The 110540-nt window shown below is 40.2% G+C and overlaps 2 protein-coding genes across 10 annotated transcripts in view; both read right to left on the bottom strand.

Moving 5' to 3' along the window:
• Window positions 1-16134: 16134 nt before the first annotated feature.
• On the bottom strand, window positions 16135-94289 carry HEG1 (heart development protein with EGF like domains 1). 5 transcript variants are annotated; one of them, XM_042445003.1, is made up of 23 exons: window positions 93959-94289; window positions 65074-65436; window positions 64101-64412; window positions 57752-58027; window positions 56147-56500; window positions 54276-54590; window positions 52166-52489; window positions 50422-50745; window positions 47771-48112; window positions 46010-46378; window positions 44643-44969; window positions 41425-42801; window positions 39268-39384; window positions 38004-38123; window positions 36013-36107; window positions 33843-33901; window positions 32381-32541; window positions 30522-30656; window positions 23474-23516; window positions 23065-23102; window positions 20543-20630; window positions 19760-19934; window positions 16135-18562 (listed from the first exon to the last, which is right to left on the bottom strand). In XM_042445003.1, the coding sequence occupies exons 1-23, from the start codon at window positions 94137-94139 to the stop codon at window positions 18413-18415; spliced, it is 6045 nt and encodes a 2014-aa protein (XP_042300937.1). In that variant the 5' UTR covers window positions 94140-94289; the 3' UTR covers window positions 16135-18412. The 5 variants fall into 5 exon arrangements, with proteins under 5 accessions (XP_042300937.1, XP_042300939.1, XP_042300938.1 ...); XM_042445005.1 differs by having other exon boundaries at window positions 50422-50511; XM_042445004.1 differs by lacking the exon at window positions 93959-94289 and adding an exon at window positions 93134-93940.
• Window positions 94290-101842: 7553 nt separating this feature from the next.
• Window positions 101843-110540, bottom strand: part of SLC12A8 (solute carrier family 12 member 8) — a 98531-nt gene continuing 89833 nt past the window's right edge. For 4 of the 5 annotated variants that reach the window (XM_042447113.1, XM_042447116.1, XM_042447115.1 and 1 more), the window contains 3 exons: window positions 107794-107911; window positions 105337-105397; window positions 101843-103032 (listed from right to left, as the gene is read on the bottom strand). In XM_042447113.1, the coding sequence (XP_042303047.1) occupies window positions 102867-103032; window positions 105337-105397; window positions 107794-107911 (345 nt within the window). In that variant the 3' untranslated portion in view covers window positions 101843-102866. The remainder of the gene's footprint in view (window positions 103033-105336; window positions 105398-107793; window positions 107912-110540) is intronic. The other variant, XM_042447117.1, reaches the window with a different exon arrangement.

The following is a 110540-nucleotide window of genomic DNA, read 5'->3' as shown; positions in this document are numbered from 1 at the left end:
AATGTATTAGTAAGATTATTTGGATGGTCATGCTAAAAAAAAAAATCAATGTCTGAACAGGGCCTTGGACATGGAGCAATGGATTCAAATGACAGGAAAAGTGAATCCATCTAACATTAGGAAGAATTTCCTGACTAGGAGTTGTTCAATAGTGGAATAGTGGAATACTCACTTTGGAGTGTGGTGGAGTCTCCTTCTTTGCTGGTTTTTAAACAGAGTCTGGATGAGTATGCTTTGATTGTGAATTCCTGCTTGGTAGAGGGTTTGGGGCTGGATCACCCTTGAGGTCTTTTCCAGCTCTATGGTTCTATGATTAAAGTACAAGTAATCCATATGTCCAGTAGAGTAGGTACAGGACTCAGGATTAGAGTATGTATCTGGAAATAATTTCATGATTACGTGATAAACTGGACTCACAAAAACTACAATACCTAGTTCAAATGTCACCCATAATGACTATCTTACTACAGTGGACCCTTGTTATATGCTGGGGTTTGGTTCCAAGATCCCCCGTGTATAACAAAATCTGTGTATGCTGAAGTCCCATTAAATATAATGACATAGCAAAATGGTGTCCCTTATAAAAAAAATGAAAAATCAAGGTTTGATATTTGAAATTTATACTTTTTTTGAACATTTTCAAACCATATATACTTGAATCCATGTATAAAAAATCTGTGTATAAGAAAGGCCGACTGTATATAAAAGAAGAATATAGATTCTTCTGAGGGAAGACAGTTTTCACATCAGTGCAGCTATGATGGACTGTACCCCCAAATTATCCTGTTTCTGCACAACCATTAATGATTCAGGAGCTGTGTCCAGTTTTTATTCTGGTAACTCTATTTTCAAGTCACCCTCCTTTTCAAGTCATGACTGTTGTTTTAAAATGTTCGATCATGCTTTTCTCAAGTTAATATTTTAGCTATTGATGTTACTTTATAATGTTTTATAATGTTTACTTTGTAATGTTGTATGCCACCCTGAGAAAATATTTTGGAAGGCAGCGTATCTTAAATACAAGAGGATGCCGAGAAGTTCTCAGTCCAACACACTTCCCAAAATCTGAGTGTAATTTTGTCTTTGTAGCTTGAAAGAGTGTTCGTTTGTATTGTAAACTGCCAATTTGCAGAATCATATATCTAATTTCTATTTTTTTTCAGATCATTGAGAGAACCATGTCCACAAAATGTATGGAATTTTCAAGTGTTGCACTCTGGCCCATCATTAAGTTGTCGTGGGCTGTTCCTGCAAAACAGAACTCCAAAGGAAATCCATGACTGTATGACGCAAACATTGAGTGACAAGTGCCCATCATATTCGGCTGTGGAGAAGCAGTGTGACAACTTTCAATATGGATCTTTTGATACCAAAGATGCAACAAGGTCTGGGAGGCCTTCAACAGTGTCAATTCCTAAAACTTTTGCATGTGTTCATGACCTGATTTTGACAGATTGGCAAATCTCAGCTAAAACAATTGCTGAGAAACTAAAGAAAGCCTGGGAACTCTTTGACTTTATAATTCATGTGCAGAAGCTGTCAGCCAAGTGTGTACCAAGATGTTTGATCAGAAATGAAATCCAGTGGGTAACTTCAAGTTGATTTTGTAGCCTTTTGAGCCATCTAGTGACATTTTTTTGGAACGACTCATGATTGTTGATGAAACATGGTAACATCACTAGGATCCTGAGACCAAACAACAGTCCTTGCAGTGGCAGAACTTGAGTTCTCCATAGCGGAAGAAATTCAAGACTCAAAAGTCAGCAGGAAAGGTCATGGCCACAGTTTTTTGGGATAAGGAAAGTATTTTGATGATTGACTGTCTTCAGAAGGGCCAAACAGTTAATGCGGAATACTACTCTAATTTATTGTGCAGATTAAAGGAGGGATTCAAGGAGAAACATTTTTGGAGGTTAGAAGAATGTGGGGTTTGAGTGCATAGACCATCCACCCTACTCACCAGATCTTGCTAAATATTACTATTTCGTGTTCCCAAACCTTAAAAAGAGTTTGAAAGGAAAAACATTTTTGAATGATTCAAAGGCTGAGCAGGCAGACCAGGATAGCATAGGCTGAGTCCATGCTATTTTGGCCCGGTTGCTCACCCAGGTCAGTCCCCTGGTTGTTGCAGGGACACACCCATCCCTGCACCAACCTGGGACATGCTACCATTGTGTACTCCTTACCTTGCTACACTGTTGCTTGTACTCAGAAACCCCCAGTCACCACATCTAATGTAGAATTGGGTGCCTTGCTGAACCCATGTGTCCAGGTATCCCATTTCTATGTCAGATGTGGCAACAGAAGGCTTCTGGGTACAAGCAATGGTACAAAAAGGCTGGAAGCATGGGGGGTGTCAAAAAGACAGGGGCCAAATTACTCCAGGGTAAAGGCTGTGCACCTCAGGATAGTGCCAGATCCACCAGATCCACATCTGGATGATACAAGGCCAGGGGAAACACAGGACAACCCCTCAGAGGTGATAGCAACAGCAGAGCAGTATTTCTGTGACCAGACATCAAAAATGTTGTTGAAAGGGTTAAAAGAACTTGAGAAATGATGTGTCAATGAATGATGAACTTTGGGGTGAATCTGTGGAATAGCAGGTAAGTTCAATGGCTCCAGATCAGTTTTTTCTTGGTTGGTCCTAGAACCTTTCAGAACCCTGTTGTAACTCAAGGAAATAAATAAACAGTATTGCTGCAGTGAGTTTCACAGTCAAGTGAGCATGCTAGAAATGTTAACTTGGAGCAATACATGCAAATTATTTCCTGGTATTGAAGTCCAATGTATTTATTACCAGGATAAGATTTTATGGGTTGGGACAATTATTTTATTACTATGAAACAAAGTGCTGCTATTCTTAGAAAATATCAAACACAGAATTAATCATGAATTACCACTTCATGATTTAGAACTTTGAATGTGGGCAAAATGAACTGGGAACAGATGATTCAGTTACTGGTAAACTAATGGTGCTACTGTCATAAATTGATCATTATGGCGGGATACAAACCGCCATATAGTACGTCTTCTATACGTACTAGGGTTAGGAAGGGGCGGTGCTTCCGCACCCCCCTAACCCTAGTACGTATAGAATACGTACAACATGGCGGCGCCCCTTCCACATGGGGGCCGCCATGTTTACATACTGGACGCATAGCATCCAGATGTGTCGCGGCGCCTATGACATCACGAATGCGCCAGCGGCGCCTCGTGACGTCATAAAGGCACCGCAAAAAGAAGCTCCGAAATGGAGCTTCTTTTTTGCTCTGCGTGGGAGCCACGTGGTTTGGCTGCTGTGGCTCCCGCGCGGAGCAAATGGCGCCAGCGGGAGACCGCTGCAAAGCGGCAGTCTGTATCCCGCCTATGTCTGCCATTACTTCTTCCAAGGCTACCTGACATACCTGTGTTTGTAACAGGAATATGCCTCAGGAACTTCTGTTGGGTGACAGAGTGATTAGTGAGGATGGAAGTGATAGTCATGGGAAGGGTTTAATTCTATTGCCTACCTGCTTTTCCTCCACTGGGAATGACACTCAACATTTTGCCTTGGAGATGTGGTAGTTAAGTTTTGCATTCAAAGACACATTCATTGGAGGTGGAAAGTGTAATTCCACCATAAACTCAGTTGAATGCAAACATCACAAGTGTCCTGTTGAAACTAATGGAGGCAATGGCTTGAACTGAAAGCTATTGGGTTTGTTTAAAAGTCTAATACTTTAAAATTATCAATAAATATGAGTCTTAAAATACAGTCATCCCTCCATATTAGCGGCTTTGATATTTGCGGATTTGATTATTCACGGATTTCATTAATATGTTCTCTCTTGGACTGTTTAGGTCATCCAGTGCAACGCTTTGGTCAACTTTAACTAAAAGTTGTACTGAAAGACCATTTATTATTATTATTATTATTATTATTATTATTATTATTATTATTAACATTTATTTATGAAGCGCTGTAAATTTACACATTTGTAGCTACTCCAGTGCCATTCTATGGTCAATGTATGTTCGACATTGACCACAGAGCTGCACTGGAGGACTTAGAGATTCCTAGAGATGTGTCCTCTCAGGTAAAAACAGTGTTTTTGTTATTTACGGTTTTTCCATATTCATGGGGGTCTTGTTCCCCTAACCTTAGCGAATATGGAGGGACAACTGTAGTTGAGATTCTAATTTGTTTAGCTACTTTTAATGGTGTTTATTTGATTGGATTTGGGGATCATCAATTTTATTTATTTGTTGTCCCACTTTTCTCCCAACACAGGAACAAAGGCAGCTCACAAAAAATTATTCCAGATTGTGTCTTCCTTATTCAAAATGCTTGGGGGCAGAATTGTTTTGAATTCTGGAGTTTTTTTGAACATTGGAATATTTGCACATATATAATGAGATATCTTGGCAATGGCACCAAAGTCTAAACGTGAAATTAATTTATGTTTTATATACACTTCATACACATGGTCTGGAGCTAATTTTATGCACAATATTTTAATAATTTTATGCATGCAACAAAATTTGTGTACACTGAACCATCAGAAAGCAAAAGTGTCACTATCTTAGCCACCCATCTGGATAATTTTAGGTTCTGGAATATTTTGGATTCTGGAATTCTGGATAAAAGGACTCAGCCTGTATTACTTTCTAATCCTTAGACTATACCACAGCTGTTAATGGCAAACAGTATATGCTCTAGTAATAGTACTGAAGGTAGTATGATAGAACTAGATTCTCCAGTTTAATAATTATCCTCCCGTTTAAGATGGAGGGGAGAGAGTTGTCACTATGTTGCTTTTGCCACTCAAGGCAGAAAATGTTGGTTGTTACCTTGAAAGACTTATGTGATTTGTGTTCAGGATATGGCATTGCCTTCTTCCATATAATCCACCCATACATTCAGGTCTTTTGGGGGACATTTATTTCAATCAACCCAAACTAGGCTGATAGAATCATAGAATCATAGAGTTGGAAGAGACCGCATGCAGGAAAACCAAATTAAAGCATCTGCGACAGATGGCCATCTAGTCTCTGCATAGAGGATAACTCTTATCCAGAGGACATTTTTTCAGCCACCCCCAGATTGTGGAGTGACCTACTAGAGGAGATTCATCATCTGAATATGCTGCCTGAATTCAGATGTTCAGACTTACAAGAGGGCCACATGGAGAACCCAGGAGGATGGGATTCAGGCCTAGTGTCTGAGATTCTCTACCCTTATTGGCTATAGAATTAGTAGGATCATGAAGATTGGTGCTGATCAGAGCTTTCTTTATGTTGGCCAGCAAACAATTTGCAATAGTTTGTACCTATATGCCCTGGGTCTAGGCTATTTGAAGGACAGTATACAAGGTCATCGAGAAAGGCCTTTCTCTATGTCTCCCTACCCTCTCAGGTGCATTTGGTGGGAACAAGAGAAAGGGCCTTTTCAGTGGCTGCTCCCAAGGTCTGGAACTCCCTCCCTAGGGAGACCAAGATGGCTCCATCCCTGCTGTTCTTCCAGCAGCTTCCGCATGACAGAGATGCTGTTTTGTTTTGTTTTTTGTTTTAAAGAGTTTTAAACTTTAAATTTTAATAATGTAATGTTTTTACTTGTTTGTATTGTTTAATGTTTTTTAAACTTGTAGTTTGCATATTTATAAGGTTTTAACACGGACTGTTTTATATTTGTAAGCCGCCTTGAGTCCCTGTACTGGGAGGAAGGCGGGGTATTAATAATAATAATAATAATAATAATAATAATAATGCCTGGCATGCACAATCCTGCAATTTCTCAGGAAGTTTAAATCTTTTCATCATGAAAAGCACTTGTCTGCATCTTCTGAAGTGATATTTTGTAATAGTGCATTTTAAGATACTCCTGTAAAAGTACCTCAGCATAGTTAATGAGGGTGAACAGACAGAATACATTTTCAGCGAAGATGAAAGTGCTGTGTTTTTTGTTTGTTTGTTTGTTTGTTTTTGGCTCTTTCTCCAATTCTCTTTCTCTGAATAACTTATAAAACTTAGATATTTTCTTATCCTCCTCTTTCATTATTATTTCATCCAGTTCTGATGTATTTAAATCAATTCCTCTTACTTTTATAGCCTCCTTAAATCTGCCACACATTTGATAATAACTATACCAGTTGAGTTCCTTCTTTTCTTTAGCTAATTCCTCTCTTGATTTCATAATTATCTCTTGTTTTTCATTTATTTTTACTATGTCTTTATATTTCAACCAATTTTCATTTAAATCCCATCTATTTGCAAATGCTTCTTGGATTGATACCCATCCTGTTAATTTATAATAAAACTTTGTTTTTATAGCATTCCATGTTTCTATTAATGCTCTTCTTATTGAATTATTATAAAAATCTTTGTTCACTTCGGCTTTGTTGTACCAAAGGTACGCATGCCACCCATATCGAAGATCCGCTCCTTCCAAATTTAATATACCTTTATCCTCCAGTTTAATCCAATCCTGTATCCAAAGCATATTGCATGCCCATCTATATATTTTAATATCTGGCATGCCACATCCACCATTCTCTTTCTTTTCCTTTATATTGTTCCATCTTATTCTCGCCTTGCCTCCTTTCCAGATAAATTTCCTAAATTCCTGGTTCCATTGATCCAAAATTTTATATTTAATACTAATTGGCAAATTAATATAAAGAAATAAGATTTTTGGTATTATGTTCATTTTTATGGCATATATTTTACCTAGGATAGATAAGTTTAAATTAGACCATGCATTTCCCTTTTAATATTTTCCCAGGTGGCTTTATAATTGTTATCAAAAAGGTTCATGTTGTTATTTGAAATCCATATTCCTAAATACTTTACTTTGTTCGTCACTTCACATCCTGTTTTTTGCTTCAATATTTCTTTTTCTTTTCTATTTAATTTTTTTGTTATTATCATAGATTTTCCCTTATTAATTTTAAATCCTGATTGATTTCCATACCACTTTAATTCATGCATCACATGTTCAATATTATTTATAGGGTTTTCTAAGATTACTAACAAATCGTCAGCGTATGCTTGCACCTTGATTTCCTTTCCCTTTATTGTAATTCCTCTTATCTTTTGATTACTTCTAACCTTGTTTAACAAAACTTCTAGGATAAGCAGCAATGGGGATAACGGGCAACCTTGCCTTGTCCCTCTTCCCACTTCAAATTCTTCTGTTAATTCTCTGTTAACTTTCAAGCGCGCGGTTTGATTTTTATATATTTCCTTTACATTAGCAACAAAGTTTCCCCCCATATCCATTGCTTCTATGATATTAAACAGGAAATTCCAGCTGATACTGTCAAACGCTTTTTCAGTGTCGACAAACATCAATGCCGCTTTTTTTCCATTATGTGTGTTATAATAATCCAATGTGTTTATAATGGTCCTGATATTATTTTTGATTTGTCTTCCTGGTAAGAAACCATTTTGATCCCTTTTTATTTTCTCCTTTAATATGTTTTTTAGTCTATTTGCCATTACACAAGCAAAAATTTTATAATCATTATTCATTAGGGCTATTGGTCTATAATTATTTACTAATTGCTCATCCTTGCCTTCCTTTGGTATTAAAGAAGTTATAGTTTTCCCCCAAGAGTCTGGTTTCCCTTCTTTTTGAATTAAGTTGTATGTTTGTCTCATAGGGTCAAGCAATTCTGTCTCAAAGGTCTTGTAGTACTTTGATGTGAGTCCATCCTCTCCTGGTGATTTTCCATTTTTCAGGCTCTTTATTGCCATCTTTAGTTCATCTGCTGTTACTCTCATGTTTAATACCTCTTTTTGTTCCATACACAACTTTATTTCGTTATGTCTATTTATTATTTCTTTTAATTGTTCTTCCGGCATTTGTTGTCCACTTTTTTCCTCAAACAATTTCTTTAAAAATGCAACAAATGTTTTTTTTCCTTGTTCTGTTATTATATCATTATTTTGTTTAATCTTTATAATCATATTTTTCTCTCTTTCCTTCTTTAATCTATTAGCCATCCATCCGCTTATTTTATTTGCATTTTCAAATTGATTTGCTTTAATTCTTTTAATTTCTTAGCTATTTCTTCTGTTGTTTTTCTTACCATTTGTTCTTTTAGGAGTCTTATTTCATTAATTATTTTCTTATTTCCCTTTGATCTTTGCAGTTCTAGTTCTTTAATTCTCAGCTCATTTCTAGTTTTTTCCTCTAACTGTCTCTCTTTTCTTTTTATTTCCGTTGTTCTTTGTATAAATAGTCCTCTTACAAAAGCTTTACTGGTATCCCAGACCGTTTTCATCTTAGTCTCTTTCCCACTATTTTCTTTAAAGAACATAATTAGTTCTTTTTTAACTTTATTAACAAAGTTTTCATCATCTAATATATCTTCATTCAGTCTCCATCCTGTATTTCTTTTTCTACTCACATTCTAATTCTATCATATTATGATCTGACATTATTTTTGGCCAAATTTCCATTTTTTTAACTTTTGTAGATATTTGTTTAGATACTAAGAACATATCTAGTCTTGAGAAGTATTTATAAACATCGGAGAAAAAGGTATAACCTTCTTTATCTCCATAACATTGAGTCCAAACATCTACTAGATTGTATTCCTCTTTTAGGTCAAAAAAACATTTTGGTAATTTTCCTTTATATTTTTAATCATTTTTTTTTTTTTTGGTGATTTCCTGTCTCTCTTGGTTTTATAACACCATTAAAATCCCCAGTCAAGATTATGTTGTCGTTATTCAGTTCCCTAATAATTTCTGCTAGTTCTTTATAAAAGATTTCTTTCTTTTCTAGTGGACCATATACATTTACTATTGCATATTTAACATTATCCATCAAGATTTCTATGCAGATGAATCTGCCATTTTTATCCTTTTTTAGCAACTTTGCTTCATATTTCTTATGTACAAATATTGCAACACCTCTTTTTCTTTTGTTTACTGTTGCACAAAATAAAGTTCCCAATTTATTGTTTCTCAGATATTTTACATCTCCATTCTTCATCTTAATTTCCTGCAAACAAAGTAAGTCAAAATTATTTTTCTCCAGATAATGCATTATATGTTTTCTTTTTCTTTCCTGGCTTATACCCTTTACATTCCATGAAATGACTTTAAATCCCATTTTCTTTTCCTTGCTTTCTTAGACGTCCTTGTTTTCTTACAGGCCTTTCAACCAGCTACTCTAACCCTTCTGGTGTGTCTCCTTCTGCTTTATTATTCCCTTGATTGCCTGTGATTATCTCCCTAGTTTCTTGTTTACTTTTCTCTCCCTGGCCTTTTCTTTGTGTCTTTTCCTCTCTTTGTCTGTGTGCACTTTCCTGTTCTTTTCTATCCCTTTCACTCTTACCCTCTCTTGCTCTCTATTGTCTCTGATTAACTTATCGTAAAAGGCTTTTGCTTGTTCTATTGTGTTTATTTTGTATCTTTTCTGATGGTAACTAAATATCACTCCTTCAGTCTTATCCCATCTGTAAAATGTTTCATTTTTTTGCAACAACACAGTTAAAAACTTATATTCCTGCCTTTTCCTTATTATTTGTAATGTCAAATCCTTATATATCTCAATAGTTCTATCATCTACAATAAGCTTTTTCTCATAATTTCTTTGCAATACTAATTCTCTCATCCGTGAACTTGTGAAACATACCGTAATATCTCTATCCAATTTTCTTTCCCTTGCGATCTTGGAGCTAACTCTAAATATTTTATCAATCTGTGCTTCCATCAGATCATCCTCAATTTCTATACAGTTTGCCAACATTGGTATAATTTTTTCATATAATTTTTCATCCTGTTCTTCTTTAAGTCCTCTAATCTTAATAGCCCGTTCCCTATATCGCACCTCCTGTAGAAGACTGATCTGCTGTTCTCTTAATTGAATCCTTTCTAATTCTTCAGTTTTTTCTCCAAATTTTCAGTCCTTTCTAGTACCTCCTCTATTTCCACTTTAATTCCTGATATTTCTTTTGTTAGATTGTCTATTTTCTTCCCCAATCCCTCTATTTCTTTCTGCATGTCTTCCCTTATCTCATTTCTCGTATCTTTCAGTTCATCCCTTATCTCTTTCTTAAAAGATTTCTTAAATTCCCTTAGCTCCTGCAGAATTATGGCACTAATATCTGCTTGCCCTATTGATCCTCTTCTCGCGGCCATGCTTCTGGTTTGCATTCACTTACACTTAATTAAGCTTTATATAACTCTTTTCCTTTTTATCCCACCTTGTAGAATTACAGTGTCTACAGTGTCTACCATTTATATCATTTCAACAATTTCAACAATTCAATTCCTGATATTAACCATCCACCAAAAAGAAAAGTTCTCCAAATATATCAATTAGTTATCAGTCCATAGTATAAAGCTCTTCTGTTATTACTCTTAATGATCTTAGTTTTCCCCCAGTGTCTCTCCACTATTTTTCCTGTCCCAGATGTTAACTTTACTTTTGAGCTCAGTTCGCTTCTTTCAAGATATCACAACTGTCTCCTTTTTCCTGATTTTGTTCTTCTGTTTTACTTTAGGCTTTTAATCTCTCAATCCTTTTACTTTCCCAGCTGACCACAATATATCTGCTATCACCGATTACAGGTTACAGCTGGTTTTAATTGGTTCCGTCCCTTCTCTGTAAACACCAATCTTTAGAGTCCTTCTAAATATCCAAATTATATCAGGTCCTATAGAGTATATTGTCACTATCCGATTTTAATCCACTTTCAAATCTTGGTTATCAACTTAGATTTCTTCCAAACTAGTTCCAGTCTTTTTCTTCTGGTCAAAGATATATCCAGACTGTAAAAGTATCCAGCATACCAAGCTTTCTTTCAGAGAGGGAGGAAATCCACAATTATCCACAAAATAAATTTAATCCAAAAAGAAAAAGGTCCTCCACTATCCTCCAAATGGATTTAAAGGTTAAAGTTTAAATTTTCCTTTGCTTCACAAACTAACTGTAGCAACAAAATATTTTATATAGAGAGTCTTTGAAAGCTTATTCCTCCGATATTCCACAATGATTCCTTTCAGTTGTCCTCTGGTGTTCTGATTCAATCAACAAAAATAAAGTCTCTCAGCTTTTCTCCCTTCAAGGCTATCTTTTTCCGTAAATCTCCTTGGTATGGAGATAATGTTAAGAATTTAATTTGAGACCCGACAAACAAATAAGTAAGCTTCTTCCTTCTTCAAGCACAATTTAAGTTTGCCGCGTTGGCTGGTACCTTTCGGAAACACTTGATGCATCAGACGCCCTTCGACTCCCATCACTCCTTCTTCAGTTTTCCCTCTTAAGGGGTTCACCTCTGCCAGGGATGACGCGGGGTCTCCAACGGGCCCTTGTACCTCAAATCTCCCCGACTGGAGGTATCCTTAGTTAATAGGCTTACAGCAGATGAGAAGTCGCGGCGCAGAACTTCGCCTCGCACCGCTACTCACCTCCGTGGCGAAACCGGAAGTCTTCCTAAAGTGCTGTGTTTTTTAACAGTGTTTTTTCCACCTTCTTGTTCAGCAAGTTCTAGATGGGGGGGGGGTTTACACTTCTCCTGAAAGCTCAGCTGTCCAGTCTAGGAGTGCTTATCAGTCAGTCATAGATCTTTAAGCTGCAAATGATCTTTATATATACATTTTAGCAGCTCCAGCTGATATGCCAGCTCTGACCTTACCTGAGTGAAGAGAGCCTGGCTCTGGTAACCTCTTTTTTTGGATATTGCAATTCCACCTATATGGGAACTCTGGAATTTCATCTGGTTCAGGATAAGGTCACAAGATTATTAACTAGGCCTTACCATAATATTAGGCCGATGCTTTGTCAGCTCCACTGACTTTCAAACCATTTTTGCACCCAAAGTTCAAATGCTTTCTTTCCCTTTGAAGTGCTTAGATGGCTTGGGACCATCTTAGTGAATTGAAAGATCAACTTCTCCCCAATGTGCATTCATATCATAACACTTAGTATTGCCTTCAGAGGCCCCACCAAATGAGGTAAGGAGTGAAATCTCTATGGAAAGGGCCTTTTCAATAAAGTGATCGTGGAACAGGCTTATCAGAAAGGCTCACTTAGTGCTATCTTTATATTTTCAGTGTAAGCTGAAGAACATAGACAACAGAAACTGATCTATATCATTTTGGATTGTTTTTCCTGTTAAAATTAAGCAACATAAGCAGCAAGATTAATAAGTCTTTAGAAATACCAGAAGCTGACAGATAATGCTCTTGGAATGAACATCAGATGGCTCTCCAAAATGAAATCTGGACAAGACTGAAACCTGGGATTTTGTTTTTAAAATCTATCTGGAAGTCACATTAGCTAGCCACTCGGTTCTTTTAAATAACATAGGTTTTATAAACACTAAGCCTCTCAGTGTTTTGACTGTGTTTCAAATTATTTTCTGCTACATTATAATGTTGTATTTGTTTATGAGCTATCCAGAGACTTGTTATAAGATGGCAATAAATCACAATTTTCCTGTTTACACATCGGTATACATCATATTTCCAGTGTCCCTAGATTCATGTAATTTTATCGATACAAAAGATGTTCTGTTTGAATCAGAAAATCCAGTGCCATAATTACCTGAAAATCGTCTGTGTCAAGACCATTCATGTATCCTTCGTGATTTCTTTCACAAATACTAGGTTTGGTTGATGTCTTGTTTAGTCTAATAAGGACCCAGGTTCTGAATATTAATACTTTTATTGTATCCTTTTATTATACTGACTAGAACGCCAGAGTTCAAATATGTTGGATGCTGATATAAAAATAACCCAATCCATAAAAATTATACTTTAGAACTACAGTACTGTATAATTAGTGGAGACTGCAAATAAGATACAACTTTAAATAACACTGTGTCAGAAAATTAAAACAAAACAACTCAAAAGTTTTGTCCACAGATATGCAAAGCTGAAGTCAAGAACAATGTACAATAATCACAGGTCAACTGACAAGTACATTCAGAGTCATCATGAAGACAATGCTTGTTTGAAAGACATGCTTTATCTTCCTTGTTTGAAAGACATGGTATACCTCATATGCTGTTTGGCAGGCTGCATCAAGAGTGGTAGAGATGATAACAGCTTGCTTTTTGAAGTCCTAACAAATTTCTTCTTTTTTCTTTTTGGTAGAAGGAAGCCAAAGGTTTTATTCAAAAAAGCAACATTGTTGAGAAATGTATATTGGGTTATATAGGATAATTTTCCTTCAAAGTGTTTGCAAAGGATTTAAGGATGCAACTCTCCAATAAGCTTTGCAAAATTCCATGGTTTTTTCCCATGATAATTTCACAGCGCCTTCTGCAAAAGAACAATCTGAACAGTACTCAGTATATGTTTGCAAAGAATTTCTAACAACAATACAGGCAAAATAAGGTTGTCACATACATCACCATTTAAATCACATGTGAAACCTGGAAAAGTGCCATGGGCTCTTTGTATAAGTACATAGGTTTATAACCTTGATTATGTATGTCAAACAATTTCAAGATTTTCTCCTTTGTAAAAGATATCCAATATAGGGTTCATCAAACTATCAGCCAAGCACATGATGAAAGGAGGGAGGGAAGGCCCAATGAAGCTTCTAATGAAACATAACAACTGATAATTTCAAACAAATAACCCTGAGCCTGACAGAACAATTCATTTTGGTCAATGTGCAGTTGGAGTACCCTGAAATTTTCTAAACCCCACGGGGCTCAATCTTTTTCTTGGGAGTCAAGGGCTGGTCTAAACTCTGTGCTGGGGACAAAGTGGAGAGCTGGGATAGGGGTTTCGCATTCAGCATATTCTGGGCCTTCTCAATTCACTTACATTGTGCACCAGCAATATCCTATTCTCCTTCCCTCAATGCTGGAGAGGAAAAAGCTATGGAAAGATCTGTAGGGTGTTTGCTTGAAGTTGGATTTTTAAATTTTTTATTTATTTATTTGTTCTGAAGGCAGACTGACACTGATTTTGGAAGGAGATTTCTGATCTATCCTACATCCTTTTTTGGTTGTCTTGAAAGAGTCTGGATAGCTACTTGCTAGGGATAATTTCACTGGAGATCTTGCATTGAGCAAGGGGTTGGACCCAGTGGCCTGTAGGGCATCTTTTAACTCTATAATTGCAAGGAATGCCATCACAGATCATAGCACTGCAGCATAAAAAAATTAATACAAAGTTTTGTTGATTTTTCTCTGTAAGCACAAAGGAACACTGAAGAGCTTCCAATAAGGGCACAGCACTAATCATTTTTAAGGGTGCAGTGGTTTCAGCATTAGTTTAGGATTCTGGAAATTAAGATTCAAATCCATGCTGAGTTATGGAAACCCACTGGGCAAGTCACACTCTCTCAGCTTCAGAGGAAGCAAAGACAAACCTCCTCTGAGCAAATCTTGTAAAGAAAACCCCGTGACAGGTTCACCTTAGTATTACTGTACGTCAGAAATGACTTGAAGGCACACAGTAACAATGATTTAAAATGATCATAAGCCACAATGATGTCTGGTTGCATGATGCCCAGCTCCTTCAGGTATACAGGTATTCTGATTCAAATGTTAGGATTGGATTTGGATCACTTGGGAGGTTGTTTATTTTTTTATTTTGCTTTGTTTTGTATATGGAAGTTTTTAGTCATCCCTAGCCTGTGGGGCAGAGGTATGATGTATAAAAACTAACAAAAGCTAACATTATCAAGTCCACATAGTAGTACCAACCCATCCTTTTCATAAGGAATACTGAAATCCAAACACGTTGCTGTTTTTCATATAATAATTCATTTAGAAACACTGCTGACAAGTCCCTTTAATAACAGACTTTGTAACTGAATTTTTAGCCTTAGGGTCACCATAAGTTGGAAATAACTTGAATACACACAGCATCAAATTCTATAGAAATATGTATCACCGGTGGTCAGTATTCATGTCATGATGACTTCCCCTTTGAATCTTGGGAACTTAAATTTGTTGAGGCTACTGATAATTCACTGATAAATCTCTGCTTCTGTGGACAAATCTATGACCCCCTCCGCTGAGGAAGTATCTAGTAAGCTATTTGAATTGCACACTGCAGATATGATTAAAAATCCAAAGTTGTTTAGTAGTGTTTGGCCACATTTTGTCAGATGAACTGGGAAAATAGAACCTTTTTGTATAGACATGAGCATACAATGTTTTTTCCCCCACTGAAAACAAAAGTCTTGGTTCTAAGGGCTTTTACAAGAAGAGATGGGTTGGGAACATAGGAAGATACCTTACCCTAAGTCAGACCAGTGCTATCAGCTCTGCTGGCAACAATGGGTTACCAGGGCTTACCTGGAGAGCCAGTGCTCCAACTGCCCTGGTATCCCTTGGGGGCTTCTACCTGAGTTCTAACCAGGCCCAAGCCTCCTTGGCTGCCAAAATCAAAAGATGCATTCAGAGTAATACAATGTATGCTTGAATGAATACTTCTGCAAGTGGATTTTCTATGTGGGCACATAGCCACACTGAACAGGTGGTTGGCAGTTAGCTCTGTTCCAGATGACTGCACTAACCATCTGACAGGGGATATGTTTGTAGATGTCATGCAACTGGTTATCAGCCTATACACAGCATGCTAGTTATGTACTGCAGGAAGGGGTTACCACAAATACATAGGCCTTTAGAACATGTGAATCAATCGTTTTGGGAGATTAAGGCAAATAAACCCAATCCACACATATTTTTCCTGAAAAATACACAACTGAAAATACAGTCAGTCATTTCATAATGGAAAACTTTTACAGTATTAAGTACATCCTAAAGCAAATCATAATACAGTAGGCAGAAAAACTGAACTGAAAATCTCCTAAAACCAAATTGGAAATCCTGCTTTTGACCTGTCTTCTTATGCTCATGGAGAAATATGTAGTTTAGAATATGTGAATGCTTTTCAGATTGTCATTTTACAGTATAAAGGAGTTTGAATGGAATCCAACTCCTTAAAAACATCACAAGATATAGTTACAGTTGGATTTATTTGAAGTTAAGCCATAGACTCCTTTTACAGTCTGCCCTTGCTTTACACAGGGGATCCGTTCCGGACTCCCCCGCGTAAAGCAAATACCATGCATGCTCAAGCCCCATTTAACTGAATGGGGCTTGTGCATGCAGCAGTGTGCATGTGCCACGGGTGCATGCCCCATTAATCACAATGGGATGTGCTGCCCCTTGCACCCCGCATGCTCCCATGCAGCTTTCAGCGTATGCTGAAAACCACGTATAGCACACCCACGTATGACGCAGGCGCACTGTATAAGAAAATTAAGGTGCTTTTGTGGTAAGAAAAAGATGGAAGAAAGAGTGGGAAAGTACTGGAGAACTACAAATTCAAGACATCATCAGTTGGATGATCTGTAAAATTGTTTGTATGAAATAGGGTGACTGCATCATTAAAGCTCCTTGTGGAAGCACTCTCCAAATCATGTTCACAGAGATCAGTGGCCATGAGGAAGTGGAGTCTTTGTGAACAAGAGGTATGGAAGACAAATTGGGAATAGTTTAATCCATCCATTTCATGCTTCCTCCTGCACTCCCAGATTCTTTCCTTCTTTCCATGCTTCCTTCTTAGGTGCAGCTATCTCTTTTGTGTGTTGGGAGGGGAGGAGATGGAGCAATGGCCAAGACAAACCCCAGCTCTTCTTTTTCTTAGTCATCCAATATGACACTGTCACATATGGCCCTGCACAACCTGCATAGGATGTCACACTTCTACACCTGCAGACTTGGTCTCTCACTTAACACTCATGCCTTGAAATCATTCAAAAATAAGTTGGAAGCTGCAAGCTTTCAGTGTCTTGTACAAAATCCTCTTCTCAGAACTTAAAACATTCTTCTGAACAGGAATGGGCAAGCTAACGGGATCTATGTGGTTTTTCACTAGAGCCCTAAGATCCACCAAAAGGAGCCTCTCTCTAAATACATACACTTGGAATTAAATAATGCTGTGACAAAGAACTTACAGAGAGTTCCAGGACTGAGCTCACAGTCCTTCCACACATCCTGGTTACCTATAGCTTTCTCTATTAAATCAATAAATTCATTTGGGTGAGAAGGGTCATTCTGTTGCAGCTATTACCAATACAGCAAAATAGTTAGAAATACTTTCCAGTCTATGTCAAATCACTCGAGAGATCTGCAAATAGATCCCAATCTATTTTTTGCTCACAGCCACTTTAGAACATTCAGGTATCAAACACTGACTGGAAATCCCACTTTCTCATCCTGACTCCCAAACCAGGAATGGCAAGTGGATAGGATGAGACTTAACAGTGTGTGATTTCAAGTCCTCTTCGACTACTTCCTGCTTGACTTCTCCCATGGCTATCCTTACTTGATGAAGCTATATTTGTCATTATCTTTATCTCCTCATCATGAAATGTGAGGATGGGATAGCTAGTCTTGTAAATGGACTTGGCCCAACTTTGAAAGTAGAAACCATTAAGGGAATGTCAGGGGTGGGCAACTGTAGGTCTCTGGGTCATGTAAGAAGACAACATTTTGGCTGACACAGCAGCCATTGGGCCTACACAGCATAGCTAATGGTGACAAATTGTGGGAGCTATAGTTAAAAAAATCTGGAGGGCCAGTGAACTCCCATCCTGTGGTTTATAGCATGAGAATGAGATCTCCCATAATAGCCTGAAAGATCACAGAAAAGGAAAATGTCAAGGTTTGTAGGAGGCAAGCAGAAGGGGCAATGATTACTGTTTTTAACAGATGTTGAAATTCATGGTCAAGAATAGATGAAGGAAATCAGAGGAAAGAAACAAGCGACATTACTACTGACTCAAAACATAGCTGAGAAACAAGACAAGTTATGAAGAAAGAATAGGACATCTTCTCTTGTGGTAAAACATGACCCTGCACTCAGCACATTCCACAGTATGCTCCACCTCTAGGCCACATTCTAGAATGCATACCTGCCATTTGGTGAGCATCTCCCTAGTATCCCTTAATAGATATCTGGTGGTAGGGAAAGGGGGCTTCCCACAAAATTCATTCAAGGCAGCTTTGCATAAAAGATGGGCAACAGAAACACAGCACTGGATATTATCTGTAAACACAACACACCCTAGTGGCATCAGATTTATAGTGGCATCCACAGTGTTTGTTAGTTTTCCTTTAGTGAACTAATTATCCAATTCACATTATGTGACACAATTAGTGGTGAAGAAAACACTCAGAACACACACTAAGTTCCTCATTCATATCTCCAACAGATCTGTAACCTGGATGGATTGTTCTTCACCATTTCCTTGTTATCTGCTGTTCAACAGCAGCTAGAAATGATTTCTTTCGGGAAACTCTGCTCAGTGTTTTCCCAGAGTTCAAAGTCCCCTTTCAGTATGCCACTGTGGCAGCATCTCAGCTGTCTAATGACAGTGTGCCCAGGAAACAAATAGCATGTTAATGCCCGCTTTCCCAATTGACTTCCTGAAATGTCATTAAAAGTAGTCTCTTCTTCTGCTGTCATCACTAATGAAGGAAGGGTTGTATTGCCCAGGGTAGATGCAGGAGTGTCGGGACCCTGGAAGACCCGTGTAGGGTGGATAGGCTCCATTTCTTTCTAGCTCAGGGTTCCTTAGATTGGTGGGCTAGAAGGATGGGACATACAAAGAGAAAGAGGGAAAATGATGATTCAGTAATTATCACTTCTTCCTTGTATAAACAGTCATGTAAGAAGACAACATTGTTATGAAATGAAAACACAGAAAGCAAGGCAAAGAAGCAAAGAATAAAGTTGTTTCTATTCACCATCAGTTTACATGGCACTTTGGTTATACCAGAATCCATGTGTGCATATGCCTTCAAGTCACCTGTCAATTTATGGTGATCCCATAAATTTCATAGGGTTTTCTTAGGCAAGGAATACACAGAGGTGGTTTCATCAGTTTCTTCCTGTGAAATATAACCTACAGCACCTGGTATTCACTGGTGTTCTCCTATCCAAGTACTAACCAGGGCTGACCCTTCTTTACATCCAAGTTCATACAGGATTTGGTGTCTTTAGCATATTTAGGCTTACCCAGAATCCATACAACCCTGTTAAATGTGAATACCTACAAAGAAAGGGAAACTGGGGGAAGAACCTCCTTACTTCTCCCTGCTTCACAAAAGCCATTTTTGTGGATGGGAAATACCCTTCAGGGTTTTTTTTTTTTTTTTTTGTTCTGTTTTGTTTTTGGATCCCCATCTTTTGTAGTAAACCCCACAGATGCTTGTAGATGGTAAAATCATAAAAAGGCACTGATTTTGTCTAATGTAAATTTATGCTAAAAATGAACTAGATATGTGTGATCAGGGGACCCAAGGTCATCACTATTAGGTCTCATACAGCTATTTATCTATATAAGAGAACCTCATCCTTTTCTTTGGAAGACCAGAGGTTGTAAGAGTGGACAAGACAGTAATATACCTTTTGATTCCCACTGCCAAGAGAATCTTGAACATCTGTAACCTTACGAGAGACAAGCTGGAGTGGACTAGGGGAATGTCACCCTACCTGAACATATACTATTATATTGCTACTAGAGTTGTATAAATGACTAAGTCTCTTCTGCCTTTTGAGTCTGGCAACTTATCAATTTATTTCAAATACTTCTAGGCTACCTTTTAGGCCCAATCCCTTGCAAAGTGGCTTCTATTTAAAAAAAAAAAAAAAAGGATAAAATGCAGCAAAACAAATTGTTGAAATATGGGAACTAGCATGGGTTGGCAGTACCTGCATGTGAACCTTTCAGGAAAGTGATGTAGACTGAAAGTATATCTCAAAGCAACTCAGAGGTAGTTACCATATAATAAACATCTGTCATTTGCAGTAGGTTTTTAGTGCTCCCATTCTCCTGCATTTCAATGGTTTCTCTGCCCCATTCCTGAACTCGAGGGTTTTTCGGATATTCAGCATAAGGTGACATCTGAAAGTCTCCACTTTTGAAGATGAGTTTACTTATGTCGTTTTTATTCTTCCTGAAACAAGAAGACATTTATAGGCAGACCATATCACAAGGGCTTGGGGCAGCCATTAAAAAAACAGCAACCATGCATTGTTTTCATAACCATAGAGTTCCTATGGTTTAACAGTTAGAGTGCTGAACTAAGACCAGGGAGATCTGAGTTCAAATCCCTAGACACTCATGGTGCATGAGCTAGTCATTCTTTCCAAGCCAAAACCATTTCTTAGGGATATTTTCAGGATTCAGTGCTAGGGAGAGTCCTATGTTCCTTAGAGGAATGGCAGGACAACAGCTGTAAGAATAACCCTTTCTTCTAAAAAACAAAATATAGTATCTCCAGACCCCCCCCCCCCAGCATTTGTAAAAGCTATCTGTTATTGCACACATTCCTCCTGAGGTGCTGATGAGTTTTGGTTATTCCTTATCTTTGCAGAAACAACAATATATCAAAAAAGGAGAGAGAAAGGTCCATATAAGTGTCTCTTAACTTACCTTAAATGCTCAGGCCAATGCAAATTATTCAACAAAAATATAGACAATTTCCCCACCCCAAACTTGCAACCTATTGTATTTCCCATTATTTCTATTTAAACTAAATGAAAACATTAATATAATACATACTGGCAGCATGTGACTATGAGTGCTATCCCCATCACGAGCAAAAGTCCCCCTCCTGCAGCTGCAATCACAATGGTGATTAACTGGTATGCTAAAATAAACAACAAAAACAGGAGTGTATCAGTTGCAGATCGTTTATCTTGTAGGTGTAACAAAGAAGGCAAATACTATCCGTCAGCTTCCTGTTGCCTATCAAAAGTCCCTTAATTTTTTTTACAGTAGCCTCTAAAACAGCTGTGAAGTCATGAACATTCATGATGCTATGATGTCATGGCATGCTTAAGAGTAGGAAAGAAAGGCTTGACAAAGAAATGCTGATGAAGTCAATTTCTCTGAGAAAACTGAAAAACCAGTTTGAAAATAATGGCTGCATTTGCACTGCAGAAATAATCCAGTTTGACATCACTTTAATTGCCATGGCTCAGTGCTATGGAATTCTGGCACCAGAGCTCTCTGGCTGAAAAAGCAAAATGTCTCATAAAACTACAATTCCCAGAATTCCACAGTATTGAGCCATGGCAATTAAAGTAGCGTCAAACTGGATTATTTCTGCAGTGCAGATTCAGCCAATCTTAATCTAGATTATATTATTGCATAAAGGAAGCCCATGAAGATAATCCAAAAGATTCAAATCATTCAAAATGCTAATACTTAACCATTAACGAATACAAACTTGTGAAATGTTGAGACCTCTGTGCTGACTGCCTATCTGTTTCCAGGCTTAATGCAATTTTTGTTTAGACACATAAGAGGCTTGGGGTCGCATTAGAGCTATAGGCCAGAATTCTGCATCAGATGCATAGCCACAATGTCCTAGCTATGCTTTAACTTTTCATCTGACCCCTGAAACCCACCTTAAAAGTCAGTCTGCTTCCAGTGATGGAGGCAGGGTGCAGCAGGATGACATGAACAGTCCCCTCCTGCAAGTGATTGACACTGGAATAAAACAAGGTTCCCTGCTTCTGCTTCTCACTGCATCATTCACAGACTGGAGGGGGCTGATCATGTCATCCTGCAGTGCTCTGCTCATGATCAGCACACACCTCTGTTGCTTGGGATGAGTAACTGGTTTTCAAGATGGTTTTCGGGATCACTTGGAGCCACAGCAATAGTGCCACAATTGCAAATGAGAATGCAAAGCAGTTATGATGTCATAAGTCTAACTGACCAACAGGATGCCACCCATATTTACATAAATTTGAAAACCATGGAATATTTTCCCATTTTCCAGAAAAAATGAAAGAAAAAAAGGCCTTCAGAAATTGGGGTAAATGCCCCCTTCCCTTTTTTAATGGCTATTTTCCAGCCTTTGGTTTCTTTACATCTGATTTGCTCTCACATAATCTCTTTCTGTATGAATCCTCTCACCATGGCATTTAAAACAGATAAATAAAAGCCAGCTAAGAGTACTACAATACTTTATTTTGACACCTGGTTAGTTTCTATTAGATGCAGGGTCTTTTCAACTGCAACCCCAATGCTTTTGAATACTGTCTGACAGAAATCCTGTGTGGCTTCCTTCTTCTGCTGGACTTGTCTCCTTCCCTACTGTCATTCCCTTCTCCTTTTGTGTTTTGTCTTTTTTAGATTGTAAGCCTGAAGGCAGGGAAATGTCTAATTATCAAACTGTAAGCTGCTCTGATAGCCTTGGCTGAAGAGTGGGGTATGTATGTATGTATGTATGAATAAATAAATAAATAAATATTATTATACCCTTACCATTACAGAGTCAAGCAGAGACATTTCTTTTTGTCCTTACAGAAAATAAATTTCTTTTTTTAAAAACTGTTCTGTTGCCTCTGTTTGTTATACTGTTAGTTTTTAAACTCACTCTTTTTAAAGATTGTTATGATTTTCAGTGTGTTATCATTAATTGTTTTACCTTTCTAGTCATACCAGTATTAGAAACATTTAAATAAAGACCAGCATCCTGTTTCACAGGTGAAAGTTATCCATGTGTCTATCTTTTGTTGTTGTTGCACGAAGGAAGAAGAGAATTCTGACTTCTTCAACAACCCAAAAAGATCTATGCATGGGCAAGGTGGACTTATACCTGTGAATGCTGTTAACAATATGGCTACTGTGGAAGTCAGAATTGTCTTCCTTCCTCTCGCAACAACCAAACCCACTTGACAACACACCTCCTTTGATGGAACTCTCCCTCCATAGCCATGTAATGGGCGGGGGACAACTGGGGAGAACTGAGAAGCAGCTGGCTATGCAACTATGTTCAGATGCACAATGATGAAGGCATTTTCTGGGATCATCTAGAGGTTCTGGAAGATGGTCATTATGCATCTGTCTATAGACACATAGCTAGGTGCTTCTTAGCCATCTCCCATTCTCCACTATAGAGCTGTGGAGAGTGGAGATTGTGAAGAAAAGTGACTCCTGCAAGAAGAGTGAGGAGAGATATTTGTAATTCTACCATGGTGGAACTTTCTGCTGCTAAGTCTTCTAATGCAGGATCTCAGCCATTAATAAATTCAAAAAAGCAGGGTTGGGATACTGGACAGGATACTTACGATTCCCACAGTTGAATCCTCCTAATCCAAAGGGACAACTGTAACAGAAGAGAGTTGTTACATGTTTTACACCTCTAAGCATTACTTAGATCAAAAGGAGAAGATCAGAGGAAAATGATTCCCAATCAGGTCTGCTGTGAGATCCCATCATCCAAAACCAACTACTATGGCCACTTGACCCCTAGGGAGAGCTCTGGGGCATTGCATCACTGGACATCCCCCAGCTTAGCACACTGCTAGGATAAAAAGGAATAACACTTTGCTCTGTCCCTTCATGTGATGATGCATGAAGACTGACTGACTGAGCTGGTACCCAGAATTTATACCAATAACAAAGGATCAACATGCATCTACCAGAGGCGGGGGCATGTAGGAAAGAGGGGGGAAATAGTCCTATAGTCTACTGTACCTCACACAGGTGTTGTTTTCACGTTTATACCCATCTTCACAAGCTATTGAGACAGAAAAAAGAACATCCATGAGACAAACCCATGTGCATACCCAACTGTCTTCTTTCCCTCCTTTATAAAGCAAATCTGAGTGGAAACTTGCTTCTGAAAGTCCTTTCAGTTTCAAAATTGATTTGTTATAGAGGAGAAGAAGTTGCACTTTTTAAAAAGCACTCAGCCAACATGTTCAATCATGATCCTCACAAAACATAGCAGCAGCAGCTGAGGAAAGGGGGTGTGGCTTTGGGTGAGACACTTATACCCTCCCCAAACACTCCCTCCAGGAAGACCACTCCAGCCCTGAAGCCAGAAGCCAGAGCCAGCAGCTAGCTTCCCCTCACCATTGGGACTCGAGGCAGAGGCAGCAGCAGCAGCTGAGGAAAGGGGGTGTGGCTTTGGGAACAAACACCCCCGCGGGACTCCTCTGGGACCTTGCGGCCCACTGGCCTTGGCGTTTGGCGGCCAGTTTGGGCGTGCGGAGCACTTTAAGGACCATCTGGGGGGAAGTTTGGGAGGAGCCCCGCCAGGTGAGAGCGGCGGGGGAAAAAGCCGGGGAACCGGACCCTCCCGACACGCCCCCTTCCGCCCTCCACGCCAGACCACCGCCGTCGCCGCCGCTGCCAGGGACTGCTTCTTGCCGGGCGGCCTCCTCCCGGTGGTATCGGAGGTGCGCATCTGCGCACCGCCCCGGGAGTGCCGCCCACGGACTAGGAGCACCCCCCGCGGCTGCGTACCTGCGCAGTTGCGCAGCGTTTGTGGTGTGGGAGGCTTGGGTTGGCCCTGGGAGCAGAGGATGCCTGTAGTGGCTAACCTCTGCTCCTTCAGTGGCCATAGAGGGGTGGGGGGAGGATAGGGATGCGGGGGATGCCTGGGCCGGGGATAACACCTCGGCGGGCGGAGCCCCGATCGAGGTTGTGTGGGGCAGGGGGAGGTATGGCGGTGGGAGAAGGGACTTGCGTTCCAGGGGAAGGCGTGATCGATGCATCATATCTATCTCGCCTTCCTGTCCCCCTCCCAGCCTGAAGGACCTGAGGGTCACTCCAACCGTGCCACAAACCCTGTCGCTGCTCCTGTGCAATGCCAGGTCGGTTAACAATAAGACCCACATCCTCCAGGATCTACTGGAGGACTCGAAGTGCGACCTGGCTTGCATTACCGAGACCTGGCTGGGGCCTGAAGGGGATGCTGTGTGGGCTCAGGCCCTGCCTGCTGGGTTCTCGGTGAAGGACCAGCGCAGGTTAGGTGGGCGGGGGGTGTGTGGCCTTGGTACATAGGAACACTGTGTCCCTCACCAGGAACCACATTCGACAGACCTCCTATATCGAGTGTATTTACCTGACCCTAAAGGCTAGGGACAGTCTAGGGATTCTGTTAGTGTATCGGCCACCCCGTGCATTAGCGGACTCCCTTAACGAGCTGACACAGCTGGTCGCTGAGCTGATGTTGGAGACGCCCAGGCTTCTTGTCCTGGGTGACTTCAACATCTCCCTCACGGCCAGCCATGTTCCATCCGGTGCGGCTCGGGAATTCATGGAGACCATGGCGGCCATGGGCCTGTCCCAGCTGATACAGGGTCCCACGCATTGTGCGGGTAATACTCTCGATTTGGTCTTCTGTTCGGATGTGGAGAATCCGTGGGTGGAAATAGTTAATGTTTCCCCCCTGTCATGGACGGATCATTTCCTGGTAGAGGTGAAAATCAAGGCCTCGACCCAGATCCCCCCCGGGGGTGGTGGACCAGTTAGGATGGTCCACCCTCGAAGGCTGATGGAACCTGAGAGGTTCCGAGAAGCCTTAGAGGGGCTCATGGTTGGAAATGACGGCGACTCTGTTGATGCCCTCACCGGTATCTGGAATACCGGCCTTTCCAGGGCTATACACAGGATCGCTCCCAAGCGCCCTCTCAGGCCTGCTTCCAAACGTAAGCCCTGGTATACGGAAGATCTCCGGGCGAGGAAGCGGGTTCTGCGACAGCTAGAGTACCGTTGGCGGAAACACCTTTGCTTAGACGACAAGGCTCTCCTAGACCAACTGTTAGAGGACTACGGAGAGGCAATACGAGCAACAAAGAATTCGTTCTATGGTGCTCGTATTGCGTCCTCTGAGTCGCGTCCGGCAGAGTTGTTCAGGGTGGTCAGGGAGCTAACTCAGCTCCCTCCCGCCTTGAACCAGATCCTTGAACCTTCTAAGGCCTGCTGTGACTTGTTTAACGACTTTTTTGCGGATAAAACCTCTCGTATAAGCGAAGGTCTGAACGCCGACACTTTAGCAGAACCTAGGGTAGAAGTGTCCAGAGCCTCCGTGGACTATGTTAAACTGGATCAGTTTGAGTTGGTGAGTACCGAGGATGTGGACAAGATCCTCGGAAGTGTTCGGAAAACGACCTGCTCTCTTGATCCCTGTCCCTCGTGGTTAGCGGCCCAGGGGGGGGCCGGCGGTAACATCTTTGTTACGCCGGATAATCAATACATCTTTAAGGGATGGGCTATTTCCATCGGATCTTAAATTGGCCATAGTAAGACCGATCCTAAAAAAGCCCTCCCTTGACCCCCTGGTACATAATAATTATCGGCCTGTTTCGCTGCTACCATTTTTGGGAAAGGTGATCGAGAGGGCGGTTGCGATCCAGCTTCAGGCGGTCTTGGATGAAATGGATTATCTGGACCCATTTCAAACTGGCTTCCGGGCGGGTTACGGGGTTGAGACGGCCATGGTCGCCTTGGTCGATGATCTCCGTCTGAGCATCGACAGGGGAAGCGTGTCCCTGTTGGTGCTCTTGGACATCTCAGTGGCTTTCGATACCATAGACCATGGTATCCTTCTGGGGCGCCTCGCAGAGGTGGGAATCGGGGGCACTGCGCTCCAGTGGTTCCGTTCCTACCTCTCGGGGAGGTCCCAGATGGTGCAGCTGGGAGACGTGTGCTCCGATGAGAGGCCCCTTAAAACTGGGGTCCCTCAAGGGGCCATTCTGTCTCCCATGCTATTTAACATTTACATGAAACCGCTGGGAGAGATCATCCGGAGACATGGGGCGCGGGGTTATCAGTACGCTGATGACACCCAAATTATTTTCTCTATGTCTCCGACTGATGCAGTGACTGGGGATGGCGTCTCTCCTCTCGTGGCCTGTCTGGAGTCAGTAATGGGCTGGATGAGGGAAAACCGACTCAAATTGAATCCAGAGAAAACGGAGGTACTAGTGATAGGTTCCCCTGGTCCAGGAATGGCGGTGGTTCCACCTGTCCTGAACGGGGTCACGCTCCCTGTGAAGGACTCCGTGCGCAGTCTGGGGGTGCTTCTTGATTCGTCGCTTCACCTGACTGCTCAGGTGAATGCGACGGTCAAGAGCACTTGTTATCAGCTTCGGCTGATTCGCCAGCTGCGCCCATACCTGGCCCAGAGGGACCTAGAAACTGTTGTACATGCTCTGGTAACTTCGAGACTGGATTTCTGCAACGTACTCTACATGGGGCAACCCTTATACCAAACTCGGAAGCTGCAAATGGTGCAAAACATGGCAGCCCGGCTGGTCACTGGTGCGTCCAGGACCAGCCATATAACACCAGTTTTAAAAGATCTTCATTGGCTGCCCATTCGCTTCCGAGCTCAATATAAGGTGTTGGTAATTACCTATAAAGCCCTAAATGGCTTGGGCCCAGGATACCTGAAGGACCTCCTCTCCCCGTACATTCCGCCTCGCACTCTCAGAACGTCTGGGCAGCAGCTACTGAAGGTGCCTGGGGCTAGGTTGGCCTCTACCACTCGGAGGTCGTTCTCCATAGCTGCCCCAGCCCTTTGGAATGCGCTGCCCACAGAGCTCCGCTCGTCCACCACCCTGGCCCAATTTAGGAAGGACCTCAAAACCTTCCTATTCCAACAGGCATTCCCCGAGTAAATATCCTGTGGGCCTCCCTCCTCTCTTTCGTGGCCAAGAGGTTGGGCTTTGGGGCTTTACTGTTGGGTTGTTTTAAATATGTTTTTTATTGGAATTGTTTGTATTTTAATTATGTTGTGAGCCGCCCTGATCGGAGGAAGGGCGGCATATAAATAAAAATTTTATTATTATTTATTATTATAACACCAGTGACACTCCAAATGTTTACCATCATTGTTTAGAAGAATAGGGCCCATCCTCAGTCTGGTGTTGTTTAAATTCTGCAGACAATGAACTGGTGAATTTCTTTACAAATTCAAAGCAACTTGATGACCTATCCACCAATATTTTGGGAGTCATGTCACATATTGAGTGTGCATGCAATAAACAAATAAATGGCTTATTGCGCTTGCACTGATCTGATCCTAGAGCAACAACATCTTATGCTAATCATGATCAAATATTACACATGGCATGAGGAATATCAAGATGACATTTCTTGTTTTTCAAGTAATAGTTTTGAAACTGTTCTATATTGGTTAAATTGGTTAATCTGAAGTTATGGCATAACATTTGAGATCCTCTGATTTAGTGTTGGATATATAGCGTTCAAGGGGGAAAGTGCCAAGGTAGACTTGATGTTGAACATTAAGAAAAGAAGACCATGGAAGAAAATTAAGAATTCATCCTGTAAAGAGAAAAATGAAATAGGCAAGGATTTTCCATGCCTTGGAACAAACACTGGCAGAATGGAGATTGCAGTGAAGAAATTAGAAGAAGGCTAGGATTGGGAAGGGCAGCTACTGAAAGAATTGGACAAGATCCTAAAATGTGAAAGATATACTGTAACTCTGAATACTGAAGCCATTGTATTCCTCATTACCATGCATGGATGCGAGAGCTGGACAGTGGGTCAATTGAAGTTTCTGAACACTCTCCAAAGTCAGCCCCACACAGAATGCATTACACTAATCCAATTTGGATGTATCATTGTAAACTATAAACAAACAAACAAATGCAAATGTAAAAAGAGTTATGGGAAGTCTACATGAGAGACTGTACACAATAAAATAAAATTAAATGCCTAGACAAATAACTAACTGCATTTCAACCTATTATCCACTGGGCGTCACTGTTAATCCACACCAATCCCAGACATTAGGCCCCAGTAGTGCCTGTTTGTTTCTTCAAATAATAATTTCATTAGGCATCTCCTCTGGAGCTATAGCATTAGCAATAGCATTTACATTTGTATACTGCTTATCTGTGAACTCAGCACTATCTGAACGGTTTGCTATCTGTAAGACAATGGAGGCTGCTGAGATGAGTGGAAGGGTTGACTTCTTAACTCTTCCCTCTACCTCCAACTACTTTTCTCTTCAATACCATCCTCTAACTAACCACTGTTTTTGTTTGCAGAGTAAGATAAGATACTCTTACATTTTCCTCTGTACTAGGGCAAAAAAGTAGCCTAGGCTGATTTTGACTCAAAAGTTGGAAAGTGAAGTGTTAAGTAGTCCTCATCCCAGATTCTCCATACTCCACAGACATATTGCCTGGAGGAAGTACCAACAGTGGGGAAGAGGCTTACAACCCACTCCAGCACAAGTCAGGGCTGGAAGAACTCAATAGTGTCTAAGGCAGACCAAAGTGCCTCAGCTCAGAACCATGCTATGGGCACAGAATTTATTATGGTACTGTATATTGGTTCTTTCTGGCTTACACAGCATGCTGTGTAAAAAGATAATGGTATTTATGCACAGGGAGTAAACAGGAGACAATACCCCTTATTTGTACTGTAGAAAAATCAGCACTAAGAGGAGGAAACCTAATAAGCTTTTAGTGCCTCAGACTACATGCACAGTTAACAGATATATCTGTGCCAGGACAGTATCTTAGAGATACTGATGAAATATCCTTTCTTACTTAATAGAACATCAATTGATTAGAGTCTGAGAGTATCATTATCTGAGGAAGACTTGAGGCAAAGAGTATGCCAGGGAGGGAAAGAAGAAGGAAAGTTTTAACTTTATGTCATCACAAATAAGCTTCATGTACTCTGGCCATAAAGGGTTTTTTTTAAAAAAGCTTATTCACACTTTTAATAATTCTGAAATATTTCTGGTTTGGTTTGGTTTTTCACTCTTGAAGTACAGTGGTGCCTCGGGTTACGAAATTAATTCGTAACGCAGCCGCTTTCGTAACCCGAAAAGCCTTCGTAAGCCGAATTGCCATAGGCGCTAATGAGGAAAAGCCGCGTTTCGTGCGAAAAAGCCGAAAAAAGCACCAAAAATTTTCTTCGTATCCCGAAAAAACATTCGTAACCCGGAACAATGATTTCCTATGGGATTTTTTCGTATCCCGAAAATTTCGTAACCTGGGTATTTCGTATCCCGAGGTACCACTGTACATATTAGTAGAAGATTGCACTGGCTATTTCCATTAAAGGGAGAAAAGGGAGAGGTGAAATACTGCTGAACTCTAGAGAGGATCTAGGACAAATCCATATGGTTTAGTCAACAGGGCATCTCTGAATGTACATCAAAGACAATATTCTGTTTTGAACTGAACTGCAATTAATCTAAAAGCCTTTCAATATAATTAATAAAGTGGCACGGGCTCATGTGTCTCAATATGCTGTCCCCTTTGGGAGACTCAAAACAATTCACACTTTTGTGTCAGTTCATTTGGAACAATGTGAAGGATTCACCCAAAAAGACTGTGAATAAAAAGCAATGCTTGTTTTACTTCCCTTGGAGATCAAATAAAACGGAGACAGAAATAACTACACTATGTCATCTCTAAAAACTGAAATGTTATCACAGGCATATCAGACCCCTCCCTGTCCAGCCCCCCTTTTTATCACTGGATCTTTCTGGCTTACACAGCATGCTGTGTAAAAAGATAATATTATTTCTGCACAGGGAGTAAGCAAGAGACAATACTCCCAATTTCTACTGTAGAAAAATGAGCACTGTGATGAGAAAACCTAATAAGCTCTTAGTACTTAGAATGCTGAGTTCTTTGGCATGCACAGAAATAAAAAGAATCACATTGATCTCTTGAAAATTTTATGAACTGGAACCAAAGATTAAAGACTAATCCCAGCAATCCAGCTGTGTAAGATACAATACCTCGGCATGAATGATCCAGTTTGTTGTATTTGAAGTACCCAGGCCTGCACCGGCAAGCAGCAATGCCATCCAAATCCACACAAACAGAAGTTTCTTTGTCACATTCCGGATCTTTGTGTTTACACAGACCTCCAGCTATTACAAAAAGAACATTGGGAGTGTCAGAATTTTGTTGGAAAAAAGCACAACTTGACTAGAATCTTTCCCTGCAAATAGTAGAATGTGATTAGATGGTAACTGCTCTCACCAATTATCAATAGCCTGACTACAGTGTTCCTATTTGAGATGTTATCTGAGGGCTCCTAATTCTTGATCAGAAAACAAGCAGACTTGGTTTAGTTTCACACAATGCTAACAGAGCTAAAACTGGAAGCATGGATTCTTTGGATTCAAATGTACCATATTATCTTTATCCAAACCATATGCTTCTGAAAGCTCTCACCTGGGAATAGACAGAATTTACCTTCTTTCTTTACACCACACACAGAATCACACGATCCACATGAGTGCCATCCTCACCCAGTAGTTGTTGGCTTTACATGCAGCATCATTTGCATTTGACTTGGGGTGCATCTACACTGCAGAAATAATACAGGTTGATACAGCTCCATACTGTGGGATCCTGGGATTTGTAGCTTTACAAGGTCTTTAGCCTTCTCTACCAAAGAATGCTAGTGCCTCACAAAACTACAAATCCAGGATTCTGTAGAATGGAGCCATGGCAGTTTCTACAGTGTAGATGCAGTTAACAAAAACAATCAGTCAAATTATGTGGAGAAAGAGAAAATGTCGTGTCTCCCTGCATTTTTTTAAAATCCTGTAAACCAAAACAAAAAACCCCAAAACCATGCCTCGAGGGATGGGATTCCACTCACACTGGAAAATTTCTTGCATCAGTAGCTTATTTGTGGCTTTGTATTGTTCTTTGTTTGCATATCTTCAGAGGTTATTATTTATTTATTTATTTATTTATTTATATAGCACTGTAAATTTGCACAGCGCTGTACATAAAAACAACAAATATAAAAGAGTAAACCTGCCTATGGCGTACAATCTAAGAAATGATAGGATAATACAAATAAAACACATAGCAATACAGGAAATGGTTCAATAAAACAGGCAACAAAAAGAACATCAGATAGGTTAAAGACTGAGATGCCACTTAGTGTGCAATCCTGTAAATTTCTACTCAGAAGTAAATTCAACTGAGTTCATTGAGGTTTACTCTCAGGTAACTTCATCTAGGACAGAACGTTAAGCTTAATTCTACAGTAATTGGGAGTAGTTTTTCTTAACTCCCTTCCTTTCCTGGCAGAGAAACATTACTGTATTCTGACCCATTTTTAGAGTTTTATAGATCTGCTACTCATTTTCCTTTGGAAAGTAATGTGGCCATTTCATCCTTCCATTTTGACTCCAAGAACTATACATAGATTATTTTATAACTTCAAACCATGTGGTCAGAAATCAGTGCCACAACTCTTGAGACAAAAGCCCTGTTCACAGTGACTTTACTGTCACAAGACAGAGTCACATTTCTTTCAGAGAAATGCTTTTGTATAGAGGCAAGCTTCACATGTGTGTTAGAATAGGACTGGAGCCTTTCACTAGATCTGGATTTTATTCGGTAGTACAGGGTTGGTGTCTTTGCTTTCAGACTGTGGTGTACATCTCTACATACCATAAACCCTACTGGCTACAATTGAGTGACATCTGGAGGGCCACAAGTTGCCCACTCTGGTACAGAGCCTTCTGCTTGAGTAAACGGGACCTTTTTCAAAGAAACCTTGAAGGAAGAAAATGTGATGTTCTCTGAAACACTTTTTAAAAAGTCACAATCTTTAATCATGTAATTTTACCTCTGTGAAGCAGTGTAAGGTTGGAGATAAACTGGCAGGTTTCTGTGGGAGCTTTGCAGGCTTGAATATGGCTTCGTATAGTGGTAACAATATCATAAAGGGTGACATTGGAGAGTAAGGAAAAGGTGCTCAAGACAGATACTTGGATGGTACGTGCCTGCCTGAAGAGAGAATGAAAAATTAAAATTCTGCATCACCTTCTATAGTTGCACAACCATAACATTTATTTGTGAATGGCACAGTATCTGTGCACTCTTTTCCTACTCTTGGTTGGTGGTGCATAACTGCAGTTAAAAGCCATCAGGTAAAGCTCCTTCACCACACCCACTGATCACATGCAGAATGATATGCTCCAGGTCTGGGAGGCCAAAGGAGTCTCCTTTCCTAGCTGAACAATATAGTCTGGAAAGTGCCTAGGTACTCCCTGGCTGAGGAAATGCACCCGAAACCCATCCACTGTACTGTGCAACTGAGGAAAGATGCAGCCTTCATTCCCCAGGGTTTATCAACTGCAAAATTTGTATGTTAATGGAATCCTGGCTAGAATTCTCTAAGTCCCAGAGCTGCAAGATTAATGGAGATTCTGAGAGCTATAATCCAAAATGGAATGTTTCTGAACTCTATTCTGGATCCAGCCATCACTGGGATGCAGCCACTCATCAGATTAACTGTGAAGAAATACAGCTCTTACTGTGTGCGTGCGTGTGTGAAATGGAATCCCATTCCCTCTCCTGCCACAGAGATTGGGAAAATCCTCTGAAGCATAAATCAGAATGCATCAAATAGCAGCAACATCCAACCCCCCACCACCATGCAGGAATACACAATCAAAAAATCCCTGACAGATGGTCAAAGCTCCCAAAAAGGCGACTCAGCAACACCCTGAGACAGCATATTCCACTGTTGAACCATCAGGATGTTCTTCCTAATGTTTAGGTAGAATCTCTTTTCCTATAGTTTGAACCCACTGTTCCATGGTCTATTCTCTGAAGTAACAGAAAACAAGCTTGCTCCATCCTCAATATGTCATCCCTTCAAATATTTAATATTTAAACATGGTTGTCATGTCATCTTTTAACTTTCTCTTTTCAGGCTATACATACGCAGCTCCCTAAACTGTTCCTAATAGGCATGGTATGGTTTCCAGAACTTTCACCATTTTGGTCACCCTCCTCTGGACACACTCCAACTTCTCAAAATCCTTTTTGGACTGTGATGCCCAGAACTGGACACAGTATTCCAGGTAAGGCCTGACCAAAGCAGAATACATGGTACTATTACTTCCCTCAGTCTAGACAATATACTTCTAATGATGAAGCTTAGAACTGTATTGTCTTTTTTAGTTGCCGCATCACATTGTTGATTCATGTTCAACTTGTGGTCAACCTCACTGTACCAAAACAAAGCTGGAGGAAGAGTTAAAATCAACACCCAGACAGCTTCATGGCTTCGGGCTCCTTACCTTGATGCCTTAACACTTGAAGTGTAATAGCCAGGCAGTGTTGAAAGAGAGGCATTCAACTGAAAAGAAAAGAAAATTCAAATAGTGTGGAGAAGAGAGAGAATATGTCTGAGCTTTGAAGCTACATTTTGTGCTCAGCTCCAGCAGCACCAGGAGCCACAGTCAGGCAGCTGCAGAAGGCTCAGCCCTCCCCTCTGCCCCCTAAAACTGCTAGTGCCTCTCCTCCTTTCTGTTTGCTGTGTGTAGGGAGCTTTCTCCTACTCACCAAGAATAGCAGGCATTTACAGGATGAAAGAGGGAGTTGGGGGAATGAGGAAAGGAGTTGGGTTCACACATTTGCCCTTGGTGTATTGTGATGTGGGTACAGGAGCCATGCCATGTGCCAAGACCATAAATGCTTGCACATTAAGTCATAAGTGCCTTCTACTAACAGTGAAAAGTCACCTGTAATGAGACCCTGTGTAGTTCTAAATGAAAGCTAAGGAATGATGATGGGGATAATGAGGATGATAATGATAATAATAGCTCAAATCCTTTTGGGCAGTTAAGAATGTGTAACCTAAAAGTATACACTTGTGGCTGTTTCATATTCACAGTCCCTATGTATTCCCCAGTTTAGGGGCTTTGTAGGGGTGTGAAAGTCCCTCAATCCTCAGCCATTGTAGGAGTCTATTCTCCTGTCGCTAAGGAAGCAGCTATTTGACATTCCTCCCCCTCGCACAAGTGATTTCCAGTATGAGGAGGAATTGTGACAGGGCCCCTGCTTCTCCCTGTTTTAGTGGAAATCACTCATGGGAAAGTCAGGGGAACAGATCACAGTCAATCACAGTGACTGCTGCCTGATATATGGGGATTGGGGGGGATCAGGATATGATTCACTATGTAGCTGAATGACTATGATATTTACACATAGGTAAATACCCAACAGGATTCTGGCTAAGATGAGAATAAAAATAACAACAAGATAACAAGCAACATGATGGAAAAATAGCTCTGCGTGTATTTAATGGAGAAGAATTTTCCAGGATCATGTATACCATTAAATTCTACACACCCCTCCATCTATCCTGAGGAAAGTCAAAGGTTGCCATACTTTATTTCTATTACATGCTTTTGTCTGGATCCTAGGAAGGTGCCATACATCTGCCAGGAGTGTTTACACATTCAGCCCAGTACTAATTTTTCACATTATCTGCCACTAAGGCAGAGCTTCCTTTAATCATGAAAGGGAGAGTCACTGCTCATTTATTTATCTACTTTTAAAGAGGATCAATGCTGGGACACTGCACCAGTGTTAGATAAAAATGACACATGCCAAGGAGTTTTTGCTACTGATTCCTTGGCATGTGTCATTTTTATCTAACACTGGTGCAGTGTTCCAGCACTGATCCTATTTTAAAAGTAAATAAATAAACGAGCAGTGACTCTCCCTTTCATGATTAAAGGAAGCTCTGCCTTGCAAATGTCAATTTTCAACACAGTGTATATTATGAAAGTGTTTATTCATAAGTGGAAGTGCCAAAAACTTTAACTCCTGTTTTCATGAGAATCCAGCATAGTTATTCTTTTGCTGCTTTTCTTGTCTGCTCCCCATTGGCTCAAAAGATTACCCTTCCAGGCTGCACTGTGCAGAAGTTCAGGCGTATGCAGTTTACACATGACAAAACTTAACTGAGAAGCCATTTAGCAAATGCGCACCTATGCATTCCTTTGCATTCCTTAGCAGCCACCATGCCTCTGTCTTTTGATGCACTCCTGTAAAGATGCTGAGCTCCTCTCCTCTCCTCTCCTCCAAACCTACCATGCAGTCACAGAAACTCTCTTTGGTTTCAGCAAAGTGTCTCACATGCAAGAGTGTAAGTAATGCAGGGGGGATTCAAAATGAGGACACTGCTCCCTCCAAATCAGAATTCAGCACTGCATTAATGTAAAACTTCAACTATACATTTAGAAATAAAGTTTAGACTTCCAAATAAAAGGGGTAGGCAGAGTGACCAAGGGAATGCAAGTACGGGAAACATAAATTTTCTAAGTGTGAACAATTTGGACACTGAAGAAAAATTTCAGGGGGTACTCAATTCTCATTTGCAGGGCAGGACCTTCATTTTGCATCCCCCCCTCACATATCACCATGGTTACTGCTGTTCTTAACTCATCTTTTGACACTCACCATGTTTATGATATCTTCTTCAACCTGATGAAGCTCTGAGTACTTCCCTCCAGTTGTGTTAAATGTTAATGGAAACTGGCCAACAAATGTTCTCACTAAAAATAAGAAGATAGCTTTTTATCTGTTACTAGGACTAGATCCCTCCGTCTTCCCCAAGAGAGGCAGCTATCTTGAGTAGAAGAAAGATGAGGAAGAAGGCAGTGCTTAACCTTATCTCATCTAATTAGTTTTCCTCTGAAAATTATATCCACGTGTTTTAACAGCTATAGTGGAAAAAGTAGCTGGTGTGGTGGTTTGATTAGGAAAAATAAGATCAAGGGGAAAGGATTAATCATCCTTCCCACCATCTTGCAGCTTAAAACCAGCAGCCCTCCGCCATTGCTTTTCATACACTAGAAAGCAGACCCTGCCAAAACTGGAAGACTTGACTTTAACAGAGCCCAGTTTCTCTGCCCAATTCCTTGTGGAATGGCTATACACATGGAGACACATCCTGAATTTGTTAGAAACAGTTTATGTTCATCAGGCACAGCTAAATATAATTCTTCTTAGTTGAAGTATTGGCTTATTTGGAACAGAAATATTAATATCCCCATAACAAGAACTCTTTGTACATACGTTATTTTAAATGGAACTTTATTAAAAATAATGTGCTTGAAGATTATCATTGCTTTTTAAATGAAAAGCAAATGTTGTATTGATGTTTATGTTCCCAGAAAAGTTAATCTATGGCAATTCTATACACAAATGTGGTACATAAAATATGATGGTTACTAACTTCATCTCTGACAAAGTAAGCTACTGTTGTGATGCAGAATACCTAATTATGACAATATTTTCTTGGGCAGAGAATTCTATTATACTTTTTGGAAATGTGGATAATATGCATTTATAAGCCTACATGATCAATAACAGAGTCAGAGTGGCCTGATGGTTTGACCATTGGACTATGACTCTGAAGATCAGGATTTCAATCCCTGCTTGGTCATGGAAATCCACTGAGTGACTTAAATTCTGGAAGCCATTGAAAGCATCTGGGTAATAATAATAATAATAATAAAATTATTTATACCCTACCTCTCCAATGAGATCAACAACACATTCAGAAAGGAGAGATACAGTGGTAATGGAGCATTCTAACTATCCTGATATTTGCTGGAAGTCAAACTCTGCTAAAAAAAATTAAGGTCCAACAAATTCCACACTAGTCACTTTCGTTGACCAAAGGAAGGAAGAGGCAATATGAGGTTCAGCTTCTGAGCCTAATCAACAGCAATAGCCTGGTTAAAGCGTCGGAAGTGGGGGTGATCCCATTTTGGAGGGCTTTTATCCCTCCTTCCCAATGCTGCTGATTTGCAGCCATTTACTCTGGCCCATGAAATGTAAAATGGGAGCCACTGAGACCTGAGTTGTGTTGCATCTTAACAAGAAGGTATTCCATGTGTATGTTTGTTCTCATAGGAGTGGGTGTACAGAGTTTGGAAACATGCCAGAACCTCCAGCTAGCTGGGAACTACAGTCTTCAAAAGCAACTTTTCCAACCTCTGGATTTTACCATGGCAATTCAATCAGACACTAGGGATTGTCCTCGCATGAAATCACTATGATCCATAATGGCGTTGCTTCATACAAATGGTTTGGATCTCACATCATTCAGTAGCTGGAAAGGAATTTATACTAAAAAGCAGTTATACTATCAGGTCTAAGTTCCATGAGATATCTAGATAAAAGTGAATCTATCATACTGTCAAGAATGTTGACAGTTACATGATAAAACTGACAAGCTTTTGAAGTGTGTAATTACATAAATTCCAAGGTGGTATAAAGTGGCAGCTGTCAAAATAGGGCCAAGAATCAAAAAAATAATGCTTATGGGTATTTCTGGTTAACAAGTGCAATCCTTTTAAAATTAAAAATTTAATCTCTCCATAGATTTCTATCTTACTAAGAAGCTTATTTTCTTTACTTATCCTCTTCCTTGGTTCTCTTACCTAAATTGCACTTTCCTTTTTCCATCCAGTAACCCAGGGAACACGTACATTTGAATGAACCTGGTGTATTAGTGCATGTGGCTGAGGCTGGGCATGGGCTAGATAGACACTCATCTACATCTGAAAAAGCAAAGAATAACCACAACCTTTAGCAGGAGCTCTTTCATGCCATACAGTTGTTGTTGTTGATGATGTTGTTTTCTTATACAGTATCCTGCCTTTCTCCCAATACAGGTATTCAAGGCAAACAACAAGTATAAAACAATATAATTTAAAAACAGTATAACAGTATTAAAATATAAAAATATAAACATTAAAAAACAATTAAACAATTTTAAGAATTAAATTAGAATATAATAAATTAAAATACAAACCATTAAAATGTGTATAGTCCAGCATTAAAAACCCAGTCCTTCTCAGCTTAATAGGCCTGACTGCACAGGAACATCTTTACCTGGCACTGGAAGGATAGAAAGGATGGCGCAAACCTGGCCTCTCTAGGGAGTGTAACCCCATCTAACACAAGCTGAATTCCTATTCCCAGATCTGTCTTGTGCTCTTTGTATCAGCTGAAGTTTCTGAGTACTTTTGGTCGACCAGGAGCACCTCTGTCTTGTCTGGATTAAGCTTCAATTTGTTTGCCCTCATCCAGTACATTACAGTGGTCAGAACAGTGGTTTAGAACAGAAACAGCTTCCTTGGAATTAAGGAGAAAGGAGTGATACAGCTGGGTATCATCAGTGTACAGGTGACACCTTACTCCAAAACTCTGGACGACTTCTCCCAAAGGCTTTATGTAGATGTTTAAAAGCATAGGGGACAGGACTGAGCCCTGAGGGGCCCCAAAGACCAAGAGCCAATGAGTTGAGCAGGAATCCCCCAGCACCACCTTCTGAGAACGCCCTTCCAAGAAAGAACAGAGCCACTGTTTGCCTCCATTAATCTCACATCCTCTTGCACCATAGAGAGACCAGTTGCTGCTGAATTTTGGTAGAAATTGTAGATACAGTACAGTGAGAATTTCAGTGACAGGAAAGGTGCTGCTTTTGATACAATTGTGTTGCTGTTTTTTGTTGCTAAAATTATTTATTAAACATTTAAATTAATTAATGCAACATATCTATAGCATGTACATATTCACACCATCCCAGAGCAGGTTCCCAAAGCCCTAGAGAAAGAGGATACCACAATCCAAGCTACTTTCGCTTCAAAGATTTCTCACAACCATCAAGTATTGGTATGTCTGCCAGTAGGTACTGCTTACCTATTCTGCAGTCTTCTCCTTGCCAACCAGGTAAACACTGGCATTGGAATTTGCCTGTCAAAGTGTCCATCATACACTTCCCATTATTTAGACAGGTATCTGCAGTACATACATTGGCTGTGAAACAAAACATTTGGAGAATTAAATTGGCGATCACCACACTTCTGCACTCCCAAATCTGATTATTATGGCAATACATATGTTGTACTTGTGTGTCTTCAAGTTAGTTCTGATTTATGACAATCCTAGTTGCCATATAAAGTTATGAAGGAACTAGATCCTGACATATATTATTGACTATTAGTTAGGATTGTCCATGCCATTATATTTCCCATTTCTAAATATGGTTGTGAAAGCTGGACAGTGAAGAAAGCTGATAGGAAAAAAATCATTTGAGATATGTGCTGGAGAGGAGTTCTGAGAATTCCATGGACTATTAAAAAGACCAGTGAATGGTTCTTAGAGCAGACCAGGCCTGAAATATTCCTGGAAGGAAAGATGACTAAACTGAGGTTGCCATATCATGAGAAGAAAAGACTCACTAGGAAAGAGTATAATGCTTGGGAAAGTGGAGGACAATAGGAAAAGAGGAAGACATTCCAGTCAGATAGGCTCAATCAGAGAAGCCATGGCCATGAGTCTACAAGAGCTGAGCAGGGTGATTGAGGATAGGGTGACTTGGAGGTCTTTCTTACATAGGGACACCATGGGCCGAGGTTCACTCAAAGGCAGTTAACAACAATGGCAACCCTAAGGCAGGGTTATCTTGGCGAGATTTGTTCAGTGGGGGCTTGCCTTGGCTTTCTCTGAGGCTGAGAGAATATGACTTGCCCAAGATCACCTAGTGAGTTTCTATAGCCAAGCCAGGATTCAAATTCTGGTTTCCCAGAAACCTATCTCAACAATGAAGCTGTTACAGCATGCTGGATGTCAGCAATGTATCTATGGCCCTCTCCAGATGGGCCCTTTGCAGCGCGTCCACGATGTGCACACGCCCCGCAGTTACACAGCGCCTTACACCCAGCGCACGTAAACGTTATGTCACAACTGCGCAGCTTCCATATGGAGCTGCGCAGCTGCAATGTATATACGCCGTCTTTGGTGCTTTGCGGCGCAGCAAAAAGGAGCCACTTTTTTGAGCTCCTTTTCTGCTGCGCAGTCTGTACCCCACCTTACTTTCCTAAAATTGTGCTTAGATATATTACAATCACACTACCTATAAAGTATGTTACAACTCCAGTGGTTAGTGTCTAAAGCCCCTTTACTCAAAACCATTGTATGGATGACTGTTGTTGGATAGTATGAACTTTCACTCATTCTGCTGGCCTCAATTTCAGTTTCACTCATGGCATCCAGCAGGTGAAGTGCTTCTGGAGTGTTATCAGCACACCTTCAAGACATTTTTTCTACAGTAGAAACAAACTGCCATTCAGCCTCTATTCCCTAAATGATATCTTGTATGACAGGCATAGTGGGATGGTGTAGGTCTTTGCCTTATTTAACACCTGGAGACTATTGCTGCAAATTCTGATTTTAGTTAAAGGAGCAAATTCACTGATTAACTATGAAATGTCCTAACTGCATGGATGATGCCATAACAGTAAACAAAACTGTGCAAGTGGGTCCTGAAATAAAATGTTGCAGTATTACATTCAGAATCTAACTAGCCAAACATGCCCTTATCAATGTTCCTCTCCACTCCTTTTTGTAAAAGTTATTTTTTTGGAGAACAGCTGCCAAAATCCCCCACCCAGCATGACCACAGAGGTTTTCCAGCTATGCCCCAAACCCACCCTTGCTGGTTTCCTGCCCTACCGCCAAAATATATGATACTCAGCATTTTGTGGCCGCTGAGCATGCTCAGTTGTAATTTAGCTGTTTGAATAACCCAGCACCTAAATTTGCTATTGGTATATACAATAATTTTTTCTGTTAAGAAACATTATCAAGCAGTTAGTTATTTAACATTTATGTGATATGAGTCATTTGCACCCTCCCCCAGGGACTAGTTCTGTCTGCTTATAAAATCTACTTACAACATTCACAGACAGTTTCATTAATATTTAAAGAATCTCTCAAATGTGTAATTTTCCAATATATGTTAAATTCATTTTGCATGATATAGGAGTGCTTCTATTGTTTTGAAAGGTGGTTTACCTTTTCCATGGGAAGTTGGAAATGTCTTTGAGCTTCCTGACCATGCATTTGTAGTTGCTTTTGTGGAAACTGGAGAAACAGAAAAAGTCTCTGTTGTGGTTGTGCTAGAAGAAATCATGATGGGTGGAGGTCGGATGGTGGTGATCATGTGCTCTTTAGCACTAGTTACACTGCTCTTTTCTATCCCTTTTGTTGTCATTTCAGTGGTGTGAGACATCTTGGTAGTAGAAAATGGCAGAACTTTGTGAGCCTTTGTAGTGATCATAGCATCTGTGCTTGATGCCAAAGTAGGCATTCTCAGTGTTGTGTAGGTTACGTCTGTACGCTTTTTTCCTGTTGTTACCTCCCCCTTTGGAGTAGTTGCTCTTGGTAATGTAGAAGCTGTTGCTTTTGCAACCTTGTAACCTGTGGTACTTTCTAGCAAGTATGGGGAAGAGGTAGTTAATGTAGGAAGAGTTTTTTCAACACTGGTCCCTGGGAGAGAAGTGTTTTCTCTTTTTGAGTCTTTGGTTTCCTCTAGGGAGACTGTCACAGGTGAAGAATGGTTTGTAAGTTGTTCAGTAGTTTCAGTCAGAAGAGGAAAAAGTCCCGTTGATGGTAGTACTCTGCTATCTTTTGAGGGATCTGTCCTAGTTTGATTGTTGTACTCACTGAGGGAACTTCCAGGTGTTTGGGAATCTACTCCAGTTGTTTCTTCAGATGTAGTCATAGGAACAGTTGTTTCAAGATCTTCACTAGAGTGTACCAATGAAGATGAAGAAGAAACTGAAGGCAGTAAAGATGGCAATGGGGGCAGTGCAGTTGATGACAGTCTATGTGAAAATGTTATTAAAGGTGTTTTAGAGGTCAATGAAAATGGTGAAGGGAAAGGAGAGGAAAATGGTGGGAGAGAAGTCTCTGATGAGGCAAACAACCTTGGTGGCTGAGTAGGTGGGAGGGAATCTTGTTTTAGTGATGTTGGTGGGGAAGATGTAAATGACAAGCTGCTAGCAGATGCAGGGTCAGATGTTGAATAAAAGAGGTCTGTATGTGGCTCATTCACTACAGAAGAGTACTCTGGTGTTTGGGGAGTATGTGCAGCTAAAGGTTCTGTTGATGGTACAGAGAAATCCATGTCACCTGAGGACATGCTACTTTCTCTGCTCTGGTTCACTGGAAATGAGGACTGAAGAGATTCTGAAGGGCTGGAGGTTTCAGTATAAAAAGTGGAACTTTCTAACAAGTCAGCTGATAAGGTGCTGTTGTGTGAAATAGAGAGTAATGTCCTTTCCCCACCCCTGGTGAAGGTGGTTGAGATGTATGTGCTGTCAGTATGAGAAACAGATGTTCTTTTGCCAGTGTCAGTACTACTCATTGGCTGGTAGCCTGTTCCAGTGTCTGAAATACAAGCAAAAGTGATTGTTGGTTAGTAATGTGAAGTTTCTACTGATGTGTAAAAATTGCACACAGTAGCAAAATAACTTTTTGGCAATTACATTAATATCTTATGTATCTGAAGCAGCTTGGGAATGGACAACAGCCTACACCTGTATGCCCTATAATATAATTGTGCTGACAAAAAAATAGCATAGATGAGAGTCATGGTACTGTCTATTTCTTGTTGCAGGTGCTCTCATACATTAGTCTGCTGGGGACAAGTAACCAACAAGAAATAGGTAACTCGTATTATTGCACAAGTTGCTGAGTAAAATCTGTCAGCAAGTCATTTAAGGCTCATTCACACCAAATATGCATGTGCGTGCATGCATACACGCACACATTTATTTAATGTAACTTTTCTTTTCCTTGTCATTTTAAAAAGGCAAGAATGTTTTGCCCCTTTAAAAGTTTTGAACAATAATAATTACAGTAAATAGAATTCACAGTATTAAAACTAAGCTTTTAAAAAAATATATCATAAGAAATATTAACAAATATTTTACTCTAACTTTAAACGATATAACTAGACTGTTGCCACACTGCAGAATTAATATGTTTAACACTGCTTTACCTGTCATGGCTCCATCCTATGGAATCCTGTGACTTGCAGTTTGCTGTGGTACCAGAGTTCTCTAACAGAGAAGGCTAAATATCTCACAAAACTACAAATCCTACCAGTCTCTAAAAATGCCAGGCTTTAAAAATAAATAAATTCTAGAACAATTCCTACTGACAAAGGACAGGATGCTCTTTGAGATCATCTTGGGAGTCCTTTTTGCCATATGAAATAGAATTAGTGGCAATGTGATACCCAGAATGTTAACATTCTTTCCCTGGGAGATTTGTTCATCCCTCACTCTGACACAGTTGGTGGAGCACAAAATAGTATTTCACTGGGTTATCCTTATTAAGTTACAGTGTAGAACCCAACATAAGGATCTACAAAGCAGAGCATGCAAGTATACTTACTTTTCATTTAATTACCCAAGTGCATTGAACTACGTGAGCAAAACTGCAAAGAGCTTAATTACAGCTCATACAAGACTGTGTATTAATACACAACAGAAACTACTCCAGAATATAATTAATAGAGGGCATGATGTCACTGCAGAGAGTTATTGCAGAGAGTCAAAATGCACTCTCACCCACCCAGAAATAATCCCAACACCTTCCTCTTGTACAGACCTAGAGTAGGGAAACCTACTTTTCAAGTGAAACAGACCTGCCATCTTGAAAGGGCTGTGGCTGCACGGGGGCCTTACTCTCCTGCTAAGCAAACAAACCATTCCAAGATTCACTTTTTTTTAATCTTTTTTTTTTTTTTTTTTCCCAATCCAAGCCCTTCTGCTCTTATTTTGGGCCAAAAAATCCCTTTTTTTCTCCCCCCCCCCCCCCCCCGCTGTCTTCTCAAAGAAATCACACATATTTGCCTGCCTAACAACAGAACTGTGTGATGAATTTCCTCACATTCTAATAGGCACATTTTAATTTCAGTTAATTCAGTTAACTGGAGAATCTAATGAGTTAAGAGATATTGCTAGAAAAAAACCTATAATTTAATGAATCAGCTAGAAAATTAATTCAAAGCTTTGCTGAGAACATTTGGAGCTTCTAATCTACGGAACAAAAAATATATGGAAAAGCATGAAAGCAACAGCTTTTACTGATTTACCTAGATTCAATTTCATCAAGAACATGTGGTCGAACAAAACATGTTGCCTTACAATTCTTGCAGAAAATATATAGTTGGAGTGGAATTTTACAATGACTGGTAAAATGGGACACAGCATAAAACAAACCTGAAGATTCACTTTGGAAGGAAGTTGGCATCCTTGACAATCTGAAAGTTTGAAAAGTCTCAGTTGAAGGCTCAGAGGTACCAAAATCTACTGAATCAACACGAGTCCTTGTAGAGTCAACATCGGGTGCGGAAGGAGTCAGTTCTGAGCTGCTGGACTTTTCCATATACAGTGAGATGCTTTCAGTCACTTCCGGAAATGTTGTATTAATGGTAGATTGCACCATTCCCTGTTCTCCTTTGCTGAGCAGCGCTGAAGTGTAAGTGTTCTCAGTATAAGAATATGAAACCTCTGAGCCATTCACCAAATGCTGACCACTTCCAATAGCTGAAATGGGAATGGAGAATTGAAAATTGCACTCGCAACAGACGGTTTACTATCAGAGGTCATGCAATTCCTAATCTCTAGTATAGTGAATGATATGCCCATTTGACATGGTTGGAATTGACCCACCCCTGTTTCACCAAGAGAATACTAAAAATAGTAACATTTCATTAGCTTGTAGTATAGCCTAGATATCACTGGGCCAAAACAAATTTGCTTTGGAAAAAACCCCACAATACATAAGTATTATGTATTGCAGTAATAACACCATCCATAACAGATTTTTTTTCTATTGAGTATTAGAAACTTGAGGGCATTTGTGTGTGTGTAAATCAGATGTGTAGCTAAGGTGGTGGGAATGAGGGCTTTGTCTCCCAAATAAGAATTATGTCCCTTGCCCTGAAATTTTCCTTCAGTTCCCACATTTCTAGCATTGCAGAGGATGAGACACTGAAAATTGTTCACATCTTGAACTTTTATATTTGCTGTGTTCACATTCCTTTGGCTACTTTGCATCCCCCTTTTCTTTGGAGGCCTAAACTATTTATAGATGCTCAACTACATTTTTAAGTTATTGCAATGCTAGAAACTTGGGAATTAAAAGAAAATTTTGTTTAGGGGCAGAATTCTTGATTGGGAGGGCAATGCCCTCAGCTCCTCCCCCATCCATATCTACCCCTGTGGTGTGTGTGTGTGTGTGTGTGTGTGTGTGTGTGTGTGTGTGTGTGTGTATGGACCAATAGGAACACATACTTATGCATAAATAATATGGGTAGTGATTTGAGCCTTGGACTATGACTCTGGAGAGTTTGAATCCCTATTCCATTATGGAAACCCACTGGGTGACCTTGGGCAAGTCACACTTTCTCAGCCTCAGAGGAAGGCAAAAACAAATAATCTCTGAGCAAATTCTGCCAACAAAATCCTGTGACAAGTTTGCCTTGGCATAAGCTGGAAACAATTTGAAGGTCTGTGGAAACAACAAGAAGAGTGCAAATAATACAGCTAGTTCCTCCTACAGTTCTGTCCTAAGGAAAACTCACTTGAGGAATCCTGTGGTGGTGATGAGTACAATGGAATTAAAGAGGAATATTCAAGTGAGCGCTGTGTAGAAGGCCCAGTAGATTGCCCTTCATTTAATGAGACATTGTATTTTTCAGTCTCTACCATAGACTTCACGGTCAAGGCTGGATATGAAGACTTGGAAGTTTCAGTATCGTAAGTGGGAGTATCTACTACATCTGGAAAAGTGCTGTTATCTGGCAGAGAAGTGCTATTATCTGGCAGTGATCTCATGGTCCTTTCCCCAATGTGTGTGGATGTGGTAGAAAGGTATAAACTATCTGTAGAAGCATTGGAAAGCCTTCTTTCTGCAACTGATCCTTGATTGGTCCGAAGATTGTTTCTAGTGCCTAAAATGAGATTAAATATGGAAAGATAAATATGGGATACTCCATAAGCATACCTTCTTATAACATCTTTTAAGGCTTAACTTAAAAGTCTTAACTTTAAGTCTTAACTTACAGTCTTCCACAGCACAGTGTCCCCCAGATGTGCTAGACAACAAATCCCACCATCCTTGGCCATGTTACCTGGAGATGATGGGACTTTTGTTTAATAACTCTGGATAGAACTGGTTACAGAGTGCTGGCACAGATTAGGGAGCACAGTACAAAACTAATCCTGAAAGATCTCCAGCTAAAGCCACACAGCATGATTGTGCAAGTCCTGAGAAATATGCTGCCACTTAGATTTCAACATTTAATTCACATATCTTTTTGATACAAGATTTAGATTATTTTGCTTTCAAAGAAACTTAAAGCATGCCTGTTTCTTGATGATCCCTAATACATGCTAGGTCTAGCAATTTAACTCAGATGAACTTCAACATGTCTTCATCTAGTTTACATCCTGTAGATTTCTGATCCCATAAAGATGCATGTAGTTAGAATATTGTTATAAGACTAAAGTTGCTTGCAGACAGACACAATTTTAATGGGGGGAAAAAGTCAGTGGATATTTGAACTGCGTTAAATTTATTTTGTAGAATCAGAAATGCCGTAAATGTTTCACTTGTTCACTTTAAACAGCATTTTATACTGTGTATAATTTCATAATTTTCAAAGTATCTACTTTAAAGGCTAGCCATAGTGTGCCATAGGGGAGGACTCACATAAAAAGGCAGAGCATTTCTTATTGCCAAAGTGACATGGGATTTCTCAAATTAAAAATAGTAGCGACAATACTATACCCAATGAGGTCTTCACATTTTGTAAGACAGACATTCTTTGTTTCATATAGAGCAGGGTATCTACAGTAATGCATGCATTTGTATTTTAAATATAAATACACATGCACATATGTATACTATCACCATTTCATCTGCTTCCCAAAGGGAAGAGAACTGCTTATGAAACACTTTGACAAGAAAGCACATGTGTGACTACACCATACCCTGTCTATATGCAAACCATGGCTTGCATCAAACATATAAAGCATGGACCTGCCTTCAAAAGAACAAAGATATACCCCTTCTCATGGTTCAAAGCTGTAGATAAATTTCTTGCTGAAAACAGACTTCAGTTTGTTTCCAAAAAAGGGGAAGTGGAAAATAATGGAGAGGAGCTAGACTGAGAAACAAGTAGGAAATTAATTATTTCATTTACTAATTATTTATTCCTTTAATATGAATATTTATATCTCACTTTCTTTCTAAACATCTCAGGTCAGCACACAATAACTGATAGTTCGCTATCATGTTGGATCTCTATCAGATAGAGACAATAACAAATTTAAAAACTCACTTGAAAGATCTGTGATAGTAAATGACTTCAAGGAGATGTTGGAAGAATACGTAAATATAGACTGATTTAAAGATTCAGCGAAATCTCTTTCTGTAATTAGTGAACTTTCCTTTTCACTTTGTACTGTAGCAGATAAGGTCTGGGTTAAATCTGAAGAGGTGACATCTTCCAAATCAAAAGCTGAGAGTTTTGTTGTATCTGTGGACTTGGTCCAATCAGTTAGTGATCCAAAAGTCCTATTTCCACTTCTGGCAAAGGTGGCAGCAGTGAACACACTCTTGGTCTGAGCGGCCCTTTTTTCTACACTGAAGTGGCTAAAGGTATGCTGGCGATCCTTGACATCTAGGTAAGAATAAACATGTATTAGAACTGTGCATTTCCATTCAGATATTCATCCTATATTATCAGTCATGGAATAAACAGAAGAATGTATCTTTGCAGCATCTTGTATCCTTGCAAGGTGTTTTTTGGTTGGACTTTTCAATTATAATTTTTGTTCTCATATAATAATTGTATTATCAATTTGTTTATTTAAAATAAATCAATTAGACATATATATTGATTTAGAATTGTTATAGCATTTCTCAATTTATTGACAGTGGTACTTCGTGATTTATAGTATACCTATCAGTTGATTTTTCCTCCTATTTTCGATTAGAACTGTCCATAACAAATTCAGACTACTGCAGTGTAGATACCTAATAATGCAATTCTACACTTGTTTGCTCAAAAATATGGCAGGGAAAACTTACTCCATTGGTGATTTCCATATTGGCAAGAGTGGTGAATCTGCACTGAATTTCTGTCTGTAATTTAAAAAGGAGTTATCTAAAGTGGTGAACCCTGTCCCACAATACTCAGATGAAAATCTAGAGGGGATTCACCACCCCACTGACATAGAAGCCAGCACTACTGGCTAAACTGTTGTAAATGTGTATAGGATAACCCTGTTGTTATCAATGCACACTTATCATAACAGTCATCTCATTCAAAAACAATTCTTTTTAAAAATCGGAAAAAGGTCATGGTTATATTTCTAAATCATTGACCGATTTATATTTATTTCACAGTGAGATGCCAATTAATCTTATAAAAGAAAGCCAAAAACATATGATCTAGATTACCTTCCCCAGGCTCACAAAATCATCAATCACCAATATAATAGAAAGAATTAATGACAATATGGGTGCCACCTACAAGTCATCTATGCAAACTCAATGTAAAGTTTCCAAATCTAATATTTGAAAATGACTAACAGGCAGGCACAGCTCCATCATGCTTGGGCCCATCAGCATATGAAAGATCCCCTCTCTCCATCCCAGCTGGCACTACTATGGCCTCAGAGGGAGAGAAGAACAGGCAGTATCTGCTGAACATCATCACATCTCACACTGCCATTCCCTTTTCCTTGTATTTCATGTCTTTTGGGATTGTATGCCTGAAGTCACACAACTGTCAAATTAACAATTTGTAAATTGTTCTGGGAGCCTTTTTAGATGAAAGGTAAGGTATAAATATTCTAAATAAAGAAATAATCCTCAGCCACATAGTGACCTGTATAAATATGAGTGTGTGGGGGAAGAAGTTATGCTACTTTCCATGGCATGTTTCATCTACACACCAACTCTTGAGGGACAAGAGTGGGTGGTGGTGGAGGGTGGAAAGAGGATGCAAGAAAAGATCTAAAGGGTTTCTGTTCTCAGGATGTATTTTGAACAAAGTTTCCATTACTGCAACTCACAATGCAGGAACATTCCTCTTTGTGATACTCTAGAAGAAGGGTGTACAACTAGGTTGGGGTAGGGCCAATTTCTGCCCTGTGGTTTCAGTGTTGGATTGGCACTCTGTGAGATCAGAGTTCAAATCACTACTCAGCCATGGAAACTCACTGGATGACCTTGGGCAAGTCACACACTCTCAGTGTCAGAGGAAGGCAATGGCATAGATTGCAAAACCATTTTTTTTTCCAAACTAGAAGTACAATCGGCCCAGATTGTTGGGGGCAATTAGCTTACAGTTGTAAACTGCTTAGACACTGCTAGTTCAGTATGAAGCGGTATATAAATGAAGCTGTATGTTTGTTTGTTTCTTATACACGGAGTCAAACATCCACGGTTTGAAAATGTTCAAAAAAAGTATAAATTTCAAATATCAAACCTTGATTTTCCATTTTTTATAAGAGACACCATTTTGCTATGTCATTATATTTAATGGGACTTGAGCATCCACAGATTTTGTTATCCACGGGGGATCTTGGAACCAAACCCCAGAATATAATAAGGGTCCACTGTAACATGGTATCACTTCCAAACTGTATTCCAGCCAACTTTGGGCTGGTTTTTCAGGTAGCGGAGGCTGGAGTTTGTGGAGTATGTAGGAAGTAAAGCTGCCATGTCTGGGGATATTTTAGCATGTTTTGATAGGTTGCTTGAAAATTAACGATTAGGTGGATTGCCTGCAGGCTTTGGGGGAGTCTCGGGGGGGGGGGGGGCACAGAAATGAGTTTGGGGCCTGCATGCAGCCCATGGGACATACTTTCTCCTCTGCTCTAGAGTGAATAAGAATCCCCACATTTCTACAGGAGGCCTGGTGTATATCCTTGAGGTTAAACTGCTCTGAAACCTGTAAGAAATTAGATCTTCATCCTTCACCTGTTACTTCTGATGGCGCCTGATGGTGTGTATGTGTGACTTCAGTGAAATCCATGTCTTCTGGTGACAAATCCATTCCTCTGGTCTGTACCGGAGTTAACACAGATGAAAAATCAGTTAGTCCTATGAGGCTGGAGATATCTCTACCAGAGGCTGTGGATATTTGTGATGATTTATGGGAAGTGCTGCCATCTATTAGAGTTTGCAAGGTCTTCTCTTCACCACTGTCAGATACACCTAGGACAGATGTGCTGACCATGTGAGAAATGGAAACACTTTTCTCTATGTTTGAGCTGGTATTCAGCAGACCAGTGTCTTCAACAGCTGAAATACAACAATAATACATTAGATGTGCCACTTACATGTGCTGAGATTGCACAGAATTTCTTGCCTTTGATTATTTCTTTCTCTCATATACACACACATACTGATTCTCCCTTCTTTCTAATGCAAGGGTGGGGAACCTATGACTTTCCAAATGTTATTAGTCCCAATTCCCATCAGAACTAATTAGCATGTTCAATGGCCAGAGGGCCACATTTTCCTTGACTAGTTAAAACAAAGGAAACATGGGAAAAAAATGCCCTGGATTAAAATCCTTATAAGAAGGACACATTTTGTGTACTGGTGAGATAACAGTTTCACAGTTTCTGTGTCAAGATGCCTCTAGAAAGGAATTGAGTCTCTGAATATAAAGAGGCCTAAACCCTAAGGTGCATTCTCTTGTTCCAGGCGTCACAGTGGACTGGGAACATCTGGATCATAGGAAGACAATACCATTTATAGGGCCTCCAAGAGTCCCAGTGCCCTTCCCCCAAAACGTTTGGCGAGGTCTTGTTGCTCCAGAATGCCAAACAGTATCCCCTAAATGTCTTCAGTTTCATCACATTTTTGTTCATTTGGCCTCTCCTCTCTCTTTTTTATTTAGAGACTTTTAGAGACCGACCTTTCAGCCTAAAAACATAAACTGTGAGTTTACAAAACAAACATAAAATATAAACTTTCTTCAAAACATAAACTGACTGAAGCAGGAACTTTTATTAGCTCCTAGTTTGAAAATACAACAAAACACAAGAACCCTCACGGCCATGGAGTTTGAGTTTGTCGGGGGCAGCATCCCTCCAGGGCCCCAAAGAAGTTCAATGCAACCCCCGGCAGTTGCCCATCCTTCAAGAGGATGTTCTTGCATTTTTGTGACTGGTGGATTATAAATACAGTGGAGTATGATGACACCTTGGAGGCCTTTCTTGGTCACTGTTGGGGGCCTTTTCTTAGTCACTGTGACCTCCCGTGTGGATTACTCTCGTCTTTATTCCATCTTATTTGCACAATCGTGCAAAAGATTATCACACATGGCACATTTATCCTATTCTTCTCCCATCAGTAAAGTGTAATGGCCCCATCACTTGGTATTAACAGGAGTTTCCATTAATACCAAATGACAGGGCCATTACACTACACTTCACTGATGGGAGAAGAATGGGATAAGTGTGCCATGTGTGGTGATCTTTGGCACAATCGCACAAATAGGATGGGATAAGGACAGGAGCTTTGTTCCTGTCCTTATCCTCCATGCGATAATCTCCTAGGAAACGTGTGCTATAAACAGAATAACAATAACAGCTTCATGTTCCACAAGTAATGGCTCCATGCATATCTATCAAATGTGGGGTATTATCAGTATGTCATTCCATGAGAGATGGAAAGCACCAGTGTTGGAACAAACATGAACTTCATCATTTACCTGTTGTTTCTGAGGGATCCTGATAATGTGTAACTGCTTTCTCAGTGAAATCAGTGTCTCCTGGTAACAAATCTTTTTGTTTTGGCTGTACCAGAGTCAAAGCATAAGAAGAATCAGGGAGGCTTGAAGAGGTGGAGATTTCATCACTAGTGGTTGTGGATATTTGTGTTGCACTGTGAGAACTGCTGACATCTCTTAAAGTTCGTAATGTCCTCTGTCCACTTCTGTCAAACAGGCCTGGAGGAGATGCACTCTCCATGTGAGAACTAGAAACACCGCTCTCTGTGTTTGAGCTGTTCCTAAATGGATCAACGTCTTCGTCAGCTGAAATGCAACAGAAAAAGGTTGACACACCTCTAATTTTAACAGCAATTTTCATTTTAACACTAAAATTTTTACCGTACATTTTAAAACAATGTTAACAGCAATTTTAAAAACAAAATTAATTTTTAAATTTAAATACTTAAAAATTAAACATTCCAACAACTGAAAATGTTTAGAACAATTTTAACAGTAGAAATTGCAGTTGGAAACTGTGTATGTGAAAGAGCACCATAGTTTTTCTTTCTTTCTTTCTTTGTATCCATAAACACCCAATGGAAAACGCTGGATTGGGAGTACAGTCTAATAATACTACCGATTACTCAAATTAACAATTTGTAATAGATGAAAGTTTATTTTCCTATACACTCATCCCTTCACATTCACTGAGGTTAGAGGCACAGGACCCTCATGAATGTGGAAAAAATGCAAATAACAAAAACACTATGTTTTTACCTGAGAGAACACCACTTTAAGAATCTCTAGGTCCTCCGGTGCAAATCTGTGGTCAAAATCTGCCAGACATTGACCATAGAATTGCACCGGAGAAGCTACAAATGCCTAGTGGAGTGTTCTCTCTAGGAATCTCTAGGTCCTTCACTGCGACTTTTGGTTAAAGTTGACCACAGAGTTGCGCTGGAGGACCTACATATTCCTAGAGAGAACATATTAATAAAACCCGGGAATAATCAAATCCACAAAAGTCACAGATGTGGAGGAGCAAGTGTACATAGAGGATTTTTATTTCCAGGTATTGTCATAACATGAAGAAATGTAAATTTGTACATCATTCTCATTACCACAATAAAAGGCATTTTTCTTTTTTTACACATTTGTAATATGGATGTGCCATATAAAAAATAATTAAACCAGTCCTTCAACAGTTAAAGATTTTTCTTGCTTTTAATACTTGGCACAAATATCAACACTTTACCTTCAATAAATCCCAAAATGTTTTTTTATTATTTACTATAATTGTATATGCTGTCTTCCTACTAAATTGGACCTAAGACAGCTCACAAAGGATGTTTTAAAAACTGTACAATTTTAAAACACAGTTTAAAACATCTGATTAATATAATAAGTTAAAAATATAAAATCATTAAAAACAATTGAAAAAACTTCAATAAGAAGGGTTTCTGGCTGCAGTTACATATTAAAGCCTGCTTGAAGAGAAAAGATTTTACCTGCCTGCTGAGGAAAGGGGAGCAGGTAAGGGGCCAGCCTAGAATTTGATTCAGAATGCAACATTTCTGGCAAGCAGGACTATATTTTTTTAGTTATTTTATTGAAGATGTGTAGAGTGATATATTTACTCTCTCCTCAAAAGTATAAATAAATCCAATTTTAAAAATATTCATATTTGGAAAGTTAGTACCATTTTTTAAAAAAATCATAAAATCGTAACCTTAAACAAAGTTTCCCTTGGACATTTATTATATTTTACTCATAATAATATTGGCACGGCAGTACAAATAGCTTGTTCCAGAGCAAACAAGCAAAATTCTGAATGCCACTCAGCTGGTACTATTGAACTTATAGTATATCTTAATATTAGTAAAGACACAAATATCAGTAAAGACAGAAAAATAGTGATATACAATGGTTATTATATAAAACATCATGCTTTCAGTTAGCTTTAACCCCTAAATGGCTAAGATATTAGTTTTATAATTATCTGCTCTGTTTCTCTTATTTATTTATTTTTATGTTCATATTTTGGTTTTACACCAAACAAGTGAAATAATGATCTGATCTCTGGGGGAAAATGAGGAAATAATGTTTTTACCTGTTGTGTTTGAAGAAACTTGCGCTTCTGTAACTATTGCTTCAGTGCCTCCTGCTGACAAATCCATTTGGCTGGTCTGAACAAGATTCAGCACAGAAGAAGAATCAGGGAGGTCTGAAGAAGTGGAGATTTCACTGCTTGGGTTTGTTGATATTTGTATTGTATTCTGAGAACTGCTGGCATCTCCTGGAGTTTTTAATGTCCTCTTTCCATCTCTGTCAGACAGATCTGGAACAGATGCACTCTCCATGTGAGAAGAGTAAACACTTCTATCCATATTTGAGCTGCTGTTTGGTTGACCATTATCTTCATCAGCTGCAACGTAACAGTGAGAAATTAGAAATCTATGTACCAAGCTGGGAAGAATTATTTCCCATCATTAAGGTCAGGAAAATCTATTTAAAAACAAAACAAATGTATTTTTTCCCTTCACACTAATTTTTTTAAAATATGCTAAAATGTCAGGGATTAAAATACTCACTATTTTTTTAAAAAAAACTTTTGTAGTGTGTAGATCAATCTAAGGGTGATTATTTGTGCAAGCGGTAGATATGGACTATGGCTGTGTGAGAGATGATGCTTAAACTTTAATGTGTTTTCTCTTATTACCTGTAGTACAGTGGTTCCTGTTCTATAGAATGCTGTTCTCTTTTTATCTGGTGTGTTGCAGAGCACATGCAGGGGGATAGGATCACATCATGGATGCATAAACCTTTGCTAGGCTCTGTGTCTATGTATGTGCTTGCATGCAAAAACCTGAAGACTTTTCGTTTCTTCTCAACTTTTGTGCTGGTACTCCATGGAATCCCAATTATACCAACATTTTGCCAATGCAAGATGACTGCTGACTTACAGAATAGCATGATCGCTCGGAAAATGGCAAAAAAGGATCTTTTCTCTGTTTTTCTCTCACTCATGGGGCAGAGAGAAGGATATACTTTATGCTCACACCATAATTCCATACATATTTTGAAAATAATTGCTGCCATTAATAATCTGTTGTTGGTTTTAGTTCATTGAAGAGAATTGAAGGAAATTTAACTTTTACATTTAGCACAGTCTTTACTGGTGTAATTGTAAATGCATTATTTTTCACTGGCAAAATTAATTAAATGACATCAGATTTTTAATGAAAGTATTCAAATGTTTTCTTTCACACGTGTAACATTTTGTTTGGAGAGGGACTGTGCTTGAGTGGCAGAATCAGGAGACATAACTATGAAGATACAACAATGTGATAGACATATATATATATCCCAATGCAGAATTTTAGTCTCCATTTATTCAATGTTTTTCTTAACTTTGGACCCAAACAGACAGGCCAAAATAAAACTGCTTTGGGTCACCTTGAAGGTATGCTGTTTAAATGATGCATGCATCCTAAGAGCCCGGAAGTCACACCAAAGCCATGCTCCAGTCCTAAGGACTGGAGCCCAGCTTTCGCACTGCTTCTGGCCTCTTAAGATGCATGTGTCATTTAAACAGCATACCTCCAAAGTGGCCTGAAGCAGCTTTATTTTGGCCTGTCTGTATGGGCTCTATCTTTGTCTTTTATAGCTGACATTTTAAAAACCTAATCAAAAAAGATATTGGAATCAGAAATTCTGCTTTGATGTCAGCACCATCTTTCCTACTGTTAAACTTCAAAAAACAAATGAAAGACCAAAGATAGGTTTAATTTTCCAAACTGTTTTAAAAACACCTCTTTATGTAGACATAATCTTATCTGTCCTTGTCCTTTTTCTTTTTCCTACTGAGTCTGCACACTGTGGACCTCTCTTTACCCTAGACAAGCAAAATACTGCCCTGAAATCTTTATTCTAGAGAAGTATAAGAGTGCTCTGAAACTCAAGGAGCGCTTCATCCTTTACCTGTTGTTTTTGAAAGACCCTGAGAAAGAGTAACAGCTTCCTCAGTGAGCACCTTCCTCAGTGAAACAGCTTCCTTGGTGAAATCATTGTCTAATGACAAATCCATTTCTCTGCTCTGTACTGGAGTCAAGGCATAAGAAGAATCAGGGAGTCCTGAAGCAGTGGAAATTTCATCACTATTGGTTGTAGATATTTGTGTTGTCTTGTGAGAATTACTGATATCTATTAAAGTTTGTAACATTGTCTCTCCACCTCTCTCAGACAAACCTGGAGCAGATACACTGTCCATGTGAGAACTGGGAATGCTTCCAACTGTGTTTGAGGTGGTTCTCAGAAAAACACTGTCTTCAACAGCTGAAACACAACAGAAAAAGAAATACTGTAGATGTTCCACCTCCATGTGATGTGGGAATTACAGTTGATTATGGAAACGTATTTTAAACCACCTTGGAATACTCCTTGCCTTAGAAAACCTTATGAAATTCATTAGGTCACCGTAAGTTGACAGGCGACTTGAAGGCATCTACACATTTATAGTTTTTTGTGGGTTTGGGGGGCTATGTGGCCATGTTCTAGAAGAGTTTATTCCTAACGTTTCACCAGCATCTGTGGCTGGCATCTTCAGAGCCCGAAAAACCCACAAAAAAACTATGGATGCCGGCCATGAAAGCCTTCACATCTACACATTTCTTCCTTATAATCAGGCAGATTTAATTTATAACATTACTTTTGGGAGCATTAAATTAAAGTTTTATACTGAGGAAATTTTCTCCTTCAAACATTTCATCAAATCAGAAGAAACTGAAGCAGAAAACGTTCCACTTTGACATCAGTTCCCTCTTAATGGCTGTCATCCTTCAAAAACAAATAACAAAGTAACAGAGATGCTACTTTCTCCAGTAATAATTTTGATACTTCTTTCAAGAGAGGTGCATAATTGTTCTTATATAAATCTTGCAAAGTTTTAGACTCAGGCTGAGAAAGTGTGGCATCAGCCAATTTTTGTAAGCTCCCCTGACTGATGTGGTTTTGTCCTTGAGGTGTGGTGCTAATGTCCATTTTGCTTTGTTTGAGGAACAGGAGGTTTCACCATTTTAAGACCTGGGTTCCCCCCCCCCCAAGAAAAAGTAACTGCCTGGGCCTAGAACATCAGGCTTTAGAAACAGATTGGAATGGCGTTTCAGTACTGTGTGGAGCTTTTTTGAATATTTGTAATGAATTTTAAAGTTTTTAATTTTATAAATTGTTTAATTGCTTTAAAATAACTTTTATATTTATAGTATTGAGGTTTTTGTATAGTTTTTAATCAGTATTATTTTTAAATGTGTTAGCTGCCTTGAGTCTAATTATTGGGAGAAAGATATAATGAATATAACAACAACAACAACAACAACAACAACAACAACAGATAAATAAGAAAGGGGTGTGCCTCTTTCAGGGGAGAACGCGCTCCTCAATGCCTAGTGGTTGCCCATTCCTGATTTATATTATCTCTTTCTCTCCTTTCTTATGTTAATTCCTTACAGTTTAAAATTTATCTTCATACCAGATGAGTGAAACTCTGCTCTCACATTAGGAAAAAATGTAGAAATCTTTATTTTTTACCTGTTGTTCCTGAAGGAGCCTGATATTTTGTGCCTACTGCTTCAGTAAAAACAGGGTCTCCTAGTAACAAATCCATTTGGCTTGTATGTACCGGGATGCTAGAAGTTTTGGACAGTTGTGTTGCATTGTGAGAATGGCTGACATCTCTTGGAGTTCGTAATGTTCTCTCTCCCTCTCCTTCAGAAAAAACTGAAACAGGCATGCTGTCATTCTGAGAAATGGAAACATCTTTTTCTGTAACTGAGCTGTTCCTCAGCTGACCACTGTTACTGTCACCTGAAACACAAGAGGATGAAATAGGATGTGCCACCTGCATGTACCAAGATGACCTCACCAATTTAGTTGTAAAGATGGCATTCCTAATGAAAAACAAGTTAATCTCTACACCCCAATTGCGAGTCTTGTAAAAGCCAGGGATACTCATGGGGGGAAAGTTGCATCTTAAAATGTCTACAGAAAGTTTTTGCACGTGAAATGGATGTCAGTAAAATAGATGCTATGGTACACTGTATATACGTATGTATAAGTCGAGAAATTTAGGTCAAAAATGTGATCCAAAAAACCTAGGTTTACTCATACACAGGTCAATATGGTGATTGACCCAAGCCTCTCCCCAGCCAGGCTGCCTCTGCAAGAGGCAGCCAGGCTGGAGAGAGGCTAGGAAGGTCAGCTGATCACCCTGCAGCTTCTCCCTAACTGGGCTTCCTCCCTAGAAGAAAGCGCATCTGTGGAGAGGTTGGAAAGGGCGAGCAATCACCCTGCAGCCTCCTCCAAGCTGGGCTTTCTCCTCAGGAGAAAGCCCAGCTGGCTGGGAAGGGCGAGTGAGCTGGGCTCCTACCTGGGAGAAAGCCCAGCTGTGGAGAGGCTGGAAAGGGTGGCTGATCACCTTGAAGCCTCTCCCCGCAGCTAGGCTGCCTCCTGAAGTCTGATCCTGGACTTATCCACGGGTCCCACCAAAATCCATACTTTTGGCCCCAAAAGTTGACCTCGACTTATACATGAGGTCAACTTATAGTTGAGTATATACAGTATTCACGAATATTTGCCACAAGAATTCAGGGAAATTAGAGCAAAGCAAAGCATATATTGTCCACATGCAGATGTAACTGACCTTAGGAAATTCTGAAGAAATCCAGTGTGGTGTAATAGTTTGAGCATTGCACTACAACTCTGGAAAACAGGCTCTGATGCCCTGCTTGGCCATGGAAACCTAGTGGTGACCTTGTGTGAATCAAACACTCTCAGCTTCAGAAAAAACCATGATAGGTTTACCTTAGGGTTGCCCTAAGTCAGAAATGACTTGAAGGCACACAACAACAACAAGAACAACACTCTGAACCACTGTGAGATCTGTTTTCAGTGAGATCTGTTTTCAAATAAATCTCTATAGGACTGTTTGACCAAATGTCTCAGGGCTACAAAGGGCAGGGCATACATGAGTAGATAGAAAGCAAAGGACAAGAATTACAAAAGAGAAGAAGAGGAAGACAAAGACAGATGGAATGCTGCATTAAATGTATATTTTAAACAAATACTTGTATAGCATCTTCAATTTTTTTCTTTATAGAAGACAAAGCTAGAACACCTTTCCTCTTTAAAAAGAAGGGAACTGACTTATTCAATAAACTATGTCATGCTACACCAGATCTTCAAACAGTATTTTATTCATTTTATTTTTACCCCACTATTTTTCTTACAGGATTATCGAGGAAACTGACATATGTTTATTAAAAATTAAATTAAATGAAATCTGCTTATTTCCTCTTTAATACATGTAGAAGGTACCATCCTGGTTTCTTGTCATTGTATACAGATGCCAAAATGTTGCCCATGTCCTACCCTCAAGGGTCTCGTGGATGAGAGTGGGAGTGGAATCTAACAAAGTGAAGGTAGTATCATATTAGTTCTGCATAACACATTACAACTGTATTCTATTCTGAAATGAGGACTGCCAACAATGCAGATAAAGGGGAGACTAAAGGCCACTGGAAGCAACAGGTATCTCAAAGCCTCCACTCTTGAACAGACACCATCCTGGTATACAAGACACCACACAAAAACCTTGGTCTGGTTAGGTCAGGTCCCTCACTGGCAAATTTGATTTCATCTTCACTGAAAACCATATTCATCAATGGAGAAGATCCAGGAGCTGCCAATCCACCAGCCATTCATTCATTCACTCCACACACCCTCATTCCTTATACTGAAGGTTGCTGTCTGGTCATAATCCATGGCACTGCAATGTACAATGTAAGGAGCCCTGGTGGCACAGTGGCTAAATGCCTGTACTGCAGCCACTCACTCACAAACCACAAGGTTGTGAGTTGAGTACCAGGCAGGTGCTCCAGGTCAATTCAGTCTGGCATCCTTCTGAGGTCACTAAAATGAGTAGCCAGCTTGTTGGGGACAATTAGCTTACACATTGTAAACCACTTAGGGAGTGCTTAAGTGCACTGATAAGTGGTATAGAAACATACTTGCTATTGCTATAATATACATACATTTCCATATCCCCCCCCATTGCAGCAGGAAATAAGGCACCCTGATCAATTTTCCTTAGAAATTGGTATATGAGGAAAGCAATAATTACACAGGCACACAGGCAGCAAAAGATTCACACTGTGGCAATTCAGAGAAGCCCTACCATGTGGCAGAGTTGAGGGCAGTTGCCTTGTGAAATGGTGGTTTGTAAGGAAGGAACAGCAATAGTGGCTTTGTGCCCATTCTACTCTGTTGAAAGACAGAAATGTGTGTTGTAGGCCACCGTTGCTTAGGCTATCTGATATGAGGGACTGACAATGTTTTTCCCCAGTGTTTCAGGGACCAGCACTATATTTGTGCCTATTGGCTACAATGCTTGCTTTCTTTCCAGAAGGCTCTCAAGGGACTGGCAACATGTGGTTTAGAAACTGGCACCAAGGACCACCACTTTGAGCAGCCTTGTTCTAGGCACCTTTGCCTCTAAACTGGCCTGCTCTCCATCAGGTGCAGTGGAGGATGCTGTCCTGTTGCCAGTGTTAAAATAAGATTCAACAGTCAATCCATTGGTATTGGGAGAGGGCAATTTATGTCCTTATTCTCAGGCAACAAAACATCTCAGGCTGGCCTTGGGTGAGGCTATTTAAGAGGCAAAGTAGAGGCTATTCATAGCTAATCCCTCAGCTCTGATCAACAGGAAACAATAAAATGGGCTGAATTTGCAAAGAGGAAACATTCCATTTAAAAGGGACCAGAGATCTTAATAGTTCTTTGCCTGTCCACTTTGGGCAGACTGGCATTATAGTTACATTTTACCACAAAAAAGTCACCACAAATCAGATCTGAAAAAAATACTGACAGGCAACTGAACGGGCCAACAACAATGTCAGGTATAGCAGTTGTGAAAGCTACCAGAGCTGCCAAACTCTGGTACAGCCCATGAGGACTACCTATGAGTCTGATATGGCTAGTGGTAGATGGCCATCAGGGCCAGTCCAGAATTAGGCAAAACAGAGGAGGCAGATGCTGGGGCAGTAGCAGCAGTCCTTCGGTGCTCCTACTTTACTCTTTTCCATCTCTTCACTCACTAAACTGGCCAGTTGCTTTCAAGTGTAGTTGTGGAGGAACCTATCTCAATACCAGTGTTGAAGTATAAATCAACTGCCAGTCCAGTTGGCTTTTGAATCTGTTCTGTGTAGGGTACCATCAACATAGTATTGCTCTGAGTCATTGTGAGAAATAAAAAATGTGGGAGAGGACACAATTGACATAAGGGGGAGGGCCATCCATCTGAGGATGCTCTTCTGAAGGATGACTTCCTCAAACCTGGAACCAGCCCTGGCATAAATGTTAAATGAAGCCATTCCATGACTTACGGTAGGTAGATAGATCACAATAATAAGCAAAGCAGTATTCAAAACAAACAGCTGTGGCTAAAACCAATATTTCACAACACACTGCAGATTATGAAAATTTGACATATAATCGCAGATAACTCATCCGATGTGTTCCTATAGGCAGCAATTTTTTATTAGCAGTCAAAGCCTCACTTCTCCCACCCCATCTGATGCCATTGTCCTGTCTGTTGATAATACTTTTTCCTGTTTATCTAAGGTTTCTTTCAGAAAAAGCAGACTCTTTCTAGGGTCCCTGTTGTTACTTTAGCCCTGAAGAGGTTGCCTGTTTGTTTATTTGTTGGAATTATTACTGTGGAAGAAAGTGAGTAATATGTCTAATAATAATCTATTACAAATACAACATTTGGGGCTGGGGCAGTGTGAGGTCATTTAAAAAGTCCCTTTTACAAAATAACATAAGAAGGGGTAATGTTATTACTCCCTGCCCCCTGCATATGACAGGTATGATCAGTTGTTATTTTTTTCTTCTTAGTCTTCTCTGTTTTGTTCCCATTTTAGTGTATGTGCTGTCTTCGTTTTGGGAGACAAAAATACTTTCTTTAGCAATTTTTGGGTGCTTCTTCCCAATTTTTAGGCCATTCTTTTCAAATGATTTTTTAAAGGAACAAAAATTATGAAAAATAACAAGTAATGCAATAAATATTTTCTCTCTTATACACTGTAAACAGGAAGCCCTACTGTGAAATAATTAGCTGCTTCTTCAGAGTAATTACTCAAATTTTTATCTGCTCTCCATTTTCATAGACACCCTTGCTGATGAAAGCCCATGTCTATTATAAAACTACTTTGGTAAATTACAGTAAAATATGCATTTCCTTTCTTTGAACCTTTTCCTCTGGTTATTTGAAAATCCACTGCAGCCTGCAGATATTTCTTCAGCTACACCTTCTGGCTTCCAGAGCCAATGATGCCTTTGACTACTAATTTATGAATTCATCAAATATTATGACTGTTTCTGTGTAAACAGCTAGTAGATAGCCAGACCAGATACAAAGAATTATAGCTGGTGTACTTTGAGAGAGCCTGGTGGATAAACATGCAAATGGGGAGAATGCACTATCCCTGGAGCAAGAGCATTTATTCTTAAAGCATGTGGAGTTCAGCCAACATGCTTTAAGAATGATTGAATAGGAAAAAGTTGGAGGAGATACTACTTTTCAAATTTCTTCTATACTGTTGTGCCTCCCTTTCCAAATAGTTCCTTTACAAATGGAAATCATGCTTTTTTCAATTACCACTGCCTACAGTACCTCAAACAGTATGCAACTTTGTTATTGTTGTTGCTATGTGACTTCAAGTCATTTCCAATTTATAGTGATCCTAAGATGAAGCTATAATGAGGTTTTCTTGACAAGAATTATTCAGAGTAGATTTGCCTTTACCTTCCTCTGAGGCTGAGAGAATGTGACTTGCTCAAGGTCATCCAGAAGGGTACTAAGAGTACATTATCCAGGTATTTTATGCACACCATCAGTAGGCAGCACTGATTTCTAATTTAACCTAGAATGGGAATTTTTTGAGTTGTATCAAAATTGTCACATAGACCCGATTTAGACGGGCCTTTGCGGCGACCCTGTCACGTGCTAGGGGTTGGCCAAGGATGCACCGTCCATATTGGCTTTACCCCTAGCATGTGATGGGGGCATCAAAATGGCGGTGCCCTGTACACATGGGTACCGCCATTTTGATGCAACGGACACATAGCGTCCACACATCCCTGTGCCTTTGTGACGCTGCAAGTGTGCCATTGGTGCATTGCGGCATCACAAAGGCACCGCAAAAGAACCCACTTTTTGCAGGTTCTTTTTGTTCTGCAACTGAGCCATGCGGTTTGTCCGCTGCAGCTCCCTCTCAGAGCAAACCAGGGTGGCGGGAGACCGCCCTTTTTGGGCGGTCTGTATCCCACCATAATTTCTTCTGTGTTAAGCTAAACAACTTGTCAAATATCTAGTCCTCAAATTTTCATAGTGGTTCATTGCCTTTAGAAGACCCTCTCCCCTTCCAATTAATCATATTTATTGCTTTTCATGTTTAGTGCACTTTATTGCAGGGCTAGCAGTCATGCAGTATTCCAGGTATTGCTGGACAGTAAATCCCATCCTTCTTACTAATGGCTATGTTGACTACGGTTGCTGGATCATAAAGTCCAACAACATCTGGAGGGCCATAGCACTCACAATTCTGCTTTAAAGCACCCAACATTTTCAGACATGTCATCTCAGAAGTCATTACAAGAAAAGTGCAAGACTCATTGCAGACACAAGGCGCCTGACATTGAAAAATACTGGCTTTCCTTCAGCAATAAGTGTGTCCATAGGTGCCCCTTCTGGCTCACAGCTCTCATGCCACTACACTTTACCAGTTCTAAAGTACTCTGCTATTATGTTACTGTGTGCAATTAAATGAAGAAATAAACCTATGAACCCCAGGGGAGTGGGGTTAAAAAGGCATACTTGTCTTTGAGTAAAAGTAGGAATGGTTAAGCACAGTCCCTTCTGAAGACCCAGCAAGTTGTGTGGCATCCTTTGTGCTACTTCTTCTTCTTGAATGTGTTGCTTGAGATGGGAACTGGGAATGAACAGTAGAGCTGGTGATTTCCCTCTGAGAAATTGGATCTGCCACTGTGATGTTCTCTGTAAGAAACAGTGATGGTCCTTCTACAGGGCTGTTGGTTGTGTTAGAACTGTTCCTGTTTTTGTTCTGCAAATCAGAAGTTGTGCTGTCTGCCTTCCAGTGGCTATCCATATGGTGGCTGCTTTCAGTGGCTGAAATATGAAGGAAGAAAATTAAATGCTTATCAAAATCTAATGAGCTGATCTTTGAAGTGTTCCACACGTTTTATTAAACTACACCTACCATCAGTTTTGATGTCTTTGTACATAATCAATTCTATCTGATTCAACAGCTGCACAGGGCATACCACCTCTATATTATACCTGTACCCAAAACAGATGTTAATGTGTGAAACATTCTCCAAGCCCTTTTATTGTTCTTTAATTCTTTTAAAATAAAAGCAATCTCAGCATACTATACACTTCTCTGAAATAACTTTTTGGGGGCTTGCTTCTTAAATTTCTATTGGCCAGGGGTTTTCTGATCAAAACAGTATTGCAGTCTGTTGCTGTCTGAATGCCTTTAATCAGCATGCAGAAAAATTTCAACAGAAAAAAAATTGAGTAAAAATAAACAGTAAGAAAAAAAGTTGAGCAACTTTTCTCTGCTGTTTCTTCACTCAAGAATGTAGCTTCCAGTGATTTCTCTTAAAAAGAAAGAAAGGAAGGAAGGAAGGAAGGAAGGAAGGAAGGAAGACACATATTTTCTGTGTCTTATCAGCCTTCCCTTTATCCTCTTCAGTAAGCTTTGCCATTTCAGCTGTGTCATCAGCTTTTGCTAATCTATTCAAGTACTTTTGATAGTGAAACTCACCTGAGTGATTAACTTCTGAAATTGAAGCAACTGGTATCTTGGGAGAACTTATCCTGAGAGTCACTGTTTCAAACTTAGCAGTATCCACAGTATTTGGTGAGGCCTCATCAATTCTTCTGATCCGCATCACTGAAGATGAATGGTGGGTTAAATGACCAGATCTAATCATTTCTGTATGAGATGTGGAGCTTCCTGTTACAGCTATAGAAGCAGGAGCACTGTTGGCTATTGTCCTCAATGTCCTTCCTTTGCCACTGCCAAGGGTATGAAAGGCATCTGTATTATATGTATGAGAATTTGAAGTCCTTGTTTCAGTGTCTAGGCTCTCTAGTCTCTCCATTACCTCTTGTTTGCTCATGATGGCTGAAAGAAAATGGAACAAACACAAAAAGTTAAAACAGGGGGGGGGGAACCAACAGGGCTGATCTTAATTACTCTGCACAACTTCATACTTTACAGAGGACAGTAGATAGTTGTATATTTTTGAATAAAGATGCCCTAATATTTGTATGTACCACAAGATGTGTGTGCATGGCTTAGTATGCATTTAAGTATGTGTGAGAGAATGAGCATGTGCATACTGTACGTACATGTGCTCACACAGAAAATAATGTTGCCATGGGGTTGAGGGGTGCAGCACATGGATGGCATCCCCCTTCAATTATATCTCATGTGAATTATTGTGGACATCCACATTTTCTATAGGTTTATAAAAGCAGGACATACAGTAATTATGGACTTATTTTTTCACATCACCGCTGTTCTATAGGTCCTCAGCAAGAGCTTCTACAAAGCCACTGTCTTTTGTGCTTTTACATTCCCCCATCTATCCAGCAGCCCAACAATCCATGAATTACTGTGCTTTGGAATGTATCCCAGCTTTGCAATCACACTCTGGTGACCTAATTTATCCTCCTAATTATTTTTAACATCCTTCCAGGGAGCTGGTAGTGGCTATGAGCATTTAATGATCATGCTTCAACAAAATCTTATAAGTTGTCCACAAGTAAAGATTGAAAGTCTTAACTTAAACACAAAAGCAGGGAGATGTAATCTTAGAGAATATATTTCTTTAACCCAAAGGTCTTTTGGGGCTGTACAAGACAAAGGCAAGGCTATTCTCCCAGCAACAATAGCCTGGTCCACTCTGGTCTACCATAAGTTACCTTCTTCTGTTGAAAGCCCGCACATTCCATCACTGTTATCAGCATTCCAAAGGGCATACACACAAGTGTCCAGATTGCTTATATCTGACAATGTCACACAACAAGCAAGCCATGCATGTCCTCATTTAACAAGCTGCTTATTGTGGCCAGTTTGGTCTAATTGAAATTCTAAGGCCCAGCAGGATGCAGAGTGCATGAATTTGCAATTCAGTACCTGGTATATGTAGTGCAAGCCATCATCTCTCTATAGTAGCTCTCAACCAGAAATGAGGAGTATGACTGTTGCCATACACAAAAACATGCATCTCCAACCCCCCCCCCCCCCCCCCCTCCATTATTTTTTCAGGAATGAGCCCTGCTCAAGGCAACATTATTTTTGGGACCGCTGTTGGCTATGGAATTCCAAGAATTGTCATCTTTAAGAAAGCCATTTTCTCAAGCTCTGCTAATTAGCATTCAAGACTGCCTGGTACACAAGTGTCCCATATCCCTGCAGTCATGTCATTAGATCTGTCCTTCCCCAGCACAGAGTCCCTAGTATGGTCTTTTCACTCTGTGGAGTGATGATGAATTCTGAGCTCTCTCTTCCTCTTTAACACACACACACAGCAACCAAAATTAATTTTTAAAAATGTGTTGTTGTGTACTTTCAAGTCACTTCCAGCTTAGGGTGACTCTAACGCAACCCCTTCACAGGGTTTTCTTGACAAAATTCATTCAGAAAGGGTTTGACACTGCCTTTCTCTGAAGCTAAGATAGTGTGATTTCCCAGTCACCCAGTCCATTTCCATGACTGATTGGGATTCCACTCCTGCTCCCCTGGAGTCCTAGTCCAACACTAAGACCACTCTGTCTATTGTCATATCAATAGATCTTAGGGCAGAACATAGTACACAGGGTAAACAATTTAAAACTGTAAAATATCATTTATAGTCTAAAAACATACTAAACCATGGAGTATATCACATGGAGCTTTTGGATGCCTTCTCCTGCATCCCGATCCTGGCCCCAGGGACCCCCAGCGAGCTATCCCATCATCCTCTGCCTTCTCCTGCATCACAATCCTGCCCCAGGGACCCCCCAGTGACCTATCCCATCGTCCCCTGCCTCCACCACCCTCTCAGGGAGCGTGTTCCACTATCAAACAGCTCTTACTATCAGGAAGTTCTTAATGTTGAAGTGGAATCTCTTTTTCTGTAGCTTGAATCCATTGCTCTGGACCCTATTTTCTGGAGCTGCCAAAAACAAACTTGCTCCATCATCATATGATTTTAGCAGCAAGACTGTTATTTACCCAGAAGTGGAAAATGGTAAGAGTTTGCTCCCAGGTCAGAATACGTGAATTGTTATAGATATCAGCTCTGAGCAGCACCAACCCAGCTTTACAATTTCTGCTTCTTGTCACCCTTCCCAAAGTGCCCTTCCTCTTGTACCCTTCCCAATGTTGTGCTTGCCTGAAGCAAGATAGAGTACCAGGCAAAGCAACAAGCAGAAACATAGTTAGGTTCTTGTGTTGAAGGCTTGGGAAAGAATTAACACTAAAATAAAGAATGTTGAATGTTGAATAGAATGTTGACCCCTCCAGGTGTTCTTTTAACCACAATTCCCATTACTTCTCATCATTGGCTGTGTTGGCTAGGTTTGATCGGAGTTGCAGTCCAACAGCATGATCACATATTCTCCAACACTTTAGTAAAGGCACCTGGGCAGTCTGTAAAAAATAACACCAAATTTTCAAGGGCTGATTTGTGTGGGAAAAGAAACACTAACAAGCCTTTGGTCATATAATTCGGCAAGTGGATTGAATAAATACAAAGAGAAGGAGAATGTCAAAGAGATGCCAGTAACACAGAGAATTAACTATGTGACTAGCTGGATTGGAGCCACGCCTGTTTGCAGTATCCCTAGATTGGGAGAAAAGCAGATATAAATAAATAAATAATAATAAATAATAATTAGCACCATGTCTAAAAAAGATACATACATTGGTAGTTTATTTATACAATCCTGGTTTTGTTGGTATATTGTTATCTGTTAAGATTAAAACATCTTCCCAAAATGACATTCCCTACTCGCTAATGGACTACATGTTTTATCTGTGCATCTCAACAGATCTCCATCCAAAAGTAGAAAGGCAGCTAAGAATGCCATAAGGTGTAATTGAATATTTTTAAGAGGTCAAAATTATCCAGACATCTTCCAACAGGCTTTCTACAAAGGTCGCCCACTAAACCTGTTCAGGCCTGACCCTACTTAACTCATATAGTCTGATAAGCTCACAACTCAAATCCTGTTCCCAGTCAATTTGATGGCAAAGCTCAAATTAACTTCCATAGACAACACTCCTAAAGGGGGATTATTGAAAAGAAGCAAAGGAATGCAGCAGCTGTTAACAACAAACATAAAATAGTTGAGAAACTATGCACCCAGCAGTTGGTGATTACTGGCATTTCCCAATTAAAGCCTCTCTGACGAAGAAGTTCCTTTTAAAAAGTATTTTTATGTACACCCACATCCTCCTTTTCCTCTGTTCTCTGCCTAGTTGGAAGGTTTTGTTTTGTTCTTAGTGAACATCAGCACTAAGAGGATGGTTAAGGAGGGATGGAGAAACACAGACTTGATGTCAGCTTCCAGCACACAACCTCAGTAAACAATGCAGCAGACAAGATTGGGAAAAAGCAGAATTCTACTCTAGTTACTCCTATTGCAACAATATGTGTCTGCATCCAATAGGCAAGGTAAACAGCATCTGCCTCCTAAATACCTTACTAAGCATGTAAGCATCAAAACAGAAAGAAAAGATAAGAGCAAATAAGCCTGCCTCACCAGCTACCCTCAACTTGTTGAAAAAGCATAGATCTAGAAGTTTGGCCAGAAATTGTAAAAAAAAGTGGAGGTGGTGAAATAAAGTCATTCATGGATGCAAGTGGTTTCTAAAAGGTTTTGTTTAGTTAAGCGAGGCTTAGCCTACCCATTTATTTAATTTCACATGCATATATAGTTCTGAATAAAAAGTTTGTTGAAAAATATTGAACTCTTCTTTTTTGGTTGTGGGGGAATTTATCCCCATTCCTTTGATGTTATTCCAGTCAAATTGTATACTTAAGTACTATTACCAAGGAACACATTCCTTAGCTTCTGTTAAAAAAACGTAATGCTCAGCTTGTTAACTGATTATACCTGTACTGTTTTTTTCCCTAGAAAGATGGCTATCTTTTAATTTTTTTACACAGATACCACAACATCAATGTACACAAGGACAGAGTGCCTTCACTGGTTTTTAATTTATGAATTAATTATCTAAAGCTATTTGTGCAATAAACTCAACAAGTTTGTTGGGCGAGCATGCATACAGTAATCTCTTTTATTTTTTTATATATATTTCCAATGTATAATAAAATAGATTGTATTATTAGAATTATATTATTAGAACCTTGTCTTGTTTTCTCTTTTATTTTGGAACTAATTACTAAAACCTGAAAATGAAAATCAGGATAATTATAATTATAAGACTTGCAAAAGCCTTATTGTGCCTGAAGAACAGGGCCTCCATGCTCCCTTTAAAATTATTTTAATTTTTAGCATAAAATTATTATTATTATTATTATTATTATTATTATTATTATTTTCACAGTGTTACATTAACATGGGGAATACACAAAGAATGTAGTTAGTAAGGAGTAATGATGTTTAACATTCACAGACTGTTTCAGAAAGCCTGTAGTGTTTGGCTCCAATGAGCATGCAGTGAATGGGAATATAGATAATAAGGGAGTGTTGATAATCCCACATATGTGTTAAATTTTAGTCTGAGTCTCATTTAGGGAGAAAGATGAGATAAAAAAAAATCAAACAATCAATCAAAGACATAAAATAATTTTTAAAATGTGAGAGAATTGGCAAGATACATGAGTTAGTCAGCCTAACATGCCAAGTGGCATTATATGGGTACTAATGTAAAGATGGAGAGTTATGGGTCCAGATGCAGACATCTTGGGACTGTTGGAATGCCCTCTTATGTGAACGTACTGTTTTTGTTCACATTAGTGTCTTTCTAGAATCAATTACCTCTCTCATGAAATAGGCAACCAACCAGGGAATGACTAGTGGACATGTTGCCATTGGTTTAGTCAAGGGGTCTCTCTCACACAAATATTTATTATATGTGATGGGCTTTATCTAACTAATTCATTTTTTATATACGGTGTGTGTGTGTGTGTGTGTGTGTGTGTGTGTGTATCTATCTGCTGAAGACACACATTTCCATACCTTACATGGTACTCAGAAGTTAACCTAGGGCACATTTTATGAATCATATAAATGCATCAGTCAAATAAATGTCCATATCTTGGATCAAATATTGGTCAGAGAGGAAGACCACATTTCAGATGGCTGGACTCAATCAAGGAGATCATGGGCCTGAATCTGCAGGACCTAAATAGAGTACTGGAAGATAGAGGTCTTGGAGATGTCTCATCCAAAGTTTCACCATGAGTTGGAGTCGTCTTAAGGGCAGTTAACAACAACAAAATATGGAAGCAGGAATCATGTTTCTTTCCATGTGGCTTTAACCACACAATGATCAGGAATGAAATCAGTGAGCCCAGTGAATATCCACATTCGCAAGCAGAGCTAACATTCCCAGGAAGTCCCTCTGTCCAATTTTTAGAACTCTATCCTATCCCATCAGCCCTCATGCCACCATTTCCCCTTCACTGCTTTATTCAGTGGGGCTCCCCAGCAGTCTGGAGAGGTATTTCAATTGGTTGCTGGGGGGAGGGAAGGAAAAAAGGGATGGAAAGATCATATTCCACAATTCCCTTTTGTAGGTTTGTCTTGGTATCCATACCCTGGTGTCTCTTCTTCTGGCACTCTGCTCTCTAAAATGAGAGGCAATATGTTGTGTTTAATGCAGTTACTGGAAAGGTTTGAAATAAGTGGTGGCATTTTTAAAATGATAACAAGAAATGCCTCCCAAATGAAGGGACATATCTGGCAGCCTTAAGGTTAAAGTGATCCTTGATGGTGAACACAGGAAGTGTTTCTGTAAACCAAACCACATAAAATAAGGAGCAATATTCAAACTTAAAGAAACTGGAGCTATAAAAGCTGTTTGCAGTCTGCCAGATCCACAATTAAGTCCTAGGACTCAAGGCAAAAGTCACAAAAGAAAATCCAAATTCCCCCCTTCCTGAGTCTGTCCAGGAAACCTTTAGTAGCAAGGTTTAAGATGAATAGAATAATAAAGAATAGAGTCGGCCTCTCCTGCCTCACAGGGTGGGCACACACTTCAGTCTGTTCCTTTATCAGCTACTAGAAAAGCGTCTCTGGACTGTGTTTTTAAGCCCTGCTGCGGATGTAATGATTATGGGTGGAGGCTGTTTTGGAGCCAAGGGAGTTTATGCGAACAAAAGCTTTGCTCCTAAATCTGGACTGTTTCAGTTTCCTTCCTTGCTCTTTTCCTGAAAGGAGCAACACTGAGAAAAATCCTCAAAGCAGAAAGCCAATTCTATGGGGCTGTAAAAGCATGCAGACCTTATTGTGTAAAAAGGGCCCACAGGCCTGTGAAATAACTAAGGGAATAAAATTATTTTTTCATGGGGAAGGCAACCTGTTCAGTACAGAAGGATAACTTGAGCCTGTAAAGACAGGCCAAAATAAAGTTGCTTTGGTTCACTTTGGAGGTATGCTGTTTAAATGATGCATGCGTCCCAAGAGGCCTGAAGTTCCGCTAGAACCATGCTCCAGTCCTAAGGACTGGAGCACGGCTTTGGTGCAGCTTCTGGCCTCTTAAGGTGCATGTGTCATTTAAACAGCATACCTCCAAAGTGACCTGAAGCAGCTTTATTTTGGCCTGTCTGTACGGACCCATTGAGAACAGTGTGGTATAGTGGTTCAAATGCTGGACCCCTGCTCAGCCATGGAAACCCACTGGGACACACTCTCAGCCTCAGAGGATGGTAAACAAATCTTGCCAAGAAACCCCCATGATAGGCTCAACATATTTGTGTGCGCGCACACATGCGTCTTCAACTTTTCTGTCAACTTATGGTGACCCCATGAATTTCATAGGGTTTTCTTAGGTAAGGAATACTCAGAGGTGGTTTTACCCTTTTCCCTGAAATATAGCCTACAGCACCTGGTATTCATTGGCGGTCTCTCATCTAAATACTAACCATTACGTTTCCAAGATCAGAAGTGATCTGGTGCCTTTAGGGTAATTAGGCCTTATAGGATTCCTTTATATGTTTATATATAATAGTATGTAATAATTAACTATGTAATAATGAATAGCTGATCAATGTTGGATGCCTTTATTGCATTTAGGCCCTAGGGTCACATAAGGGTCAGCATAAGTTAGAAACTACTTCAAGGCACAGGACAATGTGGGTTGCCAAGTCAGGACTGTACCTGGACCCAAGATTTCATGGTCAAAACCTGAGACCTAAGGATGTCCTTTTGTAATGTTACAAAAAGAAGGCCTGGGTGATGTTACAAGTGGCAACCCATAATGATGTCATTAAGCATCACACATTAAGCATCAACCACAGTTACACAAATTATGCCATTTAAACAAAAACTACAAATCTAAAAATGAGCAAAATATATACACACATACCTTTCCAAACAGTGCTCTTACTTTGTCCTCCACACCCTGAGAACTGAAGAGCTGACATCTGGCAACCCTATGGATAAAAGCCACTATCTGTGTAAATGTGGTCCTATGCTAGGTAAATTAATAAAGCCACCTAAGCCAAGTGCAAGGTAATAAGCTTTAAAGGTTTAGAAATGTATCCCTTCCCCAGGGCAAGATTTTACTAAAAATTAGTCATCACACATAAGACTTGGGAGCACATTTGGGCTACCAGCAGACCCACAGCCAGGAAATATTCACATTGATATGGACCCATAGATGTCACCAGTGCAAATCACTCAGTATTGTATCCTGAAACCAATGCCTAATGTTGATTTTATTGTGATATAGATGCCAAATAACAGTATATACAATTTTCTGCTTGCAGTACTATATTTGTTGAAATGTATATAGTTTCATATTTGTGGCACATTCCCCCAGGGTAACTGATAAATAGCACAAAATAAGGAAAACAACTCACAAGTAAATCTTACTTACTACAGTTTAGGTGTTTTACCATTTGTTAATTTACAAAACAAAATAATAATATGCTTGTATCATCCCAAAAAGTAACATACTACAAGTAACATTACTTGCATGACTTCCAAGCTCCAGCTCAGAATGACCCATAGAACAAGACTATTTTCTTGTTTTATTTATTTTAATTATTATACCCCGCTCTTGCACCACATAGGCTTTCAGAATGGCTTACAATTATTATTATTTTTATTTAGTTCCTTGCCCTCTCTTCCTCCTCTTAAATTGCTAGAAACTAAAAGAGTCACTAAGGCCCCATTCCCACTGGCTTATATAGCCGATCAAGACTCGGATTATGGGAGCATCATTCCCATTTGAGTGCGCATTCGATCCTCATTACGCCGGTTTCGTTCCTACTGGAATTCGTATCTGATCTCCATGTAATCAATTTTTCCAGTGAAAACCCAAATCAGGGGGGTCGAACCCGGGTTAATTTGACTGCACTTTTCCTGAGGTTTTTCTTGCACCTCCCCAGTCTGATCCAGGGCAAATGAATGGGAACGGCAAGGGTGTGTCCGATTTGGGAACTTGGGGATGGGAGGAGCAGTGCTCAGGGGGCTGTCCTGGGGGTGTCACCCACTTTGTTCTCTTTCCTGCATTACTGGCGCTATCCCCCCCGTATGCATGGCCTTCCCCCAGTGGAGTGGGAAGCAGGGTAAGGCGATCGAGTGTGTAGACAAATTTATTTTAAAAATAATTAAGCTTTTGATCACCTAGGTCAGGATAGGCAACCTTTTTGAGCCGGGGGCCGGGTTGCTGTCCCTCAGACAACTGGGGGGCCGAACTCAAAATGGTGCCCGGAGCGGCACGGAAGCTGCAGGGGGGCAGCAATCGGCGGCAGGACCAGGCTGGGGCCGGTCCCAAGGCCTTGCTGGGCCGTATCCGGCCCACGGGCCGTAGGTTGCCGACCCCTGACCTAGGTGCTCTGTCAGGTGTCCAAACATAGCAAATTGCTACATTGACTTCCAAACATGGTAAACACATTACGCTCCCCTGCAACCCCCCCTGCTCCACATTCATAGAATGACATGTGAGGAGAGCCATTGAACACCATTTTTAAACTATTTTTCTTTTTTTTTACATGCCTGCTTGATCACCCCCCAGACAGCCCAGGGAGCAATGGCTGAGGCAAAGGGACTTGGGGGGATGGAGGTTCCTTCTCCCTTTCCCAGAGGGGCTCTGGGAAGACACAGGACAGCTTGGGAGGCAAAGGGACTTGGGGGAATGGAGGCTCCTTCTCCCTTTCCCAGAGGGAAAAAGCGCCTAAGCGATTGATTGACTGCTTTAAAGAAACAAACAGAAAAACAAGTTTGAAAGACACAAATGGGAACAGGGAACAAAAATAGCCTGTGCTAAAATGTATCAAAACAACTGACGTCACTATGACATCAAGCGCCAAGGCGCTTGATTGACAGCTGCTTAAAAAAAAGAGGTTCTGGAAGGGCAATGGGAACGGGGAGCAAAAAAGTCTATTTCAAATTATAACAGAGAAAATTTCAATGGGAACGAGAATATGAGTAAAAAAACACCCTTTCGTAATGGGAACAAAGTACCAGATTTGAATACAACTCGGAAAAAAGATCTGAGTCAGAATCGCAGTGAAATATGCCGCTTTATATGCCCAGTGGGAATGGGGCCTAATACTTAATAATGAATAAATAAAATTTGAAATTAAAAAGAAATGCTATTTTTTTTAAAAAAATATTTTTTAAAAAAGCTATTAAAAATATGAAGCCAACATACATGCTGTCCTATTTTCTGGCTACACTCTCCATCTGTCACTATAATGTCAATAGACATTAATTGTTTGTAACAATTATCTCCTGATGCTCAGCGAGCACGAAAGCTTCACTGCATAGAACTGTTCCTTGCATTTAAGTCTCCATATGATTCTCCTTTATCTCCATCTGTGCAGTGGTCTTCAACTTATCTCCTCAACTGGGCTCAGGATTAAGGTTGCCAAGCTACCCAGCTGCTTTATATCCACAGGAGGCAGAAGAGAATGGCTGAAGGGACCACTGAATGAGTAGAACAGTAGGTGTTGGTGCCACTGGCTTTCTCAGAAGGTGTCCTTGACGCTCTCTTAAAGACATATAATACAATCTCACCCTCTGTCAACCCCTGCTTTTGTTCTACTTCAATGCTAGAAGAAAGCAACAGTCTCTTCCAGGACACCCCATTCCTTTCCCTGTTACCACCAACAACCCCCCAGGCATACAGCACCCTGTAGCCACTAAGCTTTCTTGGCCCTCACTGGACTGTTCTGGCTTTGGGGTTTTACTCTGCCTAAAACTATGTTTTCCTAAAGATTCTCTCAAACATGAAGCCTTTCCTTGCAGTTTTCTTCAAGCCATATGAATTTTATTCCACTTTTCAACCTCTTTTATTCTGCATCAATCTCAAATGAAACATGATATTATTTTTAAAAAATTAGCCTTGTACAGCTTATTTTTAAAAGAAAAACAAATAGTTGGCAGTAGAAAGGAACATATCAGGATCACACTTGCCTCCATATTGACCCACACCCATTGACTGCCTCGCCATGCTAGCAACGAACTAATTTTAACAATCTGCCTAAATGTTATGACATCAACTGTACAGATATGGTCATGGGGATGGATAGTGGTTATATGTACAGCTGACCAAAGGCAGTCACACTTTCCGTTCATGATACACAATATCCAAGGCCAAAAAAGTAATCATGATGCCTCTGACAGAAAAATCCCAGGAACATCTTTCCTTTTCCGTGGCAGTAACAATGCAAAAGTAATAAAACTGTGATATCCAAAATAAGAGGCATCCATCTCACTCTGCCTAGTGGGTGGAAAACATTTTCAACAATCAAAATTTAAACACTTTCTAAACTTCTTTTACACTGGTAAAAGAAGACTGACACTTTGTGCCTTCAATCAAATTAGGACTGATGTAGGTGTGAATGTGGGGGGGGGGGACACTACTTTGTCACCATTTAAACTCCTGCTCCCTTCTGATGGCAACATAGTTGGAGTCTGTCAGACAGCTTGGAAAGGAAGCTGACTGGCAAGACTCCACCAGTGCAGGGTTGCTAGGTCACTGAAACAATAAAAAAGGCAAGGAAAAAAACATCCTGGCTGCAAAAGAGGCCAACCCAGAGTATAAAAGGATGGGTGGGTGGGTAGATGGGGGGTAGGGAGATACAATGAAAACCACTGCAGCTCCATGGATGTGTGAAGAACAGGTTAACTGAAGTGAAATATAGTTTCAGGCCTGAGTGATCAGAACATTGTCTGGCAGTAGCTTTCCTGGGTAAATTAATAGCATGTCAGATCTGGATAACTGTAAGGAAATATACATTATTCTGGCATGCCCTTAGCCATCAGAATACTCCTTTAGATAAGGCATGGAAACTAGGTCATTTTCCATATATGAAGATTTTCATTGTCATCGGAATGCCAGATATGTTGCATTAACCTAGGACTGAGAAATTCTGTTAAGCGGTCATCAGGAAGCGTCTGTGTTTCTATATAACCTGCAATCCACAGGAAAGCTGAGATTAAACTGTAACAGAACTGAACAATAGCATGGAACAAAATCTTGTGAGTGGTTTCAGGATGAGCCACAGTGTGTGCCAAAGTTGTTTCAAGGTCTGTAAATTATAGAGTTCACATATGGGATAACAAGAATGCCATAATTTTGATGTCATGCTCGGTATATTAAAACTGATAGCCAAATTCAACAATAGCTAGCATCCTAAACAATAATGATCTACAAGGGGAATTGCAGTCAAATGTTGCAGTGTCAATGCTCCTGGTCAATGCTCTCACAGGTTACTCCATTCTTTTTCCTGTCCGTGTTATCCTCTCCCTAGATGTACAGCATTTTGCATTTGCTGAGCATGTTCAGGCCTCACTGCACTATTTTATGCTTGTTTGGGAGGTTTGCCCCCAAATTTTCCTATGGATATTTTCCCTAAAGATTCTGCAAATATTTGGATTCTCTTAAGCATGGAGATAACGTCTTATTTATAGTTGGTCCGTTTCAACTAAAATCCAGCTAACATTCATCAGCTTTTCATGACTACATATCTAATTATTACATATTACATATAAAGATATAGAAGACTCCTATAAGGCCAAAATATCCTAAAGGCACCAGATCCCATTTGATCTTGGAAGCTATGCAGGGGCAGCTCAGATTAATACTTTAGATAGGATGGGTGAATCTGTGGATGCGGAATCTGTGGGTACAGAGGGTTGAATATTTATGTTCAAGATAAAATAGCAGTAAAATATAAACAACATGTGTTTAAAAATGTTGTAAAGCCCAATAAAATAAAAACTTATTTGGCTTATGGTCTCAGGTTGACACCAGGAAAGCCTTTCGATGGAAGGAATTCACAAATGGGATTACCACCACTGAGGAGGCTTTCTTTCTGGTCATTGCTAACATTGTGTAGGCCAGGCAGCAGCAACTGGAAGGAGAATCTGCAAAGATGGAGGAACTCAAGTGGATTTTACAGTCACATACATCCTAAAGAGTTGAACTGAAGGGCATTTAGCACAGGGTTTATCCTGGATTAAACTTCCAAGGTCTCCTTACAGGAGCACCCCCATTAGGGCTCTATAAATCTTGATCTATCAAAGGAATGAAGACCAAGTGGCACCTCTAGGCACCACCAGACTACAGCTTCCAGAAATTCTCACCAACTAACAATTCTGTCTAGGCCTAATGAGAATTACAATTCAACAACTCTGGACAGCCACATGTTTTGCATCCCTGACCCAACAAACTCTCTCAGTGGAAAAGGTCCTCTCACATTCCTGGTTTGTTTCCACTAGCTGCCTCTGGAATCAATTCCCAGCTGCAGCACTGGAGAGAAAGAGGTGGGAGACAAAGGTGCATTTTCCAAGCTTTCTTTTCTTACAGGTATGGACATGTATTGTCATATAGTATCTTGAGATACCATGCACAATCCTTTCCCAGTACAATGTCACTATCTCTAGTTTGGGTGCAGAGTGTACAAAATGGCATTCCAGAGGACAGGCCATTCCTCCCCACAACCACCAAATATATGCCAGCCACAGATGCTGGCGAAACGTCAAGAAGAAAATTTTCTAGAACATGGCCACATAGCCTGAAAAACCCACAAAAAACCATGGATGCCGGCCATGAAAGCCTTCGACTTCACAAATGGAAGTTGTTTTGTAATTTCTATTATTTTGATATGATGGAAACATGATTATTCATCTCCGTAAGCACTCCTGAACATTTTGAAAGTAATAACAGCAAATATAGTATGAGGCATTGATCCTCCAGAACAATATGTCTCACATAGTTTTTTGTGGGGTTTTCGGGCTATGTGGCCATATTCTAGAAGAGTTTCTTCCTGGTGTTTCACCAGCATCTGTGGCTGGCATCTTCAGAAAGTGCTTGTCAGGCAAATAGGGAAGCATATTCACAAATCTTATATAGTAGGACAAAAATTAACATTATACTACAGTCCATAGGAACGCTAGCCTACAGCTGCTTTCTCCTTGCAAATATGACTTCAAGAGGAAGAGGAATATGTAGTAGAGAAATATTGCAAAGTGGGGGGTAGGCTGTGTTTTCTGGCAGTATCTTTACTTGCTCCAAGGCAGCAAAAGCACACAGACAAATAACTGATGAATTTCATTTTGGAAACGACTGGGTAAATTTAAACTGAACTGGGTACTGGGAATAAAACAACTTTGTTAATGCCAGGAGCTCCCAGGAAATACTATACAATACTATGGAAGAATAAACCTTTTGTGGGTGGGAGAGGCATTGTGTGAAAAAATGAGACTGGCAAGGGAAGGATAAATCAGTTCCCCTCTCTGGCTCTGTCTGCACAGGCCAAATAAAATGTCCCCCTGCCACCATTCTCTCAAAGGAGAGTCTGGATGATACACAGCCCAAACCCTGGTCTGGTGCAAATAGTCCAGACAATGGATTCAAACCCTGCTCTCTAGTGTCATAATCCAATGCTCAAACCATTTTACCACACTGTCTCTTCTTACTCTCTCCCTGTTACCTCCTCCTCCTTTGAGACTGTGACCCTTTCTGCACTGCTTGGAGAAAGCAGATCTCAGCCTCTCCCAGAACTCTAGCCTCTTTCCAGCCATTGTTTCAGAAGGGTGTAGCTGCTTTGGTTTGGGCTGCACTTGGATCTTGACAGCACCTCATCATTTTTACCTTTTCTTCCCCCTTGATTCAAGCCATCTTGCCATTTGGCCTAAAATTGCAGGAACACTCTCAAAACTTTGTATAGGATTTTTCTTTCTTTCAGTAATCAAAGCCCAGCAAGTGATATTTCAATCCTGAGCTCAAAGCCACAAGGGAAAGAGGTAGTTGTTGACAGTAAGGGGACTAAACATTCCCCTGTGACCTAACATCTGTTGCATTCAGCTTGGCAAAAGCCACAAGTCCTTTTGGCCAGAGCACGGGGGATCACTTTACTTCAAATGAGATTATGGCTCTAGAAGAGGCTTGTGCTCTGCCAAAGCTCCTTCCTCAACACACTGCTTTGTGCTGACTTCCAAGCCATGCTTGGTTCTGCCAGGAAACTGCTTGCCAACCCTGTACACCATGCATCCACCCTCCTGTCCTTCCAATGCCAGCTCTGTTCTTGAGTAAAGTAGTGCCACCTTCTAACCTTTGTTCATTAAGCTACACACATGCTTAAAAAACCAAGCATCTGAACGGTTGGTTCTGCATGTCAATAAAACAGCTGTTTTTTTTGGGGGGGGACAGATATAGAGTTATAATCTATGATAAGTAACAATGAACAGGAACAGCAAAACGAAACAAAACCCCAAAGGCTTCATATATAAATATAGACATGAGGTGGCAAGCAGGATTGAGAATGGGGACAAGAATTCAAAAACAATCAATTGAAAGACCTAGGAAATGCCTCAATGAATAGGACAGTCATTGTTTAGTACTTAAAAGAGCACCAGACAGTGGAGAGTAGGTTTTGACTTAACATTAGAAGAACGTCTTGACAATAAGAGTGGTTGGGCAGTGGGACCAATCATCTAGAGTGGTGTTGAGTTCTCTTTTTTTGATTTCTTCAAAACGAGGCTGGACAGCTACCTGCTGGGGTACTTTAGCTGCAGATCCTGTACTGAGCAAGAGGTTGCACCTGATAGCCCCTGAAGCCTCTTCCAGCTCTGCATTGGGGAAGGAATTCCTTAGCCAGGCACAACTACAGAAGAGGCCACTTGCCTAGTGTAGAGAACCGGTTGTTTCAGTAGGCACAGTGAGGCATCTGCCTTAGGCAGCAGATGGCAGGATGAAACAGTTAAGATATTGCAGAAGGGATCTGTAAGCCCTTGCAGCCTGCTTTGTGCCCCTAAATTAGGCTGTTACCTTCATGTGTGCTGGAAGATGTAGCACCATTCATATTTAGTGGCAGTCCAGCTGAGAGTGAAGGGGTAGTGAGGGGGTAGGTATGCCATCTTATTCTTTCCTCAGGCAGATAATTGTTTAGGGTCAACCTTGCTACGGTTTCCAGATAATGTTGAAAAGCCACTGATTTAAAAAAAACCTCAAGTGGTTAAAAGGTAGCCCTTCAGGTATTATAGCATATAAAATCAGCATCATTATAACCATCATCATCACCTCCACCACCACCATCATCATCTTTATCCCACCTTTTCTTCAGTGCTGGGACTCAAGGCAGCTTAAAACTGCAACAGATACTATATGGTAAAAAAGGTTAATATAAAAGTATTTAAACTGCCTGTAATATTACTGTGAGCACCTAGATCAGGTGAGCAACTGCACCTTTTTCCTTCCTTCCTTCCTTCCTTCCCTCCCTCCTCATTCCTTATTCTTTTCTCTTACTTTTTAAAGCTTTTTTTTTTTTTTTTTTTGCAGAAGTGATGTCACATCATTTCTTGTTTTTTTCAGGCTCATTTTTAGGGACTTTTGATAGGTTTTGGAGGTCAGGGGGGCTAAACAAATGGGCTTATTGCATTTTCAGGTGGCTTAGGGGTTGAAAATTCCCTGAAAAATGGAGGGGGGATTTAGGGGATTCCCCAATAGGTTTTAGGGGCTTGAAAGCAGCTCCCCTTTCCTCACCCCTGTTCATCCATCAATTTTGGATGTCTTTTGCATTGAAGTTTGTTTTGTGTCATGTATATTTATCAAACTTGATTCAAATAGTAATACAAGGAGCACAAGCTTAACTCACAAATCCTTAAGTAAGTCATTCAGTACAAAACATATTCAGGGTAGCCATGTTGGCCAAGCAGCAAAATACAACAAAATCCAAAATTCACAAAACAGTGATACTTTTATTGGCCAAGCAAAATGCTCAAAATACATCTTGTAAACTTTCAAAGCTTCATTGGCTTCTTCATGTGGCAAAGATGTTAAAAACCATACAGGAGAAGAAAAATCATGATGTTAGAATCACAGTCCTACATTTTGTCTCAGATGTTACTTCTGTTGTCAGTTAAGATAGTCTGGAGGGATCTCATAGAATAATAGAATCGTAGAGTTGGAAGAGACCACAAGGGCCATCCAGTCCAACCCCCTTCTGCCATGAAGGAAATCACAATCAAAGCATCCCCGACAGATGGCCATTCAGCCTCTGCTTAAAGTCCTCCAAGGAAGGAGACTCCACTACACTCTGAGGGAGTGTGTTCCACTGTCGAACAGCCCTTACTGTCAGGAAGTTCCTCCTAATGTTGAGGTGGAATCTCTTTTCCTGCAGCTTGCATCCACTGCTCCGGGTCCTAGTCTCTGGAGCAGCAGAAAACAAGCTTGCTCCCTCCTCAACATGACATCCCTTCAAATATTTAAACAGGGCTATCATATCACCTCTTAACCTTCTCTTCTCCAGGCTAAACATCCCCAGCTCCCTAAGTCGTTCCTCATAGGGCATGGTTTCCAGACCTTTCACCATTTTAGTTGCCCTCCTTTGGACACGCTCCAGTTTCTCAATGTCTTTTTTTAATTGTGGTGCCCAGAACAGTATTCCAGGTGGGGCCTGACCAAAGCAAAATAGAGTGGCACTATTACTTCCCTTGATCTAGACACTATACTTCTGTTGATGCAGCCTAAAATCGCATTGGCCTTGCTAGCTGCCGCATCACACTGTTGACTCATATTCAACTTATGGTCTACTTAGACTCCAAGATCCCTTTCACACGTAGTTTCATTCAGCCAGGTGTCCCCCATCCTATATCTGTGCATTTCATTTTTTCACCCTAAGTGCAGCACCTTACATTTCTCCGTCTCAATATAAGTAGAGGCCCCTTCTTGGCCATGTAGGGACTTTGTTGGGGGTAAAATCTTCAAAGAGTTATATCCTAGTCCAGTGATAGCGAACCTATGGCACGCATGCCAGAGGTGGCACTCAGAGCCCTCTCTGTGGGCACACACGCTGTCGCCCTAGCACAGAGTTTGCCAGAGTTTCTTACTAGAAAGCCAGAGGGATGTGGCACTTTGCAATAAATAAGTGGGGACTGTGTTGTAGTTTGGGCATTCGGCCTCTAAAAGGTTCACCATCACTGTCCTAGTCTATTAGTTCCCTCTTGTTAAAAGTTTCCCCTGTTGCTGCAAAATTCACTATCTTCAGAAAACATGGGTAGTTGTGTTGGCCACGCAACAAAATTTGTTGTTCTGGTTACCTGCCTTTGAGTAGACCTCAACTCATAGCAACCTTGTGAATGAGACATCTCCAAGACCCCCTATCATCTTCCTTTCTGCTCATGTCCTGTAGGCTCAGGCACATGGTCTCTCTGATTGATTCTATCCATCTAGCCTTTGGTCTTCCTCTCTTTCTACTGTGCTCTACCTTCCCCAGCATCATTGTCTTTTCTGAGTCATGGCTTCCCATGATGATGCAACAAAATACAACAGTGCACGCACACACACACACACACACACCAAGATTGCATCACAGCAAATAATAAAAAAACATAGATTCTAAGAGCTACTGGTACTTGAAGCATCCATTTATAAACTCAGTTTATACAAATTGTGAAAAGCCACCCCACAGCTTCATCAACAGCTTGTACTGTGTATATAGAGCACACATGAGAATCTTCCTTCAAATAAGTGGAGGCCACTGCCTCTGTCTCCATAAAAAGCCTTCTGACACTATTATATTCCATTTGGGTAGGAGCAGAAAGAGAAAAATAGAGAATGGAGGTAAGAGAAAGGAATGTCATATAGGAGGTTTGGGGTAGCTGGAATATGGCACATGAAAAGGGAATGAGGATATATTACAATATTTTGTTGTAGGTCCCACTCTACTCCTCCATCCACTACTACAAACAAAACCAAGTGGTAAATTCCTAGGTTTTATTGAAAAGATGTAGCCATGTTACTAATCCACACATGTCAGTTCCGATTATCTTTTTGTTGTTGTTGCTCATCAGATTTCATGAACACCAGCTTTGAAACATATCTGAATACAATCTAAGTACAAGTGGGCAAGCATGAAAGGGTATCCTTTTCAACTCTTTCATTCCCTGGCAGAAAATGTGTCATTAAAAAAAAAAAAGGCTTCAGACCAACTCTATTCACCTCTGGATGGGTTTAAGTTTGCCCATTTTTCTTCATGATTATTCCAAGCTGAGATCATTTTACTACTTTAAGACCCGGTGCTTAAAAGAGTATTTGTTCTGTTATCTGCCAGTCCAGCACCTTATCACATCCCATACTGGATAAATGGATTGATAATATCAAAGGGAACTGAAATTTAGCATCTAGCCCAGTAATATAAGAAGCACCAGAGAATGATGAATGTTTAAATACTTGGCTTTTTTTTAGTGCCAAATTTTCATATGGTCTTTCAGAACTTACACTGGGACAACATGCCTTTGTAGGTGATAAGCATTTAAACTTTATAGACACAGATGCAAATATGCTCAGTTTCCTCAAAAAATAGTGACAAAATGAAGCAGCAGTCATTATATCATGAACTCGGAGCCTTGAATTACACATAAAACACTCAAGATCTTGGCTTCTATGGTTTTTTTTGTTTTTTTTTTTAAACTCAGCTACCATCTTAGCGCCTCTGGATACTCAAAAACTAGAATTTCTCTCTTGGCCATATCACTTCAGTTACTGTATTCCAAAAATTAAACATACTTCACACATCATGAGTTAAGAGTATATATACAATCACATCTAAATTGGCTAAGTGCATTCATTTCTCTACAGAAGGATTATCTCTATTGCATTTCACAATCAGATCTGAAACTGGTGTAGGTCAGCTGATGGCAGTGGAAAACACTTAGGGAGTGGCAATGCTAATCCACATAGCCCTTATAGATGCCCAGTCACAAAAGCATCAAAGAAAGTGCAGAGCTTGGAAAAATGAATTTTTGGAGTAAAAATACTTGAATCCCCCAGTGTTAAGCTCATGGCTAGGAGATTTTGAAATTACAGTCCACAAAATAACCTTTCTAGCTTATTTTTATAATAACCTAACTTGGGAAAGATTATCTACCACTCCAGAGTGTCCTATGCCTTCTTCATCCTTTCATTGCAAACCTGTGTTTAATCTTTCTTAGCTCCTCTTGCTTCATTTACATCCTGTTTTCCATGTTTTGAGTCTCATCATTTTTTTGTTACCTCTCCCTGCCTGGCAAATGCCTCTCCTTCTGCCCTTAAATGTCATTAAGTTTAAGCCCCTTTTATCTCCTTTTGCTCCTAGCCTTGCAGGACTTCCTGTTTCATTGCTCAAAAACAATAGATTATCCACATCCTGATTGGATTTTGAGTTACAAAGCCTTTGTGCAGGAGAGTATTTAATACTATGTGTAACTACACATATAGAAAATAATGATCCCTTAGCATTTACATGGATCACACTGACTCAGGTTTTGTTATTTTGGAATAAATACATTTTCAATATAATGGTTACAATCTTCTTTCTGGTTAGGGTTGCATTTCTTTCTTACATGGCTTCTTCCTTCACTATCTATCTTCATCTCCCTCCCCATCTTGATCCCATTTTGCATCTGCTTTTCTACCCTCTCTTGTCTATCAAGACCTCTTAATTGAAGGCCAAGAAAAGGCAGATGTTCTTGGGGTCCCAAGGAACATTCATTAAGATCATAAATTCAAAACAGACCAGCAACTGGGATATGAAATATTCCCATAACACCTGTGGAGAACATGCTTCTCTAAATGGTCTTGCCCACATTTTAATGCTCTCCCAGCAACCACTATGACCCTTCATATGCCTAGGACTGAAGACAAATGTTACAGCCAAGCAAGAAGGCTCTTTTTCCCATTCTTAAATTGAATATCCCCACTCCCCCCAGCAAACACCATGGCCCTTCAGAAGCCTAGGTCCAAAGACTGATGTTACAGCCAAACAAGCAAGAGTTATTTTATAATAGCGCCAAATGCTGAAGTTTTAGAATTTCCTTTACTCAGGGGAGCAGCATTCTTCTAAGATTATATTATTACTTGGGCGAGCTGCCTCGGCAGCACAGCCTTCGTATTTCCCTTTTGGGTGGGAAAGTTTTTCCTCCTTGAACAGGGCCCTAATTATGATTTCAGTCCAAAAGGGAGGATGTGAATGTTTTGAGAAGCCCAACAAAGCAGCCGGACTCACAAGCCAATGCCTTCTGTGAAACAGCAAGATATAGCAACATAGAACTGAAGCAACAAACACATGCATAGACCTCTTCATACCTATTCCTACAAAACCCACTCTTCCACAGACCTGTCTTTGCATCTCTGCATGTAATTTGGCAGAGGTCCACTAAGAGATCACTATTAAAACCTGTGTATACCTATAAGGCAGGGGGTCAGACTGGTTGGCCTTTGTGGTCTCTTTCAACTCTATGAGTCTACGAGTCTATGATTCTTGGAGATAGGGCCCAAATCTAAACATGAAATTCATTCATGTTTCATATATACCTTATAACCTGAAGGTAATCTGATAACAATGTTTTTAATAATTTTCTGCGTGAAATAAAGTTTGTGTACATTGAACCATCAGAAAGCAAAGGTGTCACTATCTCAGCCACCCAAATGGACAATTTTGGAATATTTTGTATTTCTGGGTAAGAGATATTCAACCTCCAATTAGAAACTTTCAGGAAATTGTAAAGTGCCCACTATGGTTTTAAAGAAACCCTTCTTTGGGGGCACCAGTCCTCATTCCACAGCAACATCTCTCCATAAAGTGAAGCAGAGCATAGTAGAGAAAAAGAGAGGGGGGAGGGAGGGAGGCTACAATTTGAGTGCCATCATAGCTCTAATCCAAAAACAATCCACAGAGCCACCAGTGACCACAGCTGTTACAGTGACTAATCCATAAAAAAAACCAACCACTTTTACCAGACTGGTAGAAGGGCACCTTTCAGGCATCTGTCAAGACCACCCATGAGACAAGTGCTCTCTCATTTCCTCCTTCCTTCTCTGTATTCCCACTTTCTCATTCTCTCCTATTAGGCTGAGGGAGAGCATGCAAGAAATCAAATCACAATGATGACAAGGAAAAAAAACATCTGCTCTGTGTGTACATATGTCCCTTCAAGTTTTTTCCAACTAATGGTGACCCAAAGGCCATCATGGGATTTTCTTGGCAAGATTTGTTCAGAGGAGATTTGCTATTGCCTTCCCCTGAGGCTGAGAGACTGTGACTTGCTCAAGGTCACCCATGTCCATGTGGGAATCAAACAGTTCCCCCCCATGGATTGATTGTCACCACTGGCCCTGTCCTTCTCTAAGACTAAGAGTGAGCAAAGAGGTTGTGAATCCAATGAGGATATGACACCCAATATCTGAAATCCACACACTCCATTGTTTTGAAGCTCTAAGTAGCCAAGGAATAATGGACAGTTCCATGGTCTCTGCATCTACACAGATATATAACTAAAATATCCCCTCTTCCTTCTTTCTGGAATGCTCCTCAGCCTACAAGATCAACTAAAGATCTTATGTGAATAAGACTGCTGCCACACTGCAGAATTAATGCAGATTGATACCAGTTTAACTGTCATGGCTCCATTCTATGGGATCTGGGATTTATAGTTTGTTGTGGCACCAGAGCTCCTAGGATTTGTAGTTTGTTGTGACAGAGAAAGCTAAATATCTCACCAAAAAAACTATAAATCCCAGAATTCCATAGCATTGAGTCATGGCAGTTAAAGCAGTGCCAAACTGCATAAATTCTGCAGCGCAGATGCAGCATAGGCTATCTAGCTCATTTTATTTACTCTGATGGACAAGAGTTATCCAGACAATGGTGTCTCTTCCATCACTTGCTACCTGATCCTGATTCTTTTAACAGATGTTACCAAGGATTTAACATGAGATCTTTTGCATGGCTATGGACTTTCCCAACAAATGTAGAGTACTAGCAGAATGGAGCCATCATGAACACTAAGTGGGGATAAGGTCATTTCCCAGGAAGATTCCTCCAGGTTTTAAAGGAATGACTCTACTTATAAATTAAGTCATCTTAGTAACCGTACTGATATTAGAAATCAGAAGAGACCTGTTTCACTAGAGGCCAGAGAGGTTGCTATGTGCATGTTTAAGAGATTAACAATCAATAAAATGCTTGAGTTCAACAGAGAAAACGTGAACTGATTACAAAATATTGGATTTGGAATTTATGAATCCAACATGATTGTGCAAATCCAGTATTACTCTACAAATATATTTGTCAGTGGTCCTATCTGGTGGGTTATTCTTTATCTTATTTGCTTTAGCTATCATTTTCCTTCCCATTTTTTTCCCTTATACTACTGTTTGCTTGTGAGGCTTTGCCTTCAAAAGTATAATGTCCACGATGTCTGGTATACAAGCCTTAGAGGGGGGAAAACTATAAATCTCAACACCATACCAACATTTCAGAAAACAACGGCAAAATAGCTGTCTATTCTGTATGCTTAAAATGTCATTATTTTTCAAACTGTCCTTAAAAATGCAACAAACATCCTTATAAATGCCACGAATGCCCTGCAGTTAGTTCTTGGTTGAAAAATTAAAATTTAAAAAAACCAGGATGAAAATAGAACCATCATACAAATAAGTCAAATATATTAATTCATTCAGGTTTAAATCTTAAAGTTGATAAGATTAAGATAAATGGTGCCAGCTAAAGGTTAGGTTTCATAACCATCTTGAGGAAGACACATTCCTCAACTATTCTCATGGTCTGTCCTCGCAATACCCCACAGAACACAGGAAATTCTTAGTCATTCATCATAACCAAAGAGGAACTGCAATGCAGAGTAAATCTATTAAGTTTTCCTTAGCCACAAAAAAAGATGGAAAAGCGTTCTTCTGATTTTGAATCCCTGCCCAAGTCCCTTATCATTTAGGCAACAGTTCTTTCCCTCTATAACGGGTGCAAGGAAAGCAGTACCATCTAGCCCAGCATCCTGACTCATGAGCAGCACTGGAAAAAGTTGCAGCCTTCTCACCTGGGCTGCACATGGTACATTATGCTTCATGAGAGCTGGGAAAGCCACTCCTTGAAAGCAGTTTGTTCCTTTTAATTAGGATGATGTTTATGAAAGATACCCACTGCTGCTACTAGTTCCAGTGTTACAAACACAATGCACTGCACCACATGTTGCATTTTTCATTGCTCTAAAAAAGTACCTGTTGTTGTGGTTGTTGTTGTTGCATGTCAGTTGGATTAGCGTGACCCGCTGCAGTAATGCATGGTGTCATCCCCTCCCCATTAGCTTCCTCCCATACCACACCATACAGAATCTTTAGTAATGTTTTGTACTGATATTAGTCGTTAATTGCAATTCACATATATCACTGAATGTAATGGCAATAGTTGCAGCATAAACAATTAGCAAAATTAAAATTACACCTTTAAATTACAGTATCACGTGCACAGCCTAAATGTATTTACATGTATATAATTTCATATGGTTAAAGTGAACCTTTGGTGAGATGTGCTGTTTTTACAGGGGGGAAAATGTGTCTTCTTTCTTCCAAACTCTGTGCTTTACCAATTTCACCACATTTTAAATTGACTAACAACCCTTGACTACCTCTTCTTCAAGATCTATTTTTTAAAAAAAATAAAGCACCCAACATGTGGGAGGCAAACTCTGAGGAGTATAGGACAGGTGCACTTCACATTAGCTTCGCTTCTTTCACAAGCTGCTGGTAAATGACTATGCCACACTTACCAGCATTTAAACCTGACATCAACAGAGGGACTTACTAAAAGTCGAATATTAGTTAGCTGACAGACAATAATTTGACCATGGTCAAATATTATCAAATATTTCACAAAGCCAAACACTAGACTTGCATAAATGACAGTCTGTCTTTTTTCTCATTGTTGCATTATATAATATCCATTCATGATGGAGACAACTGTGTAAGTTCTGTAACTCTCCCTCTGAGCACTACAAGAGTCAGTTTCCATACCTTTCTTTTCAGAGCAGACATCTCAACCCTAAACATTTAAACAACCATATTTCTATTTTAAAAAACCACCACTTTTTGTGTTTAAGTTGCTGATCCACAGCCACAGTTAATGTCAATGATTTAAATGGGCATAAATATAACTTTGTTCTTGACAGTAGACACTAAATAAGCAAATAAAATATTCATAGTATCTATGTGTTTGAAACTGCAACCATTTGATCTCTCCCTGGGGCTGTGATATAAATATCAAGAAGATATCATCACTCTGTTTAAATTCAATCATACGTGGCTGTACATAATAACCTATAAATAACAACTGGTTAACATTTTATAGGGTTTAAATTCATTGTTTCAGAACACCAGTTTTGGAATTTGCAGCTCCTCCTCTTCTATTTACTAAAGGCTAACAAAATAAGGCTTTGAATACCTGAACATTTAGTTGACTGTCTTTTAAATCAGTCTATGGCACAAATCCAGACATAATTCTAGGCTAGGGTCTCTTGCAAAAATAGAGTAATGATTGTCCATTATTAACCAACCTAGTGATCTATAAGGACTGGAGTTTAACTGCTTAAAATTAAACCCTCCATTTATGTGGCCTGATCCAGCAATGGCGATAGGTTTATAGACTCCCTGCCTGTCTGAGGCAGATGAACTGAATTGAAGGACAACGGCTGCTTGAATAGAGGCCCGTGCACCTCCTGGAAAGGTGTCCAGAGAGCTTGGGTTGAACAGATCACCAAGGGAGAGGGACTAATAACAGCCTCTCCGCAAACTGTCAAAATAAATCATGTGAGTCCTCATCAAAATAAATTTTGGTACCTCATAGGAGCTCAAGGTACCTAAAAAACTTCACCTGCTAAACAATGTGTTTCAGGGATAGAGGATTCTGTCATGCCCCATCAACTCTTTTGATTTCTCTATAACTCTATATTCCAGGCTGGGTTGAGGATCAGCTCAAAGCTCTTGCTTTCTTTCCTCGTTTGTGATGCCATCCGTGTAGCAACAAAGAAATATATGTAATGCTTTAGAAAGGAAGTTTCCAGACTCTCCCAAACCAACACTGTGCCTGATTCATCTCTTTCCACACCTTAGGAGGTGAGATAGATCAGCAAGGTGAGTCCTCAGGTATAGTGCAATGCTATCCATATTTACTCAGAAGTAAGCTGAGTTCAATGAGGCACAATCTCCCAGAACTGTTTTTAGCTGTGGAATTCAAAGATATAGCCTGTAAAATAAGTATGTAAAGACATCTTGTAGCACCTTTGAGCATAACTGAAAGAAAGAGGTTGGCAGCATGAGCTTTTGTAGACTTAAGTCAAATGCAGATGTAGACTTAAGTCAAGGAACACTCATGCTGCCAACCTCTTTCAGTTAGTCTCAAAGGTGCTGTTTTTAGCTCTGCAGCCTTGTGAGGATTTATTAAGTCCATTCAAATCAATGGGATTTACTGCTGAGTAAACATGAGCAGCAGAGACAGGCACATTGTGGCCTTGGGGCTGCATGCACACACCCCTCTGGGAATTTTTTGTGGTCCTCAACATCTCAAGAATTCCCAGACCGACCTTTTTGTGATTGAAAAAAAGAAAGTAAATTGTTGCTCCTAGAAGCCAGGTGCAAGTTTGCCTTTTAATTTGATTACAAAGCTTCCTTGTACTGTTTAATATTTTTAAAATGTCAGATTTTGAGAACTGAGAGTGGACTTCCAGACACTCTTTTGTTGGTTTTTTTTAAGTTCATGTAGCCTTTGAAGGGCCCTGAGACATGAAAGTGCTCCTCATGCCTACCAACTACAGAAGTGAGAAGAAAGAGGTTGAGAGCTGGAACGTTTCTGCTGTACTTTAATTTTTTAAATAAATATACTTCATTTTGAAAATACTTTTATTAGGAATTTGCATAGGATAATACTGAGCTTTCCTCTGCCCTTCCTCACTGCACACAATAGTCCATGATTCAAAGTGCAATGAGAGAATCCCTATCAAAGCCAAACAACCAAACCCCACAACCAGGAGCAAGAGAGTGCTCACCATGACAGTTTCCAAAATCCATACAATTCAATGTTGCACCATGTCTAGAATTTGCATGTGACATGCCTGTTATAGTATCAAAACTGTCTTAAGCTATTTCGTCTCTGGCAAAGTGAAGTATGTGTAGCAATTTACCTAACAATATGAGAGTCCAAGCTCTGGCTAACCAGGGACAGACAGATAAACCTTCTAAGTTCTTCAGTGTCTTTGCTATCCTTTTCCTTCATACTCCTATAAAAAACATACTTCTGCTTACTTTCATGGGATGCAAATTATTCTCAAAGCTTGAATTACAGAGCAGGAAAAAAGGAAAAGCATGAATTAAATCATATCCTGTAGCCCCCAATTTTAGCCAAATTATGTCTTTCTAAAAGAAGAATGGGACAAAAGGCACAAAAGCTGAGCAGCTCAGCCCCACTCTATTCCCCCCACAACTAAGTCAAGAACTACATATCATTTACTGTGGATTACACACACCTTACCTGCACCCTTGGCATTCTTTGACTGTGATCATTTTAAGGGATTTTAGAAAGACCAAAATAATTGATTTTACATAACACTTCCACTGTATACTTCCCATCAAATGTATGACATCCAACTGTGCATTTGTACGTACATTGACTCAAAAGTAAGCCCCATTAAACTCAGTTAAACTCAGCAGTCTGTGAGTATGGAATTACAACTAGAATCCACAGATTAATAGTACAATTCTGTTGTTGTTATTATTATTATTATTATTATTATTATTATTATTATTATTTATGTTCTGCCTTTTCCTGAAGGAATATATGCACTTGCCTGGGAGAAATAACCTTGTGCAAGGTGTCCCTGTTAAACTGTATCTGACATTCTCCACCAGCCGCACAGGGAGGCAAATGAACATGTGTTTGTTTTCTCTTACGGCGTATTTGTGTAACAGTATAACCTTTTTTAAAAAAGCCTCCGTTAAAAATACTTTTGGCTATCAAATGGGAAAAATTAAAGACAGTCTGTGATTCAATATAATGTAGATAAAAAGGTTGTGTCAGGCCTGTTTTCATTCTGTTCCAACTGACTCTGCTGCCCCAACATCAGTCCTAATGATACAAACTAGTCGAGTGAGATCCAGTCCATTTAGCCATGCAAGATGATCTGGGGTTTGGGCTTAATTCTTCAAATTGCCAACTACTGATTTTAGTGGCAGAGACTCTCTCTATGGAGTGGGCACCTCCAGTCCCAAAGGCATCCATCCCTTTTCTATTCCTTGTTTCCACTCCAAAAGTTTGAAACACCATTTCAGGCTGAGGAAAGCTATGCGACGGATCTTTACTTACTGGAGGAAAGAGTTGCATTCAAACATAAGCCTTTGCATGACATGACGATGGTGATGATGATGATTTCATGTGACATTTCCACAGCATGCTTCTAACCAAATTCACGGAAGGTGTGACTCTGACCTTCCTTAAGAGAAGATCAACGCCATGGCTTCCCTCAACAAGAAATGACCATCCCCCCCAAGAAGTGTCAATTGAGACGAGGAATTGTTGGCTCCTTTGGATCAGATGCCCAGAGGTCCTCCCTGCAGCCGGGGGCCAAGGGTTTGAGCCTCTCCTGCCAGCCCCGTCCTTCCTGACTCTGGCCAGCCTTGGGCGGCAGCAGCAACTCTCTCTCTTCGCCTGCCATGGCTGGCCTCCAGGGTTTGGGGGCTCGCTGGCCTTCCTGACGTTTCTTCAGCATCTCTGGCATCTTCGGAGCCTGCTCTTCTCTGGAGATGCCACAGAATGATGCTGGGGAAACCTCAGGAAGACACTCTCCCGGGAGGGACAGGGCCACGGAGCCCCCCCCCCCCCCCCCCCCCCGGGGCTGCTTCCTCTTGGGCCCAGGGTTCACCCAAGGCACGCTCCAGCTCCCAGAGTCCCAGAGCCTTCAGCCAAAGAGCGAGAGCGGGGCCAAAGCGGGCTATTCCTCCAGTGTGGACGCGCCCCAGTGGACTGAGAACCCACCCAAGTCCCCCTCCTCGGGGCCAGGGTCAGGGAAGGGGCTGCCGGGGACGAAGCCCAGGGAGGGGGCCACCAGAGCAGCCCGGTTCCGGGGAGGGAGAGTGGTTGGCGGGGTCCCCGCGGTGCGGAGGTCTTTGGCTGGCTGGCTGACTCACTCACCGGGCTCCTGGGGGGGCTCCGCCGGGCTGCCCTGCCTCCTTCCTTCGGGGAGCATCGCCTGGGCTCCGATCCGGGGAGCTCCGAGGGAGGGCCAGCCCCAGGCCAGAGCCAAGAGGAGGAAGGGCAGGAGAGGAGGAGGAGGAGGAGGAGATGGAGGAGGAAGGCTGGGGGCTGATGGCATGGTGCTGCCGGGGCTTCACATGCCCGGCGGAGGAGGGTCGGGGGCTGGGCAGACGGCAGCGGAGCAGGGAGAGGGGCAGCCCCGGCTGCCAGGGAGGACCATGCTCCGGGGAGGAGGAGGAGGAGAAGGAGCAGCTCCTGCGGGGAAGGCCAGCACAAGGGGAGAGAGAGAGAGAGGGGCTGCCCAGGGCCAAGGAGGCGAGCCCGCCCGGGACGACTCCGCCCTCCGCCCCTGACATCAGCCTCCCCGCCTTTCTTGCCCTCCTTTCTTTCCTTCCCTCTCTCCGCTTTCCTTCCTTCCCTCCCTTCCTCCCCTCCCCTCCCTGCTCCTGGAAGGCCCAAGAGGCCCCTCTTTGGGAGGCTCCTGTCCTCCCCTGCAGCCTTCCCCAAACGCCAAGAAGCCTGGCTTTCTAGTTCTCCTGGCCGTGTTTGGACTAGCTTCCCTTGGGCCAGGCCACCTGACCCGGTGGCAAAGGGACCCAGGAGTCACTCCCAGGAGACTCAACAGGAGAGACAGAGCTCCTGGAGCACCTTGGGGACTAACGGAAGGAAAGACATAGGCAACAGACGCCTTCCTAGACTTCAGGAATGCATCTCAGGAGGTCTCCAAAAGCACATGCTGCCAACTGCTTTCCTTCAGTTAGTCTCAAAGGTGCTACAAGACTTCTCTATGTAATGACTCAACAGTGTGATGCAGCAGCTAACAAGGCCAATGCCATTCTAGGCTGCATCAATAGAAGTAATAGTGCCACTCTATTCTGCTCTGGTCAGGCAGCCCCACTTGGAATACTGTCTCCAGTTCTGGGCACCACAATTTAAGAAGGATGTGGAGACACTGGAGCCATGTGTCCAAAGGAGGGAGACTAAAATGGTGAAGGGTTTGGAAACCATAAAGCCCCATGAAAAGAGACTTAGGGAGGTGGACATGTTTAGCCTGGAGAAGATAAAGTTAAAGGATGATATGAGAGCCATGTTTAAATATTTGAAAGGATGGTATACTTAGGATGGAACAAGCTTGTGTTTTGCTGCTCCAGAGAATAGGACCCAGAGTAATGGGTTCAAAATACAGGAAAAGAGATTCCACCTCAACATTAGGAAAAGCTTCCTAACTATGGTCCAAAACACATGGCAGAAATAATCCAGTTTGGGACTGCTTCAACTCCCCTGGCCCATTGCTCCTGGGAATTCTAGCAGCAGAGCTCTCTGACAGAGGTGGCTTAGTGTCTCATAAAACTACAGTTCCAAGAACTTCCTAGCATTGAGCCAGGGCAGTTAAAACAGTCTCAAACTGGATTGTTTCTGCAGTGTGTTTTGGACCTGTGTAATCCTGCACAGCAGGGAACTGGACTGGATGGCCATTGTGGTGCCCTCCAACTTTACGATTCTACAATCACTTTTCTTGAATGGCCCACATTTTGCAGTGCCTTGTCCTCCTTTGTGGTCAGGGTTACCCTGTTTGGAGGGTTAGGAATAAAACTTATTAGGAAACTTCTGCCTCAAGCGTGATGCTAAAACGTAGGTATCACAAGGCCCTCAAAACATAAATACAAGAGAACCCATACAACAGAACCAAAATTGTCCACTCCATGGCACTCCCCATCACCATGTACAGATGTGAAAGCTAGACAGAGAAAAAAGCAGACAGAAAGACATTCAACTCACCAGAGTTGCTGGAGAAGAGTGCTGAGGATACTGTGGAGAGCTTGAACAGCTCAAGCCTGAAACCTCCCAGGAAGCATGGATGAGGTTGCTGTGCTTTGGCCACATCATGAGAAGGCATGGCTCCTTAGAAAAGACAATAATGCTAGGAAAGGTATAAGGCAGTAAAAAGAGAGGAAGACCTCACACTAGATGGATAGATGCTATTAGGACGGTCATGCGTATGAATCTTCAGGATCTAAGCAGAGCAGGGGAGGGCAGGGGTTCTTGGCGATATTTCACCCACAAGGTTGCCATGGGTCAAAGTCAGCTGGAAGGCAGTTAACAACAAGCCAAAGCAACACCACCCTCATAAGGTGAAATGGTAGCCAATGGAACATAACACACTCTTTAGAGCACTGGAGTCTTAGGCTGTGTCCTCACTGCAGAAATAATGCAGTTTCACACTGTCTTCTCTGTTGTGGCTCCATGCTAGGGAACCCTGGGATCTGTAGTTTGCTTTGGCAACAGAATTTGCTCACAGAAGGCAAAATAGCTCTGAAAACTACAAATCCCAGCATTCCATGGCAGTGAGCCATGGCAGTTAAAGCGGTATCAAACTGAAAGATTTCTGCAGTGCCAATTCAGCCTTAGGGCCCGTACAGACAGGCCAAAATAAAGCTGCTTCAGGTCACTTTAGAGGTATGCTGTTTAAATAGTGCATGTGCCCTAAGAGGCCTGAAGCTGCACCAAAATCACACTTCAGTCCTAAGGACTGCAGCACAGCTTTGGCGCAGTTTCTGGCCCCTTAAGATGCATGTGTCATTTAAACAACTTACCTCCAAAGTGACCCGAAGCAGCTTTATTTTGTCCTGTCTGTTCAGGCCCTTAGTTAGGAATGCATACCTGTCTTTGGTGCCCTCAGGCAACAGGGAGGGTTTCTTAGTAAAGTGCCAGTCCCCTATGGCAAACCCATAAATTTCATAGGTTTAGCCTAGAGCAAATGGCATTCCCACATGGTCTTCCTTCCTAGTATGAACCTGGTCTGATTCTGCTTTGCTTCCAAGATCAGAGGTTACCTGTGCAAAAGATAAAGATGACTAGACTGTAGGTAGAATTCAAAATTATAGCCACATTAACCTGGAATATCAGTATGCAAAGGTATCTTGTAGCACCTATGAGACTAAGAGAAAGAAGTTGTAGCAGGAGAATGCACAACACAGATGGAGAGACAAATACAAGACCTTGCCACAAACCCAGATGCCAACTCTGCCCACATTATCTACCTGGAAAATGTCATCATGGGACCTAATCACATCACCCACAATATAGAGGTACAGTGGTACCCCGGGATACGAATGCGCCGCCTTACGAAATTTCCGGGTTACGAAAAAAATCCATAGAAAAAAACTGTTCCGGGTTATGAAGGTTATTTCGGGTTACGAAAAATTTTTTGGTGCTTTTCGGCGCTTTTTCGCACGAAATCGCGGCTTTTGCTATTAGCGCCTATGGCTTTTTCGGCTTACGAAGGATTTCGGTTTACGAACGCGGCGGCGGAACGAATTAAATTCGTAACCCGGGGTACCACTGTACTTTCACTTGCTCATCCTCTAATGTGATACACCATCCTCTGTCAACAATGCCTTCAGCACTCTGCATCAACAAACAGGCCAGTCTCTGTACCAGAGAATAAATGGACATAAATCACACATTAGGAATGGAAACAGACAGAACTCTTCAGTCTTCCTGGGCATTCTATCTTGGACCTCAGGACAGCTGCCCTTCAACAAGGAAACTACCAAGAAAGATTGGAAAGTGAAACAGCTGTATTGGAATATATTCAAAACATCTAAACGATAGAGCTGGAAATGTATTAATTAGCTACAAATTAAGAACAAGAGACCTCTTCCACAAGATCATCAAAGGAAAGTTTAAACCTAGGACCAGGCTGTCCAATCTATGACAAGAAGAGGAGCATACTATAAGATCAAGAAGAAATAAAAAGACAGGTGCAATTCACAGACAAGTTATACGTTAAAAAAATGAATGACACATGGAAGAATGAACCATATGAAGACAGACCTCAAATTCTAGAAAACGAGGTGGAAGCTGAAATAAGAGAAATTGGGAAGAATAAACCACCAGGAAGAGATGATATTCCAATTGAATTGCTTCAATCCACAGAATCAACTCTAGTGCTAACTAAAATGTGTCAACAATTAGGCGGGGGGGGGGGGAGACAGCGGCCAACAGACTGGAAACTATCAATATATATTGTTGTTGTGTGCCCTTCAAGTTGTTTTTACTTCTGGTGACCCAAAGGCAACCCTGTCATGGGGTTTTCTTGGCTAGATTTGTTGAGAGGTGGTTTGCCATAGCATTCCTCTAAGGCTGAGAGCATGTGACTTGACCAAGGTCACCCAGTGGGTTTCATGGCTGAGCTGGGAACTGAACTGTGGTTTCCATAGTCACAGTCCAACACTCAAAACTATTATGCCATGCTGGCTCCCCCATATACATTCCCATCCACAAAAAAGGAGATTCTTGTCTCCAGCAACTATAGGACCATAGCATTAATTTCCCACCCAAGCAAAATTATGCTCAAAATTGTACAGCCCAGACTCCAATCATATCTGGAGAGAGAAATCCGAGAGGTGCAAATAGGGAAGAGGCACTAAGGACCATACTGCAAACATACAATAGTTAAATGGAGCACACCAAGGAATTCCAGAAGAAAATCAACATGTGTTTTATAAACTATAGCAAAGCCTTTGACTGTATATATCATTAAAAGCTATAGATTACTCTCCAAGTCATGGGAATGCTACTATATCTGACAGTCCTGATGAGAAATTTATACTTGGGACAACAGGCTACTGTTAGAACAGAACATGGAGAAACAGAATAGTTCCCAGTTGGCAAGGGGGTCAGGCAAGGTTGCATTTTATCACTCTACTTGTCAACTTGTACGCAGAAAGTATCATATGAAGAGCAGGTTTAGACATAGAAGATGGAGGAGTGAAGGCAGAAGGAACATCAATAGTCTAAGATATGCAGATGACACCATACTACTAGCAGAAAACATCACAGACTTTCAACAATTATCAAAGGTCAAAAAAGAAAGTACAAAGGCAGGCTTACTGCTGATCATGAAGACTCGGTGTCAGCCACTGTAATACGTATAAACATGTGACACTATCTACCTATCTGTCTGTCTTGTTTGCTTTAATTGCCACGAGTTTACATTCATTTACAATGAGATTGATTTTCCACTTTGCTCCCAGAATTTGAACAGGTTTTTCTGAAGCAGTTAGCTATTACTTAAAAACAAAAACACACAGGCTATCTTAAATAATTTTGTGCCATCTGCATATTTGGATATCTCACAACTCACTCCTAACTCCAGATAGGAACAATTATTAAGTATGGCTGTAGTACAAATATAAGTGTGGCTGTAGTACAAGTATGAGCATTGGACTATAAAACTCTGGAGACCAGAGTTAGAATCCCCGCTCGCCATGAAAATCGACTGGGTGACCTTGGGCTAGTCACACTCTCTCAGCCACAGAGAATGGCAATGACAAACTCCCTCTGATGAAACTTGCCAAGAAAACCCTATAATGGGTTCACCTTAGGGTCGCCATAAGTTTGAAATTACTAGTACAAATCCTTGAGAAGCCATGCTGTTGACATCCCTGGATTGTGTGACCTGACCATTCATTCCTCTTTTCTGCTTCCTTAACTAGCTACTATGGTGGAATGAAATGAATTTTAAAAATAAATAATGTTTGAACTTCTTTATCCATGACTGCTAAATTGTGAGTTTATGTCTTCGGTATAAACATATCTACCATTTTCTGAATCCCAATTTCCTTATGAGCCTTTCACCTGTTCAGGAGAACCTCCTTCTTGTTTGGATTAAGCCTCAAATTGTTTCTCCTAATGAATAATCTAACAAATTTATATTACATGCCTTTAAAATCAGCTGTGGTCAATGAATCCAGTTTTTTAAAAAACAAGAAAACAGGAGTGAAGGGATGGTATTTTACCACTCACATTGCATTTGGGAATTACACTATTAATTCAGCTGCAATTACTATGCGCTACAGAATGTAAAATATTCTGGCTGTTCCTTCTGTGCTTGACACATTCTGAAAAAGAAACAATAGATGGTTATAAAAACTTGTGGAAGGAAGCAATGCCTCTTATAAGTACTACCACTACCACCATTACTTGCAATTTGCAGAAGATGACATTTAAATAAAACACACATATATGCACACTCTCACCTGTCTGTGGTTAGCAAACATCAAATACAGTACTTTTAATATTAGAATTTTCCTCTCTAAAATCTAAATCTGGAATAACATTGTGACTACATTTTTTCCTCAATATCTTTTTATCTTGTGAGAGAGATCATTTCAGCAAGTAGAAACTAAACAAAGAAAGGGGCAGATTTTGGGATCAGCAAATTATGGAAGTTTGGGGAACATGGAGTAAGCCTTGATTAGAACATCCCTTGTTTTCAAGGGTCATCTTGAATTAATAATGAGTTTTATTACACTTCAACCCTACAAATCATAGTAGTTTAAAGCTGAAATCCTGCAAGAATGTGTATTCAATGCACCTCGACATACAGAAGAACTAAAACATGTATCAGACCCATGTGCATAGTTCTGTCATAATGATATGATTATATGATGGCATGCTGCTGATACAGTGATATAATGCTGTGATAACCTGATTTATTGGGAGAATGGATATAGGGAATATTGAAAGGTATTGTATATTAATCAGATGGACACACTGGGAACAAAGGGAGGGACAAATTGGCACAGGGTGAAGATTTATAGTTTTATGACTTTCCTGCAAGAGGATTTGGTTTGAAAAGGAGGGGTACTTCCTTTCCTCTCTTAAGGACGATTGAATGATAAACACAGGAGAGAGCAAAAGGGACATGGAAGGGTGCTTTGATCAGGATCAAAGGTTGGGTGCCAACACCAAGAACAGGGAGGCTGGACAGTTTGAATTCTAATACTATGATAGAGGGAAAAGACCCTCAGTTTCGGCAAAGACACTCTACTGGGAACTTCTGCTCTAATGTCTGAAATAAATGTCTTTTGTTTTCTATTACAATAAGATGTCTTTCTGTCCACTGGAAACTGAGTTTGCTGGGCCTGACAATGTACAATCGGTCCTCTGTATTCATGGATTCTGCATCCAGATTCAACCAACCATGATTCAAAAATATTCACAAATCCCCCCCCCCCAAAACCTTGATTTTGCCATGTACTGTAATGGGTGCCATTTTATTACACCACTGCATATAATGGGACTTGAGCATCCACAGATTTTGGTATCCTCAGGGGGTGGTGGAACCAAAACCCAGCAGATACCAAGGGCTCACTCTAAGGGAGCACATGGCTCTGAAACAATCATCAGTAGTTTCTTGTAAAAGGTTCTTAGGAATGATAGACATTCAGTGGTTTTACCCATTGGGAATTTATATATCTCAGCCAACAATTTGAAAAGTAAAAGTTCAGGTTACTCTGCTAAGTAACTCCCTCTCCCTGTGAAGAGGTGAAAAATTAATTTGCAAATACTAATAAGGAGCCTGTCTCCTTATAAACTTCATAAACAATACAAGTTAATGTATTAGTTATGAGGACACCCACTATAGAGTAGACCTCTACACTAGAGCAGACCTCTAGATTAATTATGGGGACACCCACTACAACCTCCCAGAATTCCTGGAAGCTGTGCTTCAACAAATTAACTTTTCCAATCTTTGGAAAAAAATCCAATATTATTAGCATGGTTATACATATAAAAATAGCAACTGCATGGTCAGAATCACTAATCCTGGTAAAGACATTTGTAAAAGGGTTCCAATACCACAATCCCATTTTTACCAAGTCAGAAGTAAGACTTACAAAGTTCAGTGCACCTTACACCCACACAAATAATATCAGGTTGCAGTCTTTAATGTTCATTTAAGTCGCCATACATGAATGGGCACATACATTCAGTCCTTTGACCTATGCTGCCTGTTGAACCCTTGTTTACTGAACTGAAGTTTTACTTTGGGTTGGTTAACTCAAAGGTTTCTTAATAGCTTTTTGTACAGAAATTTGGAGAGATTCCTAATGCAAGTCTGAAGCAGAGTTTCTCTTAGATCAAGGAAAATAGGAAGTAGGGAGTCTGAAGTCTGTATTAAGTTCAGGGAGTTATTATTATTGTGTGCCTTTGAGCTTCACCCAATTTAAGGAGACCCTAAGGCTATCACAGGGTTTTCTTGGCAAGTTTCTTCAGAGGTTTGCCATTGTTGTTCTCTGAGGCTGAGAGGGTATGGCTTGTCCAGGGTCACCTAGTGAGTTTCTATGGCCAAGCAGGGAGTCATACCGTTTTCCAGAGTCAGTCCAATCTCAAACCACTACAACATGTAGTGTACAGGTCAACAATAATTCACTCTGCCTGAATTTTTGAACTATATTATATAAATGCATCAGGTATGGGCAATTTCACATTACATGAGTAAGAAAAAATTCTTATATATTTAAACCATTTTTAACAGCTACAATGGCTCAACCAAAGCTGTGTGACCAAATTTCAAGTCTCAGATATTACTTTTTGTTATTTCTGTACTTGAAGGTTGGCATTGCTTCTCTTTTTCTCATGCCTACTCCTGTGTTTACTTGTCTTGTATCTTCTTTCTATGGATAAATTAATCCCACTAACAGAACAGAATTAGGAATGTTGTATGAACCCATCTGCAGCAAAAAGACAAAATTGTAGTTTTTAAATATATTTTTAACAAAATGGCAGAAGTTTTTTTCATGAAAACACTCTCCCGTTCTGCGAAGGCAACAAAACTGTTTTCTTCTTCGTTTAAAAAAAATAGAATGGAGTTTGGGATCCATGGCTTTGGAGTTTGTTGTCTATTGCTCTCTCCTTTGCTCAGCCCCCACTTTTAATTGAACGTTTTGGTATTCATTAAAATCAGACATAAAAGGGCAAGCCTTTTAATCAGGCGGTGTGTCTGTGGTTGGAGTATTTAATTGGCTGGTTGAGTAGATGGCATGTTGCTCCCTCATTGGAGCTGTTTAATAAACTCTTCTCTGGTGATAACAGAGGAATGGTGGTAGCGGTCCCGGGAGGCAAAATCTGTATTCTCTTCAGTGAGCTGAGTGGTCTCCATGCCAACTGTTGCAAAGGATGGTGTCACAACAAATCGTTCCTCTGGGGATGGCCTTCCCCTGAAAAACAAAGGAACGCAGAACCTTCAGATGCTTCATTGTTTCCTAATACAACTGCAGCTGCACTCTGCACTGTGTAAACAAAAGAGTAATGGAATCTACTCCACTATGCACCAAGACATGCCACTACAAGAAGGAATGCAAACTTTTCCGTACAGCTTTAGTATTTTCCCCAAATTAATCATAGACTCTTCGCAAGGAATACTTTTAAAATTGCGGATAAAAGTTTTTCTCCCCAGCACTTGAATTTACTTCTCCTCAGTTATTTCCAAAGTGCTTCAAATGCTCCAGTAATGTACAGTTTGGGTACAATTTAAGTACTTTATCACACTGAATGAATCCTGGGCAAAAACTAGATTTAAAAGAAGAAAACACCTGCAAATGTGGGATGTTTTTCAGAAATACGTTTGCCTGAAAGAGAAATAATGCAAAAATAACCTGAACAGAAAGTTGACAAAAACTACTCCTTTTTACTTTTGGGAAATTCCGAAAGTAAAAAAGGAATAGTTTTTATCGACTTTCCGTTCAGGTTATTTTCACGTTATTTCTCTTTCAAGCAAATGTGTCTGAAACCATCCTGCATTTGCGGGTGTTTTCCGAATTTTAAAATCCTGTTTCTGCATGAGATTTATGCAATTTGCCTCCATGTGATAAGGTCTCAAGTCTGCACCATTATGGTTAAAGACAAAACCATTTTAGAATATGGCTGCCTATCTCATTTTAAACATTTTCAAGTTAGCAGGTAACAATCCTGGGAAAAGGTGAAAAACAAAGAGAGAAAAAGCCCAATGAGTTTATTGTGTGGACTTTCTAATTTTTTGAACAGCATGGTAAAGGCAACTAAGCAGGTTCCATATAGTGGATATAAACTGAAATGTTCTTAGAATCATGCTACTCATGGGCTCGCTGGAAGAGTCACTGAATAGTATTTGGTTTTTCTGTTAGCAGGAATTTTCTGTTGCTAAGATTCATAAAATTATAATTGAGACAAATATGTCTCAAAAAGGGTTTGTCTCCCTTTTAAAATCATACTAAGTTTATTATGTTTTTAAAACTTTAAAAGCTGGGATTTATTTGAAGGATAAAAGCTAGAGCAACACAAGGGGAATGAGGAAGGGGGAAATTTGAATATACAGTATTGGAAATAAAAGGAAAAACTAGCAAAACGTTGTGGGAAGGAGGAGCTAGAAGAGGCAGACAGACAGCAAAGTAAGGGTGAAGGCAAGCCAGAGTGTGAAGGAGCCAAGAGCAGCATGAGAAGGGAACTGCACCCAGCAACTGGTGCCTCAGCTGGCTAGCTCGCTGGATGGCTGGGGGTGTCGCTCCAACTTGAGCAGCTCTCTGGTAGAATGTCCCTGATGCTCCAGCTGTTGCCTTGGGCTGGAGCTGGGGATGGTGGTAGGCTGGGCTAGGCAAGGCTGTGCTGTGCAAGGTAGGGTAAAGATGAAGAGGAGGAGAAGGCAAGGAGGATGCTCCATCCCCAGTGCATTGCCATCTGGGTTGGTGGCAAGGACCAGCCAGCAGGAGGAGTACATGCTCATTTATGGCAAAGAGCCCAGATGGGTCTTTATATAGGAAAATTGTGGTCCAGGTGTTCTACCATAATGAATCTTACATTTTTTTCATGAACAAGTGAAAGTGACTTTGGGCTGACTATTCTGAAATATTGTTTAAAAAACCTTAACAAATCCCACAGTATGGAATAATTTCTCATCAATCTCCAGTATGATGGTAACTCAGAGGTGTCGAGATGATTTTTCATGGCAGGGGGATGTGTGAAGTAGAGAAGAGGATTAAGAACCCTTTTCTCCCAAACATGATCATCTTTATTTATTTATATATTTATTAGATGTATACCCCCTTTTCTCACAATATGGGACACAATCCTTAAGAAATAAGTGGGGAATCTGTGGCCCTCCAAGTGATGTTGGATTTCTATTCCTATTATCTCAGATTTTAAGCCATTCTGATTGGGTCTAATGGGAATCAGAGTCCAACAACATCTGAAAGGTTTCATGGCGGAGGTATTCAACATTTCCACCAGGCCATTTTCTTAGCAGAAATAATTTCTCCCAAATTGGTTGTAATTCCACAAGAAGAAAGATATGTTGTGTTTGACTGTCTATGAGAAATGTCTCTTCTGGTGTATTTTGCATACATCTGGGGCCTTAGATGACAATCCTATATGCAGTGCCTTACAAGCACATTCCATTACACTCCTTGGGTCTTAAAGGTTTCAGCTCTTAATCTCAAAATAATTTAAGCAAATGAAAGGTATGTCTTTTCCCAGTCACTAATACCAACCTGCAGGCATTAAAGAAAAGTAGCTTCATCCATTTGAAAAAACTGAAGTTGGCTGCTGCACCTATAAAAAAAATAACACACAAAACAAGCCAGACTGATGATTAATCATTCCGAATAAATAATACAACTGAAATATTTATAATAATATATTCATTATATATTAACGAGAATTAGTATAAAATATAGACTGAATAAATCCTTAATAATCCAATTTGCCTCAAATTATAAGATTAATAATGGTTTGAATGTGCTTTTTAGATCTTTTATTAACTGAAGCTTTGGAATAGCCTATGAAGTGACTAACACAAGACATTATCACATGAGACCCATTCTCGCAGCAACCGTATGAGTTAAAAAAATATGGAAACATACTGGTTTCAAAGCACCCATTTTCACACGTCTTTGCAATTGCATGATTGGGGCTGCTGCCGGCATTACACTCTCCTGACTCCCCCTTAACCCTGACTACCTACCCTATGCCCTACCCAGCATGCTTTTTGTTTTTTTAATTTAATTTTAATTTATTTTAATTTTAACTTTTTCACACAATTCCAGAGCTCTGCTACTGTAAGTTGAGCTTTAAAAAGCAGAAAAGAAATAGGAAAAAGGAGGGAATTGGGCTGTTTGAGAATAGCGAGTAGAAAGGGGGACATGGAAAGAGAAAGGGTCATTGACACCATGTAACTGCCAATATCACAACTGTCCTGGCAGCAATGTTTTGCACCTGGGAACTTGAACGACTGCGATGGGGAAACCTATCAATGAAAAGGGATGCCATAACTGCAGTTGGGGGACACAGCAGCTACAGGTTGGAGGTGTCATCATGTGATACTAAGCTGTTTTTTTCTGGCTCTAATCACAGTTTGAAAGCTGTGTGTAGGAATCTCCACAGGCTGCATGCATCAGGTCACACCTTTGGAGATTTTATGACCTTAACTCTATGATGTAATAAAACACTTCAGAATCTAAGACAAACCTCAAAATGGCTGAACATATATTTTAAAATTAAAATGCTGGAAAACTAAAAAGAAAGCAGTTCTTACTAAAGTTTAATACTCACAACCACACATATTGATGAGCAAAATACAGACTGATTAATATTTTGGTTAAAAAAAAGCAGCCAGTATTTCCTGCTGTCAAATATTGTTTCCAAGCAAGTCTGAATTGAAAATGAAGGTGTTATCAACATATCTTTTCATGCCATTGCACTTGCAATGTAAGGAAAGCCAAAAAAAAAAAAAAAAAAAAAAAGGACCTCCAAAGTTTTCATTACATATATATATATAATGAATCCAGAATCCCAAAATCTGATATATTCCAAAAAATTTAAAATGCTTTCATGGGTGGCTTAGATAGTGATACTTTTGTTTTCTAATGGTTCACTGTACACAAACTTTGTTTGATGCATAAAAATATTTAAAATATTTTATAAAATAACATTCAGGCTATGTGGACAAGACATATTGTATTGCATACTCTTGTATTTTGAGGTCCCCATAATTCATATCTTGAAACAGCATATTTTTTAGATAACCTTTCAAGAACACTAGGTCAGGTTCCGAACAGAAAAGGAGCATGTCCTGAGGCATGTGCACATTCAGGTAAAGGGACAATAAAATCTAAATGGGTGTACTAAATGCTCCTTCCTTCCCCCAAGTCACCTGCATTTTTGGTTAGTTCTGTCTACTGTGTCTGTTTGAATTGCTATCTTGTGTGTGTGGTTGCACTCTGCATTTTTCTAAATAAAACCCTCTTAGCTCACCCCAAACCTGGAGTTCTGTTCATTACTGGTATAAACAGGCACAAATGGTCCTAAGCTTACCCAGCCTCTTGGAGAGCTAACTTCCCCAGGGGTAACAATATATACATATATGAAACATAAATGAATTTTGGATTTAAACTTGGGTGCCATCTCCTCAGTAGCTCATCATATATGTATATGCAAACACTAGTATTCCACAATCCAAAAAAAATCTGAAATCCAAAACACCCCTGGTCCCAGGCATTTAAGATAAAGGAGACTCAACCTGTAATTCTACGATTGTTTAGGGGTGGCTTCTGGTCATACAAAATGCAGCTTCAGAAGTTACAATAGGAAATGAGGAACTGGGTGGGGGGATAATAAAAAAAATTAAGGTAATTATATATTTTCCTTGTTTATTGCTGTCAAGCCAGTCTTGATGTATGGTGACTCTGTGTTTTGTTCATTGTCTTAAACTTATATGATTTTAGCTGTATTATGTTTTAATTTGTTATTAGCCACTAAGCCATGAAAAGGGTAATAAATAAATAAATAAACAAACAAACAAATGATGTAAATGTAAATCAATCCATATAAATATAAATTAAATAATTAAAGGGGGTTACAGTTAATTATACAGTGAAGTACAGTATTCAATTCAAATAAAAAGTAATAAAATCTGAAGACAGTCCACTGTATGAAATGGAGATACTTACCAGGTGGTAACCCTGGACTCACTTGACCAATGTAGAAATACAGAATAATGGCTAGTCCCAAGTTAACAAGTGTGTATATCCACTGAATGACAAACATAATGGCAAGTGATCCTATTGCCTGTTGGACAAATCCAGTATTTAGGTTAAGTACATCAGCTTGTGCCACCAGTCTCTTATCATATTTTATTATTTCTATTAAAAAATCAAACACTTTGTGGTAACCAAAGAAGGAAAAACCTTCTCACCACACTTCTCTAGGCCTAATCATGGTTCCTTTCAATGTTGGGAAAGGCCTCTGTCTTTCAGAGCATTTCCAGGGCAATCCCCTCTGTCTTGTTCATTAAATTGTATGGGTTCTTCAGATGTTGTCCTCTGTTCATAACTCTCTCTTGCGTTTCCACTATTTTTTTCATCTTTTTTTCTTACTGTGGAAAATCTATTCAGGAGAGTCATAGAATTATAGAGTTAGGAGGGGGCTCATCAGCCATTGAGTCCAACCCCATGTTCAGTGCAGAATCTCCAGCAAAAGCATCCCCAGCAGGGAGCTGTCCAGCCACTTTTTGAAGGTGTCCAAAAAAGAGAGAGAGAGGCCTCGCCATCTGTCTAGGCAGTTGGTTCCATTGCCAAACCACTCTTACTATCAAGACATTCCATCTAATGTTCAATTGAAATCTACCCTCGGGTACCTTCAAACCATTAGACCTGGTCCTACCCTTTGAAGTAGCAGAGAAAAGTCTACCATCTCCTCTCTGTGACAACCCTTTAGGTATTTAAAGAGTACAATCATGTCATACTCTTTGCCAGGCTGAACATGCTCTGCTCCCTCAACCTTTCCTCATATGTTTTGTCTTCTATACCTCTTATCATCCTTGTTGCCTTTCTCGAAACCTGTTCCAACTTATCTATGTCCTTCTTAAAATGAGGCACCTAGAACTGAACACAGCACTCTAGATGAGGCTGACCAATGCAGAATATAGTGGGACTATTACTTTCCTCAGCTTGGAAACTATGCTTATATTAATTCATGCTAGAATAGCATGCGCCTTCTTTACTGCAGCATCACGTTGCTGGCTCACATTCAATTTATGATCAACAATAATCCCAAGATCCTTATCACACGTAGTATTGCTGAACCATGTATTTCCCATCCTATACCTGTGCATTTGGTTTATAGCAGCCTAAATGTAGATTTTAGCATTTTTCTCTATTGAATTTCATTTTATTAATTTCTGCCCAATTTTCTAGTTTCTCTAAATCCTTTTGAATTCTGTTATTGTTTTCAAATACTATTGGCCATCCCTCCCAGTTTTCTATATCTGCAAACTTGATAAGAATTTCCTCCAACCCATTATCTAAGTCACTGATAAAAATGTGAAAGAGTCATGGCCCTAGGACAGAACCCTGAGGCACACCACTCAGCCACTGATGATGACTCCTTTCCAACCAACTATGGACCCATCTAATGGAGTTTCCATCTATTCCTTATTTTAAAATTTTGCTAATCAAAATATTGTGGGGAAATGTATCAAATATTTTCCTGAAATCTGGATAAATGACATCCACACCATTCCTACCATCTATTAAACTACTTCCCAAACGATTCAGGGACGCTAGAGGGTAACCAACAATTCCCTGACATTTAGGAAGCGCATCAGACTTTCTGACATATGCACTTCACATTTTAGCAGTGTTTTAAACATTTTAGCAGTGTTTTAGCAATGTTTACTCCACGGTAAGCGCTGGTCTGAAAATCTTCATTGTCAGCGAGGTTTTCTGGCAAGAAAACAAAAATTGCACACACACTGCAGCAGATAATGTCAACTCCTTCTGCCTTCATCACTGCAGTTAATTTTTCTCCCCTCTTAGACTGTAGTAACTATTTGGGATATCACTGCATGCTAGACACAAAATTATTCCATCATTCATTGGGACCCCAGCAGCCATCAGTGGAAAATGTAACCACTCTGCAACTGGCTATGGCAACATAGCCACATTTCTCATTTATCTCCTCATTAACTATACTGTAATCCTTCTTAATTTGTTAACTGCCTTGACTCCCTAGTTTTGGGGGAAAGGCAGGATATAAATAAAGTTAATGAAAATAAATAATAATTTAAAAAAATAACAGAACGTAGTAACTCCCTTATAAGGAATGGTTCTAGTATTTAGAGCTGCTACAGTTGAAAACAGAAGATAGGTAAGTGGAGGCATAACAATGCAATTACAAAATCATGCAGGAGAAATTATGTGGAGAAAATGGATAATGAGAAGCTTTTCTCCCTCTCTAATAATACTAAAATACAAGGATCTCCTACTGAAGTGAAATGGTGATAGATAAAGAACACACTATCCTATGGAATTCATTACCACAAGACACAGGGCATGACTACACTGGCCATCTGCATCTGTTTGCAGTCACTGGTGCAAGTCACTCCTTTGACATCATAAGGCACCCAGCTATGTGACTGATGCTGCTTGCGTCATTTTCAACCTCAACTACTCGTGCTAGTGGCAGTAGCACCGTGTGGCACAATGAGGTGCTGCACAGACAGCTATCCAGTGCCACTCTGGTGCCCAGGTAATAGGGAGAATTTGGATCAGCTTCAGGGCCAGAATACTCCAGGAGCATCCCAGAGTATTCTGCCAGTATAGACCCAACCATAATATGACCACTAACTTGGAGGGCTTTGACAGGGAACCAGAAAGATTCATGAAAGACAAGCATCTCATTCACTATTAGTCATGAT

This window comes from Sceloporus undulatus, chromosome 1 (genome assembly GCF_019175285.1).
Source record: "Sceloporus undulatus isolate JIND9_A2432 ecotype Alabama chromosome 1, SceUnd_v1.1, whole genome shotgun sequence".
NCBI lineage: Eukaryota > Metazoa > Chordata > Lepidosauria > Squamata > Phrynosomatidae > Sceloporus > Sceloporus undulatus.
The sequence above is the reverse complement of the archived record's forward strand: the minus strand, read 5'-3'. Positions and strand labels throughout refer to the sequence as shown.

Excerpts from the sequence above, each read along its gene's own strand:
- HEG1 (XM_042445003.1), bottom strand. The coding sequence starts at position 94,139 with ATGCCATCAGCCCCCAGCCTTCCTCCTCCATCTCCTCCTCCTCCTCCT. Across the intron at positions 23,103-23,473 it reads GAAAACAACACCTGTGTGAG|TTGTCCCTTTGGATTAGGAG; the intron begins GTACAGTAGACT and ends CTTCTGTTACAG. Across the intron at positions 18,563-19,759 it reads TGACAGATGTTTATTATATG|CCCACCAATCTAAGGAACCC; the intron begins GTAACTACCTCT and ends CCATCCTTCTAG.